This window comes from Lontra canadensis, unplaced genomic scaffold (genome assembly GCF_010015895.1).
Source record: "Lontra canadensis isolate GAN:19392208 unplaced genomic scaffold, GSC_riverotter_1.0 scaffold63, whole genome shotgun sequence".
Lineage (NCBI taxonomy): Eukaryota > Metazoa > Chordata > Mammalia > Carnivora > Mustelidae > Lontra > Lontra canadensis.
Genome location: NW_022631057.1, coordinates 10859732 through 11002460, shown reverse-complemented (window position 1 = coordinate 11002460; position 142729 = coordinate 10859732). Strand labels below are relative to the sequence as shown.

Sequence of the window (142729 nt, the reverse complement as noted above, 5' to 3'; positions counted from 1 at the left end):
TAAATAAATAAAATCTTAAAAAAAAAAAAAGAAAGAAAAATCAGCCATTTATTCTTAACCAGGAAATGCTGTATACCAGTCCAAAACGGTAGTGAAAAATGACAGTGGAACTCTAAAATCCTATACATGGGGGGATTCGGGCAGATACTCTTGGTTGATGATCAAATCCAATCTTTTGTCTTCCTCGATACACAGCTAGACTACAGTTCCCAGTCTCTCTTGGAGCCTGGTGAGGTCACGTGTCTGTGTTCCTGCCAGGAGAATATGACCAGAAGTAATGTGTGAGAGTTCCAGGTCTGGTCCATAAAAACCACCACATGTAATCCTCCATGTTCCTTGCCCTTCTTCAGTGTTGATATAGTCAAAATGGCAGCCTTAGAAACCACATATCAAAGACGAGGAACCATCAGATGGAAGGAGCCTAAATCCAGAATCACCACTTGGAGGAGAATTGCTACGAATCAGGAACACTTGTTTTAGACAAACTTTTATTGCGTTAAGTCATGGGAGTTTATGAGTATTCCATTATGGCTATTAGCATTATCTTATCCTTACACTAAAAGGCAAATGAGAAGATCATACCTTATTCAGATAGACCTGATGCTTGGGCCTAGTGTGTGGAACCAGAGATTAAGAAGAGCCCAGAAGGGGCACCTGGGTGGCTCAGTTCATTAAGCAACTGCGTTTGGCTCAGGTCACGATCCTGGAGTCCCAGGATCGAGTCCCACATTAGGCTCCCAGCTCCACAGGGAGTCTGCTTCTCCCTCTGACCTTCTTGCCTCTCATGCTCTCTCTCACACACTCTCTCAAATAAATAAATAAAATCTTTAAAAAGAAGAAGAAGGAGGAGGAGGAGGAGGAGGAGGAGGAGGAGGAGGAGGAGGAGGAGCTGCCCAGAAGACCAGGGCTGCTTGAGACTGGAGTGGATTTGGACCTACCATTTGTCTGGGTCATACCTGGAGAGAAGTCCAGGAGCTGGCCTCTGAAAAGCTTTCATAGGACGAGAACCAGACTGAATCATGAATGGCTGTGGTGTCCTTAGAATAAAGAGAGAAATGAGGCCTCTGTACCTAGGAAATTATTTCAATAAGAAAAAAATGTGAATTTTTTTTTTTAAAGTGCTTCTGTGACTAGACTAAATAAATTTGATCTTCCTTAGGTTGTGAAGTCTGTTGATGCTCATCTGTTTTTATGCTTTGTTGCTTTCTTTGATAATTTCCCATCTGTCTTCTCTTAGTTTCTTAAGAAAATTCCATTGGAAAATTCCAAATCAGACTCTGTCTGACAGGGGACTGCCGGCAATCAGGGCAAATTTAGTTCAGCCCAATGAGGAGAAAGAGCACCCCTACAGACCAGGTGAGATAGTTCAGGGATTAAAGTTTCTTAATCCTAGTGTCTTGGTTATTTGAATAGGTAAATCTTTCACGTGCAAGCCTATTCCAAAAACTTCAGAATTCTCAGCATTCTTGTCCCCTCCCATTAAATGACAGTAGATTTCCAGATATTGTGACAATCAAACTCCCCCAGATACTTCCAAGCATCCCTGGGCTGGGCAGTGCCCTAGTTCCCAGGTTGAGAACCATTGAAAGAAAGACTGAAAAACCAGATGAAAGGAGACTTACAAATCTAGGGGAGATTTATCAGGATCCCTGAAAATGTCCCTGCCTTCTTCATAGCAGAATACTTCTCTAGAACCTTTGTAAAGACTCTCCCTCTTAAGTCTTTTTATTGACTATCTTTCCCCTGGACCTCTCTATCTGCCTTGTTTGCTCAGCCCCTCACCAGTTCCTTCCGCTCTCTAGTGTGGGTCAACATTTTCTAATTTTCATTGTCTCAAAGATGCTTTTCCCCCACCACTTCCAACCTCAGACCTCAGACCTTCCTGATATCCTGCTGGCTTGTTGTTAGGGCCACCACATAATCGAGTATGTGGATAAAGTCCAATCTTACCGCTCTGTTGACCAGGGGCATCCAAGACCCTTCAGGCTAGGAGAACAGCATCTATAAAAGCTGTTGTCAGGAGGAAGCCTGGAGTGATAGAGAGAGAGTAACAGTTTGGCAGTAGATTTTGGAGTGTATTGGGAGAGAAGGTGCGAGAGACAGGCTGGAGGCAAATGGTAATCATCTCACTCAGTCCTCACCTGGAATGGTATTTGGGAAGAGAATGCCCAGCCCTTTTGGAGACAGTCCTGAGGTGTGGGCCTTTGAGGATGGGGACACCATAGGAGATCTGAATCCCTGAGGAACCGAGGGGAGGAACTGAGCTCAGAAGACAATGCCAGATGAAAGAGATAGGCTATCTTGTCTTTAACCCTGGGAATCACCTACTTAGACTCAGATGCCTGTCATGACAGTAAATATGAGGAGATACTCTTTGGAAGGGGCTCTTTGAGAACTGGCAAAGAATGGGGCATGATAATTGAACTCAAGGCTATTAGGTCATAGGCTAGGGTGCCCTCCCTCCCCCAACACACAAAAATCCCTCACCCAACAAGTTTCTCTCTCACAATACAGACCAATAAATCATACTGACTGCATTTACTGATAAATTCAATCAGGCAATTTGTTTGACTATCTCCCCATTACCATTTTCTCTTAATTGAAGTACGCACCTATTTCCCTGCTTCCCCTACACACGTTTGAACACTTCTGAAATAGAGATATGTCTTAAAATAGATGTGCATGTTTATTGTAAAGTTTCTTTCTTTTCTGAAGCAGCTATTAAATCAATGGTGCATCTTATAATCAATGGCATATTAGAGTCGAGGAAATAGGGTAATTACCAGAATTGATCTCCCATTTTGATGTAGTATAGACAAGATTATTCACTGGGTATCTGGAAACACCTGTGCTTACTCTTACATGCAAAACTGTTTGTGGACAGCCTCAGCAGGGTCTACACACACACACACGCGCGGGCACATGCGGGCGCACACGCGCATACACCCCCTATGGTGCTGGCTGGCTATAGGTTTGGATGCCACCGTATCCTTAGGGACCCCAGAGAAATGCACAATATGTGCTAAATCCCACCCTCTCTTGTAAATGTCATGAAGAAATTGCTTTTGGCTTACTCTGCTCCTGACTGTGCTGCTGATTGGTCTCAGTGAGGGGCAAAGACTCTGTTCTTGGCAGGAAACAAGGCCTGGCCAATGAGATTCAGGCAGGCAGATTTGATGGTAGTTGCCAACACAGAAGTATCCCGAAAGCGGAGGTGCTCCCCATCTGGCACACCAGCCCTGGTCCCCTTGGGGGCTCAGCCCCACTCCAGGAGCCCCCACTGCTTAACCGTCTGCTCTCACTCCCTGACATGGCTTAGTTATCTTCCCTCTTCCTAAAAGAAAAGAGGGATGTGGGTGATCAAGGCTTGTCATGAGGAGAACAAGATGATGGATCACCGTTAAACCCCATCAGCTTGGCCAAGGCAGTGGAGAATGTGAGCAGGTGGTCTGACAAGGCAGCAGGGTGCTACTAGAGATTTCAAGAACTTTCCGTCAAGCCGAGTCAAGAGCTGTATGATTCCTATGCTAAAAGCGATGGGAAGTAACTGATGTCTCCAAACCGCTAAGTCCCTAAGCCCTAAATGGGCTTCAGAGTAGGTTCCCTGCCCCAGAGATGTCCTCCTTGGAAGAAGTGGTACCTTGTGGACAAGGACCCCCTCTTCTGAATCTGAAGCCTCTGGGATGCTCTAAGAACCTAGGATCAGGCTATGTGGAGATAAAGAAAGCCCCTCCCGGCACCATTCCACAGTGGCCTCTCTTCCCAGGACACTACTTCAACCCAAATTTTGTGGCCATGGAAGTGTCTTAGACGGAGCTTTCTGCCTCTACCTGGCTCCCTGGGAGGGTTGGGTGGCTTTGTGCTATGGGGTGGAGTGGGGTGGGATGGGATACAGAATAAGCTTGGACCATGATCCAGACCTGCTTGTTTGGCTCTGTCCCTCCTGCCAGGAGAGGGGAAGACCAATGATGTGGACCAAGTTCTGCAGCCGTTGGCAGAGAAACAGTGGCAGCCCCGCTGAGGCATCATCCCCACCCTCACTGCACCACTGCCTGCAGAAAAACCCCAAGGAGATTGATCAGCCGGTGTCTCTGCTTTGTAATTTCACTTAATGCTATTAAGGGGGCAGTTTGGGCCATTTGCTAGAGAGGGCTGGCAAGATTCCAGAATCCTTGGCTAATGAATCTCAAGTATTAATCCCATTAGTCTTCTACTGTCTGCCACTTCTAACTAGGTCCCTCCCTCTTCCCCCAGTCTTCCTTTCCCTGGAGGAAGCTCCCTGCTGCCCAAGGCTCATGGAATGTTCCTGTTAACAAGGACTGGGTTGGCCTTGCTCACAGGCTAGTTTCAGCAGAAATTGAAAGAGCAGCATGGGCAGTCACTCATATAGGATGACTGGGGTGATTTCCTCAGGAGAATCATAGAGTCTCAGTTTGAAGAGTTCTAAGAGATCACAGAATTCTCCCTTTTTTTCTCTATATCAGTGATTAACTTACAGGGGCACACACACACACACACACACACACACACACACACAAAATCACCTCAGTATCTGCATTTCTAACAGACACAGTGAACATTCTTATGCAGGCGGTCCCTGGACCATCCCTTGAGAGACCCTGTGTGATAACATTGCTGATGGATGGTTTCTGCCCTCTGATTGGACAGCTCTGCAAGTCTAATCCTTATCTCATGTGACCACCCTTCTGATATTTGGACCTAGGCCACATAGGCCTGTGTGGCACAGGAGAAGAGTACCAGCTATGAAGTGACACAAATGTGAGATTATATTCAGTCCTGCTCTTTACCTCCTGTGTGATTTGTGATCCTGTGGATGGCTGGGGCCCCCATTGCTGGCACTTACAGATTCTTGGGTAGGAGGTGAAGCTACATGGTAATTTTAGTCTGTGTTCTGCTCTGAATTTTGCGATTTTTGGACACACATAAATAAGTCTGTTTCCTCACTTATGAAATGGAAAATATAATGTACTGGGGACTTCCGCTTCTGGGATGATGGAATAGACATACTTTCCCTTGTTCTTCCTGCTAAATACATCTAAAAATGCTGAACATTGGCGTGCCTGGGTGGCTCAGTGGTTAAAGCTTCTGCCTTCGGCTCGCGTCATGATCTCAGGGTCCTGGGATTGAGCCCTGTGTCAGGCTCCCTGCTCGGCAGGGAACCTGCTTCACCCCCGTCTTTCTTTTCCTGCCTCTCTGCTCACTTGTGATCTTTGTCAAATAAATAAATAAAATATTTTTTTTAAATGCTGAACATTACATATAACACAAACCTAAGAAAATTCTGAGAGGGGAAGAGCTAAAGGCTAGGAATCAGCTAGGGACCTCAGGACATGTACAATGACAAGGTAGTGAGGTCCTTGGGTTTTCTTTTTGTCTATTCATTCATCCCAGACTCAGAAGAAGCCAGCAGCCTGGAAAAACCAATAGGCACATTAAAAAACAAAAAACAAACAACAACAACAACAACAACAACAACAACACACCTTAGCAAAAGCCTAGTTCAGTTGAAGGGCCGGGAAAGGGCAAGTCTAGCAATACAGAAAATTTTAAGACAATAACTATTGCACTCCAGCTAATCCCCACAGAGAAAACCATGGTCCCATTCCTACTCATACCAGCAAAGATTAAATGGGAAGCTGAAACTTCCACCCTCGCAGAACTATAATGAGGTGTCTATATAAAATGAGGTTCAGGAGGTTGTCAGAGAAGGCCAGGTAGGGAGATGGGACTTTCATCCCTAACGGCTGGTAATAAGATACCACCCACCTTAGTGTTAGTGGAGATCCCATGGGAAGCCTGGACTGCCACCTCTGCCCAGTTGTAATGACGTTCCCTTTCCCTCTACGCTGGAATGGTGTTGGGAGACCTAGCGGAAACTCACCGCCAGTGAGTGATAACAAAATCTCACCACTGTACCTGATGTAATGTGGGGTCCAAGAGCCAATGGTCAAGAAAGAATTCTTCAGATATTTTTGGTGCAAAAAGGCGGTTTTATTAAAGCATGGGGACAGGACCCGTGGGCAGAAAGAGCTGCGCTGGGATTGCGAGGAGCGATTGATTATATACTTCTAAGTGGGTGGAGGTTAGGGATAGCATAAGTCTCTAAGGCTTCCAAGGCCTTGAGGGGCTGGTTGCTGTTAAGATAAGGTTATTTACTACTGTCTAGTAAAACATTAGTCATGAGACCTTTCAGATGTATATCAGTGGGCCATATGTTTGAAGGATGATTGCTAACATATATCTTGGCAGGGGTAGAGATACAGGAAGTTTCCAAAGGGATTTTTATATATTAAAGAAGACTTGGTGGGGTTATGGACATTGGGGAGAGTATGTGCTATGGTGAGCGCTGTGAAGTGTGTAAACCTGGCGATTCACAGACCTGTACCCCTGGGGCTAAAAATACATTATGTGTTTATTAAAATAAATAAATAAATAAGTAAAAGAAGAAGACTTACAGGATCCTGGAGGTCTGGCTAATGTCAGGCTAAGGTTGCTTTTTGCTTCTAGGAAAGCATTAACAATAAGGCAGATGTGAGTCTCTTGAGGAAGGTCACTGCCCATCTCAAGTACTTGTCAAAGGGCTGCAAGTTGTACAGAAATTAAATTTATCTACATTTCCTTTGCTTTGTTCTCCACATCAGAGCCCACATGTGAAAGTGGAATTCCCACCCCTGACCAGTAGCCATGTGGAAACTTCCATCCTTACCTGTCAACAGCGGCTGAGCGGGGAGCCAGACTTCTACCCTCACCTTGCAATAACAAGGTGGTTACCCCATGTGCGCCCCATTGCCCTGCCAGAGCTTTGAGAAAGCCAGATAAAATAGAAGGTTTAAATAAGATGTGGAGTCTCATAACATAATAAGAAAAGTATCCAGGTTTCAATAAATCATTTGTCACATCAAGAACAGGAAGATCTCAAACTAAATGAAAATAAAAAGACAATCAATAGATGCCAAAACCAAGATGACAAAGATGTTACAACTATCTGACAAAGATTTGAAAGCACCCATGATAAGATGCTTCAACAAGCAATTATGGACACAGTTAAAACAAGTGAGGAGAAGTCTCAGCAAAAAAATAGAAGGTATAAAAGAGAGCCGAGTGGAAATTTTATAACATAATCCAGGACTCAAAAAGCTCAGTGGATGGGTTCAATGACAAAATGAAAGAGACAGAAAAAAGAGTCAGTGTACTTGAAGATACAACAATAGAAATTACCAAATTTAAATAACTGAGGGAAATAGATTGAAAACAACTTAACAGAACCTCAAGAATATGTGGGACTGTAACAAAGGCTCTAGTATCCATGTCATCAGAGTCCCAGAAGAAGGAAAAAAAGTGTGGGGCTGAAAAAGTACTGGAGGAATTAATGGCTGAAAACTCCCCAAATTTGATAAAAGAAATAAACCTACAGATTCAAGAATCAGAGAGAACCACAAACAAGGCAAGCCAAAAATATACATGTATATCCATACCCAAACACATCTCAATTAAGCTTCTGAAAACTAAAGAGAAAAAAAAAATCTAGATACAGTTCAGAGAAAAATGGCACTGTCTATAGGAGAAAAATAATTTGAATGAGAGTGGATTCCTCATCAGAAGCTATCTAGGCCAGAGTAAAGTGACATAATATTTTTCAAGAAGTAAAAGAAAAGAATTGCCAACCTTAGGATCTTATAGACAGTGAAAATATTCGCCAAGAATGAAGGGAAGTTGAGATATTCTCAGATGAAGAAAAACAGAGAATTTGTCCCTAGTGGGTCTACCCTAAAAGAATGGCTAAAGGACATTTTTGAAACAGGAAGGAAATTATGAAAGAAATAATCTTGGAATATCAGGAAGGAAAAAGAACAATAGAAAGAGTAAAAATATGAGTAAATAAAATAAGCTTTCCTTCTTGAGTTTTCTATTATATTTGACAGTTGGGAAAATTATGTCATAGTCTGATGTGGTTCTAAATGTTTGTAGAGGAAATATATAAAAAAATTATATTGCAAATAGGGAGGGTAAAGGGAAATGAAAGATAGTAAGCTTTCTCTACTATACTCTGATAATATGATGACACCAATAGACCGTTATAAGTTATTGTATATCATGCAATGTCTAGAGCAATCACTGAAGATATTATGCAAAGGGATACACTCAAAAACACCATCACTAAATCAAAAGGGCGTTCTGAAAAGTGTTTGAGTAGTACACAGAAAGTCAGGAAAAAGAATACAAAGAAATAAAAACAGAGAGACCACACAGAAAGTAGAAATAAAACGTCAGATTTAAACCCTTCCATATCAATAATTACACTTAATGTAAATGGTCTAAATATACCAATTAAAAGACAGAGATTGGCAAAGTGGATTACAAAACATGACCAGGGGTGTCTGGCTGGCTCAGTTGGTAGAGCATGCAATTCTTGATCTTGGGGTTGTGAGTTCAAGTTCCACATGGCATTTAGAGATTGCTTAAGGAATTTTTTTTTAAAGATTTTATTTATTTATTTGACAGAGAGAGATCACAAGTAGGCAGAGAAGCAGGCAGAGAGAGAGAGAGAGGGAAGCAGGCTTCCTGCCGAGCAGAGAGCCCGATGCGGGACTCAATCCCAGGACCCTGAGATCATGACCTGAGCCAAAGGCAGCAGCTTAACCCACTGAGCCACCCAGGTGCCCCTGCTTAAGGAAATTTTTAAAAATTACAAAAAAAACCATGACCAACTATATGCTACTTACAAGAAATTCATTGCAAATTTAGCAACATAGTCCAGTTGAAGTTAAAAAGATGGGAAAGGATATATCATGGAAACATTAATCATAAGAAAGCAGATATGGCTGTATTAATATCAGATAAAATTGAAGGACTTTACCTAATGACAAGAGTTCAGTCCATCAAGGAGACACAGCAATTCTAAATGTGCACACACCAAACAACAGAGCTGCAGAATATGTAAAGCAAAACTTGATAGAACTGAGGAGCAAAATATAATTATAGTTGAAGATGTTAACATTTCTCTCTCTCAACAACTGATAGAACAACAACACAAAAATCAGCCAGGATATGGGGCCTGGAGACTTTTTTTGGACGAGTGTTTTAATTATGAATTCAACTTCTTTAACACAGAGTTATTCAAATCATCTATTTCATATTAGGTAAGTGATGGTAGTTTGTGTTTTCCAGAAAGTGGTCTGTTTTATCTAAGTTGTCAAATGTATGTGTACAGAGTTGTTTGCAGCATTCCCTTCTTATCCTTCTGATGTCTGCAGCATTTCCAGGGTTATCTTCTGTTTCATTCTTGATATTAATCATTTGTGTCTTCTCTCTTTTCTTGTCAGTCTTGCTAGAAGTTTGTAAGTTTTACTGTTCTTTTCAAAGAACCAGCTCATTGATTTTCTCTATTGTTTTACAGTTTTCAATTTTAATAATTTCTACTGTTATCTTTATTATTTCATTTGTCCTGCTTGTTTTGGGTTTATTTCACTTCTCTTTTTCTCAGTTTTTGAGATAATATCTTTGACTAGTGATTTGAGAATTATTTTGTTGGGAGTCCAGAGCCTGTAAGAAACTGACACTGGGAGCCCCAACTATCCACAGGATGGTGGTGGGGGGGGCGGTAACTGACTGCATCTCAGTGAGCAGACTTCCAAAGGATGTGGAATCATCTTTTTTAAAAAGGAGGTAACAATTTCCTTTAAAACATGACAGGTTGATAATACACACTTACCTGAGCTTCCTTCCAATACCTCACTAAAGTTAGATCAGAATAGTTTAAAGTCATAAACCCTCAAGTTCAAAGAGGATAAGAGTTAAAAATTTTAAAAAAATGTTTAAAAATTTTTTAGAACTTGAAAAGTTGGTGTGCAAATGATTACTGATTTGGCAGACCAGAAAAACTGAACCTTAGGAAAGCCATTAAGAGGAAGCCAATTAGCACCCCAGAGCCTTATAAAGGTTTTAGCATTGGAGGCATCTGGAGTTTCTGAAGTGGGAGCTGTAGGGTGGGGCTGAAATAGGAGGATTGGTTGAAGGTCATTATAAGAAGTATTTAGATTCCCCAGATCTAATCCTCTAGTCTGTTACTATGTACCTACCTCAATCCCACTCTGGCAAATGATGGAGATTTATTCTCCTAAGAGACTGAACAAACTCTATACTCAGGAATACCGACATAGATGAGCCAAGGGTGAGTAAAGGGGAATTTAGTCAAAGTTTATATGCCAAAATATGAGTCTCCAGCCTGCTTAGTCCTCCTCTTCCCCACTTGGCTCCTAGAACATTGGCAGACAATCCTACACCTACTTCCCACCCCAGGCAAGAGATTAAAGAATTGTTTGTGGTGGAAAAGAGAAAAAAAGAGAAATTTATATTTGATCTTCTTCTCCTTCCTCACAAAAAAGGCAGGATCCCTGTTTAATCACCACTGAAGCCACTAGTTAACAAGCCTAGCTGAGCTTCTAATCAGATTTTAAGTCTCTCACTCTTAAATTCAAATGGCTTGTCAAGGATTCACAAAACAGGAGGAAAACATCTAGACAAGTCACACTTTTCTCAAAGAAAAACACAGAGGAAAAAAGATAAGGAAGAACACAATGAAAAAAACAAAAGAACACTTAAAACATTTTTAAAAATAGAGATTTAGGAGGCTATATTACATTTTATATTATATTATATATAATTATATATTACATTATATTATATATTATATTATAATTATATATTACATTATATTATAATTATATTACATTATATATCATCATATAATTGTATAATATATAATATTATATATTATAATATATTATAATATATTATATTACATTATATTATATTACATTCATGAAGCAAAAGCAGGATTCTATAAAATAGACCATTCAGAGAATAAGAAAAAGTTCTTGGAAATAGATAGATATATAGATATATTAAATATATATATATATGTGTATATATATATACACACACATACACACACACACACACACGCACATATATATATCTATGCCAGAAATTTCAAAATTCAAAAAAAAATTTGAAAAATTAGGTTGAGGAGATCTCCTATGAGTCAGAATAAAAAGGAGGGGGGAAGGGGACAATAGAGAAACATTTAAACAACTAGAAGATCAATTCATGAATAACAGGCGTTCAGCAAGGAGAGAACATCAAAATGGGAAAGAAATTAGCAAAGAAATAATACTAAAAATTTCTTTCAAGAACTAAAAGAATATATATTTCCAGTTTGAAGGTTTTCATATTGACAATTTCCTTAGTATAATAAAGAAAAAAGACCTACACCAGAATACATCCTTGAGAAACTTCCATAAATCAGAGATAAATAGAATATAAATGCTTTCAGAGAAAAAGCAAACCACAGAAAAAGATGACATAAAAGGAGGAGGAAAGAGACTGAAAGAGGATAGAAGAATGCCTTTGAAATGTTAAAACAGAGGTTGGCTGGCAATGGCCTGTGGGCCAAATCCAGGTTACAGCCTGTTCATCTGTGACCCCTGAACTAAGAACTGCTTTTAAATTTTTAAACAGTGTTAGAAACAAAAACAAAACGAAAGCAAAGAAGAATATGTGCCAGAGACTATGTGTGGCCCCTAAAATCCAAAATATTCATTATCTGCTCTTTTACATGTTTGCTAGTTAGCCCATGTTCTAAAGAAAAACTCTTTTCAACCAATCTATTGAAAAAGCATATGAAGACATAAAGCACACTTTCCAACTCATTCTATGAAACCAGTATTACCTTGATATCAAAACCAAAGATATCACAAGAAAAGAAAACAGACCAATATCTCCTATGGATATAAATGCAAAAATGCTCAAAAAATGCTAGAAACCAAATATAGCAATATATATGAAGGATTATATACTGTGAGCAAATAAAATTTATCCCAAGAATGCAAGGTTGATTTAGCCTACTAAATCAATCAGTGTAATACCACATAGTAAGAGACTAAAAGATGAAAATCACATGATCATGTCAAAGAAATGACAAAGAAAAGGCATTGGATAAACTCAACACCCTTTCATGATAAAAACACTCAACAACCTAGGAATAGAAGGGGATTTCCTCAATTTGATAAAAAGCCCTTATGAAAAACCGACAGCTGGGCGCCTGGGTGGCTCAGTGGGTTAAGCCACTGCCTTCGGCTCAGGTCATGATCTCAGGGTCCTGGGATCGAGTCCCGCATCGGGCTCTCTGCTCAGCAAGGAGCCTGCTTCCCTCTCTCTCTCTCTGCCTGCCTCTCTGTCTACTTGTGATCTCTGCCTGTCAAATAAATAAATAAAATCTTAAAAAAAAAAAAAAAACCGACAGCTGACATCATACTCAATGGTGAAAGACTGAATGCTTTCTGATGGGGTCGGTGATCAAAGGAGCGAGACTGATACAAAGCGAAGATCAAGCAAAGCTTTATTTCACGCCAGCACCGAGAATCAAACCCACTGGCTGGGGCCGTCTCTTACGAAGAGAGCAACCCCCCCACCCCAGCCTCACAGACTAGCTTTTATAGAGCAAAGGCCATGTGGTTGAGCCTAACCAATGAGATTGTAACACACAGAGAAAGCTGCAGTCATGCTAGGTCACACATGGGTGGCCAATTGAATTACAATTTACCCTATAGTAGCTGTTTGAACTAGCCTATCACTTTGGTCAGAATTGGTGCCCAAGTTTGGCACCAAAGGCGGGGTTTACATTCTTTGGTGGTTAAGGAGATAGTATGTGTGCTTTACTGATTGGATGTCTCCACCTGTCTTGACTCGTCCTTGCATTCTGGGCTCTGTTATCTCCACCTGACCTGACCCGTCCTTGTATTTGGGCTCTGTTATCAGGGACTGGTCGACCATATTTTACTGGTTTCCCAGATTTGTGTCTAAGTAAGTTCCTCTGCGGGGGGCAGGGTCAATTTAAGTTTACTGCACAAACAACAAAATGGCTGTTTTACCAAGATGGAGTCACTCTGGCTAACTAGGCCCTTACACTTTCCCCCCACGATCAAGAATAAAACAAGGAAGTTTGCTCTCATCACTTTTATTCAATATTATACTGAAAGATCTAGCCAGATCAATTAGTCAACAGAAGGGACTGAAGTGATGTATATTAGAAAGGAAGAAATGAAAATATGCTGGCAGATGACATCATCTGGTATATAGGAAATTCTAAGGAATCCACTAAAAACTAGTAGAATTAATAAGTGAGTTTATTAAGGTGGCAGGATGCAAGGTCAATATGTTTTAAAAAAACAATTAAATCTCTATACACTGACAATGAACAGTCAAAATATTAAGACATTATGAAAACAATTCCATTCATAATCACAGCAAAAATAAGAAAATGCCTAGGAATAAACATAACTAAAGAAATGTAAGACTTGAACACCAAAAACTACAAAACATTTTTAAAGAAATTAAAGATCTAAATAAATAGAAAGGAATCCCATGTTCATAGATTAGAAGACTTAACATTGTCAAGACGGCAATAGTCCCCAAACTGATCTATAGATTCAATGCAATTACTATCAAAATTCCAGATTCCTTTTGCAGAAATTGACAAGCTGATCCTAAACTTAATGTGGAAATGCGAGAGATCCAGAGTAACTAAAACAATATTGAAAAAGAGCAAAGACGGAGGACTTATACTTCTCAAGTCAAAACCTACTACAAAGCCACATTAAAGACAATGTAGTACTGGCAACATGTTTGACATATAGATCAATGGAACAGAATTGAGAGTCCAGAAAATAAACCCTCTTATTTATGGTCAAGTGATTTTCAACAATGGTGCCAAGACAATTCAGTGAGGGAAAAGACAGGGTTTTTTGTTTTTGTTTTTGTTTTTTCAACAAATGGTCAGAGAAAACTAAATATCTATATGCAAAAGAAAGAAGCAGACTTTTACCTCACACCATATATAAAATTAACTCAAAATGGATTATAGACTCAAATATAAGAGCTAAACTATAAATCTCCTAAAAGAAAAAAAAGGAGTAAATTTTTCTGATCTTTGAGTACTTAATGGATTCTTAGATACAACACTAAAAACAAGTGACAAAAGGAAAAATAGATTAGACTTTATCAAATCTTAAAACCTTTGTGTACCAAAGGATACTAGCAAGAAAACAAAAAGGTAATTGAAAGAATGATAAATATTTGCAAATCATATGTATTTAGGATACATAAAGAAATTCTTAAATATCAAGAATAAAACTCAAACAAGTCATTTTAAAAATTGGCAAATGATGGGCACCTGGGTGACTCAGTCAGTTGAGCAACTGACTCTTGATTCCAGCTCAGGGTCATGATTGTGAGATTGAGGTTCTCATCTGGCTCCATGCTGGGTGTGGAGCCTGCTTGGGATTCTCTCTTTCCCTCTCACTCTGCCCCTCCCACCCCCACTCTCTCTCTAAAAGATAAATAAAATAAAAATTGGCAAATGATTTAAATAGACATTTCTCCAAAAAAGACAAATAAGTGATCAATCAACACATGCAAAAATGTTCAGCATCATTAGTCATTAGGAAAATGTATACTCAACCACAATGTGATACCACTTGACACTCACTAGGATGGCTAAAATAAAAAATATAGACAATAACAAGCATTGGTGAGGATGTGGAGAAATTGGAACACTCACCTATTGCTGGAGCGAATGTAAAATGGTGTAGTCACTTTGGAAAATGGTTTGGCACTTGTTCAAAATGCTAAGCACAGAGTTATCATATGATCTAACAATTCTACTCCTTGGTATTTACCCAAAAAGAAATAAAATATATCCTCACACAAAAATTTGTACATGAATGTTCACAGCACCATTATTCAAAACAGCAAAAAGTAGAAATAACCTGACTATCCATCAACTGAAGAACAGAGAAAGAAAATGTTGTATGTTCATACACCAGAATATCATTGAGTAGTTTTAAAAAAATAGGTACTGATACATGGCAAAACACAAATGAACCTTGAAAAGATTATGTCAAGTTGAAGAAGTTAGTCACAAAAGACCATATATGGTATGATTCCACTTACGTGAAATGTCCAAAATGGGCAAATCCATAAGGACAGTTAGTAAATTAGTAGCTATTTAGAATTGGGGCAGGGATTTGGGGAAAGAGAGGTGAGCAGAAATAGTGAATGTCTGCTAATGTGTGCAGGATTTCTTTTTTAGATGTTAAAAATGTTTCAGCATTAAATTGTGATATTTGTACAATTCTGTGAAAATACTAAATACCATTGAACTGTACACTTAAGTGGGTGAATTTTATGGTTTATGAAATACATCTCAATAAAGCTGTAAAAAACACATAAAGACATTTACAGATATGCAAGGCTTCAAAAAATTAACCTCCCACTTACTTTTCACAAGAAGCTACCTGCAGAAGTATTCTGCCAAAAAGAGTGAATAAAGTAAGAAAGAGGAAAACATGAAATACAAAAAACAAGAAACTTAACTTGAGAGGCAAAAGGAATTCTCAGATTATGATGAAGGGAAGCTCACTATGACAATTGTGCAGCAAGCTTAAAGAGCTACCAGTTAGATGTGACAGAGAGACAAAGAGCACCAGGAGGGGAATCTTTGAGGGGGAGAAAAGAAAAAATAAGAAACAGACTTCATAATATGTTAGTACATGTTAAGACTATTTTTATTATTTTACCAGGAATTTGAAATGAATTTGTGATAGATACATGGAAAAGTAAGCAAGCAAACAATGAGGCAGCCATTAACTCCAGGTAAAACATAAAATTGTCCAAAAGATAAAATTGTTTTCTTGTATCCCCTAGGTCAGCATGAATTGCATTTCCATGACCATAACACAGTAAACACTGAACATTGGTCTCACCTGCAAGGTGACAATACTATAATGGCAGGATGGAAAGAAAGGATTAAATACATTGGGCAGTAGGAGTGTGGTAAAATTTGATGTAAGAGAATACAGTTCTCATCTTCCATTTGGGACCAAAATCTAAAACGGAAAAACCAAAAAAAGAGCGGTATAATCCTGCTATTTAGAAATAAATGGGGGTAGGGTGGGCAGAAGAAACGGCAGAAGAAACAGAGAAGGGAGTTGAAAGCAGTCTGTTCTAGGAAGCAGAAAGTGAAAAAGAGTAGTGCAGAGGACCACGATTTTTCAATGTAGACTTAATGATATCATTTAATTTTATAAAACCCATGCCCATGCTTTGGTTCATTTAAAAAAAAATAGTTTTCAAAATAAGGTAGATAGTGAGTGGTACTGTACCTTCCTCAAAGCAACCAGACTTTCCAGAAGAGTTCCTGAGCTGTAACACTCCAACCTGGTCTTCCTTTACTCCAGCCCTCATCAGCTTCCCTCCTCAGTAATTGACCAGCTGTTCCTACTTGCTTCAGTATGGTTTGCTTTGGCTTTTCCACCTGGTCCTCTTGCAGACGTCCAGGTCGAATCTCTATCTCTGTCGACCCTCCCTTCTGCTTTAGAATCTTAGAAATGAGCCTGGGCCAGCTTGACTCTGTCAGCCTCAGCCAATTAGTCTGCTCCAGTCTGGTTCTTTTGGTACCTGGCATAGCTGTTGGCCCTTGTGTTCTCCCTGAGCCTAGAGAAGGCATACTAAGCACAGTTGGGCAGGAGTGGTTTGGCAAGATGAGCATAATGTCCTCTCCTGAAATCTGGATGCTGCCTCTGCTAAGAAAGCCATGGACCGTACAAGTTTATCAGCACTAGGTCATTCCTCTCACTCATTCTGAGTCCACTAAACTCAGGGTTCTCTCTCAAGCTATGATGCTAGGTGTCCCCACTTGCGGACTTACATAATTCACTTTTTTAAAAAAGATTTTATTTATTTATGTATTTGACAGACAGAGATCACAAGTAGGCAGAGAGGCAGGCAGAGAGAGAGAGAGAGGAGGAAGCAGGCTCCCTGCTGAACAGAGAGCCCAATGCAGGGCTCGATCCCAGGACCCTGGGATCATGACCTGAGCCGAAGGCAGAGGCTTTAACCCACTGAGCTACCAAGGCGCCCCCATAATTCACTTTTTAACCTGCACACAGCCTATTTGCCTAGGTAACACTTTACCCTGTTTTGTTTCTTTAATCTTGTTGTTTTAACTCGTCCATGGAGCCAGGAACAAAGATAAACACTACAGATGACAAACCATGCAGATTCAAAGCAGAAGTCCTCAGGCACATGGCTGGTAAGACAGACAGAGTCCTCCCAGACACTTGCCATCCTATGAAGAGACATGCTTGGTCCACATTGCCTTAGATCTTAATAATGAAGATGGGAAAGTAAAATAAAAAATAAAAAGGAAATAGTTTTATTGTATCTCCTAGTTCAGCAGTGAATTACATTTCCATGACTAGAGTACCATAAACGCTGAACACTGAAAGAGGAGATTGATCCTGAGCTTTGAAATTTGGTTTATAACCTTGTTGGCATAAGAAGTATCCTGTTCCCCAATGCAAGTCATGTGAGGACTTTGCATGTCATCATCGGTTCCAACCTGAGTTCCCGGAGCCCTCCTCTAGAGCCGGCATTCTGCTGGGCTGTCGTCCAGCAGACAATCTAGTTTGGCTCTCCTCATCTAGTCTTTAGACGTCTGGATTCGTCAATTTTTGTATTATTCTTTTCCTTTAAGCTTTGTGTCATTTAGTCTTGATCCATGCCACTGATTAAAATACTGGGAAAGTCAAGGTCAATGAAAGAGCCTGTTGTATACTTCTGTGATGACAAGAATCAGCACTCCTTCTGATTGTTATACCAACAAGGCTTCCTTCTAATATACTATCATCCAACTTATTCTTCTAGTTTGTTCACAAAGAGAGTCACGGGAGACTTTATCCAGTTCCTGCTAAAACCAAGAAACCCCACATTCATCCAGTCCTATCTGCGTCTAGAACAGGACAGGAAAGGGCTGGCCTCAGAGGCAGGGGTAAACAAGGGGTTCAGGAAGCCACACCAGGCTGTACGGAGATAGAACTTTCAATTGCCCCCAGGAGATGCTCCCAAGAAGGGAAGAAAACAGAGCTGTGAGGACAGACTAGTTCATGAGCCCATTGGTATAAGTGTGTTGTTAATGTGCTTATCAAATCTTTCCCTCTAAGATTAGAGAGCACCCCGCAGACATCCAGAAAGCCTTGACACCTGCAAATGGAGACAACTTGAAAGTGAAGAGGGGGCAGAGAACTGGGAGGAGGGCTCTTCGAACATTCCGTCCGCTCCCCTCATGGAGTACCTGGTCTCCTCCACGTAGGAAGGTCAGCCCCTGAGTTGGGTGATGTGTTAGTAACTCTCTCGGGAATACCAATTATGTTCAAGCCATAGAAGAGGACAGTGCTTAACCCATATGTCTGAATTCCTCATCCCAGAATTTGGGAGCACTTCAAACCAGACCACAAGGTGACCCATGGCTCAACTTCTAGTTCAACGCAGGTTCCGCTCCTGTGTGAGTGAGTCCCCCGCACACATTGCTCTTGGACTTATCACGGTGCATTTGCCGACATTTGTTTACATGTATCTCACATCTACTAGATTGTCAGCAGCCTGATCGATGCCCGTACTGAGCTATTTATCTTTGCCTTCCCAGGGCCCAGCATGCACCAGTGTACTCTACCCATTTGCATAGTGAAGGCTGGCCCTGGGAGTTCTTGGATAGGGCTAGGTGGCATCATCCCAACCTCCCCTCCCTTCTTCTCCACTCAACCTGACTCAGTAAGCTCAGTGATTGGCATAGGGGCCCACTAAATGTTTGTTGAACAAATGAAAGTAAAATATCGGCCTGCCTCCGAGCAAGATCTAAGGATACCCTTTTAGGGGAAATTTGCAGTATTCATCCCTGCCTGCAACCAAGCAAAGCCAATGACAGAGCGCTGTGGCATACCACTTTGGATTTCCCCCAGGATGACAGCAATCAACGTGGGTCAGAAAGTTCCCATCAATCTAGGGAATGAAGAGCTGCTTTGCCAAGCTCCCCGGGAGTCTCTGGTGTGGAAGGCAACACGTCCTTGTCACACTTGCTTGTTCTGACATTTGACACGTACCAATGGGGCACCTACTAGGCACCAGGCCCTAGGGGTAGAGCAGTGAAGACATAGTTAAATATCCTGCCTTCATGAAGCTTATGTCCTTTGTGTCCTTTCTTAGGGAGGCAGACCATGCAAACAAATATATAAATTTGCTGGCTGGCGGTGGGGGGGTAGTGGTAAGGGATAGAGTGTTGGGGCCAGGGCTCCGTGCAGTGCAGTGATCATCAAGGAACGTCTCCAAGGGATGACCATCTGACCTAAGGCTGATTCAGTCATTCATTCATGTGGAACGGGAGCTGCCCTGCTCGCTGCTCCCCTCTGCTGCGTGCTCCCCTCTGCTGCATGCTAGCCACTTCTCCCACAGGCCAGACCCTGCCAACTCAGGGACTTTGCTCTAGTTGTTTCCATGGCCCGTGAATCCTCCTCTTCCACTGTTTCAGGTTTTTGCTTCAATGTTGCCTTCCCAGAGAGGCCTGCCCTGAGCTCCCCATAGACAACTGTAGCACTCTCCCCTCCGCATCCCCTTTGCTCTGCTCTGTTTTCCCTGCAATACTTAGCCCCTCTAGCAGACGTCATTTACTTGTTTGTTTCGTTGGTTGCTTATTGCCCTTCCGCCCTCCCTCAAGCAGGTGCACTGATGCAGGACCTCCTGTGGCTCCGGTTCACTAACGTTTCACAAACCGGCTGGCACAAGGCAAGGGCACAGTACTTCAAACACCCACCCACGCCCATTCAGTGCTGGAATGCCTGCCTACCCTGTGCCAGGTGCTGCATGTTCTGGACAACAGGACCCTTCATAATAGGGTGCAGTGCGGGAAATACGCCCCCATGTCCTGGGGGCTGTGTGTTTAAGGCTGTGGGAGGGGTGAAGTGCTTGTCTTCTCTCTAGGCTCCACTTTCGTGGCACCTCGATGCCCCTTCCCGCCCTCTTTTTCTCCAGGGCACGTGGCATGGGACCTTTCCCAGATCAGGAACTGGAAATGGGACTGGGAGAGGGCGGGTAAGGCTGGAGACCTGGGGCAGAGTCAGAGGATGGCTGGGAGCCCAGGGTGAGGGGCCGGCAGAGGGATGGGGCCTGCCAGGGTGGGCTGGAGTTGAGGCAGAAAGGCATAGAACCCCCTGCAGAGGCCCAGCGAGGGGAAGCCCTGTCTTTATGGACTCAGGATTCTGTAATGAGCCTTGCAACCTATCCCATTGTCAACTCGACAAGGTTCCTGGTGCTCTCAGCGGCGCGTCTGGGAGAATTAACTGCCTGAATGCTTAATGACAGACATGGGGTGCAGAGAGCGTGTGTGTGTGTGTGCGCGCGCGCGCACCCGTGTGCGTGTGTGTGTGTGCATGTGTGTGATGGTGGGAAGCAGCAATTCCTTCTTCTCTCCTCAGCATTGCAACGGTATTGCAGATTTCTGCTTTCCCAGCCTCTGCCTCCCAGCCCCTCGCCACCCCTCTCTGCACCACCACCACCATTCCTGAGTCTCTACCCAGGGCCCTGGCCTCTCAGTTCTCCCAGCTTTTCAGAAGCCCTTTCCTCGACCTTAGCACAAACGCCAGCCATGCCTGGTGGCTCGCTTGCTGGGGCCACTCCAGGCCAATGTGGTCACTTTCTCCAAGGGTCCTAGTTACTCCACTGCCAACAAGTGTTCCCTGGGGCTGGTCCGAGCTCAGTCCAGAGCAGTGCATTTCTTCCTTGCTTCCTCCACTTCTGAGCTATGTTATTATCCATGGAGCAAATCAATAATTCATCAGATTATCTACATTTAGTCTAAATTAGATCTCCTTCCCTCAGGCTGGACTTTAAAGTCTTGCTTTACCTGACTCCACTATGCAGCCTGCTGTCCGGTAGAGCGCAGCCTGCTCGGTCCCGTGCTGGACTCCTTCTCCCCACCATAATCCCCACGCTGCTGCCCCCAGCCCCCGACGTCTTAGCCCAGTCTGATCCCCTGTCCAGAAGCCCACCTTTCTCTCTCTCTCCCTCTCTCTCTCTCTTTTTAAGATTTTATTTACTTATTTGACAGAGAGATCGCGAGTAGGCAGAGAAGCAGACAGAGAGAGAGGGGGAAGTAGGCTCCCAGGACCTTGAGACCATGACCCAAGCTGAACGCAGAGGCTTAACCCACTGAGCCACCCAGGTGCCCCCCCTTCTCTCTTAACTGTAATCCAGGCTGTTCCTCGTGGTCCCGTCTTAACTCCAATCTTAGTCATGAGCTTCCCCGGGCTTCTGCGGCAGACAGAAATATTTTGCAATCAGAAGCACACACCTTTGCATGTCATTGTCCTCTGTTTCATGTTTGCAAATTCTTGTCTTTCCCCATAGTTGTTAAGCAACACAAGGGCAGGACACCACAAAAGACCCCCTTATATCTATCCCCTCCCAAAGCCAAGCAAGCACATTCAATGAGTACCTGTCGAATTGTATAAACCTGTTTCCACCCTTCTTTCCAGCTCTTTCTCTCAACCTATCTTCAGCCCTTCAGCCCTCAATCCTGCTTTTCCCTCCCATCCTCAGGGATTAGACAACCCAGGGCATAGGATCAGGCTTTGGCTTTGGAAGATCCTTCGAGGCCCCGTGAGGAGCTGAGAAATGGGGCCCGAGCAGAGGCAGGCCAGCGGCTACTGCAGCAGACCCAAGGAGGGATGGTGGGAGCTGCCAGGGGTGGAAAGAAGGGGATGGATCGTAGGGATAGTCAGCAGGTCATAGGACGATCTGTGTGTCTCACACCACACAGTTCCCAAAGCAATCTACTACGTCCTTCATTCGTCTCCCTCGACAACCATGACCGATACTGAGTGGATGGGATTATCCTCTCAGTGTAGAGGATGGGAGGAGGCTGTGAAGAGTGGGGTCCATCCCCCAAGAGTGCACAGCAGGCTAGGCCAGGCTTGGGACTCCGGGCCAGTCTCTAGTGTCTGGTGCCGAGACTCACACCGGAGCTGAAACAGGGGCGGGGGGTGGGGGTGTTAAACTAAGGAATCCTGACTGGGCTACCTGCCTGAAGCTATTTACACAGCTCCAATTGATTTGTTGTAACCTGTAATTATTTTTGCTGAATTTTTTTCACACTCCATTTGTTTTCTTACTCTCCAGCAGACACACTTCAGGAAAAGGTAGGCTGGGAGGTAAATGGGAGCAGGAGAACCTGCCTGTGGTTCCGGGATACAGGGTAAGGCATTCTAGGTGCCAGTTTTCTGGAGTGTTCCGCGCCCCACCCCCAATGGCTCTTTCCCCAGGTTCTCGCCCTCCCCATGCATGGGAGGTGGAAACTCTTGAGTCATGTCTCCCCCCTCAGTGGCTCTCAGGTCTGTCTCTGACCAAAAACCTGCCAGAAGGGGATAAACCTCCCCAGAGCCCCTCACCCGCTCCCTGCCATGTGGCCAGCTCCCCCAGGCACATCTTGCAAGACACCGACTTTTGGGGGGCTAAAGGAGGGAACATTGCAAGGGTGGATTGTTAATTTTTTTAATTAAATGTGACCGAGATGTCACCTTCCTAGCTGGCGGGACATCCCACTATGCTTGGAGTAACCCCTTCCCCTCTCTGAGGCAGTTTGGGTGTTTGGTATATAGTTGGTCGATTCCCCAAGCTTCTGAAAGCCTTCTGCCCTTTGTTAAACCCTGTAGGGTCCCTTCAGGGAGATGGAGGCAGCTCACAGAATCCAGTTCTTCCATACCGACTTGGCCATAGGCCCCGAGACCCCTAAGATGTCCATTCTCGTCCTGGGTGTGGAGGGCTAGTCCCCACCACAAGGAGAACCTGCCCCTTCCCTCAGTCCTCATTCTCCCTTGGGCTCAAACCATCCCCAGTTCCCTCCTGCCCAAGCAACAACCTCCCCGTGGACCCAACTCTTCCTCAGCAAAAGCTTTGCAAAGGTTGGTTTTCTTCCGTTTTGTTCTTCAGAATTAGGGTGCAAACACAAAGAAGCTTTTAACGCCTTCTGGGAGAGAGAAGAGCTTAAACCTCAGTGATCAGGGCTTGGATGGCCTTCCCAGAGTAGAGGTGGGGTGCAGTCGGAAATGGCTTCCTGCTTCTGTGACATTCCTATAGTCAGGACAACGGACAGCTCATTTCTCTGTCTGGTTATCCTACCACACCGTCATTCGCTAGGTAATTCACCCCTGCAATTTGAGATCCTCACCACAATGATCTCAAGACAGTTACTGTTAACCACATTTGATATGTAAGGAGGCTCAAAGAAATTAAAAACAAAAATTTGTCGGGGCGCCTGGGTGACTCAGCCGGTTAACGCCTGACACTTGATTCCAGCTCAGGTCACGATCTCAGGGTCATGAGATCAAGCCCCGTGAGGGACTGCTTGAGATTTTCTCTCTCCCTCTGTCCCTCCCTTCATGCGTGCTCTCTTTCTTTCTCTCTCTCTCTCTCTCCAACAAAATGAATAAAAATAAAATCTTTAAAAAAATTTTGTCTAACAACACACAGCTATGAAGTGACGGAATGGGGACTTAAACCCAGGCCTGACCAGAGGCTGTGTCCACTGCTCCAGTCACCACGGGTGGAACTAAGTTCTCTCCACCAAAGGAATTTTCATTATCAAAGCTGCGGAAAGGCCAAAGAAAGAAATGCCTACATAAAGTCTTTAGGGGTCATGGGAAGCTATTTTCTGGAGGCACTTCCAGAGCCTCTCAAATGTATACAAGGTCAAAAATAAATAAATTAGAGGCATGAACCAATACGGGGCTCTGGTGAATGACAAGGATTTAGAGGTTAATTGCACTGCTGTCCACAATTTATGCTGAAATGTGTGGAAAACTTGAGAATGGACTGATGGATGGATAGATGGACAGATAGGCAATAAAGCAAATATAGCCAAATGTTAGTTATGGAAATCTGGCTGGTGGGCATAGGGGGTTCACCATGGACTTCTTTGAACTATCCTGGATGCTTAAATTTTTCATAATAATGGAGGGAAAATAAATCACACAGGTGAGTCACATCCACTTCCCACTGAGGGAGCTCAGATATTAGTCACTGCCTTCTCCCCAAGGAAGAGTCCTGGACTAGACCCTTGGGAATACAGGATAATAAACAGAGAGGCAGTCCCTGCTACGTGAAAATTTAGGATACCTGGGAAAAAATAGGACAGAGTCATAAACTCAAGTCGTAAAGACAGTGGGCTCTTTATTTTCTGCCCTAGTGGAAGGGGAACAGGATTACAAATTGTTTGTAACTACGCCTTGTCAAAACTTCTCTCCTGTTTGACTTGGCTGCACAGCAAGGCCCTCTACAGTCAAAGAGCAAAAAATGGCAGGAGGGGAAGGGGACCCACCAGCTCCCGGGGAGTTTGGAGGATCCCACAATGGGGAGTTTACCTTTGAGCCCCTTGAGGTGTCTCCAAGAGCCAGAGGGGCTCCTTTTAGTGACAGGTTGATTTAGTGGAAGGTTTAGAGGACTAGGAGCCAACCCAGTCCCAATTCCATCCATTTAAATCAACCTGAACAACTCATTGTTCTTCTTTCTTGTTAAGATCACTAAACCATTGAGGCACCTGGGTGACTCAGTTGACGAAGTGTTGGACTCTTGATTTTGGCTCATGTCATGAGCTCAGGGTTGTGGATTGAGCCCTGGGTCAGGCTCCACTCCGGACGTGGGGCCTGCTTAAGATGCTCTCATCGGGAGGGAGACAAAGCGTAAGAGATTCTTCATCACACAAAACAAACTGAGGGTTGCCGGGGGTGGGGGATGTAGGGGAGAGATAGGGTGGCTGGTGATGGACATCGGGGAGGGTGTGTACTATGGTGAGTGCTGTGAAATGTGTGGGATTGATGATTCACAGACCTGTACCCCTGGGGCAAATACTACATTGTATGTTAATAAAAATATATTAAAAAAAAAAAAACACACACACTCTCTCTCTCTGCCCCCCCGCCGCCCCTCCACCAATCACATTCACAAGTATATGCGCGCTCTCTCTTAAAAAAAGATCCCTAAACCATTGCCTGCAGTCAGAATCTGTCTGCAGCTTGTTTTTATATGTTGTGCAAGTTGAGAATGATTTTTACATTTTGAAATAGTTAAAAAAAATCACAGGAAGAATAATATTTCGTGACATGTGAAAATGATATGAAATTCAAATTTCATTGTCTCTGAGTCAAGTTTATGGGAACAGAGCTGCTCTCGGTCTCTGACGCCTTGTCTACAGCCGCTCTCAACCTGCAGCCACAGAGTTGGGTAGCTGCTGGAGAGCCCCCACGGCCTGCGAAGCCCTAACTCTTTTCCTCTCTAGCTCTTGACACAGAAAGTGTGATGACCCGGTGTGAAGTGACCCATCTGCTAACTTCACTGCTCCAGCGGCCCCCCTTCACAGAGCTAATATGAGAATCTAGGCTTAGTAAAGTGTAAGGCTCCATAAGATGCAAGGTGTTACCACTGCCCTGATCTTATTTCTCTCCGTACCATCCCTGCAATGGAGGGAGAATCTGGGTGGGATGTCTTCTATGATAGATGGCAAAACTGAGGTTTTCAAAAGGGAGACAAGAAGCGCCTGGGTGGCTTAGTCAGGGAAGCATCAGACTCTTGATCTCGTGTCAGGTCTTGATCTCAGGGTTGTGAGTTCGAGTCCTGCATTGGGCTCCATGCCCAGTGTGGCACCTACTTAAAAAAAATTAAAATTAAAATAATAATAATAAATAAATAAAAAGGAAGACAAAACAGGCATGCAGAAATCAATGTCCCTACTTTAACCACAAGTCTCCCACAGCAGGGGTCTCAACTATGTACCTCGGCAAATTCTGGCATGTATGGTGCTGTGTGAGAAGGACTGAATGGGGAGGACCATGCATTTTTCAGGAATTCCATGAGACAGTTGCTAAAATACAGCCATTATTATTTTTTTTTTGACTTTATATTTAAATCCAATTTAGTTAACATACCATGTATTATTAGTTTCAGAGGTAGAATTTAGTGATTCATCAGTTGCATAGAATGCCAAGTGCTCATTGCATCATGTGCCCTCCTTAATGCCCAACCCCCCATAACCCCATCTCCCCACCCAGCTCCCCTCCAGCAACCCTCAGTTTGTTCCCACAGTTAGGAGTCTCTTATGGTTTGTCTCCCTCTCTGTTTTTATCCAAACACAACTATTATTAAAAAGGAAATTACATGCAGTTACAATTAAAGAAATGATAAAAGCAAAGGTGATAAATTCTCAAACTTCATCACTTCCTGATTATTTTCCCGTGTTTTATTATTACCTCTGCTCTGGCAGTTTTTTTTGTCTGTTGTATCTGTGTGTTGGAAATACAACGGAACCTTGCGGCTGTGGCTCTCCTCCTGGCTTCGCGTTCAGCCACATCACATTTGGTATCTTGAACTCGGCCATCGTGGGAGTTTACACCTGGCAAGCCCTACGCATCAGGCGTTCCCCTCACCTCAAGGCTGGGGCTTGAACATTTGCCTGCACGGCACAGGGACCCGAGCTTCCAGTCACAGGAGACTCACAGGGGTAGAGGTTGAGCAAGTGAGGGAAGAATGACAGGACAGAGGGCAGACATTATGGGTACAGGAGAAAAGGACTGTCATGGGGGGGGTGCCTGGGTGGCTCAGTGGGTTAAGCCGCTGCCTTCGGCTCAGGTCATGATCTCGGAGTCCTGGGATCAAGCCCCGCATCGGGCTCTCTGCTCAAGCCCCGCATCGGGCTCTCTGCTCAAGCCCCGCATCGGGCTCTCTGCTCAGCAGGGAGCCTGCTTCCTCCTCTCTCTCTGCCTGCCTCTCTGCCTGCTTGTGATCTCTCTGTGGCTCAGTGGGTTAAGCCGCTCCCTTCGGCTCAGGTCATGATCTCGGAGTCCTGGGATCAAGCCCCGCATCGGGCTCTCTGCTCAGCAGGGAGCCTGCTTCCTCCTCTCTCTCTGCCTGCCTCTCTGCCTGCTTGTGATCTCTCTGTCAAATAAATAAATAAAATCTTTAAAAAAAAAAAAAAAAGAAAGAAAAGAAAAGGACTGTCATGGCTGCATTTTTCTTGTTCCAAGAAGACTTTGAGCCAGGAGTATTTCGGGACGAAGGCTCCAGTACTCTTCCTGAGGAACCCTAGAGCCTTGGTGTTTGCAACCTTTACTGTGATCCATATTTTTTTTTGTTACCTCCCAGAACAGGGAGGCCCAGAAGAACCTGGCCGTGTGGGGGACACTGATGCTGAGAGAGGGGAACGCCTTGCCGGGAGTTAACCAGCGCCTCGGAACCCTCACTCCTTCTCTCGGACGAGCTCTTTGCAGGGCAGTGACGCCTCTTGACTGCAAGCCTGCTGTCTTCCCCTCAGTGAGAACCTGGCTCCCTCCCCTTCTGTCGGCGGGCATCTGGAGGCTTCCCTCAGTCCCCGAGAGCCTGACCCCCTGCACCCTCCCAAACCCTCTTCCTTTCCTCACGGCCCCTCAGTCATCTCCTGGGGCTATTTTTTTTTTTTTTTTTGTCCTGAACACAGACTCATTAAGAACATGGAGATGGGGCGCCTGGGTGGCTCAGTTGGTTGAGCAACTGCCTTCGGCTCAGGTCATGATTCCGGACTTCCAGGATCGAGTCCCGCATCAGGCTCCCAGCTCCTTGGGGAGTCTGCTTCTCCCTCTGACCTTCTCCTCTCTCATGCTCTCTCTCATTCATTCTCCCTCAAATAAATAAATAAAATCTTAAAAAAAAAAAAAAAGAACATGGAGATGTTCAGCCCGTGAGTGTTCGGCACATGGGTAGGGTGACTGACTGTGGCTTTGAGAAGCTCCTGGTGGCTGTCTTGTCAGGCCAGCTGTCAAAGGGTGTCTGTTTTCCAACAAAAGGACTTTGCATCTTCACTTCTTTCTTCTACTTTCCCCATTTATTTGCTTATTTATTTTCTATATTATAACCTTTTAATTGAGGTGTAACTGACACATAACATCATATTAGTATCGGGGGTAAAGACCATAATGATCCAATATTTGTATGCATTGCAAAGGGATCACCACAAGGCTACTCACCTGTCATCCTACATAGGTAAAATTTTTTTCCCATCTTGACTTCTTATATTCCTTCAGAATATTACTTATCATTCATATATATATATATATATATATATATATATATATATATATAAATAATCCTTATATTCCTTCAGGAGCAGCCCAGAAGAGAAGGTGCAGAGAAAGGGGCGGGGTGGTGTTCCTGAAGTCGCCTGGTTGGTAAGCCCATGAAATGAGCTTAGTCTTCGCTTCCAGTGTGCAGCATATGACACGGTGGCCTCTTGGAAAGTCAAGGTTGGAAGGAACTCAAGAGATCATCTCATCAGGGACATCAGGTCACAGATGAGGAAACAAGAGCAAAGGTACATTGCTAGCAAGGGGTGGTGCTAGATTCAAATCCAGACCACTCTGAACTTGGTTCTTTTCTAAAAACAGAGCTAGAACTTGGTCTCTTGACTCCAGGCACAATTCGAAATCTACAGGAACCATTACTTTTTTTTTTTTTTAAGTAATCTTTAGGGGTGCCTGAGTGGCTCAGTCAGTTAAACATCTGACTCCTGGTTTCGGTTCAGGTCATGATCTCAGGGTTGTGAGATCGAGCCCTGCATCAGGCTCCATGCTGAGAAGGGTGTCTGTTTGGGTTTCTCTCTCTCTCCCTCTCCCCTTCACCTCACTCATACTCTCTCTCTGTCTCAAATAAATAAATAAATATTAAAAAGAAGAAGAAGAAGAAGACTGAGAGATGAACATAGACAGAAAGGGGGTTCAGGCTCAGTGATGGCATATGAAGAGAATTTGCCTTCTCTGACTGGTGGCTGAGTGTCAGCTCGCTGTAGGGAAGACACGGGCTTGAGAAACAGACCTGAGTTGAAATCCTGTCTCCACTGTTCATGAGCTCTGGGATCTTGGACAAACGACTCAATCTCTCAAAACCTCAGATTCTCTGACTGCAAAAACATTTAACAGGGATGTTGTGGGGATTAAACGAGACGTTTGTAAAGGACTTAGTATAGTACCCAAAGCCTACCAGATGTTCAAATAATGGCAACTTGTAGTACGACCTAGAGCATTACAGAGAGCGCAAGCTGTCCCTAGTGGGTAGAGCCTGAAACACAGGAACTGGAGAGGAAAATGCTTTGCTCTCTGGTGTCGGTCACAGGAACCGCAAAAATTTCTCGTCTTTGCCTTTCTCCTCTTAATACACAGAGAGCCTGAGAGACAGAGCAGTGTGGGTCCTGTTTCCCAGACTCACAGACAGTCGTGTTTTTTTTAGTTAAGATTTGTAGTTCCGGACACGTTCTAGATTAGGGGCTATCATGATGCACAAGCAAACACTTGTGGAAAATCCAATCGTCCCAGACTCTGACTCCAGTTTCTCTAAGCTGGTGTCTCTTCCAGACCTCACTCCTGGGTTCTAGGAAAGGCCCGGAATACCGGAAATGTCCCTGATTTGGGGGAGGAGGAAGGAGGGATGAAGAGGCTGCCACATGCTGACTCACCCTGTGGCTCTCCACAGCACTGGTGAGGAGTGGGGGTCCCCGATGGGGGCCTCTTCCCTTGACGGCCCTTCCAGAGTTGGCACGCACCCATCGCGGGCTCAGGGAGGCTCGTTCCCTCAGGACAATTGCCGCTGAGCTGCTGGGCTGCTGCTCTGGGCTCTGTGCCAGCAGACTCTGGCATTCAACCCAGTCGAAGCCGAGCGCGGAGAACTACAGACAGGACAGGTGCTGCATGTCAATGGCAGTGGGGTGAGTGGGTGGAAAATGCTTCCTGCTCTCCCAGTCCGCATGTGCCCTGGCCTGGCCTGGCAAGAGCTTGCGGCAGAGAGAGTGAGAGTACCTAGGTGTGCACACATGGCGCGTGAGCAGGCATCAGAGTGACCAGGTCCGGGCAGGAGCCCTCCTGCACGGGGAAAATGGAAGAGGCACGTATGTTTGTGTGCATGGGAATGTGTTTGTGGCATCGGCGTTTGAGTGCGTGCTGTGTGTTGTGAGAATGGTGGGTGGGTGTGAATGTGTGTGTGAGCTGTACACATCCAAGACGTAAATAGATGGCAGAGAGGCTGATGCCATAAGCCACAGACAGAAACTTTGCAGATGAATGCTTTCAGCAGGAATCTGGGTGTGTGGTCTGTGCTTGCCATTGGCATAGAAGTCTGGTCAATGTTCCATGTGCCTCAAAGTGTGTCCGAGGACACGGGTGAGTGTTGTACGTATGTGTACGTGTGGTTCTACGTGTGAGTGCTAGCATGGTATGTGTGCATTTGCATACGTCTGGTTGTGCCTCTGGCCAGGGTTGGGGACAGTCACAGGATTCCTATCGTCCTATAGGCCTAGGATTTGCTCTCTCATGGTCTGTTACCATCTAGCCAGCCTGAGTGAAACCCTAAAGGTCTAAGGATATCAAATAAGGCTTTGACCCCCAACTGCATCTGCTCGCCGCTCACACCCAAGTCACCCAGGGACACCTCCCTGATGGGTCCCACTACCCAGAGGAGCCTCTGACCTATGGGCTGGGCAATGCAGGAGGCTGTCTTTCTTAGCCTCCTCTCATCTGTCCCTCAGTGAGCAGGGCCTGTGGCTGAAACTGAACAGCTTTGTGGTTTGTCGTCGCCAATGTCCCAGTTTCCTACCCAGGGCCTAGAGGGACTGGTTGGGAGGCCCAGATAATTTCCTCACTACCTTGTCATCTCTTGAAAGCTGCTTGCTCTAACAGGCCCCCTCTGCTCTGGGGCTGACATTCCTTCTTTGCTCATTTCTCTCCGCTTTTGTCTAATGAGGTACAGGAGGTTGCTGAAACTGACAATAGAATTATCTGGGATGCTAGATTCTGTCCATCTCCATTAGGAGTCCAGGAAGGGAGCAGTCAAAGCCGAGGAACACCTTGGTGCTGTTACTGCAGCAGGGCTCCTGCGAGGGCAGACAAAACAAACTTTCCCCCAGACGCTCACCCTGGGCCAGTGAGTCAACCTGGCTTCCAGCCCAGGCTGCAGCCTCTACCTCACCCGTGCACGCCAGGCTGGGGAGCCGGAACGTAGGAGAGAACTGCATATCCCTGCTGGGGGTGCCTGCAGGTCAGCGAGACTCTTACCCTTTCCCAGAAGGGCTGCCTGAGCTTGGCTCAACAACCCTTCTGCACCATAATGACTTGTGCAAAGTCCAAAGCCTTTCTGTAATTTCCTGGGTGATGTTCTATAACTTCCAGTTGTATGAGCTGGCCCCGCAAATGAATGGAACCCCTGATTTATAGCCAGTCAGTCAAATGCACAGGTGACAGTCTGGGCTTGTGATTGGCACCTGCAGGGAGAGGGTAGGACGGTCTTGTGGGACTGAGTGAGCCCTTAATCTGTGAGATCTGATGCTATCTCCAGGTGGACAGTGTTATTATTGAGTTAATTACTTGGTGGTGTTGAAAAAAAAAATTGGAATTGGTGTCAGAATTGGACGGTTTCAACCAATTGGGAAACTCCGTTTTTTCCTCAATTGACTAAAAAAGGCTACTCAAAGGTTAGTCTTTTCAACAATAGAGCTTAGAACAACGGAACAAACATACCCAAAAAAATGAATCGCAACCTATACTTCACACCTCATAAAAAAGTTAACTCGAAATTTGTTTAAAATGGATCATATGAGTCATTTTACATATGGATGGCACATAAAATATCAAACTGTAAAATTTCTAAAAGAAAGCATGGGAGAAAATCTTCATGACCTTGATTAAATAAAGAGTTTTTCAACATAATGCCAAAAGCATGATTCCTTAAAGAAAAAATGATAAATCAGATCTTCTCAAAATTCAAAACTTTTGTTCTGCAAATGACACCATTAAGAGAATAGAAATACAAGCCACAGGGGCACCTGGGTGGTTCAGTGGGTTAAGCTTCTGCCTTCAGCTCGGGTCATGGTCCCGGGGTCCTGGGATCGAGCCCCGCATTGGGCTCTCTGCTCGGTGGGGAGCCTGCTTCTCCCTCTCACTCTGCCTGCCTCTCTGCCTACTTGTGATCTCTCTGTGTCAAATAAATAAATAAAATCTTAAAAAAAAAAGGTAATACAAGCCACAGATGGGGAGAGAATATTTGAACATCACATTTTTTTAATTAACATACAGTGTACTATTTGCCCCAGGAATACAAGTCTGTGAATCATCAGGCTTACACATTTCATAACCCTCACCACAGTACATACCCTCACCAATGTCCATCCCCAGCCACCCTATCCCTCCTGCACCCTCCAGCAACCCTCAGTTTGTTTCGTGAGATTAAGAGTTGCTTATGGTTGGTCTCCCTCCTGATCCCATCTTGTTTCATTCCTTCCCTCCCCACCCCCCACAACACCTCACCCTGTTTCCCAAAGTCCTCATAACAGAGATCATATGACAGTTGTCCCTCTCTGATGCACGTCACGTTTTTGACAAAGGACTCATATCCACACTACATGAAAAACCCTCAAAATATAGTAAGAAGAAAGTAAACTCCTAGTAAGAAAACGGACAAAAAATTAGAATAGGGAGTTCTCCAGAGAAGACACAGAGACAGCAAAGAGCACATGGAGAAAGGTTCAACACAACTGGTCGTTAGGGAAATGTTACCTTAAAACCACAACGAGGTACCACTTGGAACTTAGTAGAATGGCTAAAAATTTTTTAAAAACTTTGACAAAACCAAGTGCTAGAAGCTCCTAGAACAACAGAAGCTCTCCCACCCTGCCAGTGAGACGACTGATGGAACGGCCACTTTGGAAAACAGTGGGGCAGCTCCAGATAGAGTTAAACATGCATCTACTCTATGGCCCTTTAGTCCCACTTTTCTCTGCTTAAGAGAAGCAGAAACTCACGTTCACACAACAACCTGCCACTGAGTGTTTACAGCAGCTTTATTCAAGACCACCAAGAGCTGGAGCAACCCACGTGTTCTTTAACCAGCAAATGGGTAAACCCAGCGGGGTCCCTCCCCAGAGTGGAGTACGCCTCAGCGGGGAGCAGGAACAAAGTACGGATTGACGCACAGCGTGGATGGGTCTTAAATGCATCTCGCAAAGTGACGGAAGTCAGATCTAGATGGCTCTTATTGTGCGATTCCACTTGTAAGACTTTCTGGAAAAGGCACAACTATAGGGACAACAAGACTAGAGATGGGGAGAGGAGCCCACTGTAAAGGAGCAGGACACGGGGATTTTGGGAGTCATGGAATTGTTCTGTATCATGTCTGTGGTAGTGGAGACATGACTCTGCATTTGTCAAGACCTGTTACCTTGCATACCACCAAGAGTGCATGTCACTATATGCAAATTAAAAAAAAAAATAACCAGAATGTTGGGGGGAACCCATCATGGAATAGAAACTAAGAGATCAACCAAACTAACATTATGCGTGATTCATATTACCCACACTGAAGGGGATGGGAAAGAAAAGAACCAAGAAACTTTGAAAAACAGTTTTGACCACACACTCTAAGACCGAAGACAAAAGCAACTGTCCTCAGGTTCTGTACTCTAGTTAATAAATTGGCTTCTCACAGGGGTATGGGCTAGCCGTTTTGAAACTATGTCATGTCTGTGCATACTAGGGTTTAGCAAATAACTAAATATAATCGATTCTCCTTATTCACAGTAGTTATGGTCTATTAATCTCTGCAAACACTAAATTAGCAAATACCGAAGCACAGCTCCTAGGGGAACTACAGGGTGAGGTTCCTGTGAGCCCCTGTCACAACGCTTTCATCAATCAATCAATCAGTCCAGAACCTTGTTTTAGGTGTGTTTCTGCGTAAAGATGCCTAATTTAATACATATTGTTGACTCATTAGCATTGAACTCACAGCCAACAGCCCTATAACTCACGCCTGAACAAGGCTTATCTAAACACATATTTCCTCCATAAGACACATCCCAGCCTTCTTGAGGTTGGAAACACCAGACACTACTTTAGCACAATGCTTGGGGGCCATTTTAAACAGTGAAATCACCACCAAAAAGCACAAAGGTGTGGAAAATGTGGCACTAAATGGACCATGAAATGAGCACTTATTTACAGTCCGAGAGTGGAGAGAAGAAGGCAGAGGGCTCCTCCTTTGACCTCATCCAGGGCCACGTGCCTTGGGCAACTGAAACTCTTCACAATTCTGCACATTTCTGTAAACAACCACCCAAGTGCCCTGAGTGTTGATTTTAATATTATAAGCAAATTTTAATGAATAGACACATTTGCAAATACAGAATCCACAGATAACAAGGATCAACTCTATTGTAGATAACAGGGGACAGATAAATAAGGTGGCAACCCAAGTGTTCCCTGAGGTCACTTCTGTTTCCTGAGTGCCCTAGACTTTCTAGAGGGGGCTGGAAGGAACTTGGAGCCCAAGCATTGACCCCTTCTTTTACAGGGGAGCAAAATGGGGCCTGGGGATGGTAAGGAACTCATCTGGGTTACCATTAGCTCTAGTCTGTCTCTGTTTCTCTCAGTGACTCTGCTCACATCTCCTGGACCTGAGCCCTTAAGAGTTTTTCAGGAGGGGGGGTGGAGGGGATTGGCTGCTTGAAACCTAGGCCTCAGTTTACCCAGTTTACCTCTCCTACTCCACCAATCTGCCAGCAAGACCCTCTAACCACTCTGCCTCGGGGTTCATTCTCAGACCTTTTCTCACCATGGGCAAGCACGCCCGAGGCATCTTCTGACATGATTCTCATGACTCTTCAGAGCTATCTATCTGCTGATCTGTAGTTCCCGTCCAGAGCTCTTCTGAACTCCAGCCTCCAATTTCCAGCTTTCTTCTCGACATCTCTACCTGGAGACCTAACAGGCTTCGCAAACCTAACATTTCCAAAATGGAACTTTTATCTTTAGCCTGACTTTTATCTGCATTCTTTCCCATCTGAGTCAAGGGTAGTTCCAATGGCTCAGGCTCAAACCTTGGCCACCATCCCTCAATCCTTTGTCTCATATTCTACCTCCAATCCAGCAACCAATTGTGTTGGCTCTGGTCGGTCTGCCAAACAGCAGGGGAATTGTCCTTATGCAAAATCGTGCCATATCACTGGTCTTCTCCAGCCCTCCAATGGCCTCTCACTCACAGTAAAATCCAAGAGCCATAGATGATGCCCAAGGCCTCCCTGAGCTCTGATCTCTCCTCCCACCCTCCCCTTGGTCCCCCAGCTCCCTCCCCAGGACTCCTCGCTGTTCCTGACCACCAGGTGTGTTCCCCCAGACCCTGTGCTTCTATCCTTCCCTTTGGGAAACTTTTCCCGGAGAACAGGTTTTTGAGTCTTGAACACCTCCCCCACCCTGGATCCGGGACAGATGGAAGATCTGGGTGGGAAATCTTTACCTGCCGGCAGGGGGAGTCCTGGAGTCCAGTTAGTTTCCTGGTCTGGAGTCCCTCCTGGGCCGCCACCTGCTAGCCATCCTCCTCTGTTCGTTCTTTTTCCACTTCAAGGTTGCATTTCCATCTCTCCTCTCCCCACTTTTTGGAAAGTGTCCCTAATCACCAGAGAATCTAATTACCACTCCTTCTAAGAGAGCTCTCAGTCTCTGTTATGCAAATGTGGCTATAATTGTGTCAGGCAGGTTTTGCCGCCGTTTCATCTTTCCTCCCTGCAAGTCTCCCCTCACCCTCACTTCATACTGAAGTTTGCAGTTCCCGTTGGTCCCCCAACCCTTTCCCCGAGAAGGCCCCTGAGGTCCCCGGCTCCCTGGACCACGGAAATCACCTTGATTACCCACTCCAGATCCCACAAGCCACAATAGGCCCTCCTCAGGGCAAACAGAAGGGAAAATAAACAGCATTTAGTGGAATTTATTTTATTTCTTTGGAGATGCAAATCAGAAGGTTCCAGATGAGCTCTGGGAGTGTTGTGCAAGGCGGGAGGAAGTTGGCTCTGGGAATGGGAGCAGAGACTGCGGGAGAACAGGCCCCTTTGCAGCCAGAGGGCTGCAGTGAGGTGATGCGAGGCTCTGAGGTGATGCGGGGTACGGGTGGGGGAGGGAGGGAGGGAGAAGCAGCGCCTCGCCCCAAACCCCAAACCATTGCATTTGTTATCTTGTCTCTGAGCAGGGGCTGTTGGGAACTTCCTGTCCCTGACCTTGGCTTTGGCGTCTATGCTTCCCGGGTTCCTGGGAGGGGGCCAGGACTCTTTCCTCAGATGCCATCTCCTGGTGGCGCTCAGTGTCTTCCCCAAATTGGGCAAGAGCAGGAGGCAGGGAGACCTGTCTGAGCTTCCATTTTTTTCATTCATTCACTCACTCAAGCAAATTGAGCGCCTGCTGTATGCCAGGTGATGTTCTAGATGCAGCGAATGTAGCAAGGAACAAATGAGACATGAGCTTTTTCTTTCTTTTTTTTTTTTAAGATTTTATTAATTTATTTATTTGACAGAGATCACAAGTAGGCAGAGAGGCAGGCAGAGAGAGTGAGAGGGAAGCAGGCTCCCCGCTGAGCAGAGAGCCTGACGCGGGGCTCCATCCTGGAACTTGGGATCATGGGATCATGACCTGAGCTGAAGGTGGAGGCTTTAACCCACTGAGCCACCCAGGTGCCCCGAAACATGAGCTTCGGATCTAATGAGGACATAGATGGCTCACAAACACACGGATAGATCAGATGAGGTGGCAAGGAACATCAGGAAGAAAACCCAGGATGAAGGGGATACAGAGTGGTGGGAACAATGCAGTTTGGAAAAGGGAGGTGGGGAAGGGAAATTTGAGCACAGCTCTGCAAAAAGGGAGCTGGGGGCCCAGGCCTGACTCCCCCAGCCCCTGGGCTCTTCCGCTTGTCCCAACCCAGGGCTGAAAGGGTTCAGACCCAGAGCTGAAAGGGTTGAGACGGTGGTCTCTGGATCTACCTCTCCAAGGCCCAGCAACGCACCCACAAAGTGGGATCTGGAGGGCTGGTACGGATGACGTGAGACGACCATGCACGAGCGCGTGCAGGTTACACGTGCGGGCAGTAGGCTCAGCTGAAAGACATCTTCCCAGGGCGGTCCTTCCAGCCACTATTTTGCTACCAGTAGGACAGGAGCTTGACTCCCTGCTCACGGAGGTAGCTTTTATGTAGTTGAAAAGGAGGCTTGCCCCCGGGGGGCTGAGAGGCAGTGTGAGCAAAGATGGAGGAGCCAGAAGGCCTCGGGGTGTTGGGAACCCTGGTCTTAGATCCAGCAATCTCACCCTTTCCCTCCCAGCCCCCACTTTCCCCCCTGAAGAAAGCATGCATCACGGGGGTCACCTTGAAAGCACATTGGTGCATCTGTAAAACTCATCTGCAAATGCGGGTCCCTTATCGGTAGTAAGAGGTAATTTGTGTTCTATACCTCCGACTGCCTGGGTTATGAGCTCCTTGACGATGGGGACCAGATTTTTATTATCACTTCTAATTCCTGGTATTTGGCACGTAGTGGGCGATCAGGAAATGCTTAATGAATGGCTCACCATTTTTGACTGTCCCTTCTTCCCTGCTGCTGTGGCATCGGCCAAAGGCAGGAGACTCTCTGAAACCAGAAATCTTAACTTAGGTCTACAACAGGCATGACTCAGCAAAGGATTAAGGGATTTGGGGAACATAATCCTCCATACGTGACTCCAGGGCAACAGTAGGGTGTTGGAACGAACGCATCCGGTTTCCAAGAAGAGAGTGCATGGCCCAGGGCTTCTCTAAGAGGGAACAAACTCATATCAACCTCATGTCTCATCTGGACCCCAATATTAGAAACTAATTGCTCTGATTAGAGAAGACTGCGTTAACGATGGCTCTCCTTTCACAGGGTTATGTGTGTGTGCGTTTTCTTTTAAGTTGTGGTTATGAAAGTAGTTCTGCAAGTCAAGTATTAGCTGAAGCTAAGAGTTTGCGTTCAGCTGGTTGCCGTGGTAACCCCTCAGCTTCCTTGGCTTCGCTCTCTCCCCCTCTGTTACAGAGAGATTCCCTTTCTAACCAGGAGGGCCAAGATTAGGGACAGAAAGCAGCCATTGTCACCACCAGCCTCAACTGCTCCCAGACATCGAGGCTGAAGAGGTGTTGCTCTAGACCCGTGCACCTGTCCGCCCACAGCCAGGCTAAGGCTGGTACATGAACGGATGGGCTCCTTGCTCCAAGGTCACCCCCACCCCCATTCCAGTTCAGCCCCTGCCCCACCCTGAGAGTCAGGCTGGTGCTGTAGGCACAGCTGTGCCCAGGGACTTAATTACACACTTGGGATTCGGTTCTCTCCAAGACCAGGTATTGGTTTTTAAAATAGAAGGGCGGCAAGGGATTGGAAGGAAGACAGGACCTGGGGAGAGGCAAAGATATCTAGGAGGAATGACAGACAGACAGAGCTGGAAAAAGAGCACAGTCACCTTTTGATCTTTTGCTATTTTGAGCAAACAACAGTACCCAGAGGTCACAGGTGGAGTAAGGGAAGCCAAGGTCAGGCTCAGAACCAACGTAGCCTTAGCCCAGACACTTGCCAGCGTGCAGGTTACCGCTTGATGGAAGAAAGCAGAAGAACCCACACACCCCTCTCCCCTGCACTGTATAGATAAAAGGCCCCACCCTTTCTCTGAATATTTTCCAGTATAGTTACCTTCTTAGAGCAAGGGGGCAGATGCAAAGAATCATAGACTTGAGGTTCTGTTTAGACGAGATGACTGTGTTCCAGACACTGCTCTCATGCTATCACAGGTATTAATTAACTCATTTCATCCCTCCAGAAAGCCTCTGATGTCGATGTGATTAAAAGCCCCCATTTCACAGAAAGGGACGGAGAAGCACAAAGTGGGTAAGGAAATTGTCCAAGGTGATACCCCAAGCATGTAGCCGAGCCAAGATTCAGGCTCCAGGGTTTACATCCGCAATCTCTATGCTAACGTGGCTCAAGAGAACTTAACTTCTTGTCCAACCATCTCACTTTACGCAGCGTCGGAAGCGACTCGCCCAAGGTCATCCAGCTTGTGAACGGCAGGTGCTCGGGCACGTGCCCAGATAATGAAGCCACACCTGATCCCTCCCCTCTGAGGAAGGTCGACAGGGACAAACTTCTGCAGTCTTCCAATCCCAGTTGTCTCCCCTTCTAAAGGCTCATCGTCCTTGCTGCCTTGGAGGCGCCCCTCCCCAGATGCCCCCGTCAGCCCTGCGGAAGCGGCACCTCCTGGGTGAAAGGGAAGAGGCTCTGCCCAGCCGTCCTGCACAGAGTGACAGCACCGCCTACTGCCCTGTCATCTCTGCCTCGCTTGTCCCTGTCAGCCGCCTCCCAGCTCCCAGCTGTCTGTCAGCAGCTGCTCAGGGATATAAATAACCAGCCGTTGGCAGAGGCCCCCTGGCAGAGAAGGGCGGGGGCGGGGGTGGGGGGAGGAGACAGAGCAGGGTGGCCACAGGCAGGGAAGAAACTCAGGGGTGTCCTTCAGGCTCGGGACTCGGGGCTCAGATACTCTGAGCTGCTGTTCAGAGGTGCTCGCTGAGGCCCCAGAGAGGAAGGGGAATTGGGGTTTTGCAGGAAGCCACAGAGCAGAGGACCGGAGCAGGCCGGCTCCGTCGTGTGCCTGAGGCTTTCTGTCTGTTAGATGCCTGGTGCTACCGCATCACCCCATTCTTCTCTCCATCACCCCATTCTTGAGGCAGTACACAGGGGGCTCCTCTCCACCCACCCCCCACGACTGACGAGTATAAAGAGGCTGATTCTATAGAGAGAAGGGAGGTCCCCTGAGGCCTGACTAAAGCACAGACTACAGTCGAAATAAGGAAAAAGAAGAGGTTTTGGCAAAACTGGGAGGACCAGAGAGTGATTTAAGAATCTGCAAACCTTTATCAGGCCCCGACCACATGTTGGGCGCTTTCCCTACCCATCACCCCATTTCCCCGTCTCCGGGATCCCAGGGGTGGGCGTTATCTCTAGGTCACAGCTGAGGACATGGAGGAGTGATAAGGAGAAGCCTGCGCAGGCAGGCCTGGAAGGAACTTTCCAGAGCATCAGGTTCCGTCCCCACGTGCTGCTGAGGAGACACGAAGAAGAGGGTGCTGAGGCCCAGAGACACACAGCAGGGAGTGGCCGAGCGGGCTGGAAGTGGCCAGGCGGCCCAGCTGTGTGGGTGACAGCCGCCGCTGACAGGGCTGACAGGGCTGACACCCGAGCAGAGTCAGGTGAACGGGCCTGCTTAGCTACTGCTGGGGGAAGGGCCTCCCTTGTGGAAACACCTAAGGGAACTATTCTCTGGGGGCCTTTCTAATGCCTCTTGGTCTCTCTAGAGCGACGGTTCTCGAGCTTCTGGAAGCAGGCCAGAACCACCTGGAGAGGCCTTAAAAATAGAGCGCTGAGAGCCCCTCCCTGGACTTTCTGAGTCCGTGGGGGTTTTGTTTCTATTTTTTATTTTCTGTATAGGATGCGTGGACATCTTTAAAAACTTCTGGGGGACACTTGGGTGGCTCAGTTGGTTAAGCATCCAACTCTCGATTTTGGTTCAGGTCATGATCTCGGGGGCGTGGGATGGAGCCCTGCATTCCCCCCACCCCGCCCCCGTGTGCTCAGCGCAGAGTCTGCCTGTCCCTCTCCCTTTGCTCCTCCCCCTGCTCACTTGCGTGCACACTCTCTCAAATGAATAAATAAAATCTTTAAAACCAAACAAACAAACAAAAAATCTTTCTAGCTGGGGAGAGAGGCTGCCCCTTCTAGGTAGAACCAATTCTTAGAGATGTCCGGGAGCTCAGGGAAGCATGTCTTTGAGATGCAAACTCACCCTGAGCACAGGTCCTCTGCCGGACCCCATTCACTCTGGGAGGCAATATTCCTCTGCCTTCGCCATCCCAGGGCCAGGTGGCTGACAGTCAGGGACCACCCCTACCACTTAGAGCCCCCCAAAATGATTCGAACTAGACCATCATTCCCTGTTTGCTATGCTCTGCTTTGCCTTTCCTTCAGAAACCCCGATAAAGGCTGTGGGCCAGTCTCCCCCGCATTTTTCCTGCTCCCCCCCCCCCCCCCCCCCCCCCCCGTCTCCTGACAACACTGATGTGGCCCCACGTGGCCCTGCACGGTGTGCTTCTGTTTCTGGAAACTGTGAGTATAACAAACTGTTCTCTTGAGCTTCTCCCGCGTCTCTTTGTGTGGCTGCCTCTGACCAACCATCACATAAAAGAACACAGGATACCAGGTGTGGTGTTGGGGGAGGCCCAAGATTTTGAGTTCCTCACAAGTTCCCAGGTGATGCTTATGCTGCTGGTCCAGGAACCCCACTTTGAGAACTATTGGTAAAGGTGGCTCCCAAGTAGCCAGAGAAGGAATAGACACATTTGCATAGGGCCAAGGGAGCCTCTGGAGAGGAGAAGGGCCAAGGCGTTGATATCCTAATTAGTCAGATTCAGTAAATCCTGACACACTGAGATGGGGACCTTGAATGGACACCAGGAAGAATTTAGACAAGACTGCACTGTGGTCCCCGGACTGCAGCATCAGCACCTTTGGTGGGGAGGGGGCTTGTTAGAAACACACCTTGTCAGCCCCCCTCCCAGCCCCTCATCCCAAGCCTGCTCAGTCACAATCTCTAAAGGCATGTCCCCAGTCTGTGCTCCGACAGGCTCTGCGGGACATTGTAATACACAATACAGTTTAGGACACGCTGATCTAGACTGTCTGGACTTCCTACTAGAATATCTTGGTGGCAGCACAAGCTCTGCCAAATCCCCAGGGGGCAGAGATCCCCCTCGTTCCCCCACTACCTTCCCCTCTCTTTAAACTCAGCACATAGTTTGGTGAACAAGACAGGTGCTACCCAGGTGGAGTTTATACTCGGATGGAGTTTTTAGAAAGTTTTCCAAATGAGGAATTAAGCCCTGGATGACAAGCCCGAAATGCCTGATATTTTCCCAATTAAACGATGAAGACTTGGGTACCTCATTTGCTTCAGAAATACTCATGCTCTGAGGAGCTCCCAATTGGATGGGGGAACCCAGCTCCCGCCCCCGGGGAGCTCCAGTCTGGTAGAGGGGACACATCCCTTGCCCTCAAGAAATTCCCAGGATGATGGATAAATCTGTGAGTCATGACACTGCTTCCTGCCGTTTACCGGTCCCTTTGCATGTGGTGGGAAATGTGTCTCCGGAAGCCCACAGCTAAAGTGCCCCACAGTTCACAGTCCGGAGGAGAAGTCCACGGCCTCATATCAGATCTCAGAGAAGGTACTGTGTGGCCTGGCCAGGTGCCCCCAACCTTGGACCAATGGAGCAGGGTAAAGAGGGGGGCTGGTTGGCTGGACCAGTCTGCACAGAGTAGGTTTGCCATAGGAAAGAGTGCTGGTATGGGGGTGGGGGGAGGGTGGCAAGTTGTGCTGGACACAAAGATACGGCCCCAGGCTGCCTCGGAGGCTGGACCCAGCCAGCCAGCCAGCCAGCCCAGAACATAGCTGCGGGCATGGAGGATGGAGGCCAGCGCAGATTTAATACCCCAGGGGCCACTTAGATGTGGGGGGGTCCTGGCGGTTGGGGTCAGGTGGAATTAAGCAGGGAACACATACAAGGGTGGTGAATCTTGACTGCCAGTTGGAAATCAGAGGGCCACAGGTCTTGGGAGCACAGAGGAGACCGAGGACTCCTTTCAGAGGTCCTCGGGACAAGGATGGGGAGGCACGGGGTGCATTTCAGGGGTACTCAGAGACCTAAGGTTCTATCATCCCCAAAAACCTGGCCTAGGGCCCTTTGCTCCTCTGCGAGGAGGTGGGGGGAAGGGAAACTGAGAAAAATGGAGAGACAGAGACAGAGAGAGGTTTTTAGCCTGTGAAAGGAGCAGAGTATGGGGTGGAGAGAGAACAGGGGCAGCCCTCACTGTTGTCATGGCAACACAGACAAATCCAGCTGTGCCCGTAAACACCACTGTGTGTGAGTCTTTTTCTAAGCCAAAGCCCCAGGACAGAAAGGAAAGGGGACAACAGAGCCCAGGGTGTGGGGATCACCCATAAAGAACTTCCACCCAGCATGGCTGGGCCCGGCAGAGGGGCCCAAGGACCCCCCCCAACAGGGACAGGAATAGGAGGCCCCTCACAGAGGTCACCTCTCCCTGCGGAACAGACAGAGGAGAACCTGGAATGCAAAGGGCCTTCATCTAATAGAAATGAACCTTAAGATTATGCACACGGTTTACACACTAAGGCCAGTGGGGCCCTGGAGGGCAGGGGACAGGGCTCCCATCAGGTTGGCCAGAGGTGGCAAAGCTCTGCCCACACATACCCCACAAAGCCACAGGGGCTCATGGCCAGGACTGGGTCCCTGCCGCATTCTCCTTGGGATGGGGTGGTGGGCTCCAGATGGTTCCCAGGAAGGCGGATCCCTCTGGTTGCTGGGGGAGGGTTGGCCTGGGAGAAGTCTCCAGCACCCCCAGGGAAGCCAGTTTGCTCCCCACCCTTGGCTCTTTCCCTTTTTATTCCCTAGCTCCCCTCTCCTCTGCTCAACTTCTTTTGCAGCTCTTTGCTTCTTTCCTGCCTGCCCTGCCTCTCTGCCCACCCACCCTGCTTTTCTCTCCTCTTTCTCTTTCCTTCTCTGCTTCAGTCTGCCTCTTGTTCCCCAGGTTCTCTCCCCACTCGACCCCCCCACCTGCCTTCTCTATTTAAATCGATACCAAAGCCAGAGGAGTAGGTGGAAAAATACCGCGCTGGGGACAGCAGGGAGGGAGGCTTTAGCAGGAGACTTTTTACTTCCTGCCACAGTAGAAAGAGAGCAGAGATCCCAGAGGCATTACCATGGGGATGCGGGTCACCCACGCACCCCGGGCACTCACAGCCTGCACCCCGACCCAGCACTGTCCCTCCCTGACAGCAGGAGACAAGGAGGAAGAGAGGGCCCCCACACTGCCATGCCACACTGCAGCTCATTGTGATTCTAGACCCATGGGGAAACAGGCACTTTCTGAAGTGTGGTTCATCTTGGGCCCAGCCCCACAGAAACCCTAGGTATCCGGCATTTGTTGAAGCCACCCAAAAGCCCCCGCATACAGAGTTGTGTACTGGTGTACCAAGGAAGCGGGGGTGCGGGCTGGGTCCCTGTTCTGTGGAGCTCTTGAAGTTGCTGGAACACCTATGCCAGGCCTGTGTGCTGGATGGTCCAAGACCTGGGGCTGGGAGCGAGGACATGGGTTGGCCTGAACGTCACTTGGGAAGACTTTCTCCAGAACCCAAACTCAAGTTCAATAATAAAAAAGGTCCTTTGATTCCCATTCTGCTAAACTAGAAATGCTCTTTAGTTATAAAGAGCTGTCAGTAATGGCCCATAAACAGATTCCCCAAGGCTTACAGACACTTATCTTTCGGGGGACAACTACCCACCGAGGAGCCCCCCCACCTGGAAATAGCTACACGATGCGCAGGCTAGCCAAAGCATGTCCCATGACATCACCCTGGGCCCTGCAAGGGAACTGTTGGCCCCGGAGATGCCCCAAATGGACCCAGATCAATATCCAGAGTCACTGAAGCATCTCCTGGATCCGAGAGAGTGGCCTGTGGGTGGTAAGGAGTGGGGCTGTCACCCCAAGAGCCTTTACTCCTGGTCCAGGGCCCCACACTGTGGGGAAATACGGATTTTGGGTCCAAGTATCCCAGGGTAGAGCTGCACATGTGAGTGTGTGAGTGTGTGAGTGTGTGTGTGTGTGTGTGAGTGATATTTCTGAAACACACATGCACACACCACGCAGAGAGAGAAGAGACAGGACCCGGCCAGCAAGCACAGGCGGCGGGTAAGCACACAGAGTCAGTAAGGCCTGTGCAGTTCTCCGCTTCTCCTGGTTCTCACCAGTTTACGCCCGCGGATCACAGCGGTTGTTGTGACATTCTAGAACGCTTTGACTTTTCAGAGCTTTCTCGTCTATTATCTCCCTTGATCCTCGCAGGAGTTTCACAAGGATCACGTTCCCAACTCCCAAGATGAAAAGCTCTGAACTCAGAGAGGGTAAGTGACTTGCCTAAGACCACACAGCTTATTAGATTCAATGTTTGATGTTTCCCGTGGGTCAGAAACGTCTTCCTTTTCAAAAAGAGACAGCGCATTGCTTTGTGGCTCCTTGGTCTCATATACATCAGCTCTAACATTGGTCTAATACAGCCCAGGAACTTGCCCCTGTAAGACTTTCCGGGCCTGGGCCAGGGTGGGATGTGTGGGCAGCCACCTGACAAGATGAGGCAATAAGTAAGTAAAAGACCAAAATGCCTGAAAAAGAGGCATTTTTTTCACAAGAAGTGTGACCTGCTCCTCAATGCCGGTTTATGTGCACATGCTCACATCACCTGGGCGTCCTCTCCCTGGGTGCCTGGATGTCCTCTTCTTGTCTCTGGGCATCCTTGTGGCCAGGCCTGCTCCCGGAGCAGAACCCCCAGTCTAGAAGGGGAGCAGCCCTCCTTCCTGCTCTGCAAGCCCTGCTCCTGCGGGCGGGACACACATACACGGGGACTTGACACAAACAAATTCGGAGACCCCAGCCAGCTGTGGGACTTTGCACAGCCATGCCAGGGGGTGGATGGAGGAAGCAGAGAGCACCTCTGCTGCGTGTTAGGGCCGAGCAGCTGTGTCCTAGGTTCAGGAACTAATGCTCAGGCTAAGCCCTGGTCAGTATGTAAGTCCTCAGGCCCATCCACATACGGTCGGCCGTGAGCAGGGGGTGGGGGGTGCTTAGACTCCACAGGCTCTGACCAAGGTTCTGAAGCTCCCTTTGGGTCTGGAGAAGGAAGGTGAAGTGGCAAGAGGCCAGACGTTGTCCTCAGCGAAGGGGTAGACAGGAGGTGCTTCCTCCGTCGAGGGCTGGGCCAGCCACCTCCTGGGGCCAGAGAAGGCGACCAGAAAGCCAGGCTTATCCTGCCCAGCCACAGAGCCACACCAGCACCCCTCCTCCGTCCCGTGGGTCCTCCCTGATCGTAAGGGGCCTTCTGAACAAGCTGGGAGGAAGAAGCCACCGCACAGAGGAGGAGACATAGAGGACACGGGCATCGGGTCCCCCTCAAATGACCGCCGGGCCTCCTTGCCTAAAGAGGAGCTCTTCCTCCCCCTGGCCTCACTGGAGATCTTCTGGAGGTTGATTTAAATCAAACTCTTAAAAAAAATCCCTACCTTGTATCCCCGGGTTTATGTTCCCTAGGCTCCAGTTTCCTGCTTGTAATTTGGACCGCACCGAAAAGATATAAACATCTCTCCGTTTGAAGAGCCCCCTGAGGAACCGACAGCAGCTCCCCGGCCAGCCGCGAGCAGGGAAAGCACTGGAGGTTAGAGATGCCAGCCTGGGCCGTCCTGACTGCCCTGCAGCCTGGCCTGGGGGTGCCGGCCTCCCCGACAGGGTACCACAGAGCTCGGCTCGGGGTGCCGCCCGGCTCGGCTCGGAGAGCGCACGGGAAACGCGGAGGGGGGCTCTTCTGCTCCCTGCTCAGCGGCTGTGTTTGCAGTTTACAGCCGGGCACCTAATTTATAAGCTGTTTTTACTGCTGTTGTCAAACAGCCACAAACCAGAGAAATTAAGTAGCCAAAGGAACAATGGCTCCCCCTCTGCCTGGGCCCTCCCAGCCTGTCTGCTGTGTCAGGGCCTCTGTCTCAGGGGCTGAGGAGCCAGCGCCCTCTGTGACAGACACTCCACAGTGACTCCTTCTGGCCCGGTCAGAGCAGGAGACACACCGGAGGAGGTTGGTGGAGAAACCAAAGGTGGCTCGCAGCCATACTGGAACACCTCAGAGGAGAGCCCCCAGACCCCTCCGGAGAGAACCGAGGCCCAGTCCCCGTCTCTCTGCCCCTTGGCTGAGTGTACCTGGAACCTACTCTCCAGCCCTTTATGTGGTTCCCCCTCCAGCTTCTCCGTGGTGCCGAGAGGGCGAGGACCAAGGATGACATTTGGCAGAAAGAAGGCCGTGATGATGTCCTCACCCCAGGGCTCCATGCTACCCCCCAGGGGACAGCTCAGCCATCACTCTGCAAGCCCACAGCCCTCGGGGTCCATAATGGATGGCCTCCAGACTCGCACTTGAGGGGACGGTGCTGGTCCTTCGTGGGGAATAGTGTCTTCTGTAAAATGATACTTTGGACAGCGTTGGGGCCCCCTTCTTGTCATTCCTGGGCAAGGCTCATGGCAGGCAGGAGGTGGAGACATATGTGAGGGGTGAAAGATGAATCAGGGAGGGAAAGGGGGCACGAGCCCATGAAGGAGTGGGCTGAGTGATAAGGTAAGGGACCCCCGGGGAGGGGGAGGAGTTGGTAATCTCTCTGGACCCTCCCGCTGGACTGGGGGGAGGGGTGGGGGAGCCGCTATTTCCGCAGCCGCTCCCCTCCAGGGGGCCTCAAACACATCAAGTGTTTGGTTAGATGTTGAGGGCCTCCAACGGCCTCTTCTGCAGTGAGAACTGTCAAGGCAAGCCTCTCATTAATCACGCACAGGAGTGCAGAGAAGAGGTATTGCTTCTCCCAGTGCATCCGGGAGCCTGTCACAGAGCAGAGTTTCCTGGCTGGAGGAGTAGAGGCAGCTGTGGAGAGCGGGGTAGGTCACGGTAACAGCGTTGCTGAATCCTGTTTGCTCTATTTCAGCGCAGATAACCACTGCAGCCACAGCTCAAGTCAAGGCCACCCTCTGTCCACAGCCACCCAAACCACAAGCTCACCTAGACCCATTTAGCGGAAGTCCCTGTGCTAGAACTGCCAGCCTAAGCGACACCCCTGTCCATGTCCTTTAACCCACACAGAGACAGACCACAGAAGCCCTGCTCCTCGTCTCTCCTGCCCAGGCCAGGCCGCCCTCCATGGGTGCAACCCCACACACCCTCCACTTGTAACCAGCGCCCTTTTCCCACTTACCCCGCACTCAGCTAGTCTGTCATTCCACAAGCAGCGTGGGCCTCCTAGATGCAGGGAGCATGGGAGCCTGGACTGCGTTCTTGACTCTGCCCTTGAGTTGCTCACAGTCAGGCAGGAAATTCTGGCCTGAAAGTCAAGAGTGATGGCAAAGGCCAACCAGCCCAACCACCTCAGAAGAAGCTGGGAAAGGTCACAGAGCAAGCCTGTCGTAGAGCGAGCGCTAGACTTTCATGCTTTCTCCAGAATTACAAGGTAATATGTACAGATTTGGCGGTCAGACAGACCAGGGCTCGAGTTCTGGTTCTGCCATTTCCTGGCCGTGTGACCTTTGAAAAGTTACCTAATGAGTCTGAATCTTAGTTCATCGGTGTTTCAAACTAGGGGACCAATGCGTTGCTTACAGGGTTCTCATAAAGGTCAGAGTAAGATGAGGTAAAGCGCAGGCCCACGGAATGAATTCAGTAGATGGTCACACGCGCACACACTTGTGTGTGTGTGTGTGTGTGTGTGTGTGTGTCTGTGTGTTGGGGGGTGAGTCCAGAAGAAGGATAAGCAGTAATGGCGGCTTAACGTGACTGTGGCCAGGACTCCACTTGTGCTCTCTCCCATCCACCCCCTGAATAAGCACGTTGGCTTTTGAGTACAGTTGAAGAAAATGAGTCATTTGCCCCAGGTTGCCTGGAGAGCGGGTCCTGATCCTTCTGCCTTGTCCGCCGCTCCTCTGACTCTCAGCCATACACATTTATTGAGCCCCTGAGGTTTACAAAATTCCACTGAGGCTCTAGAGAGAAGAAGGTGAAATCCTTGCCATCTTGGAACGTAGAGTTTGGGCAGAGAGGACATAAATATAAAAAGGTAACCGACAGTTAAATCAAAGCCAAATAATCCCATGTGAGTTCCAGACCAGGAGGGGGTCACAGCAGGTTGGAATAATCAGGGAAGGCTTCGCGGAGGTAGGCAGGGAGTCCAGCTGGGCCTTGAAGGATGGGAAGTTTCAAGAAAAAGGAAAGATAAGGAGAGACATTCCAGAAGGCAGAAATGGAATGCACAAAGCCCCAGAGGTAGGACGGTCTAGGTATGGAGAGGGCACGTTGAATTCCACCATTTTGTGTCATCTTTGCATTCATTCATTCATTCATCTCTTTACTCAGCTATTCACTTAACACATCTTTCTTGAGCACCTGCTATTTGCCAGGCATTGGGCTTAACCTTGGGCATTGGGACAGACAGACGGGCAAGGTGTGGACACTGCTGTCACACTCCATCTAGTTAGCAAGACGGACTAGACAAGGTAAACATGATGAGGTGTTAGAAGGGCCAGTGGAGGGGCCCTTCAACCGTTCTTGTGGGGCCAGGCAAGGTTTTCTCTAGCAAGCAGTGCCTAAGCTGAAACATGAGGGACGCAAATATGGAATGATTTTAAAACATTCCTATTCGCTATCAGCACGATCAGCATTGTCAAAATAACTTACATTTATTCAACCCTGACTAAGTACCAGGGACTAGACTGGGTACTTTACATGCGTTCACTTTTAATACTTAGGACATTCCTATAGGAGAGGTGCTGTTCATTACCCCTATTTAGAGATGAAGAGATGGTGTCTGAGTCACAAGGCTCATCTGAGTCACATGGCCAGGAAGTGGCAGCGCTGAGATTCACACGAGGTCAAATGGGTCTTAACCTTTGCAACCTCAATCACTCACCAAACTGGAAGTCAGGAAGAAGTAGGCTCAAATCCCCGGCTATGTGCATGTGTACACGTGTGCATGGTTTGGGGGAGGGTGGTGGAGGGTGTTTGTTTAACCAACTGATGGCTGCTGTCCAGTCTGTCCACAGTGTTCCCCAGCATCACTCCACCTGCCCCCACCCTCTGACACCCAGCCTTCCTGCCCTGGAAGGGGTTGATCCTTCAGAGCATAAACCTGGTTTTCCAAAAAGCCGGAGCACCAAAAAGCAAAGGAGCCCTCAGAAGAGCCAGAAGCATCTCATCCTTCTCATCTTTCCGTACCCCATCAGCCCCTTTTGAAGATCTGGTCCCAGGGGAGATAGGGGCCGGGGGCACAGAGCAGGGCTGGCTCTGAGTTACTGCCAAGGCAACTCAGATGAAGTCCCATATCTCTTGTCACCCAGACTCCCCCAGTTAACAAACCAGGGCTGCCAACCAGAAATAAATGTACGGGACTCATTCTCCAAGAGCGGCTGCGTGAGGTGCCACAGTGAGCCTTAAGATCAGCTCTGTCCAAGCGGGCCTAGTCTGTTTCTAAGGAGATAGGAAAGGGGGTGAGATCCACTCCCAGCTGATTGTCTACCATCCTGGGAGCCCCAGAAGATCAGGATGCAAAAGGTGGGGGGATCAAGTGTAAACAGAGCAGGAGATAGTCCTCTTTCCCTTCCAGAGGCTAGGAGGGGAGAGAGAGCAATGAGGGAGGTTAAATGAATCAAGCCTTAGAATGGTTCTTTCAGACTTCTCCCCTGGATGCTCCTGAGGGCAGGCACCACTAGGTACCCCACGACAACTGCAGGATGGGGCCTCAGATCACCAGAAGCCCACCACAGGTTCAGAGACTTGGCCCCCAAATAAAGCAGCAGCACAACCAAGTCCCATGGTAATTGAATTCAGGATCCTCCTTAAACTTGAAGGTGAAGCTGATTAGGCTTAGGATAATCAAATAAACAAAATAAGTTTATAGGCCTACTTCACAGGGTAGATAATCCACTTAGAATACAATACCCCAAGAGGAGGCATAGGCCCCTAGAGCTCCCAGATGAGATTATAATGATTCTGGGGAAATGGATTCATTGTGGCTTAGAAGAACTAAAGTATTTTAGCATATTCCTAATATTGGAGAATGTAGAGAGAATCTAGTCCTCCTAAACCTATTCTGAGCGTCACACCTGAGATCAAAGGGAGACCAGAGGCTGATAAATGGCAGTACAAAAGCTGAAGTTTCTTTTTTTTGTAAAACAAAAACAGAAAGCAGGAGATGGACATTGGGACAAGCCACGGACCTTTTGCCGATTACACAAGCTTCATGTGCACTCGTACACGCGCCCATGCGTGTGGCTATGTGCCATCCTATCACATGTGTAGATTCGTGTAACCACCACCATAATCAAGATACAGAACAAAGATCCCTTGTGCTATCCCTTTATAGTAACGCCATGCCCCGCTTCTCCTTTTCCACCTCCCCTCCTCCCCAGACTCTGGCAATCACGAATCTGTCTCCATCTGTATGATTTTGTCACTTGGAGAATGTCACATAAATGGAATCATGCAGTATGTGACCTTTTGAAATTGCCTTTTTTCCCCCGCTCCACATAATGCCCTGGGGATCCATCAAGATTGTTCCATGTATCAGTCTTTCGTTATCTTTTTGCAGCTGGCTTGTACTCTGTGGCATGGACGTACCACAGTTTGTCTAACCGTTCATCTACTGAAGGACATTTGGGCTGTCTCCAATTTGGGGCTATTACAAATAAAGCTACTCTGAGTATTTATGTACAAGATTTTATGTGGACGTAAGTTTTCATTTTACTGGGATACATGCCTGGGAAGGAGAGTGCAGGATCACATAGTATTTGCTTCGTGTTTAAGATAAAGCAGCAAGGGGGGGTGGGAGGAGAATGGACAGATAGACATGTGTGGGAACAGCAGGCTGGGAAAGGAACGTAAGCTTAGTGCCCTGGAAAGACTGAGACCGCTGGGGACAAGCTGGGGATATGTCCAAAGGCAACTGAAAAGAAGAGCTATCTGAGCTCCAAAGCTATTCAAAGCAGAAGTCAGAAACAAATTATGAACAGCAGAGTGATACCAGCCTCCCATAAACCCCTAACCATGCTAGAAAGATGGGCTGACCAGAATGATTTTCAAGCCGTGGTCATGTGCTGGTAAGTCAGGGCCCTCTACCCAAAAAGCACAATCAGAGAGGCTTAATTATTCACCGAGGAGCTGTGTGGTCCAGCCCCAGCCTCCTCCGACCAGAGGGGCTGCCAGGGGAGGGCCCCAAACCCTTCACTCTCTCCCTCCACAGACATTAGCTGAGGCCCTTCTATGTACCTAGCACTGTGCTGGGCTTCTGTCTGCACCCAAAGAAGCTGGCATCTGGACAAGCAGCAACCATTTCGAGGTAACACATGAGTTCTGCAGAATAAGAGGATGTTGAAGGCTGTCCCAGGGCACCTTAAGAGCATAAGCATCTCTTTGGGGTGCCTGGGTGGCTCAGTCTTTTGGGCGTCTGACTCTTGATTTCAGCATAGATCATGATCTCAGGGTCATGGGATCAAGCCCCGCACTGGGCTCTGCGCTGTGTGTGGACCCTACCTAGGATTCTCTCTCTCCCTCTCCTTCTGCCTACCCCCAGTGGTGCTCTCTCGCGTGCTCGCGTGCTCTCTCTCTAAAAAAAATTTTTTTAATTAAAAAAAATCAAGCATCTTTCTCTTAAAAAAAAAAAAAAATATATATATATATATATATATATATATATATATATATGCATCTCTACAAGCTGGAGCTTCTTAAAAATGGTGGACTCCAGGACCTGTGGATGAGAGAACTTAGGAACAATGGCTAACACTCCCTGAACACCTTGTCAGGCACCAGGCCCATGCCAAGCACTTGATAATAATTTAATACTGTAAGAGTCATGCAACAGGTACTTCCTGAATTTCCTGCTATGTGCCAGAATGACCAAAGAAGACACTGATTTCACAGGACGGGGAGAGTGACAAGAGACGAAAGCCTCCTAGAATAGTCCCAGTCTAGCATAGTCCATGCTTTTCTGATCTCCTATGCTGGATATTTGAGTAATGATTCAGGGATTCTCAAACGTGGAGGGGTGGGGAGGTTTAACCTCTAGTTTGGAGCTTAAATAGAGATTGAAAAGCATATCTGAAATGATACTATAATTCTACATTTGGAAAATAAATGTTCTTTCACTTTTATAGTAAAAACTAGAGTAATTCAGGCTTGATAAGATGGTCTTAGCTTGGGGCAAATAATATATTATGTGTTAATAAAAATAATTTTTAAAAAAGTTGGTCTTAGCTAGTGCAGATCCACAGAAAAGGAAAATTCTCGAAAAGGGCAAAGTTCTGGGGCAAGACACAGCAGAATCTTTGAAGGGGTGTGTGCCCTTTTTATGCCCATCACAAAGAGAGTTTGAGTGAAGAAAAAACCACCCCACAACGTTGTTCTAGGAGGTTCTCATATTCATGCTGGCCCTATCCGCATGGTAGACACTCTCTCTCAACCAGGGGCCTTGGGTGCCTCCTGCACCATTGTTCTTTGATTAACACTGTCCCTTTCCTCCAAGAAGCCTTTTGTAGATGTCAGGTTGTTTCCCTTTTCTCAAGTCGTCCAAGGAAGAAAGCATCTCTCATTCTAGAAGCTGGGGCCAGCCCCGCCGGAAAAATCCACTCTGTTGGTGAATTTGTCTGTGAGTCTGTCTGGGTGATAAAGGTCCTGTGCATCAAGCATTCCCTTTGGGAAATCTGGCCGCTGGAAGGCAGGGAGTGGAAGATGATAGGGTCTCCAACCTGAAGCCCTCCCTCAACAACATCTGGCAGCCCCTAGAATGTTCCAAACCTCAATCCGTGGGAAAGGAGCAAGATCAGCTTCTTCTCTTTGTCCTTAAGGAAAAAAAAAAAAAAAAAAAAAAGATACATTCCAGATAATTTCACCGTGATGAAGAACCGCTGAAGTAGCAAAGGAAATAAATTAGCGCCGTCTCAGCTAAAATCACACACAATTAAAACCTGGATCTGAATGTACTTTCCTGTGCGGAGGGAGCATCTTGACAATGACACGCATTAGTCATCCACTCAAGCCACCCAAGTCCGCGTGTGGGGAGACCATCCCCAGGACTGCAGGGGAGGGCAGGGAAGAAGAGGGGCTGGGTGCTTGACCCCGTCCTCAGCTTTCCGTCCTCCCACGTGGAAGCTGAACATTCTGCCTCTCTGGGACCCAGGCATCCAGGACGAGACCCACTGTGAAGGGATCTGGACCATGACCTGCTTATGCAGAAGTACACAGAAGTGGCCCCAGCTCCGGGATTCTCTGACAAGGGTCCCAGCCTATAAGGAGCTCGGCATCTGAGAGACCATGCCCCCTCTCCTGTCTTTAGGCAGATTGGTCCTCCTCCGCTCAGGGGGGCATGGCAAGAATTTATGTTCTCAGCTGACTTCTTCCCCCTGCTTTTCTTTTTCCTGTCCCTATAATTTTTCTTCTTCCAGAAAAGAAAAGAAAACCCGCAGCAAAGGAGATGAAAGAAAAAGAGCACAAAAAAGACTTTATGAGCCAAAAGGCCCCAGGGATCCCCACCTAGAGAGGCTGGTGCCCAAGTGACAGGTGTTTGTCACCTCCCCTGGGGATAAAATGGGCAGGAACGCGATTCGTGGCAGAAGGAGCAATAGGGATAAAACATAAAGATGAGATTTCCAAGGTGAAAATTTTAATCCCTTTGACAAGAGGCTCTCGGGGATTGTGGGATTTCCACCAGAAGCAGGGGAGCTATGGAGGGAGAAGAAAAGAAAAAACCAAACAGACCAATCAGGTGGGCTTCCACCAGAGGACCTGGGGCCTCCCCTTGGCTGGGAGCCCCGCCTCCCCACCGGGGACTGAGTGAGACAACACCCGGAAGCTCCTGGCACAGAATCAGGGGCTCAGTGTCAACTTCACCCAAGCTGCTTATTATGCAGGACAGCTCCAGGGCAGGAAAATGGACCAGGCTGACCTCTGCTTGACAAACCATTCATCCTTAGCCCTCTCTCCCTTGGTCCATCGTAAGGCCTGACAGTCAGGGCTGAAGGCCCAGGGCGCTTGCTTTAGGCTGTAGTTAGGCTGGGACAGGGCTGGGACTAAGGTGAGCCAAAATGTATAAAGGCACCCACACTCGGGTCCTGCGTGGTCAGCCGAGAGCGACTGCTTCTGTAAAGGCTCTAGCTAGTCTCTTTATTTTTTAGCCTTGCCGTTCAGCCCTCTGCCTTTGCTGTGTTCCTAGAACCAAAGAATATAACAGCCCTGGATGAAGCCACAATCCTGGGATGGGGTGGGGGGGTCATCTGGACTCCTTAGTTTTTACTGATTCACTTCTCCCTAAATCCACGGAGGTAAGATGAAAAGGACAAAGTCGGACAGAGCTAAAATCACCCATTAATAGCGCTGTTTGATACCTGAACAACTGAGTAGAACAACTGAGTCACTCACCCCTGCCCTCAAAACTCCTGGATGGGAACCCCCACCCAGAGGCTAGGGGCCTGGAGGGGCAGGGGGAGATGTGGGAGGACCCTCTCCTGTGCACAGAGAGCTTGTGGGAAGTCTGCCAGGAGCTGGGTCTTCTGCTGGGTGCTCTAGGGAAACAGTAATGAGTGATACAGTTCCTTAGGCGGAGTTTATAATTTAAGTAGGAAGGTGGGACACCCAGATAAGGTAAATTGGATGACACTCAGAGGATTGCAAATAAACACAGAGTGACACACACCAAGACTATTCCTGCAGAGGGGAAACAGAGTGGTGTGATCAGAACCAGAAGTAAAGGGGGGAAGGTGGAGGGATGAGGGAATCCTGGAAAGAGTGGAATTTTCTCCATGGTTTATTAATAGTGTTCTTCAAAGTGTGGTCCTCAGAACCACTTGGGAAAGCTAGTTTCAAAAGCAATTCAGGAGCCCCCCTTTAGCCCAACAAGGTGGGTTCCAGGAAACTACATTTTAATCAGTTCCCCAAGTAGTTCTTTCGCACACCCAGCTTCAGAAGCACGAGTTTAGAAAGCAAAAATAGACCCAGGTGATGGCTACTAGGACAGACCTTAGGAATGATTTTTTGGAGAGCCCCGTGAGCTCTAAGATCTATGTTGGAATTAATCCAAATATTGGAAGTAAGACCATCAAGATTTCCCTCTCAGAGAGAAAATAAGAAGGAAAATAGAGGGGTCAGAGACTGTACAAAGAGAAAAGGGCAGGATCCGGATACATGGAGTCCCAGTTTCTCTGCCCCGTGAATGATTTCTGAAATGCAGTTTTCCGAAATGAATAGAGTCTGATTGGAAAAGAAGACAACCAACAGAAGTAATGCCAAGGAAGAAGACCGGATTTGAGTAAATACTTTATTCTTTAAAAAAAAAAAGATTTTATGTATTTATTTTACAGAGAGAGAGAGAGAGAGATCACAACTAGGCAGAGAGGCAGTCGGAGAGAGCGAGCCTGATGAGAGAGAGCTGAGCAGAAAGCCTAATGCAGGGCTCGATTCCAGGACCCCGTGACCATGACCTGAGCTGAAGGCAGAGGCTTAACCCACTGAGCCACCCAGGCGCCCCTAAATACTTTATTCTTAACATATGAGATACCCCATGTGTAACTCATCTGCGGGCTTCGAGAATAAATAACCAATGTTTGACAAAGACGCATGGTAAGAAACACTCAGAACACCGTGACTCAGTATACACATGTGTTCACATGAAACTGAATGAAAGTACAAACCAAGTACGTTTTCTCCTATTCTGTTTAATTTTTTAAAACAAGTTCTTATTGTAACCCACCCATAGGTCTCCACCCGCCATTTGAGAAATATTGAAGTAGATGGGAGGTGAGAAATAATCACTTAGGGACAAAGTCTTTTTGACAGCCTGTGGGTCAAAGTCAAGTGAATATGTCTTGTGCACCCCTGGTGCTAATCTCTCAGGAAATCTAACCATTTTCCGCTCCTGCCTTCAAGGGTCTTCTCAAAAATGTACTCCTCCAGAAAGATCATTCCAGATCAGCCTCATCCAATGTCAAGCACTCCAAGCCCTCTTAAAGTTCCCCCATTCTGGTGTGTGTGTAGGCAGTGCTGACGTGCACATCAGAATCAGCCAGGCATACCCACAAATGATGCTGCCTGGTTGGTTTCTTTTCAGACGCACCATGGGGTACGAAACCTTGTCCCTCAGCTTCGGACCTCCAAGAATCTCCCTCTTGCCTATATGGGTTCCATATAGAGGGAAGGGGGAGTCTCTCTGATCCTCTCCACCACTCCCTCCTGCACCTCCCTCCCCAAAATAGCAGTTCTCCTAGGAATCTTTTGAATACATTAAATTAAGCAGAACAGGATTTGGTTACCATATTGCCCAGTTTAACTGTTTTGTATACTCAGATTCAATTGAACAGAGCACAAGTGTATCATTTACAGTTGATTAAATATGGTGTTTATGGTATGTATACTTATTCCTATAAAAGTTGGGCACCAGAACCTTGGTGAGGAATGTAATTTCCATTATCACATTGTTTCTGGGCAAAAACAGATTCAATCTCCATCATTTTCACCTGCAGTGCCTTTTCCAGGAATCCAAGGGCTCCCTGCTGCTCCACACAGCTCTGCCATCTGCAATGTCCTCCCGCCCTTCTAGTTCTCTGTGTTCCAAGGGTATCTGTGGATCCCGAGAGCTCTCTGAGGGCAGAGGCCAAGGAAGAGCCCGGTTTCGTGGAGGTCTCTCAAGAAAAGGACCAATACAAAATTCAGTCCAATGGTGATATTTCTTTAGAACCAGGGAGATCACAGCAAAGTATACAAGCTTGGAAACTCAGATCCCTTTCTTCCAATGTCTCTTCATTTGGTTGACCAGAAATACTTACATAAAAATGCTTCCTGGGCACCTGGGTGGCTCAGTGGGTTGGGCAGCTGCCTTTGGCTCAGGTCATGATCTCAGGGTCCTGGGATCAAGTCCCGTGTCGGGTTTTCTGCTCAGCGGGGAGCCTGCTTCCCCTTCTCTCTCTCTCTCTCTCTCTCTCTGCCTGCCCCTCTGCCTACTTGTGATCTCTCTCTGTCAAATAAATAAATAAATAATCTTTTTTTTAAAAGTTTAAAAAAATAAATAAAAAACAAAAATAAAAATGCTTCCTATTTGCAAAAAGGCCTCCTCTCCCTACCGAAAACACTCTACAACTTCCCAGCTTTCTCTCCTCATCCCACAAGTGAGCAACCCCAAAGTTTAAGCTTCATCAACTTTCCCACGCACCCACTTCTGCTAGGGACCCTGTGTTCAACTTTCACTGTTTCCCAACAGCCAAAAACAGGGCTCTGTACTCACTGAGCCCAAACAGGGAGCGGTCGGAGAGCAACAGGCATCTTGGGTCAGCCGGTCTCAAAACAGGGTTCATCCACTGACCTGAATCAGAATTGCCTGGAGAGTTTGGCCAAATGCGGATTCCAAGAACTGCGGAATCTGACTCTCAGAGACCAGCGGGTCTGTGTTGTTACACAGGTTCTGGGTGAAGTTTAAGTCTAAGGACCACTGCTCTGAGTCACACTCTACCTATCAGGGACTCCAAAGGCCCCATCCAGGAGCCTCCTGGGGTGGGAGCTGGGCAGAGGCTGTCTCCAGCAGAGGAGCGCCCACAGAAGGAGGTGGCACCACACCCCCAGCCTTCCTTCCCTGACTCGGTTCATCTGCTAGGTTCAGGAGGAATCCTCCTCTGTTCACTGCCCCACCGCACAAACAGCATGCCGACTCGCTCTGTGTCTGACCCCTACTTTCAGAGCCCAGTGAGCTGCGCTGAAGATCACTTTATAGGGGTGTGTACCCAGCATCTTTCTCCAGAGACACTCTGAGGTCATGGAGTCCCAGTCTTCCTGGCAAGGAGTTATGCATGGCTAAGCCTAGAGATTAAACGTATGGTGCAAAAGGTCAGTAAGAGGGCCATTAAGTCCTCTGCTAATTACCTAAGAGCTTCCAAAAGACTGAACTGAGTCCCCATCTTTTCCCAGCAAAGTATCTGGCTCAGAGCGGCCACCATGGGAGCCAGGTTGAGAGAGAGAGAGAGACTCCCATTTACTGAGGCATGCTATGTACCAGACACAGTGCTCGCCAACAGATGTGCCCAAAACCCGTTACATCCCTCTACGGTTCTGTGAGTGGGAATGAATATCCTTGTTACTACCCTCCTCTTGAAGAAGTGTTGCAAGGTGGCAGCTCGGTGCTTGGACTTGGCCGTCAGATAGCCCTGCATTTAGATCTCAGCTCTATTATTACTAGTTACATCAATGTGCAAAGTTTCTCCCCCCACCTCCAGAGTCCTGGGGCTGGTGGACTTCTCGATGAGCGGATGCATGAGAGTGCTTAACATCATGCCTTCCCTGTTGGTATACAACACGTGTTCACTGGGACCACTTGAATTCATATTTTTACCTAGGAAAGAGTTAGAGCTCAGAGAAGTGAAGCATTTTTCCCGAAGCAACACAAAGTGATAAAAGTTTCAGACTTCTGGCTCGAAAAACGACGCTCTTTCCTCCATCCCGCAGGGTTATGTGAAATGTAGTCAACTCAAGGGAGGTTTCCTCATTCTGTCCCTGCAGGGAATGTTGGGATTCCCTTATTCCTAACCCGTTGTGGGTCCCTGAGGACCCCACCGCTTGCTTTGGCCCCATCTCTTCTTCAGCAGCTGGTTATTGAGCATCTACTTACCGAAAGGTACTGGTTGTGACTTGACACTGTGTGGGACAGTCTCAGTCTCCCCAGAGGTGCACCGTCTGGTCGTCTGGGTGGGAACTGAGACACACAGGGCCACAGGTACAGATACTGCGGGTGGGCAGGCCCTGGATTGGATCCTGGGGTCACGGAGAGAGTCAAGGACTGCTGACCTCTCCTCCTTTTCAGGATCAGGCTGTGAATACGCAGACCCCAGGAGGGCGCGATGGCTCCATGAAATTGACACAGGAGCCAAACACTCAGGCTCTAAAGCCTGGAGGCAAGTTTTGACCTCTTTCACTCAATTAACCCAAATTATAGTTCTGCCACGTCTTCCCAACCGAGGCCCACGGCATTTACTCTCCATGCTCACAGCTCCCTCCCCATAGCTCCTACCACAGCTTCTTCTCTGGTCTCCCACCTTCCTGCCTCTCTCAGTCCAAATCTCCTGTGTGCTGGGCCACAGCTAAACTGCTCAGCCTGGCAATTCAGGCTCACTAGCTGCCCCCACTCTAATGTCTCCAGTACCGTGTTATAGTAGGAACATCGTGTGTTTCTAGAAGAGGGTTCCAATTCTGCCTGTAGATCTTAAACTAGCTGAGTCTCCATTCTCCTGTCTGTTCAATGGGGTAAGGACCAACTCAGAGGGGAAAATGAGAGAAATATGTGAAAGCCTCTAACAGTAGCTGCATACATTTGCTCTTGCCCCCTAGCCTCCACACAAGCCATTCTACTCTGCTTGTCTCCACTTTCCTGCCTTGGCTGCCCCCTGTTTTCTCTGTCACTTCAAATCCTATCCTACCATCTGGACTCAGCTTGAATCTCAACTCCTCCATAAAACCTTCCATGAATAAACCCTAGCCAATAATGGCTTTTCCATTCTGTATTTCTATGGCACTTCCATTGCCTCGAAATGTTAAAATTTGTTTCATATACCTCCAACTCATCCTCCTAAGCTCCTTGAGACCATTATGCCCCACGGCAGGAGTGGAGGTGGGGGGGGAGTAGGGGTGGTTTAGGCGGTACAATGGGAACTTAATACCTGCTTATTGGCAATACGAAAGTGAGAACCCCTTCTGTGCATAGAGAATACACAGACTTTCAAACTGACTTTATAAAAGCCTCCAGGCATGGAGTTACCACTGGCTGTGCCCTTGGAAAAGAAAACCAGAAAGCTCTGTCTGGAGCTCAGCTCACAGGAGGCATTGATCAAACTCAAGACCTAAAAGAAGGAAGGCAGACTAGATGGATACCACTTCTGGCAGGACTCCCCGTACCTTGGGCTCCCCCTCGCCCACTCCCCCATGGTTGGTTCTGCAGGCTCCGCTCAAAACCCATCCGCGGGGCGTGGCCTATCACGGAGATGAGCTTGCCTGTATTCTGAGTGATCCAGGCTGAAGGCCCCACCAAGGCAAGGGCCTCAAGCAGTGTCTCCCGAAAGACTCACCCTCAAAAAGCCCCAGTTCGTGATAGTGACCAGCTTTTGGAAGGCAGTGGCAGCAGCCCAGCACCCACCCTCAGCACCCATCAGCTCCTGCTCTCCTTTCCCAGTGTTCATAGCACAGCCAGCAGAAACAGCACCCCCAGAAGCCAAGCCCCTGAGCGGACTTGCCAGTTCCTGCCTAACGCCTATGGAGGTTCCTTCACTGAGGGTCCTAATGGGAGCTTCTTACAGAATGCCAGAGCTGCCAGCTCAGGGGGCAATGCTGGAAGGGCATGAGAGCTGGTGGGGGGTGGGGTGGGCATTCCACTCCCTTCTTTAGGATGAGAGGTGCCTGTGCCCAGAACAAGTTCTAACCCATTCACTGCATTCCTCAGTCTGCTGTTAACTTGGGAGGGCAACAGAAATGTGGTCTTCGGAGCACGCACTGCCCTCGAGATGCACCTGTCCTCTAAAAGCTGCTGAATTTCCCCTTCTGTCCTCCTGGCCTTTGCAAGAGGCTGAGGCAGTATCAGAAGCGCCATCCCTTTCCCCTCCGATCTGGGCTCCGCTCCCTTTTTCTCAGCCAAGCCTAGCGTCCAAAGGCACAAGACCACCCCCGGCCCCAGCGACTCCAGCCTTAGCATCGACCCCACCCAACTCCTCCCTCCCGGGTGCGTGTGCGCGTTAGGGAGAGGGGGCCCTCCAGCCACTCAGGAGTTAAACTGGCAGCGGGACCGAAGGGGGGGGGGTTGGCGTGGCATGCAGACGGGGAGGAGGCGACCGGAGCGGGCCGCGGAGGTTGGGGGAGCAGCGGCGAAGCGGGCGGGCAGGTTGAGCGCGAAGCCGGGAGGAGGGGCGCGCGGAGGGGCGCGGGGCGCGCGAGGGCCTGCTCTGTGCACTTGCGGCCGCGCCGCGCGGAGGGAGCGCCCGGCTGTCGCCCGCCAGCCTCCGGCCACGACGCGCAGGGCGGCGCGGAGCCCGGGGCGCGGACGGCGCGGGCGCGGGCGGGGGCGGCGAGGACGGCGATTCTGCGGCCGCGCTCGCCCGGCCGGGACCCAGGACTGCTCCCCGGACGACTCGGCGGCGGGGAAGGCGCAGGCGACCCTGCCCGGCCTGCGCGGGCGGCAGCGGCGCGGAGGGAGGGCGCGCCCCGGCCTCCCCCAGCCCAGCCCCAGGCCGAAGCCGGAGCCGAGCGGGGCGCGGCGGCGCGGGCAGCGGACGGCGGCCCCGGGAGCCCGGACGGCGCCCGCGGGTGAGTGAGCGGCCCCGGGCTGAGCCCCGGGCAGCGCGGGGGCCCGTCGGCGTGGCGGCGGGGGGACGCGGCGGGAGCTGCCGGGGGCTGGGGGAGGGGCGGGCCGCGGGCCGCCGCGGGGACGCCGGCCCGGGAGCCTGGGACTCGGGGAGGGAGGCGGTCGCCGGGGCAGACGGAGGCAGGGCCGGTTCAGAAGGTAAAGAAGGCGGCCGGCCGCGCGGGCAGCACCCGAGGCGGCGGGGAAGGGGGCGGCCGGGCCGTAATCCCCCCTGGGGAGGCCCGAGACGCCCCAAACTGTTGCTGGGTAGAGCGGCGCCCGGAGATGTCGGGCAGCCAAGAGGTGGCCGAGGGTATAGGGAGGGCAGGACAGGGGCCCACTGGCGGGGTGGAAGCTCTCCGGGGCCGCTCGGAGCTCGGGTGTCCGCGCGGAGGGACAAGGTGGCCTTGGTGTCTGTCCGAAGTATCTGGAACCAGGAGCCAGGCTTCTCCCGGGCCAGCAGGGGTCTGTCCGCAGCCTGAGATGGGACATTTGGGGGTGGGGGATGGGCCGGCCTTGGTCCCAGCCGGGGGGTCTGGGAGTAGGAAGCGGCTTCGGAAGGCCAGCTCTGGGCCCACCACGGCACCCAGGAGACAGGAGGGGGCTGGCCAGCCACAGGTGGTCTGTCAGTCCTGCAGGCGAAGGGCGGCGCAGGCTCTGGCTGCCCAGCCAGCGAGGAACCGCTGGGTAAGGGGGGACTGACCTCCATTTAGGGCTGAGCTGAGAAGCTAAAGAGGTGCGGGAGACCTGGGCACTGGGGGGTTGGCCCTAGGGATGTTGCTGTGCCCCCCCCCCACACCAGTCCCTGTTCTTCCTCCCCCGCCGAAAGAACAGGAAGGAAAATGTCAGCTGGGCTTTGTGCTCTGTTCCTCAGGCTGCCGCAGCTCCCATCTGTTGGAGCCAACGCAGCTTCTAATTGGGCGACCGGCAGGGTCGGGAGGGGGTGGGCTGGGCACAGCGTTCAGTTTTCAGAGAGGGGTCGGTCAGTGCGCAGTTTGAAGACCCCGGTGGTGGGGTGGTTGAGAGAACGGCTTCCTCCCGGGGTCAGGGGAGTAGAGGCAGCTCCCCAGCAGCTTGGTGAGTATCACTGAGATTTGGGTCTTTCCATGTAGCAGGCCAACAGCAGACTCCCTCTTCCCCGCCAGCCTGGGATGGGCTTTGGCCGGAGGTCTTCTTCCTGAGTAAGAAGGCCAGGTTCGGTTCCCAAAGCCCACTGCTTCTTAAAGGTCCCACCAACAAAGATCACTGGGCATGGGGTAGGCAGGGGCTGTGTCTGGGGCATTGAGCCCCTGCCCCTTGTAGTTATCAGGAATAAAAGTCAGCTGTAGGTGGCCTGACCCACTTTCCCAGCTGGCCAGGTGCCCTTCTGTGGAGAAGAGGCAAGAGAAGGGCACAGCTAGGGGTCTGAGCCTTCTAGGCCCTTTTCCTTCCCCCTGGGTTGGTTCACACTGAGTGTCCTTCTTCCTGCCTAGGGGGTCCCTATGAACCTGGATGGGGCCCCATTCTGTGGCAGGAACTAAGGGCACAGTGCTTCAGGGACTAAGACCTGCCCAGTGCCTGGTAGACACCTAGTATCTAGGAGCATCCCCAGATGCACACCCTCCCCCTGGCACCCTCTTTCCTGAGGAGCCCGCAGAGGCAGTGGGAACTCAGGGGTCTGCTGGGATGAATTCCCCAGCAGGCTGAGACAGCACCTTTCCTCTGTAACTGTCCAGGATTGCTCCCCACTTCCGTTCTTTTCTCCCTCTGCCTCCCTCCTTCTTCCTCTTTCTCTCCTCCCCTCACTCTCTTTCTTCCACGGGTATCTCCTTGTCTCCCTTTTCCTCACACTGCTCTCCAAGACCTCTCCCTCCCTCCCTTCCTGATCTCTGTCTCCACCTTTGCCCTCCTTCTGATCTGAAAACTGCAGCATAAAACACATGGAGCCACACAAGGCAGGTATGTGTGCTCGGTTACCAAACATCCTGAAGGTGGGGACACACACACTGTTGGCTTTGCTGGACCCCTTTGCAGAGGAGGCTGGGTTGGTGGGCCTGGCAGCTTCATTTCTCTGGCATGCCCCCTGGCCCCTGCCATTTACCCCTCCTAGCCCACCCCTATCCATCTTTTTATTTGAAAGACAAAGAAAGTCCATTGCTTTAAAAAAAAAAAAATCAGCAATTTATTGAGCACCTACTATGTGCCTGGTACTATTTTAAGAGCTGAGGATATAGCAGTTAAACAAACCTCCATGTCTCAGGGCAGAACTGAACTTGTATTTGGACTTCCCGGATGATTAGTTCTGTGCCCACAAGCCTCTTTCAAAGACCTACTGCTTGGGGGTGGGGGAGGGTAGTGTGAACAATCCTAGTAAATATCATCATCATCATAGCAAGGGACCTCTAACAGGACGAGCCCAGCAACTTACAGCATTGCCACTTACCCCAGAGCTTACAGACCCAGGGTCATTCTGTCCTTAAGACATTTCTGATCTAAAGGCTGGTCCGTTCGTATCTTACCATTTATCTGAGAGGTGGAGCAGATGGCCAGTGTTTTAGATGGAGGATGGAGAAAGAAATGTGTTATTTAGCACCTACTAAGCACCAGTCTGTCACGAGCTTTACAAAAATTATCGCATTTGATGCTCCTGACAACCTAAGAGCTAGATTGTCATCCCCTTCTTCAGAGCTAGGATACTGAGGACCAGAGAGCATAAACTACTTGCCCCAGGTCACACAGGTCTCTGTTTTGAAAGCACTAATTGTCTGCAGTTCCTTTAGCCTCTGTGATGTCTGTGACATCTGGCCCCTCGTGCAGCTGTCTGAAGGTACATTGTACCCGTGTTTTTCAGAAGGCTGCCTCTTCTCCTCAGCTAGAATGTTAGAATATATAAGGATCTGCTGAATGGTTGCATGAATACGTTTTCTCAGGGGCTCGGTGGGGCCTTCTTGGAGGAGTCGGGACCCTGAGAGAGGAGGTGGAGAGGGTAGCGGTTCTTCCTCATCCCACACAGATCAGTGACAAGCTATAGGCAGGCAACCACCCCCCTACCCGCACCCCCACTCTGCATCCAGGTAGAACTGATGGGAAATTGCTGTTTTCATGCAGGGTCAGGGTGTAGGAGCTTGGTCCATGGCCAGTGTAATGAGTCAATATCACTGGTGTTTCTCAGCCTCCTCCAGCGGGCCTGGGTTCTATAAAAGCTCCAAGGCCAAGAATGGCGGTAGGAGGCGTTGAAGGATGCAAGAGCTACCTGGAGGGACAATGGGCAGGGCCTGGATGGGGCGGGGGAAGGGGGCTAGTGATCAAAGAACAAAAGGAGAGGAGCACAAAGGCAGAAGAGAAACTGGAAAACAAACACAGAGCAAGAGACAAGACAGAAGCAGGGCAGATAAGGTGTCCTGCGGTGGGATCACTAAGACAGCGAATAAGAAGGGCACCTTTATCTCCTACTCCTTGAGAGGCTTGGGTTTCTCCATCCTGCAGCTCAGAGGTCTGAATATTCACCAGGTTAGCCTCAAACAGGCATTGGCTCATGCAGTCAACCCATCCTTTCTAAGCACCTACTGTGTGCACAGCCCCGTGCTAGGGACAGAGGCTCATCAGATGTCACCCCTGCCTTCTAAGAGTTCACAGTGAGAGTGTAGAGTCTGGAGCCACACTGCGAGGGTTCAAATCCAGGCTCCACCTGGGTGGAGCTCCACTTCTAGCTGAGTCATGTTGGACGTGTCACCTAACCTCTCTGTGCCTCGGTTTCCTTATGTCTAAATGGGATAACCATAGAACCTACTTCAGAGGGTCGTTATGATGATTTAATGAGTGAACCCATGTAGCAAGCTCAGAACAGTACCTGGCCTGGTAAGTGCTGTGGGACTACCGCTATCATTAAGTAGGGGCAGGCTTACAGCAGTGAAGAAGTTCTGTGATACAGGGTGCGCAGACAGGAGACTGGCTCTGTCTGCGGGTTAGGAAATGGCTCTCAAAGGACATGACATTCGGGGCAAGGCTTGAAAAGGAGTCAGCCAGGCACAGATGGTGGGTCTGGGGACCGTGGTGCGGAGGAGCCTGGGGCCCCGGAGTCGGGGATGAAAAGGGGCCTGCTGTATGTGCGTCACCGTCTGTGAATATCAGGAACACCTTGAATGTGGCCCACCTTGGCCTCTGTCTCCAGTGCCCACAGACATTGTTGGCCTTTGGGCAAGGGATCTGGTGCACCCCTGCTGGGACTGGCCTTACAACCATGTCCTCTCCGATGTTCCCATGGGCTGAGGGAGCTGTCTTGTAGGAGGTGAGCAGATCCAGGTTTGGTTTAGAACTCAGTTTCTCTCTGGACATTTCACCCCCGCCGCCCGCCCCACTCCTTCCCTGCGGGTCAGCATTTGATGGACTTGAAGTGGGTCCCGAGCTGAAGAGAGGCAGGGGGTTTCCTGGGGCGATAGCTGTGTCTCAGCCTACCCCTCTCACACTGAAATGGCACTCATGGTAGCCGCAGGTGTTTATTGAACACTTACTATGTGCCAGGTGCTGTGCCAAGTGCTTTACATCCGTTCGCCCATTAAATCCTCCAAAACACCCCAATGGGGTAGGTGCTTTTATGACCTCAAATTTAAATGCAAGGAAACCAAGACTCAGGTTCAGTAACTTGCTCAAGGAGCGTAGCTGGAAAAAAACAGAGGAGTTAATGTTCTCTCTGACCCAAGGGCTCCTGCTCTGAAACCACTCCCGAATCCAGTGCCCCCTGGACCTCCTAGAACATTCTCTGGGGACATCCTGCCCATTCCCCTCCCTCCCCCGGCTGAAAAGTTCCCAAGTCCTGTCCAAGCTAGGAACTGCCCGTCCCCTTTGGGGGATCTTCAGAGAAGGTCTCCTTTCTTCTTGCCCCATAGATCACAGTTCTTCGAGAGCCAACATTGTTTCCTTCTGTTTTAGCTAAGTGCCTCTGGGGCTGCAGGAAGCCAGTGGCCTCAGAGAAGGGGGACCCTAAGAGCTAGTCCCCACAGCCACATAGTGGGAACCAATATGAAGGTGACTTCTGGGAGATGTGAGCATGGGACGCAGACCCCAGATTGGGCAGATTAGTGGGGATGGTTTGGAATGAGTGCTGTCAGGGCGGTGTCTCTAACTAGGGAGGCTCGTGTGTCTTGGGAGGAACAAGGACAAGCCTTCATATTTACGTGTCACAAGGTGGATCATCCAGGAAAAAAAAAACATACGCAAGAAGGGGCAGCAGAGTTAGACAGCCAGCCTGGGTCTCCCAGGAAAAGTGGGTCTGTCTTACCTGACCCTGTCTTTTTAAAGACAAAGGAGGAGGAGAGAAGAAAGGCAGAAAAGGTTATGTTCGTCTTTAAAGTATTCTCAGTATGAACATTCAAAGGCAGGTGATGAAGTGTCTGTCTTTGGCCTGGGAGGGCAGAGGTGCAACGTCCAGGGGAGCGAGCAAGCACAGAGGGGCAGCTACTGGGCAAGCCAGAAATTTAAAAGCTGTGTATGGGGGTGGGGGGGTGGACTTGACACAGGACCTTGCCTGCCAGTGCCCCTGCTCCCGCCTTCTACTTTTGGACAGACCTCCCAGTGCCATGAAGGCAGCTGGGGCTCACACAGCTCCAGGCCTCTGAACTTTAGAAGGTGCTTCCCCAGCATTGGTCCAGGAGTGGAATGCTGGAATCCCACTTCTGGAAGGGACTTCCAGAATGTTCCAGTCCATGGCCCATCTCTGAGCCATCTCAGACACAGGGGGGGACTGGGATCTCTTCATTCAGCAAGTATTTATTAATCATCTGTGCTAGGCACTGGGGGAACAGGAGACAGTGAGCACCCAGAGATCTCTGTCCTTGTGGAGCTGACACTTCATGGTCTGGGGAATACAGTAAAATGAATAGTATGTTTGAGACTGGCGAGTGCTGGAAAAAAATAATCAAGCGGGGCTGGGGCAGTGGGAGAGTGTTAGGAAGAGGAGAGTTTGTAATTCTGTACATTGTACATGGTGGCCTGGGGAGACCTTGCTGAGACGGTGACACATGAGTAAAGATGAAGAAGAGGCGAGATGGGAAGGACGCGTCAGGTGGAGGGAACAGCAGGTACGGGGGCTCAGAGGCAGGGCTGTGCCTGGAGGGTTTGAGGGACATTCGGAGGCCAGATCTAGGAGAGCCTGCAGTGAAGAGTTTTCCTCAGAGCCAGATGGGGGGCGCCTTTGCAGAGGTGAGAGCAGGGGTGATGGGAGCTGACCCTTTAAAACCTGAGGTTGCCGCTGTGTCCATGTCAGTGTTTCCCTGAGGGGCTAGTCAGGAAGTTCTCCAGCCATCGAAGCCACCGTGGTCCATCCGTCCTGACCCACTAAGTCCCTGTTTCCCGGGGAATGTCTCCCAGGCAGGGTGAGCCGTGGGGTAGGGGAGTATGTAAAGAAGTGTAAGACACGGTCCTTGCTGGTAAGGAAACCCACCAGTCAGCTGGGGAGACAAAACTCATACTCACAAGCAATAACGAGGGAATAATACCAGACAGTTATTTAAAACCAAGCGCTAAACTGTGTGATTTAGACTATAAATGTTATCAGAACTGCGAGCTCTGTGTGGGAGTGTATAGGAATGCTTCCTCGAGGAGGTGCGACTGACTTGGGCCTGGGGAAGGGGTGTGGTGTGGCTCTGCAGAGGGGAGGGCTCTTCCATGGGAAATGTACAGCTGGGGGAGGGGGAGAAGGGTGACCGAGGGGAGGGGCAGGCCCTCAGTCGCGGGTCCCTCCTTACCTGCCATCCTGGGACGGGAGAGCAGCCTTTTAGAGAATGAAAACCTACTCTCCCATGCTCCTGCCCTTTCCTCTGGAGAGCCACCCATCTCTGTCCTTTGAAGCCCTCTTGCTTTGAGAAGGCCCTGTTTTCCACTCTCTGGCTGTTTTCATGTATCTGCACTCTCCTCGTCTGCTGTCATCCACCAGCCTCCCCCCCAACCCCCCCCCCCCCCTGCCCCAACACCCACCCCCCCACCCCCGGCTGGTTATCTGTAATTCCCAGGAGCTCCCATTTTTCTACCCAGTCTGCAAGCGGCTTCTTGTCTCTCTTCCCCTCACTGCCTGTGCTCCTTTGAGTAGGTTACCCCTAGACCATTCCAGTGGGTTTCACTTTGAGTTAACTGGAAATAAAGTTGTGCAGAAAGGAACAAGCATTACCCCCCATGGTGGGGCGGGATGGGGGGTGGTAAGTCTGTCCTTACCCTGGAGAGAGGCTGCCTGGGACTTGGCAGTTTGGGCTCACTCCTGTCACGTGGAGAGAGATTGCTCTGGAGTGGAGTCCACGGATAGTGCCTCACCCACCCGAGACCCAGGTGGACCCTCCCCTCCCGGGCCGTGGGCCAAAGAGTGGGGAGGCGGCCAAGGGTCACATGGGCAAAGCCGTCTGCTCCACAGTCTTCTCCCCTCTGGGTGGTGGGCAGCCTGAGAAAGGAGAGCCCAACAGCTCTACCCCAGAGGCTCCGGGCATAACCACCTAGAAGACACAGGCCTAAGCTCAGAGCTCCTCTGTGCATGGTTCACAGTCCAGAGTGGCTGGCATCGGAGCTGGGTTAGAGCCCCTTCCCTAACCACAGGCCCTTGGGTGGTTGACCTAACCTCTCTGAGCCTTCATTTCCTCCCCTATAAATCCGAGTTAAAGGCGCCCACCTCTTGGGGCGGTTCATACCAAGAGCTCAGGGTGTGCGGAAAGCTTTACCTCATTTCCACAGAACGTTGTGAAGCAGATATGATTCTCCCCGATTTTGCAGTTGAGGAAACCAAGCTGGGAAGCTGGGAACCATTAAGTAATTTGCCAGAGGCCACGCACGGCCAGCAAGCAGCAGAGCTGGAATTCAGCCCCAAACCTTCCTGACGCCAGAGCCCGGCTCCTCCAGCACCACATTAACCGAGCTAATCTGTGTAAAGTGCCCAGCTACAAAGTAGAAGCTCAATAAATGTGAGTTCTTTTCTCCTGCATGTCCCCAGGGCAACTCCTTCAAAGAAGAGCTTTCCCACCACATCCCCTTGCTTTTCTAGTGTCCCGGGGGACATATGACAGAGGGAGTGACGAGAACCAGCTGTCTGCTTATACCAAGGGTAAAAATAAGGCTGGGAGAGGGTGAGGAATTTGCATAAAATCTGAAAACACCTGGGCTGTGATTAATACCGGGGCACCTTTCTTGTGAGAGTCGCATTGTTTCAGACGGTCAGCAGAGGGGGGTCTCACAGAGGTAGGAACGGAGGCCACCATGTCCCCCAGGGGCAAGTCGGGGCCTGTCCCACCTGCAAAGGCTAGAGTTGATCCTTACGGGTCCTGAAAGGCGCTAGCAGGAAGATTCTCAGACCTGTGCTTACTGAATTTGGGCACTGTTTCCGGAGTTTGTTATAAATAATCTGGGGAGTCCTCTGGATAAATTCAGGAAGAAGACAGACGTATTGAAGGGCAGGGTGTGGGAAGGAAGGATGCTATCTCAGCTTTAGGACGATGAAATCAGTATCCCTTCTGTGAGCGATGGGGGTAGGTAATGGGCTACAAAGAACAAGGTCATGGCCTCAGGGAACTTTCAGTCTGATGGGAGAGATCACAGGCTGCAGACATATTTCCCTCTGGCTGTCCCTGGAAATAAAAATAAGAACAGACGATGGCAGAGGAGTCAATACAGGGGTGCTCACGGAGTGGTGAGGAGAGAGCCAAGATGGGTGGGTTCCCCAAAACGTCTCTTATGCTTTCCTCCCCGCAGCCCCTTTTTCTGGTGGACATAGAAACCCATCTCCCTGCACACCCCATCGGGGCAGCCTGAGCCTGCCAACATGCACACTCGAGGGGCAGTCCACAGGGTTCCTCTGGTTTCTTCGCCAGGACCCCTCCAGGAGGAAAGAAGGTGTCCAGGTCATAGCACTTTAAAACTGGCAGCAATCGAGAGTCCTGTGGTTGTGGGGCTTTCAGACATTTCTAGAAATTGATCCTTTTTTTTTTTTTTTTGCCAAAAACAAACTATACAGCTGACCCTCAAACAGCACAGGTTTGAACTATGTGGGTCCGCTTAGACATAGATGGTTTCAATAAATACATCGGAAAACTATTTTGTAAATAAATGTGAATTTCTTTGTTATATCGTTCTCATTTTTTAAAAATATTTATTTATTTATTTACTTATTTATTTATTTGACAGAGAGAGAGAACCCAAGTAGGCAGAGAGGCAGGCAGAGAGAGAGGGGGAAGCAGGCTCCCTGCTGAGCAGAGAGCCCGATGCGGGGCTCGATCCCAGGGCCCTGAGATCATGACCTGAGCTGAAGGCAGACGCTTTAACCCACTGAGCCACCCAGGCGCCCCATGTCATTCTCATTTTGGAGGTCCAGCGTGAGTAACCCAGGTAGCATCTCCAGCGCTTGTATCACGTAAGACAGCATCGATAATGGTACTGACGGACGATTCATCTTATAAACAAATGACGTACATTTACGGTATCGATACACACAGCACAGCGTTGTAAATGTGTTCTCTCTTCCTTTTGACTTTTTTTTTTTTTTTAAGTAGACTCCACACCCAGCATGGAGCCCAACTCAGGACTTGAACTCAAGACCTGAGCTGAGATCAAGAGTCGGACACTTAACAGACCAAGCCACCCATGCTCAGTCTTGTGACATTCTCAACAACATCTTTTCTCTTAGGTCACTTTATTGTAAGACAGTATATAATATATATAATGTGCAGAACACACATTAGTCAGCAGTTTATGGTACCAGAGAGACTTCTGGAAGGTCAGCAGTAGGCTATTAGTCGTTCAGTTTTTGAGATTTGGGGGAGTTGAGAATTACACATGGATTTTTCCCTGAGCCTGGTGGGGGAGGGTGGGTCGGTGTGTTGAACTTCGTGTTCGCCAAGGGTCAGTGGTATCTGTGTAGGGTAGGCAGACTCGTGGCCTCCCAAAGATGTCTGCCTGCGAATCCGCAGAACCTTCGAATATGTTATGTGGTGATACGGCGGAGGGTACTAATGTGCCGGTGGAATTAAGGTTGCTCATCAGCTGCCCTTCACATAAGGAGATTATCCTGCATTATCCAGGTAAGGCCAGTGTGATCAATCACAGGGTCCTTTACCTGTGGAGAAGGGAGACAGAAGTCGTGAGAGCGATGAGATGTGAGGAAAGACTTCCATCTTGAGAAGACAGAAGGGGCCGTGAGCCAAGGCATGTGGGCAGCTCTAGAAGCTGGAAAAGGCAAGGGAGCAGGTTCTCTCCTCCGAGGCTCCAGAAGGAGCACAGCCCCGCGTGGCACTCCGGTGTTAGCCCAGTGAGACCCACTTTGGTACTCCTGGCTGTCCGAACTGTAAGATAACCAATGGGTTATTTAGGCCTCCAGTGCTGTGGTTGTACATGACACCCGCAGCAGGAGACTAGTGGGGCAAAGCCAGTGGACCAGAACCCCACGGCCTTGGCCTCATCCTGACCCATAGCCACAGAGGAGCCCCTCCTAACTCGGAAGCTCGGGGGAGCTCGGTTGGAAATACACCGTGTGGGAAACCCGATCGAGTTATTCTCAGATAATGAAACAGGCCCCGGAGAAGGGCGTGTGCCGAGGCCACTCTGGGCTGGTGGAGGCAGGGGCTGCTTGCTCCTGTCTTGTCCGAAATTGCGGGTGCTTACACGCATTCGCTCGGCCCCACGTCCATTTCCAACAAGCGTTATGTGTGTCTTCTTGCCACCAAAGACCCGGAGCTGTGCGTAACATGGGGCAGAAGCAGAAGTGGGTTCCAAGCCTGGGAAGATGGGGCAGTGTTGCCCGAGTGCTGGTCCTGCCCGCAGCCCCTCCCTGGGCTCCGTTTCCTCCAAGCTGGCCCAAAGCTGGGTTAGCATAGCCGCCTCCTCCAGGTGCAGGCGGGGCTCCGTGAAGGGTGGGGCTTGCCCCCCCACCCCCCGCCCCAGCCCCTGGAGCACCTGCAGGGTCGCAGGGCCAGCCCAGGGAGGGGGCGCAAGGCCTGGAATCAGCAACCTGAGAGCAGAGCGCTTTATCTCCCCTCTGCCAGGCGCGTTGGCCCTCCCAGCTCTCCCCACAGCACACCTGAGCCATGGGCCGGCCCCAGGGCTGCGGGCTCCTGGTATCGGTCTCCATGGCAACCCCGTATTTGCCGGTCTGGTTTCTAATGACTTATTGGCATGTGTGGTAATTTGCAGAGCTTGGCAGGCAGAGCTGGGGGAGCTAGGAGGAGGTGGGGGCTGGGGGGGCAGCGAGAGGGCCGTGGCAATGGCGAGGGGGTTGGGGTTTGGGATGGAGAGAGAGGCCCGCTCTCCATCTCACCCCACCCTTTCCCGTCCCTGCTGATTAATCTCTGGAGTAAGGGAGCTGCTTCAGGCCCAGGGCCCCCTCTCTCGGGAGCATCGGCTCTCTCCCGGCCCCTGAGCGGGAGACAGGTGGACGGACAGATGCAGAGCACAGCTGCTCACCTGTCAGGCAGAGGCGGGGAGGCAGGGGGCAGGTGCAGGGGGCTGGCAACAGCCGTGTTCATCGCCGGCAGGTCAGAGCGCCTGTGTTAGCTGATGCTCTCCTGCCTGCTCCCGGGGTCCACTAGTCGCTCTGCCTCATGGAAAGAGAAGCCAGGAAGGTCTGTCGCCAGGACGAGTCCTCCCTGGCCTTCGCGGGGCTCAGAGAACCAAGCCCAGCAGCACTGAATGAAATGCCAGGTTGCCTGGGTCGTGGGTAAACCAGGGGAACAGTCAAAGGGGGCGAGATGAGTGAGGGCCTGACCCTCTTCACTTTCCTTCATCAAAACTTAGCCAACCTCGGAAGCAGTTCCCCGGGGTAAGGCAGGAGGGAGTCCCCTGCTGGGTTGCTGCAGCCTTCCTGCACGCTTCTCTGCCTCCCCCTTTGCGTCCGTCTCTCTCCATTCAGTTCTGTTTGCGTGCCCTTAGAGATGGCCTGGTGTGCCGCGAAGATCGCGGTCTTTAAAGTGGGACACCTCTGGGTTAGGATCCTGCGTCCCCTGCTTACCAGCTCTATGACTTTGGACATGTTTCTTTACCTTTCTTTGAGCCTCGGTGTGCTCCTCTGTAAACTGGTGTTAAGGTACCCATCTCACAGGTTGTGGAAACGAAACCAGCCCATACTTGGGAAAAGCGTGGCACCCAGTAAGCCCCAGTAAATACCAAAGAGTTTTAAAGTGATCTTTGATCGACGCAAATACACAGGCGCAATGTGGTCAATAATTCAAAAAATTCCAGTGGGCTTGAGTTTTCTTTTTTAAATATTTGACAGCAGTCTTCGTCTATTCAGTAAATACTCATTGAGTATCTACTGTGTACCAAGTACTAGGTCAAATGTTGGGTTGTTCCGGATACAATTAGGTTGCAGGGGCATACCCCAAGCATATCGCATCTGACGGGAGACGGAAGGAGAGGGAGGCCGAGGAGGGCCAGGAGCCGCAGGAGCGTGGTCCAGGATCAGCCACGGGAAGTGGATCTTCCGTGGATTTCTGAGGAGTGGCTGGCCCCAAGAGGAGGGTATGCATTGTGACGGCTCTGTCCCGGTCCTGTGCAGACGCACCTGCTTCCTGACTCCTCAGAAGCAGTGAGTGTTTGTGGGACTGGACAGTGGGTGAAGGAGCCCGTGGGTGGTTGTTCCTCCACTTCCATAAGCCCCCGCCGAGGCTTGAGGGGACCGCCTCGGCAGGGACCACCCAGCCACCAGACAGAAGAGGGGCAGACGCACCTCCCCTCCCCTGGGCACCTGAGCCGATCACAGCTCCTCTGCGGGCGCTGGGCGGGAGGCGGGAGGAGCAGTGGGGAGCTGGGAGGCTTGGCTCCCGTCTGTGTCAGCAGATGGACTTCTGCCGGCAGCAGGAGTCTGTCTGTGCTTCCACAAGCCTCCCCGCAGCCCCTCCAAGACCAAGCAGCAGAGATGCGCAGGACTGAACGCCACACGCGGCGGGGGCCCTGGAGAGTGTCCGGCCCATGCTTCCCCACTTTCTCATTCACATGCACAGCGGGCGGCGGTGGGGGGGGGGTGGAGATCAGCATCTCGGCATGCCTGAACCCATTCGTGGCTCCTTAACGTCACTGGGGACAGTCCAGCGTAGCCAATCCCCCAAGCTATTTTTATTGATGAGAAATCTGAGACTCCAGGAGGGGAAAAGACTGGCCCAAGGTCACACAGCATGTCAGTCTCGTTAGAACTACCTATGAATCTCCTAACTTCTGACCCTGTGCGCCATCTACTACCTCTTCTTATGATTCCCGTTTTCTTTCCTGAACTTTCACTCTGGAGAATGTATGAGATGCAAGAGAATATAATTTCTCTGAGAGACTTATTCCCCAAATCTCACAAAATCAGGCTGCATTCCCCACCCCCATCACCAGCCACTCTCCTCATGCAGGGAAGCCTGCATCTGCCCATGGACACGCTCCCCTTTCCCAGGCCGCCCATTGTCCTGGTTGAGATCAGCGACTCCGTGGACCACTCTCACTACCTCAAACCATCAGCCCTTCCCGCCCCAGCCGGTCACCTGACAATCTGCCATCACCTGAGGGTCACCTGGTGGAGCCACCCTGCTTTCTGGTCACCACCTCCTGGTCACTGAGCTTGCTTGTCCAGTGACTCTCGAACAAGCATTCTGAGGCCTCATGGGGATCTTCAGTCCACTGGTCCCCTCAGTCCCTCTCCTCTCTTGCCGCCTGTCACCTTCCTCTGCCATCCCTTCTCCAAGTCGAGATACATCCCATGTCCCCTCATTGTAAGAACAGCCCCCTCCGATATCCCAAACTTTCTTGACCCTCTTTCTTTCTATTGCCCCAGGCCGGCAAAGCCCCAGTTCTGGGCTAATCACTTTCTGCTGCTTTCCACCTGCATCCAAATAACTCAACCCGCTTAGAAAAAGGCACAAAATAAGGCAGATCAGTACCTGCAGAAATTCACCATCACTAACCCACCTTATTCTTCAGAAATGCCTGGTGCTCCCACCCCATTCCCCTGGCCGTCTCTCTCCTGACACTCCACAAAGCCTGTTTCCCACATTCGTCCCCGGACCTCGACCTACACCCGCACTCTCTTGCGGAGGACCTCACCTCTCACTTGCCAGAGAAATACGAGTCCTCAGGCAGGATCCCTCTACTCAACGCACCAACTGCCCCCCGCCTCGACACGCACACACCTGTCTCTGCGCCAGTCCTCGCTCCCATCCTCCTGTCCCAGCAGAGGAGGCCACATCCCACTCCCCTTCTCCCCAACCTGTGCTTTTTTCTTTTTTAAGATTTTGTTTATTTATTTGACAGACAGAGATCACAAGTAGGCAGAGAGACAGGCAGAGAAAGAGGAGGAAGCAGGCTCCCTGCTGAGCAGAGAGCCAGATGCGGGGCTCGATCCCAAGACCCTGGGATCATGTCCTGAGCCGAAGGCAGAGGCTTTAACCCACTGAGCCACCCAGGTGCCCCCCAACCTGTGCTTTTGACCCTGCCCTCTGGTCTCTTTGGGAACATCCTTCCCATGATGCCCACGCTTCCCCCATCTTCAACAACAAAACCAAAAGCCTTCCTCAAGCGCAGCTCCACTCCCTGCTCGAACCTTGGGTCCTTTCTCCTTCCAAGCCCGGTCTCTCAGGAGAGCAGGCTCTCGTAGCCCTCCTCACGCGTGCACACCTGGCTTCTTCCTCTGCCCCACTTCGGCCTGGCTTTCTCCCCCCTCACTCTCCCAAAACAGCTCTCTGTGTCGCTATACCAGGGAGCATATTTTAGTTCTCAGAAGCATTTTTCACTCCTTTCTGACACTTCCCTTTCCCTTGGCTTCTCTGGTCCCCTATTCCTGGCTTCTCTGCTCGCTCCCAAGTCATCTTGCTGACTCATCCTTCCCGTCTCCATCTCTGAACGTTGGCGTTCCGTCTGGTCCAGTTCAAGGCATTCTCTTCCGACTAGACACTTGTCCCCAGGCCATCTCACGAAAGGCTTCTGTGATCAGCCCCGTGCAGGTGACACCCAGAAGCGTACCTCCAGCCTGCATCTTTTCATCTCCGTCGGGCCCCTTACATGCCCCCGCCTAGCTGACTCGGTTGGATGTCTCGGGAAACCTCAGACTTGACATATCTAAAGACAGAGGCATGATTCTCCTCCTCACCCCCTCCCTGCCTTCTCCACCCCCTGCCAGATCCCCTTCCAGTGTCCCCTGGGTTTGCGAATGGCCCCTCCTGCGGCCCGTTGTGTGCGCTGGGAGTCAGCGTCCACGCTTCCCCTGCATCCGGTCCCTCACCGGTGCCTGTCTGATCCTTGGGCAGCACCGAGACCCAGCCCCCACCCCATCTCCACTTTACCCCAGCCTGCGCCACTGGGGTCACCTTGTGACCGACACGTGAGCATCTCCCCTTGCCCTTCAAGTCCAGACTCCAAAGAGCTACCAGAATGACCTTCTAAAGACACAAGTCTATCTGCTCACCCTCACTCGTACCCTCAGAACTCTTCGGTGGTTCCCAGGGCCCTCCCCGGCTCTGCACTCTGCGCACCGGCTTCCTCCAGTTCTGTGACTGCTAGGCTCTTTCTGGGCTCATGGCCTTTACTCATGCTGGTCCCTGGCCCTTAGCCACTCTTTCCACCCATACTCTGAATTCTTGTGGCCTTTCAGATCTCCACCCAAATAGCCCTTCCTTTGAAAAGCTTCCCTTGGGGACCACCAGAATCTTATCAGGCCCGTGGTAGACACTCTGGCAATGTCCTGGATTCTTCCTTCCCACAACGTGCATCATGAGACCTAATTCGATAATTGGGTGTTTATTAGATAAACATCTGTCTCTGCCAGTAGACTGTGACCCCATGAGAGCGACGGCCCTATCTGTTGAGTTCACTAGACACTGGCGCTTGGCACCTATTAGGCGTCCAAAAACTGTTTGGGGAGTGAATTCATTAGTGAAAGCTCTTTAGACACAAAAAGGATCTCATGGGAAAAACTACCCCCTGAGTGTGGCATTGGTAGACCAGATAACGGCTGCCTGGCCCCTGCTCCTCTCTCTTTTCCTTTCCTTTCTCTGTCCTTGCGTCACTAAAGACTCTACCCAGATTCAAAGGGGATTTACTCTGATTTTCCAACCAGAGGTGCAGGTTGAAGGAACCAATTTCGGGAGCAATAGCAGTCATCAGTCCCATCTGAACACTTCCTCACAACCCGCAAGGCTCTTTCATGCACATCATGGTGTTTGACTTTCTGTGTCCCTGGAGCCACACCCCAGCTTCTGGCATCTTCGGAACCCTTGTTGCACCATGGGGGAACCCACAGCTCAGGAAGGTTTGGTGGCTTCCCCAGCGTCGGGGTTGGTCAGTGAGGACGTGGACTTGAACCTGATGTCTGTGGCCGCACTTTCCACGCGGTGTGCACCGCTCCGTGCACAGGCTTGTAGAAAAGACCATCTGGATTATCCACCATCGTGGAAGGAGGAGTGGTCCCCCAAAGCCCACCAAAGACAAAAGCCCATGTGGGGAGGGAAGGAGAGTGTGGGTCTGGAAGGTGACGCGCAGGTCGGTTTGCAGTAGGCTTACCCGCTATGTGTAAGGCCAGTCCAAGTTGGCTTTGCAGAGCCTGTGCCGTGCCTCTCACCTTCTCAGATACTTCCAGTCTTTCATTCAAGGCTGGGACAGAGGCACTGATTCGGCCCTCTCTGGGGTCCTGCCGGCAGGAGCGCCCAGGGAATCCACAGAGTCAAGAGCAGGGGTGGCTGAGGCTGGTGGAAGACCGTGGCTCCTCGCCCCTGCCTCCTGAAGGACAAAGTCTGGGCTCTTGAGACATTCACGGCCTCCCTGGCTTGGCTTATGCCTACTTTGCCAGCCTCTTCCCCTGTCACTCTTTGCCCCCCAGAGGCCCAAGTAGAGCCAGCTGCCCCTGGTTTCTCAGCCATCCGTGTGGCTCATACCTCTCGGTTCTGCTCGGACCATTCCTTCTGCCCGGTGCCCTTCACGGTCCCCTCACCTGGCTGACTCTTGCCGTGCATCGATGCTTGGGTCTAATGACATCTTTTCCAGGAAACCTTCCCCCAAACCCACAGAACTCCTCCCATGTACCGGGCACACTCAGCATATCCTATTAAAAACCTTTCTTTGCTGTGTCTTCCTCTTCTGCTAGATAGGAAGTTCCTCAAGGCCACAGACCGTGGCTTTCAGCTCTCCAGTGCCTGGTGTGTCGTAGTCACAACAACAACGTATAATGAAGGCTTATGTTGCGCTAGATGCTATGTGATGTGCTTGATACTAACTCATCAGACCTCAAAAATACCCTTATGCTCCGAGTACTATATCCCATTTAAAAAAATTTTATTTTAAAATATGCATAGAAAAAAATTTAAAAATAAAATAAAATATGCATAGGTTTACTGAAACTGCAAAGAGATGTCCAAGGAGGTCCTGAGTACCCTTCACCCAGCCCTTCCTATGTTAACAGCATACATAACTATAGTACGATATCCAAACCGGGACACAGACACGGATGTCACTCCCAGAGCTCGTCCAAATTTCCCAAGTCACACACGCATTCATGCATGTTCCCCCGTGTAACCACCGCCACAGTCAAGGTTACTTACCTGGACCGTCTCTGGGCTCCCTGTGCCAAATTTCAGAGCCACACACCCCCTGTCCTAGCCCCCAGCAGCCCCTCGTCCGCCCTCCATGGCTAGGATTATGTTGGTTCACACATGTTACAGAAATGGAATCACACAGCCTGTAATCTTTTGTTACTGGCGCTTTTTTTTCCCATCAGCATAACTCCCTGGGGTTCACCCAGGTTTTTGCTGTGTCCACAGTTGGCTCCTCGTGTTGCTGAGCAGATCCGTGAGAGGGATGTCCTGCCCTTCAACTCTTCATGCACTGGGGACACCTGGGTGGCTCCGTCGGTTGAGCGTCTGACTCCGGCTCAGGTCATGACCCCAGGGTTCTGGGATCCAGCCAGAACCTGTATCTGTGTCAGGCTCTCTGCTCCGCGGGGAGCCTGCCTCTCCCTCTGCCTGCCGTTCCCCGTGCTTGTGCTCATTCTCTCTCTGAAAAACAAACAAAATCTTAAAAAAAAAAAACAAAAAAAAAAACCTCTTCACGCACTGTAGCACTTCGGCGTGACCCCCTTTCAAAGAGAAAACAAACTTGCCCAGGGTCGCCCAGCTAGTAAGTGGCACTTAATACACACTCATAGGCACCCAATAGATGTTTATGGTACTGAGTTCAGCGCATCGAGGACACCTCACGCTCTGCTCTGGGGCTTTGCAGGGAGGAGCTGCTCGGTAAAGGCTTGCCGGTGAGCGCGGGCAGGGGACGGGGTCTTAACGTTTACATAGGTAGCAGCCACGTCTTACGAGACCTGTGCCTGGGCAATCTCAAGAGAGGGTGTATGTCCCTCTCAGTGTCTTGCAAAAGCACGCTTTCCCTGTTCCTTGGAATATCAGAAAAGGCACATTGGAGTGGTAAACATGACCATGTACGGGGCCGGCACTTGATGGCCTAAAACGCCCAAAGCTATTGGTTCCCAGTTACTATCAGCCATACTTGCACGGTATTTCGCATCTAATTTGCAGGTCGCTCATTTTTGCACAATCCCTAGAAACCCTCCCAGCTCCTGCTGCTTGTCGTCCCTGCCCACTCAGCCGTCCGGGGTCGGGCGGTGCTGCATCGGGGTCGGGCGGAGCCGGGGCAGCCTGCACAAACAGTGGGTTGGGTCCTGGATGTGCCCGCTTAAAGCTGAACGGCCCCCAGGCTGTGTGGGCCCGTGGAAGAGGAGCCGCCTGTTTGCCACTCGGCAGGGGCCTCCGGAGGCTTAATTAAGGAGGATTTGTGGAGCTGCTGGAAGTCCTCAACCTCAGGTGCAGAGAGCCAAATGCGATTAAGTGATTGGAAAGGAACCACAAGTCAGACGAGCCTCGCTCGTGGGCACAGCGCCCAGGAGATGGGTTAGCTTAAGCACCCTGCCATCCCCCCATTGGGAGAGGTGAGGTCACGGGGAGCCCGCCCCAGCCTCCAGCGATACACTGGACACGAGTGGGTTGTCCAGACAGGGACCATCACAGAGGGCGTTGGGGAAATGTGTCCCAGGGCCTCCGAGGGAACCCGTTTGGCTTTATTCCAATCAAGGCCTTACCAAGGGCCGTGCCTTAGAGGAACACATAAAGTGGGGTAGGTCCTGCCCTCAAGGAACTGTTAATGGGTTGACTTACCCTCAAAGCAAATAAGAAATTATTTAACGCCAAGCTAAATCATACCAGCCCTAAAGCCAGTGGTAGTTGGTAGAAAGGACAGACAGTATTATTTGGAGAAGGTGTCCTAGAGGAGGTGGGAGGCGCACCCAGGTATAGGATTGGCCTGGGAACAGGTTTCTCAGCGGTGCCAGCCCTGTGACTCAGACTCGGGGAGGAAATGCAAAGGCGGTGCCAGGGGGATGTTCACAAAGAGGCATAAAACCAGACTTCAGAGTAATTTTGACCTCCCGACAGGCACCCAGGATTGTGTCCTCAGAGTCCTGGGAATGCCTGACCACTGTTGTCCGACGCATTTCAGAGGACGAGCCCAAGAAGAGTGCACCCACCGTCGGGGGTGGTTGGGGCGGTGGAGGGTCCACTGGGTGAAAAAAGGCAAGTGCAGGAGTGGGGCCAAGGTGTGCGTAACTCAGGACGCGGGCGGAGGTTCCGTACTGTAGGGACCTGGAAGGGGAGACGTCCCCGTGACATGGTGACGGAGGAAGAGCTGCCAGGGGGACAGGAGGCCCCATGAGGCCAAAAGGAGAGGTGGGCATGGAAGCGAAGCGTGGGGAAAGGCAGGCCCCAGGGGGTGGGGGCGGCGAGCGCTGGAGGCAGGGGTGTAGGGGAGAGCACTCCCAGAAGGAAGGGACGCAGCCCTGCGGGGTGATGCTGGCCAGAGCTCCAGAGCCCGCTGCCAAGAACCGCTGCTGGATGGAGCACAGCTGGGAGGCCGAGAAGCCGCTCACGGGGGTATCTGCAGGAGGCTCTGTGCAGAAGGACTGACAGACAGAAGGGGCATTTCGATGACGGTTTCCAAAGGCGGGGAGACGATAAGAGGAGGAATAGGTTTCCTGAGGATGAGGGAGGGAAGAGGATGGTGTTTCCGGGGACGAAACCTCCCTCCCAAGTCAGAGGGAAGCAAGAGGGAGTGGGCAGCCAGGAGGCCGGCAAAGGAGGCCCCGCCTGCCTGGTGCACCAGCCCCATGAGGCCGCAGGGGTGATGTTTGCGGAGGGCAGGGTGCGGATGGGAGCATGGAGAGCAGCAGAGGAAGAACAGGGCTCTGCAGAGTGCACCAGGGCGGCTCCGGGAGAGGAGTGAACACACCGCCGCGGAGGGCAGGTGAGGCTAGAATCCGGAATCTGTGATAGGGCCGGGCTGTGGGCTTCCGTACTTATCCCGCATTGCCTGGAGGACCAGAGGCAAGTGGGGAGAACCACTAAGTTTCTCACGGAGATGGGGCAGCCGTGGCCTGTTTCCCACACCACCCAGCCTTCTGCACAGAGACCCTCCTGGCCCGGCCTCCTCCTGCTCACAGCGCAGCGAGGAAGGCTGCTCACCTGGCCTCGCCGTCTGGGGAGCTCTCCGCTTCTCCGAGCTCGAGGTCATTTCTCCTTGGCCTGACTTACCAATGGGCCGGCTTCTAAAAGAGTCCCATTTGCCCTCCACGGCTCTCTCTGCGCCGTTCTCATTTTTCTCCCCTCCTCGATCTTGCAGCCGTAGCTTAATAGCCTGCAAGAGGGTCAGACTGGGAAGATGAATGCGGGCCTGTGGGGGACCGCGTCCTGCCTCTCCATTAGGGAGGTGATGGAAGGCGGGGAAACAGAGAATGGATAATCCAAGGAGACAAGCAGGCACAAGGAACAGCTTGCAGGATAATCCAGGGCGGCCGCGCGGGCCTGGTGTGTGCCGTGAGGAGCTCACTGCCTCCAAGTGGCTAGTCTAATTAGGTCGGACTTCGAGGACGCTGGTTTCATATCCCAGGGCAGAGTAGGCAGTGGGAAGAAACCAGGGTGGGCAAAGAATGTTTGCTGGAAGGAAGCCACCAAGCGGACAGTCCTCTAGCACACACGTGAGCAGAGTGCAGGGTCTGTGTCGGCCGCCACTGTAAGACTTGGCACCCCAGAGCCGTCCAGATGCCGGCAGTTCAGCTCAGGACACAGCTCCCTAGGCAGTGTGTTCCTCCCATGTTGTGTGTTGACCCCTTAACGGCCACATGAAAGGGGGAGAATGCCTGGGGGAATCCCTTAGCGGTGGGGTCAGGGCAGCGAGCCCGTGTACATCTCGGTGCCCACCCGGACCTTGCTCCCATGCCCCAGGTCCATGGACTGATGCCAGTGGGTGCTCTTTGCCAGAGGGGCTGTGAAGACTCCCAGGGGCTACTGCCCTGCCCTCCCCCTACCCACAGCATTGGCTGATGCTTCCTTTGCACCTTTGGCATCAGCTAGTTCAAGGTCCAGATGAAGGAGGAAGGGGAGGCCCTCTGAGGCAAAGCACGTGAAATTGAAGGGATATCCCAAAAGGCCTCTGGAAATGGTCCAGTTGACCAACATGGATTCTGCCCTCCCCTCTGGCCTCAGCGTCCTGTAGGATCTTGAGTAGCCACTGAAGCTTCCAGGGCCTCCATGTCCCTGCTGAGGCCAGCTTTCCATCTCGGTCCCTAGATGGTGAGGTTAGGAAAACCCATTTCCAGTCATCATGAAACCAAGCTGTGCCCTAGGCAGTGGCATCTCCCAGTCCTCCCAGATGACTTCTGACAGGGCTGGGTGGTGTTTCTCAGGGTCCAGACAAGGGATGGTGACAAATCTGGAGCCATCTGACCTGTGATGAAGGCCTCGTTCCTAACTGTTTATCAGTTGTTTGACCTTGAGCAGGTTATCCTTTACCTGAAGGTGAATTTTTCATCCATAACACTCACACCTGTCTAACACAAGAGGTTTGGGAAAATCTAGTGAGATAATGTGTGAGAAAGCATTTGTGCAGATCCTTACATGTGCTATCACTCTGAGAGGTTGAGAGGGAGGAAGCAGGGGACAGGGAAAGAGGGAGGGGCTTGAGTCCCACTGACCAGAGTTCACAGTGCAGCCATTTGGGAGTCTGTGGCTTGGACAAGTGGGTGAGTGTGACTTGGTCTTAGTTTCATCTTCTGTAAGGGGGACCTAAGGAGGGCAGGTTAGGGGATTATTGTGAGGGTCAGGTGACGGGGTGTTTGTAAAGGGTCAGGCACATGGCAAACCCTCCCAAACGTGGCTCCCCTCCCTGTATCTCAGCCCTCCCAGGCTTTCCAGTCAAGGTCGTCTCAGAAGACATCCTTTACGTCCATTTTCAGCCATTCAGCCGGTCCTGGTGTTCAGCTGTGGAAATATCAGCCCGTCCACACCCTCCCCACGGTCTTCTCTTTAGCCCTATGTCTTCAGGCTTGGGTTTCTTCTTCCTGTCCGGCACAGGTGCTTGCTGAGGAATGCATGACGGGTCATACCCAGTCCCCAGTCCCCGTAGTCCGTGTCCCATTCCGTGGTCCTCCACCTCTGCTTCCCTAGCCACAGCAGCACCAAGGGTACACGGGGACAGGAGTGCGGGAGAGGTCTCCTTGCTCAGAATGTGCTTTTCCTTGATGAGGGAGCACACTCCCTGTCGTAATCCTTCTTTTTTTTTTTTAAGACTTTATTTATTTGAGAAGAGAGTGAGCAAGCAAGAGAGAGAGAGAACGAGCAGAGAGAGAGGAGGAAGCAGGCTCCCCGCTGAGCAGAGAGCCCGATATGGGCCTCGATCCCAGGACCCTAGGATTTGACCTGAGCCAAAGGCAGACACTTCACTGACTGAGCTGCCCAGACAACCCTGTCCTGACCCTTCTTAGCCCAGAGAGCTGCGCCACTTTTCCCACGACTGCTTCCTCTATGCTGCATCGTGGCCAACCTCTTACCCTCCCTGCCAAGGGCATCTGGGAGTCCTTAACCACCCAGCCACCCCCTCATGGCTGCCAGCAGGATGGCACTTAGGCCGTTGGACTGGGCAGATGCCCAAGCCCGCGTCATCTCATCTGTGAACCACGTGTCTCAGAAGTCCCCCTGGGAAGGTTGCAGATGTCGACAATGCACATTCCCAGGCAGCGCTCCAGACCAATGAAACAGATTCCAGGGCTCCCAGCATTCTGCATTTTACATAAGCGCCTGTGGGATGCTTACGTGCAGTAAAATTTGAAAACCTTGGGTGTCTTTTTTTTTTTTCCTTCGTTTTTATCAAGGTAGAACTTACCCAGCGAAGCACGTAAATTGTTAAGTGTGTAGCTTGATGCATTCCTACACGGGGTTTGTAATAACCCCCCATGTGACCACAGCCCAGATGAAGACACAGAGCCCCACCCCCATGCAAGGGCTCCCTCATGCACCTTACACTCCAGAAACGCATGGAGAGGTGGCCACTGTTCACCGTTCCAGCAGCATAGGTTGGCTTTGCTGTTTCTGAATTTCATACGATTGGAATACGTGGATTTCTTCACTGAGTGCCATTTCATACTACCTACTCCTAAAAGCCCAAACAACTTCTCTTCTATTCCCTGCACTTGCCCTGCCTCCGGTAGGTAGGTAGATGGCTAGGTAGGTAGATGGCTAGGTAGGCCAGCAGGTAGATAGGTCCTCACCTTAAACCCCACTTGTCACAGCTTCCCCTCTGTCCTCCCCTCCTCCAGCCTTATGGAGATCACAGGGTCACCGGCCTTCAAGCAGGAGTGCTCCTGGAGGCTCCGCCCCCCTCGCCTGAGGTCCCGGAGGACTGATCCCCCGTTTCCCTGCCAGTCTCTGTGTCAGCTGCCAGGGCCCCTCATCTGTTGTGTGTGGACTGCGAGTGAGTCCAAGCACATTCCAGATGAAATTGGCCAATTGAAGGTACAAATGAAAAGACAAATGAGATGGAAATTGCCCAGAACAAGCCTACTTCTCTTCAGGAGGTACCGGTCCTGACATGCTGAGCGGAGCCCCTTCTTCGGGCCTTTCCCGCAGCTGAGGTCAGACAGGCTTCCTGGCCATGGGGAACCCCGTCCCCTTCGCACCAGGCCAGGCAGAGCAGCAGCCCGAGAGGTTTTGGGGGGAAGCTAGCAGGGGGGCGGGGGCATAAGCAGGGACAGGCAGAGGACACAAAGCAGAACAGACACAGGACAATACAGAAAGAAGGTTCTGTCATTCCAAAGAAGGAAAAGGAATATTCTGAGCATCTACCATGTGCCAGGCCATGTGCTGGGTGTTCAGACCACAAAGACTGACACAGCTTGCCCTTGAGGGCCCCCCAGCCCAGGGAAACAGAGAGAGAGAAAAAGCGTGGGGAGGACAGAGAAGGTAGAAGAGATGGAGGGCAGTGGTGCACACAGCTGGAAAGAGGAGCGAGAGCAAGCCCACCCTATCCTGCCCCCTACCCCAGCCAAGGCCATTTCAAGACCCGGGATGTGTTGGAGCAGTAGGTACAAAGCCGGGAGGAAGGAGCTGGGAGGAGCAGCAGCTCGGCCTGCCTCTCTCACCCCTGCGCCAGGGAGGGACAGCCATGAGGGCAGCCCAGAGAGAGACCTCACACACAGCTAACTGGTTCTTGGTAGCATGACAAGGAGTGAGCTCACCAGTCTAGTGAATGGGATGAACCAATAAACAAAATATTTGTACGGGGATATACTCCGTATTATGTAAAAAGGAGTAAAAAAAAAAAAAAACAAAAAAAAAAAACAGGAGTTTTCGATCCCTGGGTCTTGTGCATTTTCTGAGTCCAGGGAGTTGCAGAGAGGCAAGGCGTGCAAATTTGTTTTCATAGGGATCCAAGTGAAATACAATTTCTGTAATAATAATAATAATAATAATAATAATACTAGCAAACACTTATAAAGCACTTAGCATGAACCAGGCTGTTCTAAGCACTTGTGTTAATTCATTTACATACTAAAAATTGGGGGGGAGGCAGGGATACTAATACATTTCAAAGCCAAACACAAGTGACTTTCAAACTATCTCCTCCTCACCCTAGCCTAACTCGCACATGAAGAAAGCTGACCCCTAAAAGAGCTCTGAGCCCACCCTCCCTCACTTGGGTGACCGCAAAGCAGATGTCCCGGGTGCTAGATTTGGAAGCAGCTCCAGGAGCACTCGAATGATTCCAGATCTTGGGCCAGAGGGTCACCCTCTTCCGCCCTGTCCTCGTCCTCATCCTCTGAGCTGAGGTGCTCCAAGAAGGCCCCATGCTAGGTGCTCAGGGAGAGAGGGAGCCAGGAGACATCCTGAAGGTGATGGCTGGTCATCAGGGTGAACACAGTCCTCTCTCTAAGGACTGCTCTCTGCCCATTACCAGAGCCAGAATCCACATGCATCACACCGCTGTGGATGTCACTAAGCCCAATTGTCACCAGGGAACTAGTTTCCATAGCGACAGAGGTACACCAGACCCTCGACATCTCCAGGAATCCATCACAGCCCTTCATGGGTCTATGGCGTGGAGACCACCACGTAATTTTCCCCCATAAAATGCAGCCATGTAGGACTGAGAGCCACAGCGAGGCTGGCTAGCGAGGGCGAAGTCCTCGAACTCAGCTGCCAGGACATTGCTCGGGATCAGGTTCCCAGCCCGTGCAGCTCAGCACAGCGCCCTGTCTCCCGTCAGGTAGGGTTTGCCTGTTACAGGAGAAATCACTTTATGAGAAAACCGACCATGCCGACCATCTGCTGCTTTTCAAACCACAAAGCAAAGAAGGGACTTCAGTTAAACAGGGTGGACTAAACGCATCCATGGTCCCGTCTACTGCTGCGCCCATATAAGAGCAAAGGAGTAAAAAAGACGCAAGCCCACCAGGGCAAGGGAGAGGAGAACACAGCCCATCCGCAACGCCTATGCCATCTGGGGAGTCAGGAAGCTAACTGACTTGGGTTGATAGAGAAATACTGGAGACCCCCATAGAAGAGCCAGTGAGAAAAGGGCAGATTCTTGCCCTAGAACCACAGAAAGTCTTGGAAATGGGTGACATCAGAAAACGGGGTCTAGACCAGGGCCTGACGCAGGAGAGTGATCCCCTAGAGGGATTCCTCACCCCACTTCATCATAGACCTATCCCTGCTTTACCCTAACAGCCTCCTGGAGAGAACTTGACTCATCAGGGACACTGAGCCCAACAAGTGCTGGCCTGGGGACATGGGGACAAGCATGGATGAGGATGAGACAATGTATTGAAAACTGGGGGGGGGGGGGTGCGTGCCTGGGTGGCTCAGTCGTTAAGCATCTGCCTTTGGCTCAGGTCATGATCCCAGGGTCCTGGGATTGAGACCCGCCTCCAGCTCCCTGTTCAAGGGGGAGCCTCTTTCTCCCTCTCCTGCTCCCCCTGCTTATGTTCTTTCTCTGTCAAATAAGTAAAATCTTAAAAAAAAAGAAAAGAAAAGAAAAGAAAGTTTGCTGCAAGTTTGCAAGCCAGTGGGCAAACCCCTTGCCCATTTCCTCCTGCTGGCTTTGGAAATGCTGGCAGCTAGCCTGGCAAATGGACACTTCTGGGGGCTCTCCTGAACCCCCCACCCTGTGGCCAGACCAGCAGTTAACAGGTTCGACCTATGCAAGCAGAGCTTCCAGGCACCTTAGAAATGCCTCACTCGTCAATATGAACCGGCGGCTAAGGGTTACTAGATTTTTGCGGAAAGCATCAAATATTTAAAAAAAAGAAGAAGAAGAAGCATAAAGCCAAAGGAAACAGAAAACAACTTAAAGAAGCGAGTCCTATGCAAGGAGCCAAAGAAAACATACCCCACCACCACCAGCAGCATCACCCTGGACATCCTCAGGGAGAGGAGAAGATTTGATGCCCATGGAACATCTCCGGGGCCTTTTTAAAATTTTGAGAAATCATTCACATAACATAAAATTCACCCTTTTAGATTACATAGTTTAGCGGTTTTCCATCTATTTACAAGGCTGTGCACCCATCACCATTACCTAGTTCCAGAACATACTCATCATCGCCAAAAGAAACCTCATACCCATCAACAGTCACTCCCCATTCTTTCCTCCCCCAGCCCCTGGCAGCCACGAATCTACCCTCTGCCTCTGGACATTTGCCTGTTCTAGACATTTCGTAAGTGGAAACATACAACACGTGGCTTTCGTGACGCACTTTTTCACTCGGCATGTTCTCAGGTTGCATTTGTGTCGTGGCGTGGATCAGCACTTTGTCCCCTTCTCATGGCTGCACGATACTGCACTGTAGGACCATCCTATGTTCTTCTTTCATGTATCATCTGATGGACATTTGGGTGATTTTTGCTCCTTAAGGAAAACACAGAGAACAGGAATGAGCTCTTATAAATCGAACATATATATTCTGCTTCCTTAAATGAAAATGATTATTTCCAAATTTCAAGTGTCCACCAGGTGCCCAGCACTATCAGTGAAAATAGGCCCTCACGAAGACACGTTTTGAAATTTCAAAACATCGGGGATAAAGAGAAGATTCTACAAGTATCTAGGAAGAAAGAGACAGGCCTTAGGGTAAGCAGCAGACTTCTCCCCAGTATGTTGGAAGCAAGCAGATAGTGGAAAAGTGCCTTCAAACCTGCGAGGGAAAGTTATCTTTTTTTTTTAAACATTTTATTTATTTATTTGACAGAGAGAGATCACAAGTAGGCAGAGAGGCAGGCAGAGAGAGAGGAGGAAGCAGGCTCTCCACGGAGCAGAGAGCCCAGGACCCTGGGATCATGACCTGAGCCGAAGGCAGAGGCTTTAACCCACTGAGCCACCCAGGTGCCCCTGCGAAAGTTATCTTTAATCTAAAATTGTATTTCTAGTCAACCTGTCGATTAATGACAGAGATCAATTAAAGACATTTTCAAACATGCAGATTTCCAAGAAACTTACTTCTTTTCAAAATAACTAAAGGATGTGCTGCTCCAAATTAAGAAAGATGACCTGAACTCCAGGGGGAGAGAGAGACAGAATGTTTACCACCATAGGAGAAAGCATGAAAGGATACACCAGCATCGCAGAGGTTAGCATGACGAGGTAGAAAAGGAGATTGCTGGGAGGAGAACCTAGGTGGCTTGGTCGGCTGAGCATCCCGACCCTTGATTTCAGCTCAGGTCGTGATCTCAGGCTTGTGTGATCTAGCCCTGCGTGAGGCTCCACACTGAGCATGGAGCCTCCTTAAGATTCTCTATCTCCCTCTCCCTCTGCCACATGCCATCCCCTCCGCCCACCCCTGTACATTCTCTTTCTCAAAAAAAAAAAAAAAGTTTACATTTTCTCCATATGTTTTGCTGTATTTCCTAATTTTTTAATAACAGTGCTGTACCGTACCCAAATTACTGTCTATTTGTTGGCAGATAGGGATAGAGAGCCCGAGGCAGGAGCGGTGCAGGGGAAAGACATGCTGCTCTGAGGACCCACAGGCTGCTCTCACCACCGCTCCCCTGCCCTGCTGGCGCCCCTCGAAGCTCCTGGGCTGCATCAGATCTGAGTGTCTTTCTGCTCTGCTGGGCTGAGAGCGGCCCCAGGACAGAGCTGGGTCTTGTTCATCTCATTTACCCCAGCGCCTGGCAGACAGCAAGAACAGAATCTGTGCTTCAGCAAATGGAGAGAGGGAGGGAAGGAGGGAAAAAGAAAAATAGGAAAGAGAAAACCCTCACGAAAGCTAGACCATAAACTGAACAAGACCCTGCGGTTGAGATGCCGTGAAGTTTTTATAGACCTCCTGGATGGGAGATCAGGTTGGCTAGTGATCAAGGAAAGTGACCAGCCTTGGGCTTCCCTGAGGGTTCCCCAACCTGGGGCCAGAGGAGCCAAATCCTGGAGTCGATCACTCCCCCCAGCATAGAACTTCAGAGTTGAGAGAGACTAGCTCTCACACACATGGCCAAGTCCTTTCACCTTGCAGATCAGAACCAGAAGCCCAGAGCTCCAGTGTGTGACCTTGTACAGGTCACTTCCCTGCTCTGGGCCTCAGTTTCTTCCCTTGTAAAACAAGGAAGAAAGATGAGGGGGATGTGCAGCTGTCCTCCAGCTCTGACCTTCCCGGGCTCTACGGCATCCCAGGAGAGGGAGGACCACCTCACCCTGCTTAGGTGGGGAATCCGCTCAAGGCACAGACTCCCAGGAGAGGGTAGAAGGTATGGGGAAGCCTCCCCCTCCCAGCCAGCTCTTTCCGTCACTGCCAGCAGCTTCTGAAATGCATACAGGTGCAGAACAGCCTGCGGCCTTTTCTCCCCCCAGGAAGTGGACCCTGGCCTGGGACAGCAAGGGTGCTCCCGGCTACCTGTGTCAGAGTCACCTGCTTGGGAGCGAGTTCAGCCTGCGGGTTTCTGGGCTCAGGGACCAGAGGAGTGGGATGGGTATTGGCATGTTCCCAAGTGCTCCAGGGGATCCTGGGGCATGTTGATTTGAGAAATGTCCGATTAAGGGGGCTGGTGTTTGGGAGAGGAGGTTCAATGCTCATGATCGAAATAACTACCATTTATCCAGTACCTGCTCCACGTGGGGCACTTTTGACATCTCTAATCTTTACAACCACCACCCTGTAAAGTAGGTATTATTACTGTAATTGTACAGAGGAGAAAACTGAGACCCAGAGCAATTAACTTGCCAGACATCAAGCAGCTAACCAGACAAAGAGCCAAAAATTTTAACTCCGGTCCTTCTTCGCTCCTCCATGACACAACCCTGGCTCCTTGCTTTGCGCCTGAACAGCTGCTGCTTGCCCATCTCCAGCATTTGGAGGTGACCGGCTGAACTGGGGGGTGGGGGGCGGTTCACAGGAAGGCAGTGGGACTGAGGAGGAGCAGAGTGGATCGAACAGGAAGCCCACTGCCCATCTCTGATTTCCCTGTCCCTCTAGCCCTAGGGCATTCTGCAGGCTCCTTGATGCCCTTTTGATAGGGTGTGAAGTGTCCACAGCCTCTGTCTTCCCTCCCTCCCTCCCTCCCATGTCTCCTAATTAAAGACACCTGGAATCCTTCCTCCCCTGCCCCCCGCTGTGTGCAGCTGGCAGTGCACCTGCAGCCCGCTGGGAAAGGTGGCCGTGGCACCTGGTACCCTAACACCCAGAGACACCTGCGAGAGTTCAACTGGGGAAGGGAGGCAGAGCAAGGGAGGCCGTCATTCATAAGCCCCTCCCTGGGGATGAGGTGGGTGCCAGGAGTTCTCACCCGCCCCCCACACATCCTGCCCCCCCATACATCTTAGTCCCAGGTCCCCCTTCTGAAGAGTATTCTAAGTGTCCCCAACCCTAACCCTCCCCTGAGAGGTGCCCACCTCAGAGCCTTTGCTGGCTGTTCCCTCTGCCTTACAGTGACCAACCGTTTGGCTTGCCCAAGACAAGGGGATTTTGTGGGGGGGGGATTCAGGATTTCAGTGCTAATGCTAGGAAGTGGGGAGGGATGGGTCACCTGACCTTGCCTCCTCCTCAGTCAGGTCTCTACATGTCCCCTCCTCAAGGAGGTCTTCCCTAGCCCCTCAGGGGAAAATAGTACCAAGTCACTCTACCATAATTCCGCGTTTTGTTCCTGCACTCGTTTTCTACCGTTGCCATATATGTACTGGAAATTTAGCAGCTTAGGATCGGCACCGACGCCGTGTCTCACAGTTCTGTAGGTCAGAAGTCCGTCCGGGTTGGCTTGGCTGGTTTCTCTGCTCCAGATTTCAAAAGGCCAAAATTCAGTGTCCGCTCTGGAGAGAATCTGCTTCCATGTTGCTTCCGGGGGCTGGTGGAATCTTGTTCCATAAGGTGATAGGACTGAGGTCCCTGTTTCTTGCTGGCTGTCAGCTCCTAGAGGCCTCTCTTTGACCTCTGTGTGTACATCTCAGAACCAGCAACACGACATGAAATGCTTCAGTGCTCGGGACCCAGGGTCACTTTTCAGGGCTCGTGTGATTGGATTTCTCCCATCCAGATAATCCAGGGCACTCTCCCTAATCTTGAGGTCTTTAAGCTTACTTGCCTCTGTGCTGTTCCTCTGGCTGTGTTAAGGCTAACACAGTACCAGGGAGGAGGGCATGGACATCTTTGGAGAGCCGTGCTGCTTCCCGTGTTCCTTCAGAGCCCTCGGCACTGTCTGGTGTCATACTAACTCACACGTTGCGTCCATTGTCCATCCGGCTCCACTACCATGAACTCCATGAGAAAAGGGATTGTGTCTCTGTTCACTGCAGTGTCCCTAACCCTCCTTAAACAGTACCTACTGGTGCACAGTAGGCCATTGGTGTTTGTTGAATGAATGAATGCCGCCAGGGCTGTTGAATACTCAATAGAAATGAGAACTTGTGGCAAGCAGAAGGCCGCTTCCCCTAGCCCACCCTTCAGCCGGTGGGATTGCGGGAGCTCGCTAGGGAGACACCTACTAAAGGCTAGGGCGCCCCCTCCTGGCAGCTGGAAGCCCTGAGCGCGGCCGGCTTCTGAGCGGAGGGACCTTCTGAACAGCGCCTTCCACAGCCCTGCCTTTCTGACCTGTTCTCCCCTCCTCCCACCCGGGACCCCCAGACCTTCAGTCTCTCCCTGCCCTGAGTATTCCCAAGGGCAGAAACCTGAGGCTGGGTGGCTGCCCTGAGCACCATGAGGAGGTGGAGGACCAGCCCAAGGGGAGACCGAGTTGCCACGCCTCAAGCTGGGGTCAAAGCCAATCCACCTGGGACTTCAAACAATTAATTTCCCCAATCTGCAAAACGATCGGCTTCAGAGGGAAAACAATTAGCCCACTGCAAATTGTAATTGTCATCTCACTCCTGATTTTAATTTGGACTAATGAGGGCTAAGTGATTCTGGCTTCCTCCTCCCCCCCTCAACACTGCCCTGTGGCTCTGGGTCCTCACCTGCCGGCTGGGGTTGCGGGGGGGCACTTAACCCTTAGCTGCCCGCCTTGCACCAGTGGCTGAGGGACACTTTCGGGCTGGCATGGGGCTGTGGCTGGGCTGAGCAGGAGAAAGCAGGTGCTGGCAGGAGGGCTGGGGAAAAAGAGAGTGCCTCTGGCCCACAGGGGAGCTGCCTGTTTACAAGGCTCCTAGGCAATCAAAGTTTTATTGAACAGAATTGACTACTGGCTCGCTCCTCTGTCACAGCCAGTTAATTCTGGCTGCGCGGTCTCCAGGGACCCCCTTCCGGGAGCATCCGGTTGCCTCCCCTGGGCCAGGGCACCTCTGCCTGGTCTCGCCCTTCCCTTACCCACCCCACTGCTCTGGGGCAACGAGGCTGTGATTCTCTGCAGCTGGGGTGGGGGGGCTCCCAGGCCCTCCACATGCTAGTCATGGGGGTCAGGTGGGTGGTCTAATGCCGACTCCCTCGAAGCCGACGAAGGCCTCGAGAGGGAAGGGACTTGCTCTAGGTCACACAGAAGTCTGTCATGCTTTGTTATTACTGCTGAATTCCGTCCTCCCTCCCCAGACACTTCTTTGTTCTCATGCCCCAGGCGTGGCACCCAGCACAGTGCCTGGCGAACTGCAGATGCAGGAAAGGAGGAATGCAAAGTCCCGAGTCCTAGTCTGTGCCCCCTACCACACCTGTCCGCGCTCTGATACGGCTGGTTTGTTTCACTCATTCACACATCATCCATTCTTGGCTGTCTGCCGTAGCAGTGTGCTGGGAGCCCTACCCGGTGCTGGGATCCAGGGACCAGCCTGCCCTCAAGGGCCTCCCAGTCCAGCGGTTCCGCCCAGGGCCCCAAACCCTCAGCAGATCGCTCTTCAGGAAGAACTGACCCCAAGTTGTAAAGGAACCAACCCTAGCTCCTGGCTTCTGCTCCAGGCTGGGGGGCAACCCTCAGCTCGCCCACATCTTTGAGTGGCTGCGGCTTGTAAGTTTGGAACCAGGAACTCTGAGCTCTTGTCCCAGCTTTCTCGCTGATGTGCTCTGTGGCCTCACACACGTCCCTTCCCTGGGCCCCTGGGCACCGGGCTCTGCAACGCTCATCTCTGGATCCTGCGACCATGGCAGAGCCTTCTCCTGGCCTCGCGTGCTGGTGGAAGTCCAGTCCAGGCCTGCCACCACCGCCAGGTAGCCTGGAACCCCTGGGCCTCCTGTTCCTCATCTGCTGAATGGGGACAGTGGTGACAAAAGTGTGTTGCATGGTGACAACCTCCATGCGGGGGAAAATGTTTACAAAGCAGAGGACAAACGCCAAGGGCGCACGTGAGCCTGTGAGGAAACCCTGCCGTCACACAAAGGACGGTGGTGTTGGCGTGTCCTGATGGTCCCCATGGCCCCTCAGATGCCACCCCTTAGCCCAGTGGAGGCACATGGAGAGGGGGAGGCATACGGAACTGGGAACTGGGAGAAGAAGGGCTTTCCTGTCTCTGAGCCTCAGCCTCCTGAGGCCACAGGACTGGTCCTGTCTCAGGCAGCTACCCTGACACCCCGAGCCCCGCAGTGCAGACTCCTCTGACGTGAGGGCCACTGTGAGAGCTCGCAGCTTCTCTGTGCCTGCCCAGGGTCCTCTTGCTGGCCCCTAGGGGAAGGCCGCGCTACCCCAACCTTCTCCTCCTCTTTACATTTTCTCCATCATCTTCCCCCTCCCCTCGTACATTTCAGAATTTCATCAGGATATTATTAATGAGGTATTTTGCGTTCTTTGTCCACATTAAATGTTCTCAAGCTGGTATGCATTTGCACATAGAGTGTTGTGTCACTTTGACCATGTCCCCAAAGCCAGATGACACACATGGGAGCTACCATATTGGACAGGGTGACTCAGCATAAAATTTGGAGCCATATCCCTTGGTGTCTGCTGCCCCTGACTTCCTGCTGGCCTTAGAGAGCAGCCCCCCACCCTTCCTCTGCGTTTTCTCCAGACTGTGCTCTTCTTCCCCTCCCTCTCACCCAGCGCACCTTCAGTCTCATCTGCTGTCCCTCCTTTGCTCTCTCCTGGAGAAGGCCTTGTTGTCAGACAAGAGACCTTTAAATAGGTGAGACAAAGGTGACAAATGTCCCTCATTTACATTCAGGTTCTCTCTGGCGTTTTTTGGCCCTGTTGAGTGACAATTCTATCAAAACATCTCATTTGGAAATGTCAGAGTAGCCTTTGATAAGTCATCCATCACCCTGATGGCGGCTGACAGACGGGGGACCGTGCGGTAGCATCTAATACACTAGAACGCATCTTTTACAATTGCGTACTATTTTATTTATTCAACGTGGCATGAAATTTCTCTTGAAGGAAAGAAACCGTTAACCTTGCCACACCAGGTTCCTCAAGGGCTTCTTCTGCAATCACTTTCCAGCCTCCTTTCCCAACTGGTGGTAGAATCTTCCAGGTCCTGCAGGTCAAGCTCTTGGGCAGCTCCTCTCCCACTCCCGCAGGAATCAAGCCAGCCACCCTCGTAGCACCCGTACAGGTCGCTGTGAGAGCTACTGGCCCCGTGCAGGGCCCTGGCTCTGAATCCAGGTGCTTGGTGTTGTCCGTGAATCTCACCTGGGTCCAGAAGCAGGGAGGAGATCGAGCCTCCTTCTCAGGCAGCCACCATCTTCCTGGATGCAAATGCTGGTCCCTCTTTCCTTCCTCTTCTCCCTCCTGCCCTGCCCCAGCACCTGCAGCCCTCCGAGCCTGCCTGCAGCTGCTCTCCCCAAGGGGCTCTACTGCTCCCCCAGCTGTGCCCTAACCCAAGCATCTACCGTCCCTACTTTCTCTCAGTTTCAACAGGAACAAGTGTAGATTTTTGGAAAGGAATGGTCACTAAAAACTAAAGAAAAACAATAACACACGTGGGGGAAAAATAACCTCAAAAAAGTTATTTTCAGATCACATATTTCTGATCAGAAATAAAGGCAACTCAAGTCCCTGATGAGATGGGCTAGTTCAGTCCAAGCAGCCTGCTCCTGGCTCTTTCCCCCACTTCACCCTTGTGTCTGGAGTGCCCCCCCCCCGTTTCTCACTCTGGAGAGCTTCCTCCCCAACCCTCCTGCAACTTTCTCACCACCATTTGGGGGTTGGTTGAGGCTTTGGCCAAATAGTGCAGGTAACCAAACATGGTGGGTTAGAAACAGGCAGAACATAGGCTCCCGAGTTGTCACTGAGTTAGAGGAAGAAATTACTATGCTGGGCACCTGGGTGGCTCAGTCCGTTAAGTGTTGGACTCTTGCTTTCAGCTCGGGTCATGATCTCGGGTCATGAGATCAAGCCCTGCATGGGGCTCTCTACTCAGTGGGGAGTCTGCTGGAGATTCTTTCTCTCTTCTTTCCTCTGCCCCTACCCCTGCTTGTGCTCTCTCTCTCCAAAATAAATAAATAAGTCTTTAAAAAAAAAAAGAAAAGAAAAAGTTTTTCGCTGTGAGCCTTTCCCCCATTCCTGTTTCGTCTGGGTGCCGTGTGATGATTTCCGCAGAAGATAGCATCTTGTAAAAAAAAGAACGCTACTCCAGTTCTGAACCAGCTCGGCTCTCATTTTGGCTCCGTGCCACTTCGTGCATGGCTCTCTGCCAGGAGGCCACCTCTGAGCCTCAGTGTACCTCATCTGTGAGATGGGTCAAGGAAGCCTGTCTCGTAGAGCTAGACCTAACACTGCCAGTGCTCATGATTGTCAGCCCCCTTCCCCAGCCCCTCCTCAGCCTCTCCTCCCCTGCAGGTATGAGGTGGAGAAGGTTCCAGGTTTCTTCTTCCCTTGCCTCCTGGCTTGGAGTAGCCACGTGCGGAATCCGGATGGGATGCGCATGTCAGCCTCTGTCACCTGCCTATGAGTCTAGTCGGGACACAGGGCTGGGCCCCACGTCAGCAGGACGCAAGCAAGCCACCTTTGAGGAGGGACTGCCCCCTTCACAGGAAGCCTTCTGTTAAGGGGGACCCCACTGCCAGCCTCGGACAAGCGCACCATTTGTTGTTTTACCCCAGCCTACATTTATTGACCACAGACCGCTTCCCAGACTCTGTGCAAGGTTGAGGGGAGGCCGGGAGGGACCAGGCCCAGCCCAGGCTCTGCAGAAGCCCAGACTAGGGAGGCAGATGGCCTTTTCATGGTGCCCGCTAAGCCAGGGAAGGTGCTGTGGGAGCAAGCCGAGGGAGAGAATGTGTCGCAGGGGAGTTGACAATTGAGCTGGCGCTTGGAGGATAATTACGAGCTCCCCAAGCAGAGAATGGAAGGACATTCCAGAAAAACAAGTTCAAAGGCCTGAAAGCACAAAAGAGAGCAGCTTTTAGGGGAAGAGAAGAGGAGGGAAAGGCCTGGAGAGGTGGGCAGGGATGGGACTTGGTGGGGGGGGACGGAGGGTTGGGTGGGCAGCTATGGCTGGAGGAGCCTAGGGGTCTGCCCTTTGATCGAGGGGAGCAGTGACCTCTCGCATCACAGAGAAAGAGATGGAATGGAGGCTGTGGGATCCTGACGGGATGTATAGATGGCAGTTGTGGAATGTCAGGACAGAGCACTATAAGGGACACTTCATGGAGGAGGAGGGGCCCCAGGAGAGCCAGGAAAAATCAAAGGATCAGAAGATTCTGGTTGATGTGGGGAAAGTGGCCTCTAATTGCCATTGACGTGTCACCCGCAACCACGCACCCAGGGCACCCTTTCCTCTGATATTGTAGTGACGCAGCAGATGGATGGAGGCGTGCAGGTCCCCACGTGGGCCTGCCAGGGAGGAGAACTCATCCACTGAGCTCCTTCTGTGTACCTGCACTAGGCCAGATTGCCAGCATTGCCTCATTTAATCCTCAGAATAACCCTGTGAGGTATTATTCCCATTCGACAGGTAGAGAAACTGACAGAGAGGCTGAGTAACTTGTTCAAGGTCACACAGCTAGGAAGACACAGAGTGGGATATGAACTCAGCTACCAAAAGGCTTTGTCCTTTCCATGCTGCCCTGCAGAATGTTGGGTTTCCAGCTTCCTCTACCTGATCTCCTCTTAGCCCTGGGGTTCTGGAGGACTGTATATGACACTGATGCTGCCTTCATCGTTAGAAGGCTGTCACTAGGGTGACAGGGAATAGTAGATACGGAGATGTCACAGTGAGAAAAATGAGGGGAGGGGGAAGGCACTTCATCACTGCCTTTGGCTTCGAGGCAGCCACGGCTCTGCCTGGCAAAAGACTCCGTTATCATCCTGCTGTAGCTGTGTCCCCAAAGTCATCCTAGCCCCCCTCTTCAAGCAGGTGGAATCCAGGCCTCAGAATCCACCTCTGCATCAGGAAGATGAAGTAACCTTGGCCAGCCCGTCATCATCAGAAATGACCAAGGAAGAGGGCGGTGCTTCTTAACGTTTTGGGGTCTATGACCCCACTGAGAATCTGATGCAAGCGTTGGCCCTTCTCTCCAGGAAAAAACACACACACGTGTATGCGCACAATTGTAGGTACTTCCACACACTTCAGTCCATCTGTGGACTCGAGATTCAGTAGGCTTTCTCCCTGGAGATGCTGGGGGTATACGTTCATGATAAACATAGTTCCTGACCTTGTCTCCCCTCCTGACCCCTTCTTTGTCCTACAGTGTTTGGAGAAAGCAAAGGAAATGCTCAACTCAGGTCTAGTAATTGGTTTCAAGAGTGTGTGTGCGATGAGGTTGAAGACGCTGGCCTCAAGAGCCTTGTCTTCTCTGCATGTTGAAATTGCTGGCCGTTCTTTATGTCCATCAGGGAGTGGGCATGTGCCTGGGGAATCTGTCGTGGGCTCTCTGTCTGAAACTCCATCCGGCTCCCCGCCACTCAGGACCCTGGGAGCTCCAGCTTGCACCACATTCACTGGAAAATGCTTTGGAGGAGAAGAGCCCATTGTGGCAAGGTCCCCCCAACCCTGGCCACCCCCGGAAGCTCCTGTCCCTCCCTGAGTGGAAGCACGTACGTTCTGAATAAAGCTCCCTTATCACCTGTTCAAACTAGACATTGGGTGCGTGATGATTCCTGGCTGGGACCAGAGAAAGCCATCAGCCATCCTCTGCAGGGACCGGGCCTGCCAGCTGTGTCCCCACTGGCTGCAGGAGCAGGGCGGCAGTCCTCCCGAGGCAGAACTGGCTGTGTGGGGAAGACCAGGGGGTTGGGGGGGCGGCTTTGGAGGTTGGGCGAAGACCACTGACCCCTTGATCCCTTCCTGACCCTCTCCAACTCCTGGGCACAAGGCCATCCCAGAAGGTGAGGGGGATGGAGTGGGGAGGCCTGGGGTCAATTCCCAGCCCTGCTGGGGCACTCAGAGGGCAGCTCCCAGCGCAGATCTGTCTCTCATACACCTGCACTGGCCACCCAGCCCCGAGTCGGAAAGCGTGGTGACACAAGGCTTCCTGGGTCCCAAGGTAAGGCTGTAACGCCTGCAGGTTTGCTGTTGGCCCAGGATTCTGAGGTCTGGCGAGAGACGCGCTGGAGAAATATAAGCTACAGCTGTGTTAATTATTATTATTTTTATCGTTATTACAGAAGGGAATGTTCCCCTGTTAAATCCCTGGGAAAATGGCTCTAAAAGCAAGTCGGCACCACCCAGGACTTGCGCCCAGGAAAGCAAGCCCTGGCGAGGTCCGGCCTCCAAATCCGCCCCTCCCAGCTGGTTCACCTGGCTGGGCGCACACCTCCCTGCCCGCCGCCTCCCCCAACACACACACATGCTCGTGCAACATACACACACGCTCACACGTGCACACATACACATGTACCCTGCCCATGCCGCTCAGGCAGAGGGGAGGGTGATGAGTCCCTGGAACACTCTGGAAGAAAAGCTGGTGAGCCTCTAGGTAGCAGAGCCATGTGAGGGTCCGCAGGAATACCCCCTGCTTTCGTTGTTCTGGAGATTTCTGTTTTGCACACATCATCCCGTCGGCTGCCTCCCAGCCTAGCAGTCGAGGGCGTTAGCATCGCACAGGGCCGGACTTGAGGCACAGCTTCTACAGGTGCTAGCTGTGTGGTCTTCGGCCAGTTGCTTAACTTCTCTGTGCTGTCACTTCCCTTTCACTCTCATGGTGGCAGGGGGTGGGGGACAGATTGTGTGGACTAAATAAGAAATAAGCTTTGTAAAAGCCCCAGCACCTGGTAAGCATTCAATAAATGGTACCTATTGAAATTCAAGACAGACATTCTTGTCCGCAGATGAGAAGAAACGGGGATCCGTGAGATTGTCCCAAAGTTGGTAAGTGGCAGAGCTGGGATTAGAACCTGCAAAGTTCCACCCAGACCAGTTCTCTTACTGCCAAATCCTTTGGAGGCAGATTTTTCCTGGGAGACTTGGTGGCAGTGTGGAACTGAGGTCCCTTGAATTGGGCCTTTGGCCCTCCACAGCAGCCAGCTCTGTTCTCCCTGACGTCCCCTCCCCCCACCACTGCACACCCAACCGCCCCTCCAGGGACTTCTCAATGGGGTCAGCAGGGTTAGCACCACAGCTGTGGCTTGGTCCTGCTAAGTGGAGTTAGTGGGGACAGGTAGGGGAGACCCTGGAGCCAGGTGGAAACCTGAGGGTCTGGCAGGAGCAGGAGAGGATGGTGATGGATGAGGAGCAAGGTGGGGGAGGGGCAGAAGACCCAGGCCTCCGGGAGGAGCGGGGTTCGCTACGGCTCCCCAGGGCCCCTTCCAGGACAACGCAGCCCACATTTGCAAAATCTGTGTCTTCCTATCAGAGAAGAGCACATCTTTAAGCCCGGTGGGAAATCCAACTATTAAATTTGCTTTTCAGATATAACACGATTGTGACTTTATGGTACATGAATTATATCTCAACGCTGTTATTAAAATATATAATCGTGTAATACGTACGTGTAGATGCCCATGTACATGTCTTGTATATGTTTTATATAGATATGCGTTGTCAAGAGCATTGGTTCTTGCCCTTGACTAGCTGTATGACCTTGGGAAAGAGGCTTCATTTCTTTTTAGCGTCAGCCTTGCCATCTGCCTAATGGGGATAACAGAGTTATCCCGGTTGGGTGGCTGGAGTGGAACCCACTCTGCAGGGCGAAAGAGGAGAAGATCCCCAGCCTTGGAAGGTAGTAGGGGGTCATGCCTTGAGTCCTGGCCTCTGCGCACTCGGCCTGTCTGCGCTTACTGCTCCACCACGCATTGTACTTACGAGATCTTAGGCGAGCTGTTTAGCATCATTAAGCATCAGTTTCCCTTGCTCTAAAAGGGGAATGCCAGCAGTTCCTACTCCGAGGGCGTGGAAGGGTTCAGTGGGATAATGCCTGGGAAGCACAGAGCTTGGGACGGGCAACGTGAGGCATGTGTAGTGGGTCCCGCAGCGGGGTCGGAGGCCTGGGCCCAGAGGTACTGAGTGTGAAGGCGCTCTGCGAATGGCGACACACGGGGTCCGTGCTGCTGATCACGGTCCCCAGACTGCCGCCTGCAGACCTAGGCCAAGGCCCAAGCTGGCGGATGGGGGGGTGGCAGTCACAGCTGGGACCCCCTACGCTCAGTGATTGCTTTCATGAAGCAGAAGGGAGGCCAGAAAAAAGCAAAGCAAAGAAAAGAAAACCCCAGCAAATTCTCTGTCCTCCCCCAGTTATGCAGCTCCTGGGGGATCTGAGCTGCATAATACAATGGGATTTAATAAAATGCCTTTAACTCACAAAGTTTGTCTGCTGCCAGCTCCTTAATTAAATCGCCTAATGCTGCTTTGCGACGGCAGCGAGACTCGCGTGTTTAAAGAGCACCGTGTTGCCATGGCGCTCCTCCAGCCGGGGCGGGTGGGCTGGGCGGGGGGCATGCAGATGAGGCGCAGGGTAGCCCTGCCTGCAGTGTCCTCCCCACCACCCGCGTGCACACACACACTCGCACATGCACACACACACACTGCGATAGCCCCTGATCTGATTTTTCTGGGAAAGCATCAAATCCTTGCTAAGAATGCTGAGCCAGGGCTTTAGAAAGGGGACACTCGGGGGCATCTGAGCACAGCAGAGCCAGCTGCTGGGCAGGGCCACCATGGGTCCCAGGCAGAGCCCTGGGCGCTCAGGGCCACCCCGTGAAGCCGGGGGTGGGGGACAGCCTGGCCCCTCCCTGGCCACTTGCTCCGGCCTCCCCCGGTGCAGTGTACAAATACACTTCCGAGCATGTGCCCCGACCTAAGAAGGGTAGGAAGTACTGGGCAAGATTCTGATTGGTTTGATGAGAACTGGAGGAGCGGGTGGGGGTGGGGGGGGGTGATGTTCTTTCACACAGGGAGGGTGAAGGAAAGAGAAACACATATGCGTGTGGGATTTTTCCGTTCGATGCAGTGGTTCTCAGTCCTGGCTTCCTATTAAACCACTTGGGAATTTTCCCCCCAATATTTTACACGAAGCGTTTGAAATATATGGCGAAGTTGAAGGGATTTGGCAACGAACAACCTTATACCACCATCCAGATTCTACCCTTAACCTTTTCCTAGACTTGTTCTCACCTCCCTCTCCCATCTATCCATAAATCCATTTTATTTTTGGTGTGTTTCAAAGGAAATTGCAGACATCAGTACACTTTGCCCTACATACTTCAGCATCAACAACAACGGAGTTCAATTTCGGTTTACAGGGTTTTCTCTTTTGATATAAGATTTACATACAAAGAAATCCTGGAGAGGTTTTTTGTTTTTTTATTTTAATACCATGCCTGCATCGTATCCCCAGAGATCGATCTCACTGGACTGGAGCAGGATGTAGGCATCCGAGTATTTTAAGAGATCCCTGTATATAGGGGGGTCCGTGGGCAGCTCAGTCAGTTAAGCGTGCGACTCTTGGTCTCGGCTCAGGTCTTGATCTCAAGGTTGGGAGTCCCCCGCCTTGGGGAGCTTCCCAGTGTGGAATTGCTTTTAAAAAGTAAAATTAAAATTAATTAATTAATTAATTAATTTAAAAAATGCAATGCTGCAGCCAGAGTTGAGAAACAGAGATAATAAGAAGCAAAAGACTTTATTTTTATTTCCCCCAAGCGGAACGTAGAGATCCTCTGCCCGCTTCCCTTCCCCTGGTGTTCTCCATGTGTGCATCGTACCACCATGTCCATGCTTCGTTGGGGGAGGGGGAGCCTCTGGGTGTATGTGAATCCACTCATTCTTGAGTTAGCATTATATTATATACATCTAATGTGTATTTCCAGTGGCAAAGGCCATACCTGTTTCAGATTCCGTACCTGTCACTGTGATGAAACCATACAAATTTTCATATGATGAGTAGGGTACTTATGAAATGGCAGTAGATGGAGGAGGTGTTGGGTGTGGTGATGGCAACCAGGGTGGCACAATGGGGCTGGTGCTACTGGTGGAGATGGCAAGCTGCAGGTGTGGCGCGGCGGTGAATCTGAGGGCACGGCGCTGTGGCGATCATTATCCTGGTAATGCTGCAGGTGTCACCCATCCTGCGGGGACAGCGTGCAAAGAGATGCTCCTTCTCCTTGCTAATACCGTCTGGGAAGAATGTTGGTTGTCCCAGGGCCTGGAGGTTGGTCCCTCTATCTGAGAACACCACTGCATTCAGAGAAACTACCTGAGAACCTTATCTGCCCCCAGAGACCTGAAAGAGGGCCTGACAGAGTGGCAGCAGCTCCACGCTCAGCTACCCCGTCCCACTGCACTTGAACAAGACCCAGCTCCCGTATTAACTCCAAGTGGATCATTAGGAATGTGTATTTAAGACGAACAGTCCTGGGAGCCAGCCGGAGTGGGATGCCAGCCATCTCATGATCAATAGAGATTTTATTTGCTGCCTGCGTGGTTTCCTGCTCCTTTCATGCCTGGAACACTCGCGGGAAGACAGAGGAGAAGTGCTCTGGGTCCCTCTCCGTTAACCCAGGCAGGAGAGGCCAAGGGGCGCCAAGCCCCAGAACACTCCTGATCTCTCATTATGGCCGCTAGCTGGCGTCCCTCTGAACTGTCCTGGGCTGCCGGGTTTCAGAGAGATGTTAAAGGATGAGAATGAGGTTGGGCTGCTAAGACATACTATCCTTTTAAAATATATACATAAATAAGCCCATAGAATGATGCCAGAAAATACCTGTAAAATAATGTTGTCCAATCCTTTCATTTTACAGATGAGAAAACCAAGGCCAAGTGGGCAGCAAATAAGAGAGTGTTGAGAACAACAGTAAAAATACTGCTCGTGGATATAACATCTCTAACGATGCAGACATCTCACACCTGGGATCTGACCGGGTTTTTAGACCAGGCCAACGAGCTGGCAACAACTTCCTGCCCATCTGACAGACGGTTCCTGGGCCCCTTCCCAGACTCTTGCCGCCAGCAATGAGCCCTTCGTGACATATCTGTAGCACTGACGGCTCAGAGTGCTCCCTTCACACTCATGTGCTCATCTCCTCCATACCCTATCGCTGCATGAAAGACAGAAGGTACTAGTCTTATCCCTGTTTTTCAGAGGAGAAAACAGAGGCTCATAGAGGGGAAGCATCTCGCCAAGCTTGCACAGTTAGTAAATGGCAGAGTGGGAACCAGGATTCAAGTGTCCTGTGTCCACGGGCTGGGGCTGCCATCGCAAAGTACCAGGAACCAGGGGCGGTTAAAAACAGTAGAAATTTATTGTCTCCGTGCTGGAGGCCTGAAGCCTGGAGTCAAGGTGCGGCAGGGCCACACCCACTCTAAAACCCCACAGGAGACTCCTTGCTCCGCTCCCCCGAGCTCCCGGGGCTGGCCGTTGGCCTTTGGCTGTTGGCGGTCCTCGGCTCTCTGCTGTAGCCATCACATGGATTTCTCCCTGTGCCTCTCTGCATCCAGACTTTACTTCTCTTATAAGGACACCAGTCCCTGGAGGAGGACCCTCCTTAACGCAGTATGAACTCATCCTAACTTGATTACATCAGCAAAGGTCCGATTTCCAGATGAAGGTCACATTCACAAGTACTGGGAGTTGGGACTTAAATATATCTTGAGGGGGGGGCGGTGTTCAGAGTTCAACCCATAATGGTCCCTATCCCAAGCCCATGTCTTTCTACAACATGCTGTTTACATGCTGTGCTCCATCCCACCCCTCTCTGTCCTCCCTATGTGCCACCAAGGACAAAGTGCTCCCCTCTCCTGCAGTGCATGGAGAGCAGAAGATGAAGTAATACTTTGGGAAGAGCAGAAGATGGAGTGCATGGCCCAGTATGCTTCATCTTCTGCTCTTCCCAAAGTATTACGAGCTACTAAGGTAGAATCGTGAAATATAGGTGGGCTTTTTATCTTTTTTATTCTCAGACAGTAAAAATCATTGAGACTTGTCCTTAATTAGTTTAATTTTGAAGCTTCTAAATATTGATTTAACCTCCACTCCTTTGTACTTGCTGCAGTCACTGAATTATGCCTGTTATTGATTACAGAGGGAAGCATTTCCATCCACCGGGCTGTGCGGCATCTGGGAGCCCTTGTTCCCCCAGCAGGTGCACTGGGCTCAGAAGGCACACAGGCTTGGAGGGGAGGGTGCCTCTGCCAGACTGGAAAGGGCCTTCCTTTTTCAAGGAAGGAGAGCTGTTCAGCATAGGCCATGGGCCAGTTTTTTTCTCTTGCGTTGGCCCACACCAAAGGAAGTTAAATAAGAAGTCACTGGAAATCTCCCCCATTGCATTCTGGGTCCTAGGAGAACTGGGCAGTCGGGGGTGGAGGAGGAGAATGTGGGGCCAGGGTCTAGAGCACACGTTTTGGAAAGCAGCCTTTAGGCTTTGGCAACAGCCAGAACCTCGTCTGGGTCATGTCTCTACCAGCTAGACCTTCTTGAGCAAGGTCCCTGCCCTCTCATGTCTGGGAAACGGGGCTCTAACCCCCTCCCACAGTGTGCCTCTGAGCACTCAGCGCAGGCTCATGTCAGGCTGCTGGCCCGAGGCCGGGCTCACAATCAGTTTTCAATCCACAGTTGCCACTGGCAGCATTGCTGTCCCACCGGGAAAATCAGGACCAGCCTTGGAAGCACACTGTATCTTCAGGCCCTGACTCTAAGACTTGTTTGCTGTAGGACCTTGGGAAAGTCATTTACTACCCTTTCCAATAAAGTGGAGTGGAGTAATGACCTGGGGCGCCTGGGTGGCTCAGTCGGTTAGGCGGCCGACTCTTGATTTTGGCTCAGGTCATGATCTCGGGGGATGTGGGATTGATCCTGGCATTGGGCTCAGGGCTCAGCGCGGAGTCTGCTTGGGATTCTGTCTCTCTCTCCTTCTGCCCCTCCCCTGCTCTTGCTCTCTCTTTCTCTCTCTAAAAATCAATCAATCAATCAAATCATTTTTTAAAATGGGGTGATGACATCTGCGACCTCCCTGGGCTGTCGTGAGGATCACGTAGGATCACAAACCCAGCAGAACTGAAGTGGCGAGGGGCATCCAGTCCTGATGGGTTATGACCGAAGGCCGTGGTAGCCGCAGCCTGGAGGCTCCTTTGGCCACACTCCGCGGGCAGTAGCCTGTCCAGATCATCCTGGCTCCGACCGGCTGCTCCAGCCTCTTTGCCACATTACCCACATTCTCCAGCCTGAAGGGGGACCATGCAGTTCTTGGAACTCACTTCCTCTGTTTTTGTTTGTTTTGTTTTGTTTTTTGTTTTCCCAGGACCTTTGCTCCTGGTGTTCCCGATAGGCGTAGAATGCCTCCCACCATCTGTGTGACACTTCTTCTGGGAATTTGTTTTAAGGAACTTTATCATGATACAACTTGCCTTGTACAATTCAGTGACTTTTAGTAAATTTGCCCAGCTCCCACGTGTGGCAAAATCACGTTCTCTCCGCTAGGCTGTGCCCCTGCTGCCCTCAGTATATGCTTCTGTGACCGTTCTTATCAGACGTTGGTAGATCAGGGTTTTTTTTTAATCTGTGACTCTCGGCCTGCCCTTCCCATCGCCTGGCATCCCTACCCCCTCATGGTGCCAGCACACAGTCAGGGCTCTATTAATGCTCACTGGGTAAACCGTTTCCTTGTGGCCATGACAGAACGGGTGAGGGGATCTGGGATACCCAAGTCTTCACTGTCACCGTAGTGATGAGAAACTCATCATCCATGTGGCTGTCACTGAGCGCGCCCAGCAGGCACCGTCCCGGTTTGCAGAGTTTGGATCTCAGCAGGAGGGGCCTGACAGGGGATCCGGCCCTGCTAGCCTTGAGCAGGAGTATTGGTCAGAATCCCCCGGCAGATGGCTTGTTCGGCCTTGGTTACCAGGGCCCACCCTCTGAGCACCTGACTCTATAGCCATCCTTGGGCTGGGCTCAAGGACCCACCCTTCCAACAAGTTCCCAGGTGACGCCGCCGTGGCTGGTCTGGGAACCCCTGCTGGAAAGCTGCTGGTCCAGCCCAACTACCCTGTTTCACAGATGGAAGTCCCAGTCCTGACACGTCCCAAGGTCTGCCCCCAGGCTGAGACTAGAACGCAGCCCAATTGTGTCCTGTGTCGTCTACCCTCGGGTCCCGTGTCCTGACCTCCGCTCCCCGCTCTGGGCCTCAGGGAAGATGCGCGAGGGGCAGAGAAGCCTGGAGAGAACTTCTGAGAGATGCTCATCCCAGGCCTGACCCGGGCTGCAGAGGGAGAGGCCAGCGGCACTGGGGAGGGGACCTGGAGGAGGTGCTGAGGACTGACAGGCCATTCTCACTGCCATTAGGGGAGAAAACAACCCACCGACAGGGCCTCAGCCACAGCCATTTATCCCTCAGGCTGCCCCGACTGCTGACAGAGGGAGAAGGCGGGAGCCCTGCGCTGGGACTGAGGCTCCTTCACTGCGTGATTTATCTCTGAGCTTCATCTGGCAAACCTGCTGATGAAACGAGTCTCCTTTTCTCTCCGCCTCATCAATTTTCATTCTGATTTCATTTTCCTTTTCCGTTAGAAGAGGTTTGGCCTTTCTCCTTGTTTAACTGGTCTGCTCCCCATTCGCTCTGCCTCCCTTTCTCCTCCCTTTCTCTGGGTCCCAAACCCTCCCCCCACCCCTTGTCCTGGGCATCTCCCAGAGTGCCCGGGGTCCCTCCCTCTGCACCCCAACACTGTGGAGAGAGAAACCTCCTCATCTAGCTCCCCATTCACCTCGGACAATGCTGATTCCCTCTCTTCTTTCCAGGGCCACAGAGCCACAGAGCTGCTCTGGGACCGCTCACAGTCCAAGAGAGGAGGCGTGGGTTCTCAGAGGATGAGGGAAGGAGCAGGGGATTGATTAATTTGTAGGAGAGGCCACGGTCAGGGAAGACTTTAAGGATGGGAAGGAAGTCCCAAGATACACAGGCGAGACCTCCTGAGCAAGGACCCTGCTTGTGCAAAGGCTCAGGGGCAGGAGAAAGCATGGATTGCATCCCTCCGAAGTCCCCCTCCCCCACCCCTTCCCCTTGCCCTCGCACCAAGCTCCCAGGGATCTACTGTGTTTCAAGAGATATTCTGGGGGACGCCTGGGTGGCTCAGTGGGTCAGGTCATGATCTCAGGGTCCTGGGATCGAGCCCCGCATCGGACTCTCTGCCCAGCAGGGAGCCTGCCTCCCCCTCTCTCTCTGCCTGCCTCTCTGCCTGCTTGTGATCTCTCTCTCTCTCTGTGTGTGTCAAGTAAATAAATAAAATCTTAAAAAAAAAAAAGATATTCTGGGGCCCCGGCAGAGGTGGGGGGAGGGCAGCCTTTTCGGAGCAATGCAGGAACTGCCCAGCACCCCCCACACACACACACACTGGATTGTAGGAGGGCCAAGGGGAGGGGCAGGGAGGGAGGCTGGAGAGGCCCATGGGTCGGCAGCTGGGCTGGGCCGCCCCTCTGACTTGAGAGGATCCATAGCCCTTGTGGAACGACCAGGAGCTGCCGTCAGGCTGGGCCCTGTAGAACTCTGCCCCCAGCCTCTCCCAGCTGCCAGGGAGCATCTGGGGGAAACGGAGGCACTGCTCACCTAAGCCAGGAGGAGCCATGTTGTTTATTGGGTGAGGGCTGTGTCGGACAGCAGTGACCTATAAACGAGCTGAGTCCCAGAACTGTCCTGCAGACTCGAGACAGGACCCCACTTGGAGGCCCCAGAGAGGGCAGCTAGCTGCACAGGGAAGGAGTGGCAGCCTGCAGGGGAAGGGTTCCTAGGAGAGGGTGCTCGTGCCTTGGAGGCCAGGCGACCAGCGACGGGCCAGTCTGGTGCTGGCTTGCTGCAAAGATGGTCTAGAAGCCAGGGACCGGGCCTCAGACAGACTGAGGTGGATGAAACAGAAGGGGGCTCTACTGAGCACCAGGCGTTTTACAGATGTGCTCTTCCTCTGGCTGCCCTGGGAGGTAGGCTCTCTCCCCAGACCCAGAGGAAGAACCCGAGTGAGGGTGCTCAAGGTCACCCAGCCAGCGCCAGGACTCAAGTGCAGAGCGCTTCTAGCGCCCAGCCCTGCGCCACTAACCTCAGCTCTCAGAGGGGCTGGTGGAGTCCACAGGAGTGCCGGAGGGGGCCTGGGACTATCTAGAAGGGCGAGGCTCATCGCAGGATCCTGTGGAATCCAGAGGCAAAGAAGCCTGAGTCGGAGAGCAGTGCCGTCTCAACCAGGGGGCAGGCCCAAGCCAGGGCAGGGGAGCCAGGGGCATACGTAAGAATATAGACCCCAGGAGCAGTGTGTGTCTCCTTCCAGGGGCCAAGAAAGGAGGCAGAAGGGCCTGAGCGCAGACTCTGACCAGCCTGGTCCCCGAAAGCACCTGCGCAAGCAGCCCCCCTCTCTCCCTGCTCTGCCTCACCTGCCCCTCCCTCTTGCTGTCCTTCTGCGGATATTTCCTAAGCTCCTACTGTGTGCCAGACTGTGGGAGGAGGACCTCACAGTCTGGTGGGAGACACAGACTGAAAGGAACCAGCAGCTCATTAGGGAGGGATGCTGGGCACCATGGGAGCCGGGAGAGGGGTTGAGGGGTCAGGGCAGGCGTCCTACGGGTGGGCAGAGGGTCGGCAGAACCTGGCAGCACAGGGCAGCGGCAGACTCAGCCTGCACTGCTCCCTGCTCCCCACTCCCCTGCAGCCTCCCGCAGTGCAGCTACCTCCTGGCACCCTCCGCGGCTAATTAAGAAAGAAAGAGGCAGGCTCCCTTCCAGACACCAGAATTCTAGCACCCTCTGCCCAGGCCAGCCAGGAGACGGGGAATGGAGAGACTTCGGCTCGGGACAAGGCTCTGTCCTCCAGGGCCAGGGAGGGGCTTTTCCTGGAGTGCTCCGTCTTGCACTACAGAGGAAAGGGGGGGCAGGGGTGGAGAAGGGAGCCCCTCATCCTTTCCCCAGGAGGTGCCCTCCCACTTCCCTCTCTACTCCCCTCCAGCCACCCCCCCCACCCCTACCTACTCTCAGAAATCAGCTTCTGGCTCCAGAGCCATGGAAATAGAAAGGGCGAGCAGTGATACCCTGGACCCCAGTCTGGGCTTCCCATGTTCCAGCTGCGGGCCTTGGTCTGACCCCACAGCTCCACTGAGCTTGAGCTCTGGGTCTGTGAAGGACCCACCTCTCTGCTAATGGTTGGGAGCCAGCTGGAAATCCTGGCCCAGAGCAGGCACTCAGGAAAGTCACACCTTTCTTCTGAGACTCTGCCTTAGGTCATCCTTCCAGAGGCATCGATGGGAGCAGAAGGGACTCAACCTCACCAAAGAGGGGTGGTCAGTGGAATAATGGTTTTCAGGGTCTTACCATGGTGACCCAAGGGCAAAGTAAATGCACGGTTTTGCATCACGTTCCTGACTGTGCCCAAGTGTGGATGTATGCATGCAAAACAGAGCTAAACTTTCGCAAAACAGCACTCCGTCCAGCTGCATTCAGTGTTATTTTCTATAGTATTTCATTTTTTTAAAATGCAGATTGTGACTCACTTTAAAAATTGTTTCCGTGCCCCGCTGCATGGGCTGAGATCGACAGTGCACACCGTAGAACGCCTCCAAGCCCTACAGGGAGCATGTGCCCTGCACAGGGCTCTGAGGACACATGAACCAGTAAAAAAGTGCCCTTGCCTCCAGGAGCTCACAGCCTGACTGGGAAGTCAGACTCCTGGACTCACCATAAGGAAGGGGCTCCTCGGGAGGAGGTCTGTTCCAAGAGTCTCAGGGGCTGGCATGCGGTGGGAGAGACCACCCTTCTCGGAGGGAGTCAGACCTGTGCAAAGTGTCACCGAGGAGGTGGCATGGGGGACGACGGGCTTTTGTGGCTGAAGAAGACCTGACGGTTGGAGTTGGAGAAGGGCTTCGCGGAGCGAGGGGCCCCAGGTGTGGAAGGGACTGGCAAGTGTCCAGTTTCACAGGAGTGTGGGGTGTCTGGGAACGAGATGGCCGTGGAGAGGTGAGCAGGAGGTCCCCCGAAAAGGCTGACTGACGTAAGGGTCACGGCAAGAAAGGAGAGGGGAGAGTAAGTACAAGCACTGCGGCGGGTGTGGGAGGTGGGAGAGGGACAGGTCGAGGTGGTGGAGAGCTCCCGTCTTGGAGACCACTGGACGGCGGGGCTGGCGGACAGATGTGGGAGGGCGAAACCAAGAGCAGGTGTGGCGGGAGATGTGGGATGTTGGATGTGGGGCAAGTAGAGAGGAAGAGCCTCTGACACAAGGGTTGTGGAGAGGCCCGGGGATGGCGAGCAGCAAGGCTGAGCCTCTCCTTCCTGGCCACCCCCACATTTGTCCTCGTGCCTGGTGCCCCATTCTCTGTAAAGGGAAGACCGAGATGTTCAGCGGTGGACAGGAGGCATCAGGAGGTGGCCAGGACCCCGCAGGGCTTTGGGGAAGGGAGGTTGGAGGAGAGGCACAGAGCAGCCAGGGGTATGCGGGGCGGGAGGTCATCCTGCCATCTTCCTGCCTCAGGCACATGGCTGGATATTGATTGGGAGGGCGCCCTGGGATCCTTCTGGAGTGCTGGAAATCTTCACATCTTGTGTTGGTTGGTGTCCGTCCGGGTACCTACTAATGGGGAAACTCGTGGAGCCACGCACTTGGGACGAGTGCCATGTACGTATTCTGCTGTACATATGTTACACTTCAAAATATTTTTTCTAAGTTTATCACAAAAGGTGAGAGCTGAGACGTAGGTGGTAAGATGGAATGAGAGGCAGCTGTGAGGGGGCCGAATGAAGGCCAAGAACAGCGCTCTGTACACCTGACCCCCGCACTCCCCCGGCGGTGTTCTGGGAGGAGGGTATTATCCCCACTTCCCAGCTCGGGCATCTGAGGCTCACAAGGTTGTCTGCTTGGCCCAAGGTCACACAGCAGGCGGCAGAGCCAGGCTGACTCTGATGCCAAAGCCCAGGCTTCTTCCGCTCCACCGCTCCTCCTTTGCATAAGTTATTTATGGGATTCACACTCTGCACGGCTAGATAAACGCTCAGTTCCCCTCGGCTTGCTCCGAGGTCCTGCCTGTCTGTGATTCAATGAGGTGGGAGTGAGGAGCCCGGCTCACCTCCCAGGAGGAGCAGGAGGCCAGGTGCGCGGATGGAGGGCTGGCCTCTCTCCCCCTGCGCCCTTCCCACCCAGCGCTTATCTGCGGGTGAGGAGGCCGGAGTTTATCAACGCTACACTCAATTATGCTGCCCATCTGTCTCCACAGCTCAGGGAGACCCGGCACTGAAGCGGGGAAGGCCAGGCCATCGATCACCACCACCGCTCCTCCCTCCGGACCCTTGACTCGGGCTCTGGGAGGCTGGGTGGAGGCTGCCGGGAAGGGGAGGCAAGGGAGAAGAGGATGAGGCTCCCTATCCACCAACCACCTGGAGGAGCGCACGGTCGCATCCCGCAGGAGCGCGGGGACCGAGCGGGGGCGGGACGGGGCCGGGGCGGGGCCGAGTCGGGGAGGGGCGGGACTGAGCCGGGGGGGCGGGGCAGGAGAAGGAGCAGCCTTTGACAACAGCTTCTCCCAAACTCTTCGTTCAGAGCTTTGCCAAGGATCTGAGTTTAATAGGGAATGTAAGGAACCATTCCACACTTCATACCAAATCAAGAGCAGCTGCCTGGAGGAGGTGAGTCCCACATACCTTGCAGAGCCAGCTCTTGCAAAAGAAACGTTGCCCCTGGAGTGGACAGCCCTGCTTCCCTGACTGTGGCCCCAGGGCCTTCAGTCTCCCATCACTGAAGGCCAAGGCTGGCCAGCAGCCCCCAGCCCCCAGTCAGAAGGCAGGCTGAGGTCGTGTGCAGCCTGCTGGCTCTGTGTCCCCCTGGTGCCAAGGCCAGCCACGCTCACACAGGGACAGTGTCTTCCCTGTGCTGTCCAAGTGGAGAAGAGTGTCCCTCTAGCCTGAAATCAAGGAGTGGTGTCGGCAGGGGCCCATCAGGTGTCTCTGGGGGAGGAGTAGCTGAGGACCCAGGTCAGCTCTGAAGGGATTTGCATCTGAGGCAGGCGCTCTGGGCCAACCCTGTGCTCTGCTCCTATAAGGCAGACTTGGATCCGCCAGGCAACAAGCCTTGGCTGGGCTGGTGGCTCAGGTTCTGGAGTCCGAGGCCTAGGTTCATATTCTGGCCCAGCCACGTGGAAGCTGTATAACCTCTGGGAAGTTACATAAGCCCCCCAAGCCCCGGGTGCTTCCGCTGCAGGTCCAAACTGAATAACCCTTCTCTGCCTATATGTGGGGTCGATGGGAGGCTCATCTCTTTCACCGCTGGTGTCTTTCACAAGCACCTTCTGTATGCGCAGCCTGCACTCAGTGCTTTGGGGTTGCGAAAAGCATGTCAGACGTGGCCCCTGCTGCAAGGAGCTTGAAATCCAGTTGGGGAAAATGTCCACACAATCATTTGAACTCCTGCTCACCCCGGAGATTATAGATAAAAGGCAATTAGCTTTTTCTGCAGCTCCCGGCAGAGATCGCTAATCAGCCTGCGTGAGTGGGCATGAGTGGGCATGTGCAAGACGGCCTGAACCCGTGTTGGCAGGTGAGTAGGCAGCTCGGTGCTCCTCCCTGGAAGGGGCTGCGTGCTCAGCAGCGAGGGGGAGGACCTGTCTGGGCCATTGCCAAGCCTTGGGATCAGGGGTGTGGCCAAACGTGAGTCATCCAGTCACTGCCTCTCTCTGGGTGCTGAACCCCAGCCCTGGGCTCCTGGCTGAGGAGGAGGCCCTCTGCCTCCCCCACCTGCCTAGCCAGAGGGGCGTGAGGAGGAGCGTGCTGCCTGGGGTAGAGGGAAAGGTGACTCTTAGGAGGTTTTTAATTAAGTCTTAAGTGGCTCCTTCACCCCCTGCGCACATCTGAGCCTATGTAGCACAAAGGTGTTAGAACAAAGGTGTTGGAGGAGAGACACCTGTGGCTCAGTCAGCAGCCAAAGCCAGGAGGATGCTCGGGCCTAGCAAAAGACCCCCTCCCCAGCCCCACAGCCTTCTCTGCCCTTCAGAACTGTCCTGGACTCTCCTAATCCTTTTGCATTTTTCAGCCCTGCCAGAGGGTCACTCTGTAAAGGTGTGACGGTTTCTCTGTCTCTGCCCATTGCTTCCCCATGCCACCTGGAGGCCACGCTGGGCCACAGTGGGCCAGCTCAGCAAGGGCCTGTTGAGCAACAGGACCCAATTTCTGCTCCCCCTGAGAAGTCCTAGAGCTGCAGAGTCTCGCAAGCCCGGGGGATGACCGGAGCTGGACGAGAGCTCATGTTTATTGAGCTCCTTCTGTGTGTGCCCCACTCCGCTCCCTTAACCCTGATGACCACCTCATTTTAGACATAAGGAGCCGATGCTCTGAGAAGTCAGTACGTCTTCCCAGCGTGCTCTGGTAGGAAGGGGTAAGTAATAGTAAGATCTCTCTGCCGGTGGGTTCTGCTCCCTCGTGCCGGGCCTAGGCAGGAGGCAGGGGCCTCTGGTGTGTACATGCAGGAGGACGACTGGCCTAGGTCCAGGCCCGTGACTAGGTCATCCTGGGACTCAGCTGGTCCCTGTTGCCTCTCCACGCACAGAGTAGACTGCAGAATCCCCTACCCTCTTCCTGCCCACCGCTTCCTGGCTTGGGCGGCCAAGTCTCCCAGGCTCCCCTCCACACACGTGTGCGGGCCTGCATGCGTGTGGACACGTGTGTTTGTTTGCTCTGAGTTTTATGTCAGGACACACACACCCCCACGCAAAACCTCTGTGCATTTTAAGTCACGGTTGTTTTCCCAGCTTCAGAAATAGCTGCAGAGGAAGGTGGAAAGTAGTCAAATGTAAACAGGCATACCGCTCTCCTGCTCAGGGGAGGGCACCCCACCTCCAACTGCTCCCCACCCCTCCCCAGCATCCTGGAAGCGGGCTGAGTTGGACACAGAGCCCCTCTGGCCAGCTGAGAGGCACCTGCCTAGAAGGCAGTAGCACACATGGCCCCAGGGGACAAGAATGGGCAGCCAGCTTCCTGCAGCAGCAGCCAGGCCTGGGGACGGAGAAGTCTGGTGTAAGTCACCCAGCCTCTGGACTTGGGCGGACTCCCGTCTCCTGCCCTTACCAGCTATGTGTCTTGAGCCAAATTCTTTAACCTCTCATGAACCTCAATTTCGTCATCTGCAACGGTGTGGGAGGGGGGGATTAATGCCTATCTTGTTGACTCGTTATGATATTATCACCGTTAAGTGAAATAAGATATTCAGAGTCTTTGAAGAGCCCGGGCACATCTCAGGTGCTGTAATTGCTGGGTGATTCCCTGATACCCGCATTTGGAACACTACCTGAATGGGACCTCTGCTCAGGAAGGGACTGGGCCCAGCAAGGCCCCCTGGTTTTCCCCCATGTCGGTTGTAGGCCAAGGCTGGACTTGCCTCCAGGGCCATGGAGCCCGGCCTTGGGATCTGTGGGAGAGCCCAGATTATCCATACCTGGGAAGGGGGAAAGAGCAGGGGCTTTGATTCTACACTGGGGGTAGGGGGGGAACCTGCGGGGGGATGGGATCCTGGGGCCACAGAGATTGATTTACACAGTAAACATTCACTGGACCCCTGCTGTGTGCTCCTAACACAGTCATAACTGAGAGAGGTTCCCAGCTGGAGAGCCATTTCCATGAGATAGGGTCCAGGCTAGGACGGAGGGGAATGTGGGGCTCTCTAAGAGCATGAGGAGGGCCCCTTAGGTCAGCCAGGGGTGGGGAGTTTGGAAGAAGCTTCTGTAGGAGGTGACTGACCTTGAGTCTCAAAGAACAACTAGGTCTTGTCTGGGAGACAGAAGGAAACATGGGAAGGGGGCGTGTGGCAGGATAACTTCAGCTTGAGAATGCTGTGCACACCGGGTAAGCGGGAGGACAGGAAGAGAAGCCAGGAGGTTGGCTATGGTCAGGTCATGTACCTCACCTGCCGTGCCAAGGAGCCCAGGCCCAGGCTTCTTCACCCCACCTCCTCCTTCCGGGGAGCTCGGCCAGGCTGCTGGGCAGGTGGGAAAGTTGCTAAAAACCGAAGCTGTACACGAGGAGAATCCTAAGCATACCCCGGGCTGCACCAGCCACTTCCCCAGCCAGTCTGGGTGTGGGCTTGGGGACCACTGCCTTCCTACTGCCAGAGTCCTGGGAGCCCCCTCACCCGGAATCTAGAATCTGTACTATTTCCACCACCCCCTACCCACACTGCTCAGAGGGGTGCCTGGAAACTCTCACTGTATTTTCCATTTACCCAGTGAGCCAAGGAGGGAGGGGGGAGATGTAAGAAAGGTAGGAGAATCTGTTCCACATGTCTCGGCTCAGAAGGACTGTGGAGATGACAGAACTCCAGCATCCTCTCTCCCCTCCAGACACGCACTCACGCATATCCCTTCCTGAGTTATCCTGGAAGCTTCTTGGTTCATTCTTGCCCTCCTCCCAGGAAGACTTACTCCCTCAGCAGATAATAGAAAAGGACACTAAAGCCCTAGAGTGGGACGCCTGGATGGCTCAGTGGGTTAAGCATCTGCCTTCGGCTCAGGTCATGCATGATCCCAGGGTCCTGGGATCAAGCCCCGCATCGGGCTTCTTGCTCACCAGGAGCCTACTTCTCCCTCTGCTGCTGCCCCTGCTTGTGCGAGCTCTCTCTATTCTATATCTCTCTCTCTCTCTGACAAATAAATTTTAAAAAATAAAGCCTGAGGGCTGTAGGAGAGAACCCAGGAGCCCTGGGAGTGGCCCAGCCCACCTCTCTCAGCTCCTTTGCCCTCCGCAGTCAAACAGGGGTGACACAGGCGGGGGGAAATGGATTCTGCTTCCCTGCCTCCTCCTTATTCTGCATCCTCTTTTTCCAGGGCTGCTGTGATGGGGCGTGGCGATGAATGAGCCAGCCCAGCCCCAGCCAACAAGGATGGAGAGCCATACCCGGGAGGGTAAGAAGCAATGCCCACCCATCCCCACGTAGAATGACTGTCCTGGGAGGACCCTCAGCCTGCGAACTGGCAAGAGTGGAAGGACTCCAGACTCTTCTCGTGGATGGTCCCCTACCCTGCGGCTCCATCATGAGGCTCCTTGTGGCCCCTCTCGTGCTGGCCTGGGTGGCTGGTGCCACTGCCGCCGTGCCCGTGGTACCCTGGCGCGTGCCCTGCCCCCCTCAATGCGCCTGCCAGATCCGGCCCTGGTACACACCCCGATCGTCCTACCGCGAGGCCAACACTGTGGACTGCAACGACCTGTTCCTAACAACCGTGCCGCCCAGGCTGCCCGTGGGCACTCAGACCTTGCTTCTGCAGAGCAACAGCATCGTCCGTGTGGACCAGAGTGAGCTCAGCTATCTGGTCAACCTCACAGAGCTGGACCTGTCCCAGAACAGCTTTGCGGACGCCCGAGACTGTGACTTCCGGGCACTGCCCCAGCTGCTGAGCCTGCACCTGGAGGAGAACCAGCTGACCCGGCTGGAGGACCAGAGCTTCTCGGGGCTGACCGGCCTCCAGGAGCTCTATCTCAACCACAACCAGCTCTACCGCATCGCCCCCAGGGCCTTTGCCGGCCTCAGCAACCTGCTGCGGCTGCACCTCAACTCCAACCTGCTGAGGGCCGTCGACAGCCGCTGGTTCGAGACGCTGCCCAACCTGGAGATCCTCATGATCGGGGGCAACAAGGTAGATGCCATCCTGGACATGAACTTCCGGCCGCTGGCCAATTTGCGCAGCCTGGTGCTAGCAGGCATGAACCTTCGGGAGATCTCCGACTACGCCCTGGAGGGCTTGCAAAGCTTGGAGAGCCTCTCCTTCTATGACAACCAGCTGGCCCGGGTGCCCCGGCGGGCCCTGGAGCAGGTGCCTGGGCTCAAATTCCTGGACCTGAACAAGAATCCACTGCAGCGGGTGGGGCCCGGGGACTTCGCCAACATGCTGCACCTCAAGGAGCTAGGGCTGAACAACATGGAGGAGCTGGTTTCCATCGACAAGTTTGCTCTGGTCAACCTCCCCGAGCTGACCAAGCTGGACATCACCAACAACCCCCGGCTGTCCTTCATCCACCCCCGCGCCTTCCACCACCTGCCCCAGATGGAGACCCTCATGCTCAACAACAATGCTCTCAGTGCCTTGCACCAGCAGACAGTGGAGTCCCTGCCCAACCTGCAGGAGGTGGGTCTCCATGGCAACCCCATCCGATGTGATTGCGTCATCCGCTGGGCCAATGCCACGGGCACCCGGGTCCGCTTCATCGAGCCACAGTCCACCCTGTGTGCCGAGCCGCCAGACCTCCAGCGCCGCCCAGTCCGCGAGGTGCCCTTCCGGGAGATGACGGACCACTGCCTGCCCCTCATCTCCCCCCGAAGCTTCCCCCACAGCCTCCAGGTGGCCAGTGGAGACAACTTGCTGCTGCACTGCCGGGCGCTGGCCGAACCGGAACCCGAGATCTACTGGGTCACTCCGGCTGGGGTCCGACTGACGGCTGCCCGTGCGGGCAGGAAGTACCGGGTGTACCCCGAGGGGACCCTCGAGCTGCGGAGGGTGACAGCAGACGAGGCGGGGCTGTACACGTGTGTGGCCCAGAACCTGGTGGGGACTGACAGTAAGACGGTTAGTGTGGTGGTTGGCCGGGCTCCCCTGCAGCCAGGCCGGGACGAGGGATGGGGGCTGGAGCTCCGGGTGCAGGAGACCCACCCTTATCGCATCCTGCTGTCTTGGGTCCCCCCACCCAACACAGTCTCTACCAACCTCACCTGGTCCAGCGCCTCCTCCCCTCGGGGCCAGGGCTCCCCTGCTCTGGCCCGCCTGCCACGGGGCACTCACAGCTTCAACATCACCCGCCTCCTTCAGGCCACGGAGTACTGGGCCTGCCTGCAAGTGGCCTTTGCTGATGCCCACACCCAGTTGGCATGCGTATGGACCAGGACTAAGGAGGCCACTCCTTGCCACAGAGCCTTAGGGGACCGGCCCGGGCTCATAGCCATGCTGGCTCTCACTGTCCTCTTGCTGGCAGTGGGGCTAGCCACCCACCTGGGCACTGGTCGGCCCAGGCAGGGGGTGGGTGGGCGGCCTCTCCTTCCAGCCTGGGCTTTCTGGGGCTGGAGCGCCCCCTCGGTCCGAGTGGTGTCTGCGCCCCTCATCCTGGCCTGGAATCCAGGAAGGAAGCTGTCCAGGTCTTTGGAAGGGGAAACACTGTCCCCACCATTGCTGCAAAATTCCTGAAGCTTGGCCTGCTCGCCGCAGTAGACAAGTACCTAGGACTCCTTTTTACTGAAAGGGAAGCAGTCTGGGCCAGATGCCCTGCCAGGAAAGTGACATGGACACACGTGCTGGAGGCCTGGCGGCTGGACCGAGACAGACGGGGCTTTGTTGCTCCAGGAGCTGCTCCTACTGCCTCCAAAAAGTCGCCGTTACCTTCTGGGGGCCTGTCTGCTGACATCATGAGGAGCATCTCTGAGGAACAGGAAGGACTCTGGCTGGAGCCTCCCATCTCCCTAGTTGTCTGTGTGCCCAGAGGCGCCTGGGCCCCTGCTTGGATGTCCCCCGCCTCTGTCCCCAGGCCCTTGGCCCAGGGGGAGAAGCCCCCACCTCTTCTCTTTCTTTGTACAGTTTCAGTTGCTTGCTCTTTCCCCTCCTGGGCAAGGGCTGAGGGAAGCCTCTCCTCCCCACCTTGGGGGACCACTCTCACAGTGGGTCCCCCACCAGATCTGAAAGACGTTTGGGGAGAGGGATGCCCAGGAACACCTCATCTTGGCAAGCCCGGATTGGCACTGCAAGGTTGACTTTCTACAGGCAATTTTGTACCTTTGTGGAGAAATGTGTCACCTCCCCCCAACCCCATTCACTCTTTTCTCCTGTTTTGTAAAAAATAAAAATAAACAAGAATAACAATAATAAGGGGGAAAGGAAACAAAAGGAAAAATCATCTTTGACTACTAAGTGTAACTCTAAAGTCCTCTTCTCAGGGGTCTGTACACCCAGCAGCTGGCGTGGGGAAGGGCTGGGACGGGACAGGAGGGGAGAGGGAGATGGTGACAGAGGGCACAGGTGTTCCCTGGAGGTCTGAATCTGGGCCTGCTCCCCAGAGCCCCTGTAAGTGTGAATGGGAGAGCTGGGGGCAGAAGGGCAGAGAGCAGGAGAGGCTGACAGGAGAGGGAGGAATCACAGGAGGAAAAGGAGAGGGCTGGAGAGGAGAATGGAGAAAAGCTCAGAGAGATGGAGAGAGTGGAAATTTCCATCACCAAACATTGTCACCCCTTCTCTTTCCCTGATAAGCAATTAACATGCCAGTGCCTAGGAAGCACTTCCCGGCCTATTTCTAATTAAACAAACCCAAGAGGCAGCGTCATGCAGAGAATTGCAAATCATCAGGACAGCAAGAACTTTGGCTCACTGGGGCAGAAGGGGGAGTGGGTTGATAGAGGATTTGGGGAGGGGAAGACTGTGGGAGAAAGAAATTGCTGCATTGATCTTTCTGGTCCATTTCAGCATCATCTGCAATGAGCCTGGTTTGCTTTCGCAGTATTTTCTTTTTTAAAGACAGATTGACTTCTTAGGACCAAAGGCAAAGAGGAGTGTCTGTTGGAAAGGCCGTAGAGCCCAGGGAAGGGGCTGCTGTGGCCGGTCACGGGGCCACAGCCCTTGCTCCTGGAAGGGACTAGGAAAGCACGGGTCTCCTGAGACCAAAGAAGCACCACGTGAGGCTGAGCACCCCTGTGCTCCAGACACAGATGGCAGACTTGTTGCGATTTGGCTCCAAGCCACAGCGGAGATGGCAAATGGACACGCAGGTAGAGACGGAGCATAGAGCCCCACAGAGTCAGGGAAGAGGACACTCGCCCCAAGGCCGCGGGCAGGGCTCCTCCGCAGCCCTTTGGTGGCCGCAGATCCAGAGGCCTTCCTCCTGTGGGCCAGGGGGTGCCCACATCGCAACCACCTGAGGGCTTTGCAGGGCACGTGGCTGGGCCCACCGCCAGTTTCTGCTCTAGATCTGGGAGGACCCAGGAATTTGGATCTCTAGGAAGTGTTCAGGGGACGGAGCTGCTGCTGGTCGGGGGACCATGCTCGGAGAACCCCAGAGTCTGGCCTGTGGGGGCTAGAACCTTCACTCCCTCCTCTGCGGACCCCAGCGTGTTTAGGGGTAACAGTAGGTTCTGGCCCCAGGAGAGACAGAAAAGGGGCTGGAGGGTGGTCTGTCTGCTCCTCCCCCTCCACAAGTGGGCTGCTCGGCCCCCGTTAGGAAATGACCACCCTCTGCCGTGAGGTCAGCAGGCCCCGTTCATGCCTGCTTTTCCCCATGGGCCAGTCATGTGCTTTTTAGGGTAAGGGGATGGGAAAGCAGAGACAGGACCCACTGTCTCCCTCTCCCCTTTGGGCACCCATGGCCGACATTCCTAACACACCCCCTTTCCCGCTCCATGTTCCTTCCTGGGGAGCTTTAGGTCCTGGCGGCTACTCCCGGCAGCCCCACCCATTGACTGGAGCTGGCCAGTGGGATCTAGCTTGCTCTCCATCGGTAAGGGTTGGGCCGTACCCCAATCCAGAGCTCTGTGGGGAAGATGTGGGGCAGAGCCTGTACTGAATATGAAGAAGGGGAGTCAGACATCGATGCCTCTCCCTGGGCACTGGTTGCCTCTCTTGATCCGGGCCCCCATGGCACAAAGAATCAAGGTGCCATTCCCCTAAACCAGCCCTCAGAGCCGTGTAAGCCTGGGGAGCCCCACAGCCCCCTCCCATCACCACCACCGCTGCCACCCAAGAACTTTCCTACCAGCCCTGGGCCTCGTCCTAGCAACCCAACCTCCAGCTGGACGCCCAGGGCTTTCGGCCTGCGAGCTCAGAACACCTGTACGCATGCCTGAGCCTGGGAGGCAGAAGGCCTATTTGCCACCCTCCTTTTGCCCAGTCTTCTCAGTTGCAGGGAAAAAGCCCTGCGAGAATGGTGGGAGCCCTGAGCCCCAACCCAACCCCCGCCCCCCCACCCAGGGAAGGGGATGCACTCCTGGCTCCCAGTCCTCACGGTTCCTGGGACCCACTGCGCTGCCGCCTCCTGGCTGCCATGGGCCTTACACTTCTTGTGCCCTTGACAATGAATCCCTCCTTCTTTGGCGGGGAGGGGAAGGAGGGAAACTGTTGTAGGTGTATGAACCTATCTCTCAGCTAGAAACCAAGCAGATGAGAGCCAGCAGCCCCTCCTCTGGTACCGAGCAGGGTACTCGGCTCAGGTATGTGGGGCCTGGCAGGGGGACAGCGCCACCACGCCCCAAAAGTCTGTTTAGACACCATATCTGTGGGGAGAGTCTCTGTTTTCACACTGGACTGAGCGTGTGGGCACCTAACATGCTGGGTCTAAAACAAAACAGCCATTAAGCCTGATCACTTCTGTGCATTTAAGATGGATTTTTCTTTAACCGTAAATAGAAAACAGTATTTATTTCCCTTTACATTTTAAGTTATTACAAAGGGTCTGTCATTTCCATCCATAGAGACGATTTCAAAACGCGGCCCAGCTCTTGGGCCTATTAGCCTTCCCTCCCTAGTGCATGCCCCTTCGAGATTGCCCTGCCTGCCACATGCTCAGCCACGGCTCTGACTGTGGGGCTGGGACACAGTTCCGTGGCTCACCGCGCAGCCTTCCCACCATCCTGACGGTCTCCATCACTCCGCGTGCCTGGTGTGGCCCCTCAGCCACCTACATGCCGCTCAAACACGCTGTCTTGCAGCCCACGTTTCTGCAACCTCCCACGGACACACTTTGTGGGAAGCTGTGTGAAATGCGGAGAGGGTGAGCCGAAGGCAGTCCTGGGAGCTAGCAGCCTAGTCCCCACTCAGAGAAGTAAACGCTGTTGGCTAAGTGAGTGTGGGTGACCAGTTAGAGTTTTACTGGTCTCAGCACCGAAAATCCTTTGTTTCAGGAAGTCTCCCAGTCCTGGACAAACTGGGATGGTTGGTCAACCAAGTCTGGCAGCCTCTTTCTAACTGTGCCCTCTTCCTTCCTCCCTTCCTGCCCTGCCTGGCCTTGCCTTGCCTTTCCTGACCTTTCCTTGCCTTTCCAGACCTTTCCTGACCTTTCCTTAACTTTCCTTCCTTCCTTCCTTTCCTCCTTTCCTGTCCCTCCCTCTGTCCCCCCCCAACCAATATGTCCGCCCCAACCAACAAATAGTTAATGAACATAACTAGGTGGGAGGCACAGTGATAGGAAACGGGGATGCAGGTACACATCTCTGAGCCTGTGGACCTTGCATTGTCGTGAGTAGGGAAAGTTGATGGACAGGACACACAAGCAAGAATCGACCGTATGTAGGGTGGTCATGAGGACTGTGGAGAAAAACGTGAGTCATCGAAGAGGGTAGGGGGACGGTGGGGCCTTGCACGGGGTGCTCCGGGAAGGCCTCACGGGAAGCTGATATTCGAGCAAAGCTCTGAGAGAAGAGTCATCCAGGCAGAGAGGACAGCAAGGGTGAATGAAGGCCAAGAGCAAGGAGGTTAGTGTGGCCACAGCGAGAGAGGAAAGGGAAGGGCAAGCATGAGCCTTCCTGGTGATCCTTCAAGGTTGTTCCCACCACCACGTGTGCAGGCTCCGTCAGTGCCCTGCCCTGCAACAGCGAGTGGGACTCGTTCCAGGGAGTGAAGAACCACCCTGACCGGCCTTCAGTTCCATCTCGTGTTTGTCATCAAGCATGTCCCTCTGAGGGAGAGGCTGCAGGGACAGCAGGAGTCCCTACCCTGCCCTCCCTCTGTCCACCGCAGACAACGCATTGCTGTTCCGGCCTGACATCTGCTTTCTTCTTGATGATTTTCCAAAGAGAGCCCCGGTGTGTTCTGCAGAGTTTTCCCAAGTGTCTCATCAACCCGTCTTTCACCTTCCGCATACAATTCCAGCCCTTTGGCAGGATCCTTTTGCAGCCCTCTGATTCAGAGCAGCTCCTGTATTTTTTATAGACGGCTGGTAAGGAGGGCTACGGAGAACGTCTGTGCACCAGCCTCTCTGGTCAGCATTCACATGCCCCATTGCATTTCAAACCCTTATAGAGTGGATACCACTATCCCCATTTTACTAATTTAGGTATCAGAGCTCGGGAGAGGTCAAATGACTTATCCAAGGTCACACAGCTAGTAGGTGGCAGAGCTGGGATTCAAACACGGATTCCAAGGGCTCGGTTTTAACCACCCCGCTCTACTCTATTCAAATTCATACACTTTAAAAGTATGTCAGGAGTTTTTTGAGAACACAAGAACTTCTAAAATCTGTGTGCACTGGAGAGCTCCCCTGTCCAGCCACCTTTATTTTTAGATGTTGCCCTCTTTTCTTTTTCCTTTTTTTCTTTCTTTTTTTTTTTTTTTAACTCACAGTATAATTTGCGACTTCATTGTCAGGACTTCAGTTTTAAAACCTCTTGAACTCTATTCTCCTGAGAATCACAGTTTTGGTTCCTTTCTCTGAATTCTTGAAGCATGCTTTGTGGAAGTCTGGGGGTGTGTGTCTGATTTTTGCCCCCTCACCCTTCCCTCCCATAGATGCCAGGAACTCCTCCAGGGGGCTGATCACTCCCCTCACCAGCCAGTTCTTTTTTGTTGGTCAGAATTATGTCAGGAGCAGCTTTACCAGTGGGTTTCCATTGCTTCGGAGCCCAGGCAGTAGCTGGGCAAGTCAGGAGCTCCTTGGAGACTTGACACCGAGCCCGACATGGCACCAAGCGAGTATCCAGATGGCAGCTCTGGCCTTTGCACCCAGGTTAGAGCACTAATTAGAAAATGCAGTCCCCCATGGCCTCCTTCTGGCCAAGTGGCCCACATCACTGTCCTACCACAATGCTAGCCTGAGCCCTTCTCCTGTTGTCTTCATCCAAAAGCTGGCTCTGCTGCTTGTGACCTTCCATGACACTCCCACTCTGTCCCCGGCATACACTCAGTGTCTTTGTGTCCCTCCAGGTTCTCTTTCCTGTAGTCCCCGACCAAGGAACCCAGAGTTCCCCTGTGCCTTGTTTGTAGAAATTTCCGATCCCCACAGCTCCCCACTCCCACCTTTAGCACCACTACGCAGACAGAGGTGGTCTTGCTGGGGGATGTCTTAGAGCTCTGAGAGGGCCATCCCTGAAAAACGGCAGCTCGCTTGGCAGCAAGAGGACTAGAGTATGTGGACATGGTGGTAAGGAGCTCTACTTCATCCCCTAACTGCTGTCACCAGAAATCAAAAAGGGCCAGGCTGTCAGCCTATAAAGACAGAAGAAGGAACCTGGCCCAACTTCATGGTAAGAATAATGGGCAGCCCACTGCAGCTCATTACTAACCTCCTGGATATCTACTTTCTCGTCTGTTCTTAGTAATAACTCAAGGAGTCAGGCAGCACAGATAAGATTATAGTCCCCATTTTACAGGTAAGGAGACTGAAGCTTGGGAAATTTAAATCACTGACCCCAGGTCACACCGCCAATAAGTGTAGAGCCGGAATTTGAACACAGATCTTCTAATTCCCAATTCCCCTGCTCTACCCACTTACCCACACTACCTTCTACATCGAAAACAAGGGAGCGAGTGGAGTACACTCCTCTCGGGGGTCTGGGAGGCTAGATGGCAATAATCAGGCACTAACTACAGACGATAAAAAGAGGATGCTCTCACTTGTACTGGCAAGGGTTAAAGGAATGGATGCGTGGTGGACGGGAGCAAGAACCCCAGGACTCATGGGAGAGGGGATGACCGAGCAGAGGAGCCTCAGTAGAAAGAGTGAGCTGCGGTAGGTCCTAGTTTCAGAGTTTACGGGCCACCAGCCACTGCTTGTGGAAGTCCCAATTCTCACAGCTGAAGCCAGCCACAGAGTCCTCTGATTCAGGCCCCTGCCTTGCCCTGGCTTCAGTGTCATTATCTCCATTCATGTCACAGTGCAAGGGAACGAGCCCTCTAGTGTCCTGGCTCAGGGCAGGGCTGGGCTCAGCCCCACTCCTCGGGGCCCTCCACTAGAGTCAGTAGCTCAAAGATGGACCTGGAGGGTCCATGGGCCTCTACAAATTGCTGACATATTTTTCTGTGTATGTGATTGTGAAATTTTCCAGAGAGAGGGCACCCTGGATTTAAAAAGACTCTGAAATGGGTCCAGAACTCTGAAAAATCAGGAATTAGAAGGTCCAAGAGTCACACTCACAAGCACAAAGCCTTAAGAGTCCAGTCGGGAGTTGCCAAGGGAAACAGGGACACCCCCAACAGTTTGAGAGTCTGTTGGGGAGGATCTGAGTGGCAAACATCCACCATCTCTGCACCTTAATGGGATTTGGATTTCCGCATGTAGACATTTCCTTTAAAACGAGGAAAGTGAATTCCCAGTGTTTTCATTTGCAAACCAAGCATTCCTGGGCCTGTCCCTAACCTTCAATCAACTTCAGACTTTTAGCTCATCAAAATCAACAAGCCTCCTAGAAGTCTGCTGCACCCCCATGTCAATTCCATGGGTTCCCCAACCCTAGGAGCCACATTAGAGGTCCCCCCGCCAGGCAACAACATCTTTCTGGCTACTATGTGCCGGGGGCTGGCACGGAATTCACCCAAGTGCCTTGGGAAAACCAGTTTCAAGCCTTCCTCCTCTGTAATCTGAGGTAGATTAGAATCACCCATCCTGTTCTGCTTCTCCTTTATGTCCCCTTCCACCATTCTTCAACGTCTCCAACACCCCCCACCCTGTGTGTTCACATACCAGCTGTGTGCCCACGTGCCCAGGCATGTGCTTGCACCAACACACACAACCTTGTAAATGTCATTTGCAGCTCTGCTCCAGTCCCCCATTCTACACACCATCTGCTAAAAGCTATTTTAAGCACCTAATAAAACCATTTTAGAATGAATCCTGGGGTATTCTGCCCTTTGCTTCCCTAGGGCAAGAGCAGCTGGGCTCCAGATGGAGCTCCATCCTGGCACCAAGTGACAGGGAGAAAGAATCCACCCAGGACTAGCGGGAGACCCCAGTCCCTTCCCCACCAGCAGCGCAGTATGTCTTGGCTTTGACCATGCAGGACCACACGTAAAAGAGAATACTTTCAGGTCTGGACAGAGGGATACACCTGGATTCAAATCCCGGCTGTGATCCTTCCTCGTGACAGTAGCTGTCTGCTTCATCTGTGAACGAGGGCTGCTGGACCTCACTCTGGTGCCTCGGGTTCGGGACCAGTGCCCAGATGCTGCGAACTGCCTCATGAGTTGTTGGGGGATTCACGAGAAAATTGAGGTAAAGCACCTGGCACTTAGTAAGGTAGTGATTCTCAGCCTTGGCTGTGCATTAGGATCACCAGGGGAGCTTTAAAAACTGATGCCCAACTCCACAGACCAATTAAACCCGAGTCTCTGGGGGCGAGATACAGCCATTACTACTTCTCTTTAAAGCTCCCCAGGTGACTCAAATGTAGAGTCAAGGTTGAGAGTCACTGTAGTAGGAGCTCAATACGCTCAAAACCGCCTTTATGACTGAGCCAGCTGCCCCTCTTTTCAGGACCTCTCCTCTCTCCCCAGGGCTCCCATCACCCACTCCTGGCTTCTTCAGGAAGAACTATGGGGAAATAACCTTGCCTTTGTCTTCTAGTATGGCCGGGTGTGAAGGCCCATTGGGAGGATGGTTCCTACGTTCAGTGAGCCTAGTCAGGCATTCACTCAGTCATCACCCAACAGGCAACGGCCGTGTTTACGGTGTGCCCCAGGGACGCAGGGTTGAATAAAACCAGCCCTGTCCTCAGGAGTTCGCACCATGATAGAGACTAATCGACTCTCTTGGATCTGGAAGAGTCTTCCAGGCCCCCCTGCTCCTACCATAGACCTTCTCTCTACAGCGGCTCCATCATCTCATCGAAGCTTAAAAACCGGAAGTGATGGAAAGCTCGCCTCTCATAAGGCAGCCTGTCTGGTTTAGCAACTCTATTTGTTTCAAATTTCTTTCTTAGACTGAACCAAAAGCCTGGCCCTGTGATTCCTACTCATTAACTCTGAACTTCCGGAGCAGCTCAGCCCAGGCTTCCCCTCCCACGTGACAGAACCACAGCCCAGGGGGGCTCCCTCAGTGGTGGGAGCCACTGAGACACGGAAAGGGAGTGCAGCCGACACCACCCTCGGAGCGTCAGAAGGCCAAGATGGAGCTCCTTGTGACCCAAGTGCTAACTCTCCGGCTCTCATAGGGTGTGCGGGGACACGAGAGGCAGCGTGACACAAAACACTCACGGAGGAACCACCCCCTCCAGTGTTCTTTCCCATTTGCCCCCAGCCTCAGCCTGGGCCAGCCCAGAGGTCTTCGTCCATCCCTGCTGATGGTGGGTGGGCGTCACCTCACAAACAGATAGGATGGAAAACCACTGCCAAGTGAAATGGCACATCTTGGCCCCCAATGTGCGAGCAGTGTTTCAGCCACTGACAGAGCCATGGAGAAAATAAGGCTCGGGGCAGGGCGGGGTGGAGGGGTGTCAATAAATAACTGGAGACAAGAATGTCAACAAGGATCATGACACAACAGCTCCCTCAGAAGTCAACGAGATGGAGAGAAAAAATTGGGGGAGACCCGACAAACAGACGAAGAGCTACAGTTTTTACAAAACAAAAGTTGTGTTAAGATCCCGCTGCAAAGTCCAAGAAGAAATGAAGAGCCTTTCCCCTCCCCCCGGGAGTCTACCTTCTGATGAGGGAGTCGAGTCTCACCCAATGAAAGCGTTTCTGTACTAGGCTGGCGGTACAAGATGGCGGCAATCCAGGGTTAGATGAAGGGGACAACGCACCAAGCCAGTATCCAGGACGGGAACACAGACGAAGAGCTCAGAGGAGAACCAGCCAAGACTAGGGAGGCCAGTGGGGCTTTGCCCTGCTTTTATTTATTTATTTGTTTGTTTATTTATTTATAAATAAATTTATTTGACAGAGAGAGAGCACAAGTAGGCAGAGAGGAGGCAGAGGGAGAGGGGGAAGCAGGCTCCCCGCTGAGCAGAGAGCCCGATGCGTGGCTCAATCCCAGGTCCCTGAGATCATGACCTGAGCCGAAGGCAGAGACTTAACACACTGAGCCACCCAGGCGCCCCTGCCCTGTTTTTAATAAAGACACCAGCTCTCCTCCTCCTTGCCGACCCCTCGGCAGACACCCACCACATCCTGGTGGAGAGAAGCCGCAAAGCTTAGGGAACCCGAGTATCCAGCATACAGAGGAACTCAGCCACGTGTGTGGTCAAGACCCCTGACACAGGCATACAATGGGTCAGGCCAAATGGCAGAGCAGGGCTTGGAGCTGGAGGAACCCCTGCAGTGGCAGAGATGGGTGCATCTGAGAAACCACGCAAGCCGCTGGGTGCCCAAGGCCCAGCCCGTCAGGGTGTGCTGCCAGCAGGCCAATGCGGGGACCCTCATCGGGTCCAGTTGCTGTAGCCAGAGGGGGCATGAGGAAGGGCAACGTCGCACTTGAGCAAAAGGGAAATCCACAGCAGCCTTCCCTCCGTGCTGACTCTTCCCCAGATGGATCGAAGGGGCTGCCAGCCTGTCATCCCAGCCATCCCCTGGCTCCAGCCGGACCTCAGCGAGCTTTCTGGAGAGAAACCAGGTGAGAGAAATAGGGAGGGAGAGACACCCCGGAGGAGCGTGGTACCAAAAGCAATATCGTGTTTCCCACCTTTCAGCCTGCCCATCACTTCTGCAGAGAAGAAACGGGCTCTGATTAATACAGAGGGAGAAGTAAGTGGTAAGTCTGTATTCGAGGAGACAGTGTATGTGTGCAAGGGATACAGTCGAGGAATTGCAGTTGTGACCCTTGGCCATGTGGGTACCAACTAAATGCTCAGCTGCCTCTCTTCTTCCTCCTCCTCCTCCTCCTTCTCCAGCTGCCTCTCACTCCCCCTCAACCCCAGTGAGGACAAGGGGGAAGGTTGGGGACCTAATGCCCTTACCTGGAGCAGCCCAGGGAAGGGGAGTCAGAATCTGGGTTGACCTTCTCTCACTTCCCGCTGCTCTCAGAAAGAGAGAGCTGCTAACACCCCCACCACCCACCCTCGCCCCTGCTTGGCTTTAAAAAAATAATAATTTATATAAGTGATATGATTTCTTTATTTTAATTTTTAATTGTGGTTTAAAAACACATGACCTAAAACTTACTATCATAACCATTTCTAATTGTGCAGCTCAGAAGCATTAAGGGTACTCACACAGTTGTGCAACTAGGATCAGGAGGTTTTTCATCTCCCAACCTGGAAACTGTTATCCATTAAGTCAAGTTCCTGCTGGCCCCTCCCCCAGCCCTGGGTAACCACCATGCTACTTTTTGTTTCTGTGACCTTGACTTCAAATAAGTGGAATCATGCGGTCTTTTTGTCACTGGCTTATTTCACTGAGCATAAAGTCCTCAAGGTTCATCCATGCTGTGTAGCAGGTGTCTGGATTTCTTTCTTTTTTAATACTGAGTATTTCCTTGGATGTAGAGACCACATTTTGCTTACACATTTCTCCACTGATGGGCACCTGCCATGCTTCCAGCTGTTAGTTCTTGTGCACAAGGCTTCTGGGAACATGTGTGTGCAAACAGCTTTCTGAGACCCCTGCCTTCCCTTCTCTGGGGTCTCGACTCAGAGTTGAAATTGCAGGATCATGTAGTCATTCTACGTTTAATGTTTGATGAACCGCCATTGCATTTTCCATTCCCACACCATTTTACCTTCCCACCCACTGAGCACAAGGGCTCTCGTGTCTCCACCTGCTTTGTTTGTCAGAGGTCCCTGAGAACAATGGGCTCCCCAGCACCGCTTGACTTGAAATGGGAACCTCAGTCCGCATAACTGGTGTCATCGTCCCCAGGCTTCTCCTCTGAGCCCACTTCTCCGTCCACATCTGGGGTAGTCCCGTGGCCGTGACCTGGGCCCTGATGAGCCCTGTGCTCTGGCAGGCCTGCGAGGAACAAAGAAAACAAGAACTTCCGAGGCAGTGAGTCAAGCAAACTCCCCAGAACAATGGTGCTCCTATAATCCCTCCTGTTGCGGGAGCACTCCACGATGAGAAAGATTTGGGGGTAAGAACAGGACTGCCGCCCCATCCACTGGCTGCGTGGGGCCTGTGGTCAGAGCCCAGGGCAAAGGGGATGAACGCAGGAGAGGCTGGCTAAGGACACAGGTGTGGAAGTCCAGGCCACTGTCAGCTCTCCCCTGCACCACTGTGACAGTCTCCAACCTGGTCTCCCTGCCTCCCTTCTGGTGTGAGGCAGTGAATCAGTAGCCAAAAGGCTCCTTCTAAAATTCAGATCTGATCCAGTTCCTTCCCTGCTTCGAATGTGTCGTAGCTCCCCACAACCCTCAGATGAAGCTTCTGGACACGTCAACACTGCACTTCACCGCCCAGCCCCACCTACCTCTCAGCACATCTGCTGTGTCACTCCCTCCTTATCTGAGATCCAGCCACACAGAGGAGTTTCCATTGCTAGAACATACCACGCTCGCTGTCTATCTTGGGACATTGCTTACAGTGCTCTCTCGACTTGGAACATGCTCCGCCCAGCACCGTCCTTCCTCTCTTCGTCTAGCTGGTTTTGTTCAATCTTAGGGTCTTAGCTTAGATGTCACTTCCTCCAGAAAGCCTTCCGTGGCCTCCCCCATTCTGAGTGGGAGCCTCTTCTCGGCATTATCATGGGGACCGTGAGAAGCTTCGCACGCTGGGTGTACTCCCTGGTGACTTGCTAGTGTTCTGAAAAGACTAGGTTCTGGGAACAGAGCAGTCTTGTTCACTTTTTATCCCTGGCACCTTGAACATGGACTGGCTCGGTGTAGATGTTCATTCCAAGTTTTTGGTGAGTGAATGAATGTGTGAGTAAATGCAGGCAGGCCTGAATCAGGAGTCTGATGAGACACGAAGGAGCAGGGATGGGGGGCTAGGGGGGTGGGGGAGGGCTGGCCGGCTTCCATCCTCCTTCCACCCACATAAAGTGTTCTAACGTGCAACCACTAATGTCAAGTTTAAAATTAGCCGGATCTTTCAACTTCTTTCTTGTCTTCTGGCCTTCAATGCCTCCCCAAAATTATGGGAAACGAGGGTAGGCAGAAAGGCGGGGACCAAGCAATGAAACGTGAATGCTGGATTCTTTTGCAATCTGATCCAAGCTCTGGATTATTGATGTCTTTGACTTTATCTAGCTGTACCCTGCCCTGTGACACTCAGGAATGAAGAGTTTATGGTTTCTTCAAGGCCTCCCTGGTGTCCCAGTTTCTGACCAGTGATCGTGTCCTTCCCCCTTCGGCCCTCCTGCCATGGCTAGGAGACAGCTGGGATCTGTGGCCTGTTGCCCGGGGAGCCAGCCCAGCTGGGGAGGGGGACCCTAGGAGCCAGGTGTGACGGTGATGCATCTCTCTGAGCCGGGCTGTAATTGGCCATTCCCTGCGGAATGGAGAGACCTTAGTAGGACAAAAATGTCTCCTACAGCATCCTGAATCTTTTTCAGGTAACTGGTAAACGGCAGGTCCTGGAATTGGAAACGTTTATAAGGGAAGAGCAATGATCTGGGGGAGAGGCGTGCAGAATGGGGTCTGCCCCAAAGGGCTAGTACTCTCCCCAGGGGCCCCCAAAGTTGTCCATCCTGGGAACACAGATGACTGGGGACCTTTATGTAAATACTGCTGTTGTTATCGTGCTAACTCATAACAGCACGCAGGGCCCCAAAGAGCTTCATTTCCATTAGCCCTGTTACTCCCATGGTGTTAGTCCCATGACGGCGGAGCGACAGCAAGGGCTCCCTACAGCGACAGCTACAATTCTTCACCAAGTGACCTTGTGAGACAGGGGTCTCTCTGCTTCTCCCAGAAATCCCAGGAGGTGAAGAGTTTTAACCTCATTTTATAGACAAAGATCCAGAAAGTTTATGTGACTTACCCAAGATCAGGTCTAGGATTCAAACCAGAGTCCATAGGTCCCTGAGCCATCCCCTCATGGGGCAGGTGGGTGAGACGCAGCCTTTGTCACACAGCTAGCTGACGGCAATATTGGGGTGGAAGCCCAAGACGCCTGCCCTCTCGCAGCCTCCGTGCTGTGGCCAGCAGGAGAGAGCAGAGCCCCACGAGCCCGTCCTCTTTGTCCCTGGGTGCATTTGATTCCCTGCCCTTACCAATTTCAGTCTGTTAGTGACCTGGAGCTCTCATGCTCATTCCCTTCTGGGCATCAGGAGCCACGTTACATCCTAATGAGGAGGAAATCCAAGCCATTTAGCCTGGAGTTGCACGCAAGGAACACATCTATGGAAAACCACCACCTCCCCACGTGCACAGGTCCCAGAGGACTCTGCCTGGACTCAGGAGGAACGGCAGCGTGCCCTCTCCTTCCAGCCCCGGACGGGAGGCCAGAACTAGGCTTCTGGATCTCCTGGCTCCCACCCCAGCACCCCAGTGTAGCCCCCTAACTCACCTCTTTGTACTGCGGCCCAGAGGTACAGGGGGATGATCTGGAGGTTATCTCATGTGCAGAGCTCAGCTCAGTCTGGAAGATGCTTTTTCCAGTGAAACGAGATTCAGTTGCTTCCACGGTAAGGATGGAAAGGCTCAGGTAGACGAGGCTGAGGCAAAGGCTCAATAGTTGTTTTCTAGATTATTCTGCTACATCGACACGCACATACGTGCATGTGTACACACACACGCACACGCACAGCGTGCAGCTCTGCTCCAGAAGACACTGTTACCACGCGTCACCCCACAAACCAGGAGCAGAACTCCAGCTCATGCGCGGGCTCCCCTCCCTCTCTCCCTGCCGTGCTCTTAGACCCAGAGACCAGAATCACAGGTGACTCAGACCAGATCCAGGGGAACTTGTCGCTCCTGCCCTCTCCTATTATTTCCTGCTTTGAGCTAAGTTCCATAGTCATTCAGCCAAGCAGCCCAGAACAGAGGAAGAATTTCTCCTGCCAAAAAAAGCTAATGTGAGGTGAAATGGCATTAATAACCATATAGTGTCTAGACAGGAGGCAATGGTCTGGAAAGTCTCTGCACTGGGCAGACCTCACCTTGCTCGGCCTGAGCACCCCAGGCTAACAGCATTTGCAACCAGAGGTAGGACCATCGTGGGGAGGAGGGAGGAGCATGGTTCTCAGGAGTCCACAGAGGACACTCAGAACGAATTACAGGGAGGTAGGCTTCAACTCGACGTAAGGAAATTTTCTAACAGCCAAAGCTGGCTAAGTGACATGTATCCCGGGCACAAGAGATTGCTTATATCTGCTTCCACAGCCAGAGCATGAGCTCTCTTTTGAGGTGGTGAGACCGCCGTCACCGTGCATATCCCAACGGTATAGAGGAGGTTTTATGGACACAAGCCACCATGTCAGACCCATCAGACTTCAATTCCTGACTCTCTCATTGACCTGTTGGGTCACTTTGACGAAGTTACCTGAAACTGCTTCTTCACCAGTATGTACACATAATTACCTTCTTGGGTTCTGAGGTTTCTATGAGGTTAATGCCTACAGAGTCCCTCACGAGGGTACGAAAGCACTAGATCAGTCGAAGCTAGAGCAATCGTTATATCGAACAGCAAGCAGACACCAGGGGCTGCCAGCTAGGGGAGGTCGACAAAGACAGTCTCAGAATGGAGGGGAACGGTGCTGGGTCAGAGATGACATCGAACCCGAAGGTACACAGATTTGCTCATTTTGTCTCCTGTTCTTTTTTCTCATTCAACAGATGAAAGTGTTCTGTGGGAGAACCTATGCTCTGAGTAAACAAGGGGATGAGAGACTGCCCCACTCTTCCCTCCCTCTGAGATCTCTTTAATCATCCCTTGCCCAAAAGCCCTCCCCAGCTGATCAGAAAGATGAGATATGGGCATGCACCAAACACACACACACACACACACACACACACTCCACGACAATCACTCAACTCTGTGCAAAGCATAAATGTTTCAAGACTTGGCTGTTTGCTCACCTCTGTAGCCCACTCTGGCTCATGCACCACCTCCCAGTCTGTCTCTAAACCTTCTTGATGATCCGCCCATGGCAGCCAAATCTGTGTGCCACATCCTGGTTCTATTCCTGTACCTATTCCTTAGGAAAACAAACAAACAAACAAACAAAGGTCTGCAGACCGCCATCCTTACAAAAGTGACCCTGGATCCCAGGAGCCCTCATTCCACTGGGAACCATTGTCTGTTTCAGGAAAACAAGTCACGCCCTCTAGACCGGTGCGATCTGAAACAGCCTACCTGGGCTGAGGCAGCTGAATAGCCCCCATAGGTTATTGTACCAAGTCAGGAGCCCAGGGCTGATTTCTGCTTTTGGAATGGTCAGCATTTAACAATGGCAGGTTAGCCTTGGTAAGACTCTCTGGGGAAGCCTTTGCCATGCCCTCAACTTGTCACTGTGGCCACTGGGTTCAGAAGCCCACTAAGTAAACCCTGGGGTTGCTGAGGGGAAATGTTGACAGCCACACAGTGGACTTTCTTGTCTGCCCAATTACCAATAGGAGCTTGGTAAATACCCAATGGAACACGGACATCCTCAATTTTTGTGCCTATTCCAAGAGGCCCATCCACATATCGTTTCCTAATTTGCTTGTCACCAGTTCTTGAATCTGACCTCTTTCAAGTTCTTGACCATCTGGCCAAACCATTAGCAAAGCAAAGAGTTAGTGAGAACCTTACCTCAGGCCCTCTTTCCCTCCAAGCCAAGTAGTCAACAAGTTGTACTGCTCAAAGTGCTCCCATCGGGAGGATATCTGTCCTCTGTCTATTTCAAGGGCACTTCTGAAGAGCTGTACCACTAAGATAGTTTACCTTGGTGGATATAGGACATCGTGAAGAGTTTTGCAAAGCAATCTTGATCATTCTCTTCCTTGGTCAACTTCCCATGAATCTATAGAGGCACATGGAGGAAGATAGCCCCTGTCTTCCAGGAGTGGGCACACTGGGGAGGTTGAGTGACTTGTTACTAGAACTTGCATGAGCCATTGCGATCTTCGTGGCCAAGTTCCATGGAAAGCATTTGTCCTTGATGATGAGGTGCTGCTAGGCATGCTTGAATTGATGGCTGGGTCCACATGATGAGTAGCTTTAGCTGCAAACTCATGTGCGGTCCAGGGGTCAGGAGATTTGCCTATCGGGGCCAGGACAAAGCCAAAATCATTGCTGAAAAGAATAGTGACCTGAGAAACTGAGCCTCTGTCCGCTCCTCACGCCTCAGGACCTCCAGTGGGATGCTCCTACTGAGGTTGCCACAGGTGGCATCAGCATCATAAAACTGGTCTCCAAAATCCAAAGGGACCAGCTTCCAGCCAAGAGGAAGTAACAGGGATAGGACTTACCCTCCCACCGAAAATAACAAACAAACAAACAAACAAAAAAAACAGACAAAATATATGAAACAACCGTTTACAGGACATGGGACACCAGGCAACGCAGCACAGCGATCCTTTCGAGATGGCAAATACATAAGACCATCACTATGATTGCCCAGGCTCACTACCTTCAGGGAATGTCCAGGTAATGGTGGGTGGGGGGGCTCCCAAGTGGGGGAGGGCTCCCAGATGGGGCCTGGTGGGCTTGCAGACTTGAGGAGATGGTGCTGAGGGTACAGGGTAGGTAGAATTTGCAGGAAAGAAAGCTACAGAGAAAGAGTTGCTCAGAGGCGGACCCTGGAGATCCACACAGAGAATCTCCCTCAATGACAGCTGAGTTCTCATCAGCATGTACATGCGAAGAATCTGTGTGAAGTGGGGGTGGGGGGAGGAAAGCAAAAAGGTGAAGGGGAACAGCGCTCACCACTCACACAAGCTCCTACAGGCCCGACCGGAAGACCCCTGACGTGCGGGATGTCGAACAGTCTTGTCTCATCAGCTCTAGATTATGGCTTCTCAGCTTTCTCAGCTGACATTTGGGGCTTAGTTCTTTATTGTACAACAGGTGTAAATGTTCACATACTGTATAGTGAGCGCCAAAAATATGTGAAGCAAAGACTGATAGAACCACAAGGAGAAACTGACAAAGCCACAATTCCAGTCAGAGATTTCCATCCCCTGCTCTCCACACTTGCTAGAACAAGCAGTCAGAACATAAGCCAGGTTATCGTGACTGGAACAACCCTCACCGGATCTCACACCCTCCCCACTGCACGGCACCCTCCCCAACAGCAGCTGAGAGCACACATTCTGTCAAGTAAACACGAAACTTTGATCAGGAAGGATTATCTTCTGGGCCATAAATAACACTCAGTAAATTTTAAAGGATTGAAGTCATACCAAGTATGCTCTCTGACCACAGGAGAAATAAATTGGAAATCGATGCAGAAAGATAACTAGAAAATCCCTAAATATCTGCGAAGTAAGTAACACACAGCTGAACAATCCATGGGCCAAAGCAAAGGGAAACTAGGAAGTGTTTTGAATGGAAGGAAAATAAAAATGCAACATCTCAAAGTCATTGGTGTTGGGATAGTGGAACTCACATGCCTTTATTATTAATCATAATAGCTAAAATTTATTGGGCACTTATTATGTACCACGTGTATGCACTTTTCCTATATTATCGTATTGAATCCCTAGAAAAATTTCATGTGAACAAGGTACTATTATGATTCTTGTTTTGTATGTGACGAAACAGAGACTTAGAGAAATAAAAAATCAAAGCAGTCCTTGTGGGGAATTTATAGCACTAACAACACGGCGTAGAAAAGAAGCAAGCTTTCAAATCACCTCTCCAGGCTTCCTGCTGTCACTGCCCTGCTGTCGTGATCTGTGTGTGTCTTCCCTACAAGCGTGTCCGCGCTCTGAGGACTGTGCCGTATCGAAACCATCCTTAGCCTACTGAACTGAATACAGTGCCTGGTCCCCCCACCCCCTGTCCCAGCCTCCAGAAACATGACTTGACCAAAATTCCACGCTCACTGGTTTCCTTGTCCTAGGAGCTAGGGAACACCCCCCTGGGCCTGAGATTTCTACTCCATTCCATCTGGAATAAACAAAATTCCGGCCCCCTAACCCATGTTATGCCTGTGTGGACCTAGAGATGGGCCCATTCCCAAGCCTGATCTATGAGGAAAGACCAAACCAGCCAGCCAGACCCTTGAAAATCCAAGCTCTTTCTTACCATAGGGCTTTGCCCTTACATGTTCCTCCTTCCCCAGTTCTTCACGTGTCCGGCCCCTTCTAATCATTTTGATGGCAGCTCAGATACTCCCCGGGAAGCCTTCTGAGATGAATGTGCCTCTGATGTTCTCAGCCTGGCCACCACCTGTGACCTGCTCTTTGGGTTTCATCACTCAGACTCTGTTTTGGGTAACTACCTCTCCCCCAAAAGACCCAGTCCTGGTGAAGCTGTCAGTCAAAGCACCCCCGCTCACCCCTACTCAAGAACCAACACCTCGGTCTCTGTATTATGACTCCTGGGCAGTGTCACCAAAACAGAACACGGTCAGGAGAAATTTTCCTCAAAGGCCACCCTCTGAAGAGACGGTCTGTTGGTGCCTGCCACAAACCAGCCCTGGTTCCTATGCCTGCCCTTACCCTGTTTCTCTTTTATCCTTGAAACTTCCAGAAATTTCTTTTTGCTGAGTCAGTTTCTATTGCTTAAGGGAAGGAACTCTGATACTAGTTTCCCACCCTCAGTCACTATTTACTCCTTCCATAGCATATTTCAAAATCCAAAATGATCTTTTTTTTTTTTAAGATTTTATTTATTTGTCAGAGAGAGAGAGTACACACAAGCAGGCAGAGAGGCAGGCAGAGAGAGAGGAAGAAGCAGGCTCCCCACCAAGCAAGGATCCCGACGCGGGACTCGATTCCAGGACCCCAGGATCATGACCCGAGCCGAAGGCAGCGGCTCAACCAACTGAGCCACCCAGGCGTCCCCAAAATCCAAAATGATCTTTAGAAATGTGTTGATGTTTGGGGTACCTGGGTGACTCAGTCGGTTAAATGTCCGACTCTTGATTTTGGCTCAGGTCATGGTCTCAGTGTTGTGGGATCCTGCCTGCTTAGGATTCTCTCTCTCCTTCTCCCTCTGCCCCTCCCTGTTTGTGCACTCCTGAACACTTAAAAAAAAAAAAAAAAAAGAGAGAGAGAGAAAGAAAGAAAAGAAAAGAAAGTCTTAAAAAAAGTTGTTGACATTTATTGTCTGACTCTGCCACTAGAACATAAGCCCATGTCAGGAAGGACCTTTTCTGCCTAGCTCCCTGCTGTCCCCCAGCACCCAGCCGCAGGCTGCCAAGGGGTGATGGGGGCCTCCAGAGGGAGGCAGGACCACACCGTGGCCTGGGACTCACTGTGAGCTCTGCTTACTGGAACACTGGGCTGCAGGAAAGAGGGAGGAAAGTGGGAGCCAGTGAAGGAGGCTCCATCTTTCCCAGGGAAGAGCAAACTTCAGCTTGGGAATCCCCAGCCACAGATCGCAAGACCTGATCTCTCTTCTGCTCCCCCTTTGATCTCAACCAACCCTTTGTAAATCTCAAGCGATGTCTTGTAAATCTTTAATTACAAGAAAATTGCGGCCCAACCAGCAAATACACGGAGAGTGTTGATAAATGTTTAAAACTGCTACAGCAGCAGATCTGAAGGGATTAAGAGAAGATATATTGGAGTGACAGTTATTAAACACTACATCCCAGTAAATGTTACAGAGCAGATAAATAATGCAAACTCCTGACAGCTGCTCTGTGCTCCGTTGAGGACAAGACTGGGGTGATCTGCTGGGGATGTGGTGTCAGAGGAGGAAGCCATGGGCTTAGCTCCCGGAGGCTTGCCCTAACTCACACTCCCTCAGCACCGCTGTGTCCACAAAGCATCGGTAGATGCTGGCCGGAAGCAAAGGGAGAGAAATCTCTGGAATGGTTGTATTTGGAGAGCTTCAGCTGCGGAGCCCTCCCTCGGGGCAGTCCCTCCAGCAACCCTCATTCCTTCTTTCATTCAGCTCTCTCCTCATTAAACTGTTCCACTGTTCACCTAGTCCCTCCCTTGTGCCCTGATGGACTTGTTATGCCCCAATAATGGGTCCGTGATTAAAGGAGCGAAACTGATATAAAGCGAAGGTCAAGCAAAGCTTTATTTCGCGCCAAGCATCAAGAATCTAACCGAACGTTTGGGGACGCACCTCTTACAAGAGAGAGCGACCCTTCTCTGTCTCACAGACTAGTTTTTAAGGGCAAAGACCATGCGGTCAGGCCTGGCCATGCACAGGTGGCCAATGAGATTGTAACACACACAGGAAACTCCACAGTGATGCTAGGTGACAATTGAGTTACAATTTACCCTAGTAGACATTTGACCCAGCCTGTCGCCTTGGTTGGGATTGGCACCCAAAAGGCTCCCAAAGGGTGGGGCCCATACTCCTTGGTAACCAGAGAGACAGTATGCATCCCCCCACTGATGGGATGTCTCCACCTGGCCTGACCCACCCCTGTATTTGAGCTTTGTTACCTGAGGCTGGTTTCTGGGACTTGTCTCCAAGTAAATCCCCTGGGGGCAGGGGAGCAAGGACAGTTTAACTTTAATGAAAGTCTCTTGCTAAATAGGTCCTTACAGACTGATTCATTTCTTCATAATTCACTAGTGCGTGTGTTCTTTCCTGCGTCAATTCAATGACTTACGCTTGTACTAATTTATGTAGTATGTGTTCACTCACTGGTCACACACGTACTAAGCACTTATTAAAGCAGAGAAGATACAAAGGTGAGCAAGACCTGGCCCTTGCCCTCAAGATCTGAGAGCCTCGTTGGGGGTGGGGACCAGAAAGATAAAATATTATAATAAACGTGACGCTTGGGAAATAAGTCAATCAGAGAAAGACAATTATCATATGATCGCCCTGATATGAGGAAGCTGAGAGGCAATGTGTGGGGCTTAGGGGGTAGGAAAGGAATATATAAAACAAGGTGGGATCGGGAGGGAGACAAACCGTAAAAGACTCTTAATCTCACAAAACAAACTGAGGGTTGGTGGGGGGGTAGGGGTATGGACACTGGGGAAGGTACGTGCTATGGTGAGTGTTGTGAAGTGTAAACCTGGCAATTCACAGACCTGTACCCCTGGGGCTAATAATACATTATATATTAAATTTTTTTAAAAAGGTGACACTTGGCATTTGTAGATTCCGTATTTGCTGTTTGACTCTTCAGTAAGCAACCTCAGAGGTCCGGGATTGTCTCAACAACACAGATTGAACAACACATACACCGAGGCTGGTTGTGTGGGACTGAGGAAGACACATGACACAGGTTGGAGAGCACAGGGAAGGCTTCCTGTAGGAGGTGACTGCCTGTGTACCATCAATATGCCAGGCAATTAGCTATAGAGCTTGATTACTTACAGCAACTTCCCAACTCATTTTTTTAAAGATTTTATTTATTTATTTGACAGACAGAGATCACAAGTAGGTAGAGAGGCAGGCAGAGAGAGGAAGGAAAGCAGGCTCCCTGCTGAGCAGAAAGCCCAATGTGGGGCTCGATCCCAGGACCCTGGGATCATGACCTGAGCTGAAGGGAGAGGCTTAAACCACTGAGCCACCCAGGTGACCCCCAACTCATTTTATTTTTTTAAGGATTTTATTTATTTATTTGAGAGAGAGTGCACGCATGGTGGGGCAGGGTATGGAGGCAGAGGGAGAAGCGGGCTTCCGGCTAAGCAGGGAGCCCAACTCAGAGCTCTATCCCAGGATCCTGAGATCATGACCTGAGCGGAAGGCAGACGCTTAACCAACTGAGCCAGCCAGGCGCCCCTCCTACCTCATTTTAAAGATTAGGAAATCAGAGATCAGCTTATCCAAGGTCACAGTAATTATGGCAGAACAGAATTAGAACAAGAACTGACTCCAAAGCCAGGCACTTTCTTTTTTTATTTATTTAAATTCAATTAACTAATATATAATGTATTATTTGTTTCAGGGGTATGGGTCTGTGATCCATCAGTCTCACACAACACCCAGGGCTCACTCCACACACCTGCCCCAGTGTCCATCACCCATACCCCCACCCTACTCCCAG

General features: G+C 51.4%; 1 protein-coding gene across 10 annotated transcripts; it reads left to right on the top strand.

The window, feature by feature from the left end:
- The first annotated feature begins 61124 nt into the window (after window positions 1-61124).
- On the top strand, window positions 61125-120697 carry LRRN2 (leucine rich repeat neuronal 2). 10 transcript variants are annotated; one of them, XM_032878404.1, is made up of 3 exons: window positions 109162-109169; window positions 111962-111966; window positions 117800-120697. In XM_032878404.1, exon 3 carries the CDS (start codon window positions 117880-117882, stop codon window positions 120016-120018), a length of 2139 nt encoding a protein of 712 aa, XP_032734295.1. In that variant the 5' UTR covers window positions 109162-109169; window positions 111962-111966; window positions 117800-117879; the 3' UTR covers window positions 120019-120697. The 10 variants fall into 10 exon arrangements, with proteins under 10 accessions (XP_032734292.1, XP_032734287.1, XP_032734288.1 ...); XM_032878401.1 differs by lacking the exons at window positions 109162-109169; window positions 111962-111966 and adding an exon at window positions 61125-61230 and having other exon boundaries at window positions 117673-120697; XM_032878396.1 differs by lacking the exons at window positions 109162-109169; window positions 111962-111966 and adding an exon at window positions 61321-61811 and having other exon boundaries at window positions 117673-120697.
- Window positions 120698-142729: the final 22032 nt, after the last annotated feature.

Excerpts from the sequence above, each read along its gene's own strand:
- LRRN2 (XM_032878401.1), top strand. The coding sequence starts at position 117,700 with ATGAGCCAGCCCAGCCCCAGCCAACAAGGATGGAGAGCCATACCCGGG.